This window comes from Pelodiscus sinensis, chromosome 6 (genome assembly GCF_052426305.1).
Source record: "Pelodiscus sinensis isolate ZL-2025 chromosome 6, ASM5242630v1, whole genome shotgun sequence".
NCBI lineage: Eukaryota > Metazoa > Chordata > Testudines > Trionychidae > Pelodiscus > Pelodiscus sinensis.
Window position 1 is genome coordinate 69302371 of NC_143057.1, and position 144179 is coordinate 69446549.

At 42.3% G+C, this 144179-nt stretch overlaps 1 protein-coding gene and 1 long non-coding RNA gene across 2 annotated transcripts; one reads left to right on the top strand and one right to left on the bottom strand.

Moving 5' to 3' along the window:
* Positions 1-44050: 44050 nt before the first annotated feature.
* Positions 44051-72467, top strand: LOC142829896 (uncharacterized). The gene is made up of 4 exons (XR_012904801.2): positions 44051-44159; positions 44473-44602; positions 58606-58639; positions 71166-72467. It is a non-coding gene; the product is annotated as an uncharacterized LOC142829896 (long non-coding RNA).
* Positions 72468-81638: 9171 nt separating this feature from the next.
* On the bottom strand, positions 81639-103632 carry FAM174A (family with sequence similarity 174 member A). Its single transcript, XM_075932079.2, has 3 exons — positions 103180-103632; positions 93664-93798; positions 81639-84153 (listed from the first exon to the last, which is right to left on the bottom strand). Exons 1-3 carry the CDS (start codon positions 103449-103451, stop codon positions 84150-84152), a joined length of 411 nt encoding a protein of 136 aa, XP_075788194.2. The 5' UTR covers positions 103452-103632; the 3' UTR covers positions 81639-84149.
* Between the last annotated feature and the right edge of the window lie 40547 nt (positions 103633-144179).

Consider the following 144179-nt stretch of genomic DNA (forward strand, 5'->3'; position numbering starts at 1 on the left):
TACACTCTTTCATTCAACTGTACATGTGTGTGTTTTGTTAAGAGCAATTAACACATTATGGGTGAATCAACGTGGGCCATGCCTTACTTCTAGGGGCCCACATGGAAAAAAAACAGAACATTAGGGGCCACAGTAAGTTTCTGAGGGGGCCATCCAAACTTAACTGCCAGGCATATGATGAATGACGCTCAGAAGGGCGCCATGAGCAAGAAAAAGTTGAGAAACACTGGTCTAGACTACAGGTTTGTTTGATTTTTCCGAAAAAGTGCCCTTTTTTTTAAAAAAAAAAAACAAACGTCACCTGCATCTAGACTACTGCCATGTTCTTTTGAAATTAAATCGAAAGAATGCAGCAGTTTTTTTGATCACGGAAAACCTGATTTTACAAGGAATAATGCCTTTTTTTGAAAGTGCTCTTTCGAAAAAAGGCGTTATTGAAAGCAAATAGTGCTTTTCTGAAAGAACATTCAGACTGCCAGGGTGCTGTCTTTCGAAAAGGCGGCTCTCTTTTTCGGAAATACTAGGTGCTGTCTAGACGCTCTCTTTCAAAAAAGAGCACCCAGGCAGTCTAGATGTAGCCTATATGTACAAATAGCTGAAATGTGTAAACACTGAGAAGGGGAAGAGCTATTGAGTGTTTTAAGAACTAGAACTACAAAAAAGGAAATGAAAAATTAAGGAAAAATAAAGCAAGTCAGCTACGTAAAGTCAGAAACTTCAGTAATAGAAGCCAAACACATGAAACAAAATATATAGTGGGGAAGGATTTTAGAGGTCTTTGCAATCTCCAATTACTCCTATTTCTCTCATCCTAGAGCTATACATACACAATGATGGAAGTTCCTTAGTTTGTAACACAATAATAGGAACAAAAGAAAGTAACTATATTTATAATGTTAGTATTTCATTTGGCTGGAGTGAGGGCAAGAAGTGCATTTAGGAAGCAAAGAAGAAATTCAGTATGTCCCAAATGACTATGGAACTGCATCTGCTATTTAGAATCTATCCAGGACTGGACAGAAAACAGCAGCCAAGCAGAATCTGACACGATCTGGATCCCAGATTGACAAGCTTCTGTATTGTCATAACCACTAATAAAAAATAAATAACAAACTCTGTGTGCAGTATTCTCCCCCTCCCCCACAACATGTTCAGCACAAAGATCACTGTGCTCTTATGTGGGCAATAGAGTAATACTGCAAAGAACAGAGTCTTGAAAAGGCCAGGGAAACACACAAAGCTGATGTGATAGCTGATGCTCTGCTCCCTGCCAGGGAGCACATGCTGCTTCATATTTAGTTGAGCAATTAGTTTCCCTCAGAGTACCCAAGTGCATAGGAATGGCAAATTAAGCCTGAAAAAAAATCCAAGCTCTCAGAATTGTGTATATTTTCGAAGTTAGGATATCACACATGTCATTAACCTCTCTGTGCATATGCAGTATTTTCTTTTCCTGATTTTCACACATGTGGAAGATTATAATGTATTATTTATGTTGCTAATGTATAGCTAAAGCTGCATGTATCTGAGTTATTGTTGTAGGTAACATCCTTACTTGGAATACTCTGATTTCTCTATGCATGATTTATTTCAGTCTTCATGTGGCAGTAAGTTTGTGTAGGTGTTAAATTCATGCCTGCCTGCACCAATCCCAGGAAATGAGGCTTTGTTTTGGAGACTGTATTAATGTACTTAATCCATTCACAGTCACAATGCTGCCATACAACTTCCAATATTGCTATTCCAGCACATTTTGTGCTAGGAAATTAAATCAAAGTCAGTAAAGATGTGTTTCCATTCCTAAAGAGACTATTAGGATTTGCTTAGAAATCTTACATTTTGAGTGCCATCACCCTGTGTAATCATTCTTCATACTGTCCAAGCCAGAGAGCTTAAGCAGTGTAGAATACTTGGTGAATGTGTACGTGAATACAAGGCGTTGAAAATACTTAAACTTGAATAATTACAGCAGTCATCCAAAAATGCAAAGGTCTGCTCTTGAGTGCCAAGGAATACACCCATCTGCTGTTTTCCAAAGAAATCGTATTTTTTTGTCATAGCAAATGAACACCTGCAATTCATACTTGCTTCAATAGGACTTGCAAGTGCTCACCACCTATCTGAGCTTGTCCCAAATATATTATAAATACTGGAGGTTTGATCTTGTGACACCTTTCATAACAGCTTCGCGTGTCAATTAGTGGTAAAGTTTCTGCAGAGACTGCATTGCAGAAGGAAAAGCTTGGGCTTTTTCTATAATCTAGTCTCAGAGGCTATGTCTAGACTGCAGAGTTAAATCAGAAAAAGATACACAATTTGCAGTATGCAAATTGAGTATCTTTTTCTGCTTCACTGTCAAAAGAGGCTTTTCCGAAATTTGGCATGTCTACATGGTGCCAGATTTTGGAAAAAAGTCCTCTTTCGACACATCCCTTCTTCCTCATAAAACAAGGTTTACAGGCATGGTGGAAAAGCACTGTAGTCTAGACATAGCCATAGTGTTTATCCTTCCCGGTCATTAAGGAATAGACAATAAAAGTGGAGGCCTTGGACAGATTTCATGTAAAAGGAAATGGTTCTAAATAATTACAGTAAGTTTTGGCATGAAGGAGGTTCAGGCTTTACAGAGTGATGAAGTCAATGTCCCTAATCAAGAGACAGTCTCAAAATATGGCTAAGCTGCTTCCAATCTCACAGACTTTGTCTATATTGACAGTAATGGGACCCATAGCTCATCAACACTTTCACCCATGGCATTAGTGTTAGGGGCTAATGGGTAAATAGCGATTGGACTTTTATGACAATGTCATCCAGTTCTACTCAGGATTGGATAATATTGTGGCAAAATGACTGAGCTTTGGTGCTTCCAGCTTGCTAGCCATGACAGGAGCTGCATCACATGACAGCATTGGAAAAATACAAGTCTGTTTTGCCAGTGTAGAAGCAACAAGAAAAGGAAGTGAGGTGGCTGAATCCATTTTCTCTGGAACATTCTAATGTATAGCCAAGCATGGCATTACAATATCAGAGGAGCATTTCAGCTTCTGTGCGTCTGAGTTATTTGCCTGATGGTATTGGCAGGTAGCAAAGAAAAATAATGTATACTTTATAGGAAACAGGCTTTGAATTTTCTTTAGCACGCAAGAATGCACTTGATAAATAGATGCCTTCTTATAAGAAACAGTTAATCAAGTGTAATCAGTGTATCTGTTGCATGCAGAATGTGACAGCTTATCTAATATAATTGAAATACGCATTTACTCAAACTGTTCCCTACATAGTTAGATATAACATTTCAATATGTCTACTTTAAAATTTATATTCAAATATGTTTAATCATTTTCCAGAAACATTGTAACAATTTCCTGGAAACTCCTTGAATTCTCCCATCCCAATTAGAATCTGGCTTTGAATAGTTTTCACATATTTAATGTTCCTCTGCTGTCACACTATAGGACATATTAATAGATCACAATTGAAAGAGAGTGGAAAAGAAAGAGAATGACCTTTGAGTAAAATAATTTAACAATGACTAGCAAAGCAAGAGTGGAAATTGAAGTATGGCTAGCTTTGCTCATATGAGCAAAGTTTGTCCACCAAGAAGGCTGCAATGTCTATTCAGGCCCAAAATGTTTTAACTAAACTGGTAAAAAAACTATTTAATATTTCTGTGAAGTTGTTTGGTATTTCCAGGCACAGAGAAACTATCCCAAAACACATCAACACCATAGATATTAGAGCTGATCAAGTAATACACGCAGTTAACAATTTATCTAGTGAATTTAGCATCTTTCTGGCTATAAAGATATCTATCTGTAAACAAATTACAGTTTCCTCATTTATTCATTAGTCTAAATTACTCCATTTTTTGCAGTTTGTAAAAATGTATGCCTTGATCTTGAACAACTCTCTGCAACCATCTGATAATTTTGATTAGCCAGAGAAGTCTATTTGGATAAATTCACAAACCTCTGATATCAAAAAAACCTCATGTGCACATTTAAAATTCAGTTTAATATAAGATGGAAAGTCAACTTCCTCTACATTCATGCCGGAAAATCTATCACAAAAACATTTGAGGAAAGTGAACACAAATGGAAACCAAAACTATTTGAGTGTATAGTTTGCAGAAAAATATGTAATGTTAATCCATCTATCTAACAAACATTATGCAAATTGTCTTTGACTAGGTTTCACCAGCAAGATTTCAGAGAAAAAATTGCCATCTAGCCTTGTAAATTATCTTTTCCATATTGAATGAACTTCTACAGCCCAATTAACAAGGGTGTTCTGTATTAAAACCATTTTTATTTTTCTCTGATGTTTACTTTTAATTTATTTGTCAGTCTGCTCCCAAAACCTAGATACCAATTTTTTTACAAATACCACATAAAATGAGTTTGGTGATTTCTAGTCTATAGTGACATAGTCACATTGGGTGTGTCAACAAAAGTGGACTTTTGTCAACAAAACTATACCTGCTTCTGCACTACTGCTGAGTTCTGTCGACAGTAAGTCGACAGAACGCGGCAGTTTTGTTGACAGCGGTAAACCTTATTCTACAAGGAATAACGCCTTTTTTCGACAGAGTTATGTCGAAAAAAGGCACTATTGCATCCACACTGTGCTTTTTAAAAAGAGAGCATCTAGACTCTCTTTCGAAAAAGCGGCTTGCTTTGTTGACAGAACTGGCTGTAGTCTAGACTCTCTTTTTCGACAGAGGCCTGTAGTCTAAACGTACCAAGTGACCCATAAAGCCAGGGTGTTGTAAGCACAATTCAATAACGATACAATAAACGATACAAAAGTCCATTCTGGAACAAAAACCTGGATATCTTTAAACAAGCTCTGTCCATATTTTGCCTAGATATAGACAGTTCTTTAAACCATAAACTGTCATAAGTATTAACAATCTCAAAAATCCATTGATTTTCATAAATGTAATTATATTGCTTTAAACATCATGGTGCAAAAATAGATTTTGTCAATTGGTTAGAACAAGACCTGAGCATCAAAACACAGATTTCAAGGCCAGATGGGGACATTATGATCTTCTGTGATCTGTATAATAGAGGTCGAAGACCATACTAAGTAATTTCTTCATCAAGTCTATTACTTGTGTTTGAGCCAAATCATATCTTTTAGAAAGCTATCCAATCATGATTTAAAGCTTTCAAATGGCAGAATCCACCACAACCCTTGGGATGTTATTCAAATGGTCAATTACTCTATTAAAAATATGCACTTTGTGTTCTGCTGCTAATTCACTGTATAACCTTTGGTAAGTTCTTTAGTCTCTCTGGGACAGATTTTTAAAGGCATTTACTTGGGCATCTAGGTTTAAGTTCTCTAAAATACGTGTGGTGAAGTCTTTGGCCCACTGAAGTCAAGGATAAAAATTCTGAGTGTTACGATATGCAAATCACATTGCTGGATGTGCAAATCACATTGCAGAAGTAGCACAGAGCCTAAAGATACAAGCAAACACCAAAATGGGATTTTTCAAGGAGCTCATGGGTGCTTAACCCCTGATCCTGCAAGTGCTTGTATATGTGCTTAATTTTACACAAGGAATCCCATTGACATCAATAAAATTATTTATTTGTGTAGTGAAATAAGCAACTAAGGGTATGTCTAGACTACATGCCTCTGCCGACAGAGGCATGTAAATTAGACATACTGACATAGTCAATGAAGCGGAGATTTAAATATCTCTCGCTTCATTAGAATAAAAATGGCCACCACATTGTGCCGGCTCAGCTGTTTGTCGGCACAAAGCGGAAGTCAAGACGGGGATTGGTCGACAAGGAAAGCCTTTGTCGACCGATCCTGTAAACCCCATTTCATGAGGCATAAGGGATTGGTCGACAAAGGCTTACCTTGTTGACCAATCCCCGTCTTGACTGCCAGTTCGTGACGACAAACAGTTGAGCCGGCACAACGTGGTGGCCATTTTTATTCTAATGAAACGGGATATTTAAATCCCCACTTCATTGACTATGTCGGTATGTCTAATTTACTTTCCTCTGTCTGCAGAGGCATGTAGTCTAGACATACCCAAGTGTTTGCAGCATTGGAATATGGAAGTACCCAGTCCTGCAAACACTTGTGCATGTGATACCTAAGTGCTGTCATTGGAATTACTTACATGAATGAAGTTAAGCATATGCATAAAAGCTTGAAGGACTGAGGTCTAGTCTTGTAAACATATGATAATTGGAATCAATAAACGGACAATGCATAACATACACATTTTAAAAGCTCATAAACAAAAGAAGAGTAGATGATAATCTATCAGAATCACACAGTTCAGAGCAGAACATTACAAAATGAATGAGCTATACCAGAGCTCAAGCACTTTTACCAATTTTCCTACATTGAACACCATCGGAGTACAAGGCTAAATAGCATTCATGGCTAAATAAGGAGTTTTATTGGTTCAGAATCGAACCTGTATGCTCCTCAATGCAAAAGAATATTGCAGACTTCTCCAGTATGAGATTATATTTTTGAACTGAAGTTGACACTTAGGCTATGTCTACACTTGCGGCCGTTTTTGCGCAAGAATCTGCAGAGAGGCCACACTGCCTGCCCAAGGAAATTTACAGTACAGAGTGGTAAGAGAGGTCTCCTTGCGCAAGAGTTATGCTCTTTTTTATCAGGTGTAAGCCCTCTTGAACAGGAGCTCTTGCGCAAGAGAGCAGTGTTGACGCTCGGCAAGGATTTCTTGTGCAAGAAAGCCCTATGGCTAAAATGGCCATCAGAGCTTTCTTGCGCAAGAAAGTGTCCACATTGCCATGGGAGCTCTTGCGCAAAAGCACAGCGCGCACATGGAAGTGTGGACGTTTTCTTGCATAAGACTTCTTGCACAAGAAGCCGCCAGTGTAGACATAGCCTTCGGGTACGTCTACACAGCAGTTATTTTGAAATAACAGCCGTATCTCGAAATAACTTTCCTAGCATCTATGCAGTCAAACTGCTATTTCAAAATAAATTTGAAATAGTGGAGCGCTTATTTCTAATTTGGTAAACCTCATTCTACTAGGAAAAATGGCAAATTTGAATTAGCTATTTCGAAATAAGTGCGGTGTAGACCGTTATTTTGAAATAGGGGGGCTCCAGTCTTCTCAGGGTACCCTGGTGGCCACTCCAGCCTCAACCAAGAACACGTCTCTCCCTTCTCTCTTCCCCAGAGTCCTTAAAGGGGTAGACTCTGGCCACAGTCCCTGTGCCAGCTCCAAGCCTGCCAGCCCAGAGCCAGCAGTCACTGCCCCGACCCAGTGGCCCCAAAAAATGAGCCAGCAAGCCACTGGCATCCAGCCCTCCACTGCTCCCCAGGAGTAGTCTGCCAGCTCCTAGGAGCCTGCCAGGGCCCAGAGAAGGCGGGCACCTTTCTGGTCCAGGGTGGAGATCATGGACCTTATTCAGGTTTGGGGGGATGCCCCCAATGTCCACAATCTCTGCACTAGATGGAGGAATGCAGCTGTCTATGGCAGATAGCTGCCAGTCTGGCCACCAAAGGCCACATGGGAACCCAGGAGCAGGTTTGCATGAAAATCAAGTTGGACTGGTGAGACCCCCCCAACCCTGAGCCTGGAGTTTCCCCTCCCACTTTTTTCCCTTGCTTCCCCCTTCCAGCTTCCTCCTCCCAGGTTTCCCCCACCCCCCTCCCATCCTTTCTTCTCCCCTCTCCTGCCTCCCCAGTCTCTCCAGATTTTCATCCCCTTCTCCCCCTCCCCCCCCCCCAGTTTTCAAATCATAGAATCATAGAATACTAGGACTGGAAGTGACCTCGAGAGGTCATCGAGTCTAGTCCACTGCCCTCATGGCAGGATCAAATACTGTCTAGACCATCCCTGATAGACATTTATCTAACCTACTCTTAAATATCTCTAGAGATGGAGATTCCACAACCTCCCTGGACAATTTATTCCAGTGTTTGACTACCCTGACAGTGAGGAACTTTTACCAAATGTCCAACCTAAACCTCCCTTGTTGCAGTTTAAGCTCATTGCTTCTTGTTCTATTCCCCAGAGGCCAAGATGAACAAGTTTTCTCCCTCCTCCTTATGACACTCTTTTAGATATCTGAAAACTGCTATCATGTCCCCCCTCAGTCTTCTCTTTTCTAAACTAAACAAACCCATTTCCTTCAGTCTTCACTCATAGGTCATGTTCTCTAGACCTTTAATCATTCTCGTTGTTCTTCTCTGGACCCTCTCCAATTTCTCCACATCTTTCTTGAAATGCAGTGCCCAGAACTGGACACAATACTCCAACTGAGGCCTAACCAGTGCAGAGTAGAACAGAAGAATGACTTCTCGTGTCTTGCTCACAACACACCCGTTAATGCATCCCAGATTCATGTTTGCTTTCTTTGCAACAGCATCACACTGCTGACTCATATTTAACTTGTGGTCCACTATAACCCCTAAATCCCTTTCTGCCATACTCCTTCCCAGATAGTCGCTTCCCATTCTGTATGTATGAAACTGATTGTTCCTTCCTAAGTGGAGCACTTGGCATTTGTCTTTATTAAACTTCATCCTATTTACCTCAGACCATTTCTCCAATTTGTCCAGGTCATTTTGAATTATTACCCTATCCTTCAGATTAGTCGCAACCCCTCCCAGCTTGGTATCATCTGCAAAGTTAATAAGCGTACTTTCTATACCAATATCTAAATCGTTGATGAAGATATTGAACAGAGCCGGTCCCAAAACAGACCCCTGCAGACCTCCACTTGTTATGCCTTTCCAGCAGGATTGTGAACCATTAATAACTACTCTCTGAGTATGTTTATCCAGCCAGTTATGCACCGTATAGTAGCCCCATCTAAGTTGTATTTACCTAGTTTATTGATAAGAATATCATGCGAGACCATATCAAACACCTTACTAAAGTCTAGGTATACCACATCCACCGCTTCTCCCTTGTCCACAAGTCTCGTTATCCTATGAAAGAAAGCTATGAGATTGGTTTGACATGATTTGTTCTTTACAAATCCAGGCTGGCTGTTCCCTATCACCTTGCCACTTTCCAAGTCTTTACAGATGATTTCCTTAATTACTTGCTCCATTATCTTCCCTGGCACAGAAGTTAAACTAACTGGCCTGTAGTTTCCTAGGTTGTTTTTATTTCCCTTTTTATAGATGGGCACTATACTTGCCCTTTTCTAGTCCTCTGGAATCTCTCCTGTCTCCCATGATTTTCCAAAGATAATAGCTAGAGGCTCAGATACCTCCTATATCAGCTCCTTGAGTATTCTAGGATGCATTTCATCAGGCCCATTTTATTAAATAAAGAGAGTTTGTGTTTATGAAAATACGTGTATTTTATTTGACATCAGGATGAGGGGTTAGGGAGGGGTAAGTGGAAGGACATGAGGGAGGAGTGAGGCACAAGCTCCCAGTGGGGCAGATCAGGGAAGCGCTTAGTGCTTCTCAGGGTGGAAGCTCTCCCACAGGGCCTCCTGGATACTGACAGACTCCTGATGGACCTCCTGGATAGTAGCCTACAGACAGTGCAGCCAGGCTCTCAGCAACGCGTCCAAGAGAAGCACCAGATTGCCCAGGGGCAACTCTGGCTCCATGTTGCAGAGTGCTGTGGTGTCCCAAGTGAGGGCAATCAGATCATACAGAAACAAAATGCTTTGCTTTCCCTCATTGAGGTAGATAAACAAGCAGGGAAACTTGAGAACTGGCTGTCCGTGGGGCGGGGGGAGGAAGGAGAGAGAGATCCCTTTAAGCACAGACCTCAGATAGCCTCAGGCAGCAGCTCCACACAGTAAGTCCTCACCTGGAGCCCTGCTGGAACTGGTTCCAGTCATCCTTAAATGCGATTCAGAGTCCACTCAGTGTGGACGCGCTATTTCGAAATAAGCTATTTCAAAATAACACTGTAGTATAGACATACCCTTAGAAGGAAAAGCTAATGAGCGCACACATATTTGCCACTGCTTCTAACAATATTCACTAAGGAATATAATAATTAAGAATATCCTAGTTACATGGGTATCTATTTTTAAATTTTGTAAAATACAAAGAGTGAATTCCAGGTTCCACTGAAATCGATGATAAGATTTCTAATTTTTGTGATATGGAAATCACATTGCTGGATCAGAAGTAGCACAAAGCTATGTAGCAACAAACTTGTCAGCCCCACAAGGATACCCCAAATAGCCAAACAGGTAGATGGTTTTCAGGTTTGCTATGTTTCTCCATAATTTCAGGCATGCTATAGATACGTGCACAGGTTTTCTGATTCTACACACCTTGAGCTCCATTATTATTATTATTTAATGACTGTCCCAGAATTACTATTCTAGAAGCCAACACAACACTCCCAAGAGAAGGTTGGCAAATATTTTTGAAATAACAAATGCTGCAGGAAAAGGTAAGCAGTTTTTAATCCCTGCACATTTCTTGATCTCTTTGAAAAAAAGAATGGCTGTTATAAATATATCCAAGATTTTAGAAATATTGTGATTTTGCCATACATAGCAGTTGTGAATATAACATGGCACTGTGATTCTTCTGAGAGTGAAAGAAGAAATTGAGGATCAAACTAACTCCTTGTCCACACTGACATTGCAAGGAGGCATCTCATATATGTGCCAGGTGTAATTATGCTGTGATAAAAATGTGTTTTGAAATAAAATGGAAATATTGGAGTGAAATGTGCAAAAAAGCCTATAATGAAGACAATACATTGCAATGTTATGTTGCATCTCTTTCATACAAGTTGCATACCAAATGCTGTTCAAAAAGCTTGCTTCAGATACAGATAATAAAGGAGACAAGAGTTAAATAAAAATTCTAAGGGAGGCAAAATAGATTAGTTTTCAAAAAAATGAGAAAAACTAGTGGGTTGTGGAGGCTGAGGGACACAGGAAACTCACAATCTGATGGAAAAGGGAGCAATAGAATCTTATTCCAGTTATTTGATTTCACCTGATAAAAATTCTAATAAATTATTCAGGCCTTTTCAGGACTGCAGACTATTCTGCAAAAGAGACATGGTGAGTCCTCAGAATGGAAAGTATGTATCACTGAACAGTGGGAGCGACAAAGACAAGGCAACTCAAAAAACCTATTAGCAACACACTCACCCTAGGATGACTCCGAAGCTGTCATCAAAATTGTTTGAGCTGTTTGCCAAGATGCCAGATGCTGCTGCTGAAAAAAAAAGTTATATAGTATTGGTGTCTGGGCAGTGTGACCATCTTCCAAAGAAAAGAAACAAACACAATAAGGAATAGCTCTGCTACCAAGCAACTAAAAATTTCAGTTTGTAAAATATAAATATAGTACTTGAAAAGTGATTATATTTTGTATTCACTGGGGTAAGTGGGAAGCAATATTGAAATATTTATAACTGGTATGTTTATTAAGGATAGAATAATGGAGGAGGCTGCCTGCTGCTCTAAATCTTCTTTCCCTATCTGCTTTCTCACCTAATTCTTACAGAAACAAGGTGGGTGAGGTAGTATATTTTACTGGACTAACTACATGGAATATTTTTTGAACAGTCTTCTTATAGGTTTACAGCAGGAGATATTTCTATCTGGGAGATTCAGCAGAGAATGAGCAAAGCAGTCTCCAGAGTGTTGGGACAGGTATTTCTTTGACCTATCACTCTAAAAAAAAAAAGCAGCTGCCTATGTGTTTCCCACCTAAGAGCTCCATGAAGAGCTACAACCCTCCTAGCACTACCTATGCTAGCAGTTATTGCTAGCATAGGCTAAAAAAATCTGTCTTAAATACAGTTAGTTTTCTCATGAGAACGGTGCTAGTACTGGCCAAAGTTGACATACACTCTAGAGTACTTCCCACATTCTATGGGCCTGTCTACAGAATACACGATACCATGTTTAACTAGCAGGCTTAAAGTACTGATTTGGCAAAGAATTTAAGTGTATGTTTAACTGCAGCCCTAAGCATGTGTTTAAAGTTAATCACATTCTGAAATCCCATTTGACATTAAACATGGCATAGGGGCTGATTCAAAGCCTAGTGAAGTCTATGGGAAAATTTCCATTGACTCCAGAGGGCTCTAGAGCATGCCATGATTGCGATGTGTATTTGGATAAGACTATGTCAAATTAAGGGCTAAAGCTCTAGCTCTGAACTATACTGGGAGAATAACATAGTTCCTTCACTATGGCACAGTTTCCGAACACAGCTGTAAGACATTTCACAGAAAAATGAAATCCTACCACATTTCTAGTAATATCTATGTTTAAACAGGGTTGTTACTGGAACAGGTGAGACTGAAATGTGGGTATTGCCTATTTGCTCCAGCTTTAACATATGAACAAATATTGCCAATCCAAACCGCATTATTTGCAAAAGTTTTGTGACAGAGGCTGAAGATTACATATTTCCACAACCTAAATGTTAGCTAGAAAATGCACAATTCTGTTAAATGCTTCCCACTGCAAACAAGGAAAATGTGATAAGGCAGTTTAAAATCTCCTAGGAAAAGAATTTTAAATAAATTAGGAAAATTATTGCCTACAGCGTTCATCACATTAGATTTTACTTTGGAGAATATTCTAAACAGCCTCCTTCTGTCTTGCCCCTCCATACCTCAACAATTTCTCTATATCCCTTATCAGCCTGGCATTCAGTTTTTACCCTCAAGGACAAGGAAGTAAGGGAAGTATGTAAGGAGAGGGAGCTCTTTCACAGTTTTTCAATAGCACACAATACAGGATGACAGCTGGGGGGAAAAAGGGGAAAATGATATTCCATCAGGACACTGCATAGTGTACTGTAGCCCACTTCTATCTTCATTTTTGCATGCAAAACAGCTGTGAAGGCAAAAATATTATTTGTAGGTCTTGGGCATTGTCTACAGAAAAATTGGAACCGAAATCATTAGTCAATGTTGGTCTTTAGCACAATCTATACATGTGCTTTGAAATAACTAAGGTGTGAATTATAACTAAACTGGGCAAGTTATCAAAGTTAGAATAAAAATGCCCTATTCTGATCTAAAATAAAAATTGCAATATAAGGACTTGAACCAAAAATATTAAACAGCAGAAATTACAACTGAGCGAGTTACTTCAGTTGCAGTCTATGTAGACAACCCTGCTGTGATTATAGCTGTAAGAATCTTTGTTTGGAACTGACTCTAGAATTTTTAAAGCCTTCTTCTCTTTATTTTTAAGTAATAATGAAACATTTTCTAAGTCACGTTTGTTCTGTAGAGCAGCACAAACTCATTATTGATTTGCATTTCCCCCCCAAAGGGAAGAAAGCTAAACAGAGCTTAGGGGAGTCTGAATGTGAATAAATGCAATTTATAGTGTAAAGAATTTTGTCCAGAACTTCTCCTGTTCAGTTTCACATTTAGGCCCTGATTTTGCAATCACTTAAGCCCATGTTTAACTTAATGCACAGGAGTCATAGAATCATAGGGCTGGAAGAGCATGTCTATACAGCAGGGCTAAACTTGAAATAAGCTATGCAACTTGAGCTACGCTAATTGTGTAGCTTAAGTATAAATAGCTTATTTCGACTTTTGGCGCTGTGTACACAGCAGTTACTTCGAGACAGAGCACTCTTTCCCCGACTTCCCTTACTCCTTGTATAATGGGGGTTACAGGAGTCTGAGTAAACAGCCCCGCACCTCAATATCATTTCGACATTATGTCAAAATAATTACTTGTGTGTAGACACAGATTCCTTTATTTCTGAATAACGTCAGTAATTCCAAAATAACGCTGCCATGTAGACATAGACAAAGAGACCTCAGTTGGGCATAGAGGCCAGCCCCTGGCCAAAGCAGGATCAAACCCAATTAAATCATCCCAGCCAGGGCTTTTTCAAGCCAGCACTTAAAAACCTCTAGGGATAGAGATTCTGCCATCTCCCTACATAACCCATTCCAATGCTTCACCACCCTGCTAGTGAAATAGTTTTTCCTAATATCCAACCTAGACCTCACCATCCCATTGAAATCAAAAGAACAGGAACTTAAAGCATTTACAAGAGCAGGCAACCTGCGCAATGGGATTACTCTCATGCTTAAAATTAAGCACATGCATCAGTGTCTACAACAGTGATCACCAACCAGTAGATCGGGATCTACTGGTAGATCTTGGAACCTCTGACAGGGGATCTTGACTGGTTTGGCCAAGAGGCTACCAAGTGCCAGCACTTCAGCTGCCCCTCCCTGCACTGCCTGCACCTAGAACCCCCTCCTACATCCCAACTGTCTGCCCCAAGGTCAGGTCAGAGCTCCTCTCACACTCCAAATCCCTTAATCCAAGACCAGCGCTAGCACCCCAACTCACTGCCCCTGCCTGGTGAAAGGGAGGGAGGATGGGGGAGAAAGGGAGATTGGAGTGAGCAGGGGAGGGGCCTCGGAGAAGGGTCACAAAGGAGGCGGGGCAAAGGTATTTGGGTTTGAGGTAGATCTTGGATTGCACTTAAATTAAAAAAGTGATCTCAGGCTTAAAAAGGTTGGAGACCACTGGTCTACAGAATTGTGACCTTTATTTGACAACTACAACAGAAAATTTTCTTGACACATCCCAACTATAGCATGCTAATTTATATTGTCCTTCCAAGATGAGATTCAGAACTCTTTACATGTTCAGCAATACTGTTTTATCATTGAGTCAAGTTTCATCATTATGAATTATGCAATAGCAGTAAAACCATATTAGCAACTGAAGATAGCTTAATTTGTGACCACTTATAATTAAACTCCACCAATGCAATTTTAGTGAATGAGCAGATTCAAGTTCTCTCACCCACGATTGCTTGCACATTGCAGACCTACCTATTCATCAGTTTTCAAAGTAATACTTTTGAAAGAATCCTCCATAACCCTTCCACATATAACCCACACTCAACATCCAAAATCCAGTAATCTCAGGAACATGCATTTTCTGTTAAGAGCAAATGAACATAAGATTGTCAGATGGTGCAGTTTATTTGTGAGAATGACCAGAACTAGGTGCTGCAGAAGAATCGGCAAAACCTTTATAATCGACATTTATATAAAAGCATGTTATCCAGAGCAAGGTTCTTCCTAAACGTACACAATTAGAGTTTGGTTTATATCTTGTACTATGCAGGTAGATTATATTTTAATCAGGGGTCCTAAAGCTGAGGACTGAAAGAGCCCTGAGGTCCCATGGCCATGACTATCACACTTTTCCACCATGGCTAATTGGGAAGAGAGTTTCAGCCAGCTCTCTGATACATGGGCAGGGTTCTGTGTAGAACAAGCTAAAAACCATTGCTTTAAATGGCTTTTCTAAGGGCACCTGTGGAGAGTTTACTTATATTTCAATCCCACTAAAATATTTTGCTGTACAATATCTAGATCATGCCCCCTCTCTCCCATTCAATGATATTGTGTGGTGATAAAGTGTTTCCCATCTTTTGTGCATTACCTTTTAATTTTATTTTTATACCCAGACTACAGAGAGGGACTTCACAACCACTGTAGGATACAGCTCTGCCAACCAATCATAGCATGCTGTAAGATGGTTTGTCATTATGGGAGCCTCTCAGGTTCTCTGCTCATTAAACAGTATTGTTTTGTTGCCTTTGTAATTGCATGGTAGAGAATGATGGCTGACAATTGCAGTAATTGGTGAAGAGCATACAATAATAAGGAAAAGGAGATGTTTCAGGCTGGGAGACAGGGTGAAATACACTCCTGCGCAGAGTGCCAGCCTAGTCACAATGTAAATCCCAGTTAAGCTCCCTGGGAATGGCTTAACTGATGATGGTAGGCCTTGTACTGGTCCTCTATACATGGATGCCTTTTATCCAGAACCTTGTGACTCAAGCCTCCACTCAACACCTTTTTGCTTCCTCCTTTGAAAAAAAAAGCAGACTGATTTGACTCTTTTCCTTAAGGCTCTGTCTACACTGGTGCGATCTTGCGCCAGAAGTATGCAAATAAGACTAAGCGTGGAATATCACCAAGCCTCATTTGCATATCTAATGAGCCGCCATTTTTGCGGAAGAGGCTCTTACGCCAGAAAGAGCTATCTACACTGCCCCTTCTTGCACAAGAAACACCCTCTTGCTCAATGCCGTTACGCTGATTGTTTTCAGGAATAACGGTATTGCGCAAGAGGGTTTTTCTTGCACAAGAAGGGGCAGTGTAGACAGCTGGCAAGTTTTTCCGCAAAAGCAGATGATTTTGCAGAAAAACTTGCCAGTTTAGACACAGCCATAGGCTATGTCTACACTGCAGGCTTTTTGCAGAGTGTCTACACTGCGCATGCGTTCTTGCACAAGTAAATTTACAGTAAAGCATCAGAAAATGGGGCTTCTTGCTCAAGAGTTATTCCTCTCCCATGAGGAATAAGCCCTCTTGCGCATGAGCACTTCCACAAGAAGGCAGTGTGGACAGGCAACAGGGGGTTCTTGTTGCAAGAAAGCCCTATGGCTAAAATGGCCATCTGTAGTGGTCAATTGCGGAAGAATTTTGTATGTGCTACTTTAAGGGTGGTGAGACTTGCATTCCTTCCCCCCCCCTTTTTCTTTTCCCTATAGCTGATGAGCCAGAAGCAAATCTTTGGGAACATACGCCATTTAAGATAAGCATTGTTGCCAGTATAGCAAGAACAAGTATGAGATAAGGGTTAAGGGCAAGAACGCATAAACAATTCTGTTTACCCTAATGTACTGATCACATAACCAGGGCCAAAGAACAAGAAGATCAAGATCAGAACCAGATCAATAACTAACAGCTAAGCCCTACATCAGCACTAATGAGTAAGCCCTGGATATTTCCAAACTGCCAAACAAGGAAGGGAAAACTGTATTTAAGGCTGCCTCAGAATCTAACAAATTGGACTTCACCGATGGGCTTTGGGTACCGGTGCCTTGGAAGCTGAGACAACCTCCCACTTCGTCTGCAGCCTACCTGGGCTCCCAGGCTTGCAGGAAGGGACGTAAGATATGCTGCTTCTTTGTTATGTTGCTCTTCCATTTATGGGGCACAGCTGTTAGCTGTCAGGAAATAAACTACTTGTATTTGACAGATACCTGTGTGGCATATTTTGTACCTTGAGAGCCCAGTATCAGACCTGAGATTTACTCTGGCCGGCTACACCATCAGAGTCTTCTTGCAAAAGACAGCATCCACACTGCCATGGGCGCTCTTGTGCAAAAGCACATCTCTTGCACAAAAGCACATGGCAGTGTGGATGTGTTCTTGCACAAGAGCTTTTGCACAAGAACTCTTGCGCAAAACAGTTATTGCACAAGAAGCTTGCAGTGTAGCCATAGCCGTATAGTTTTATTTTCTCTTGGCAGAGGGATAAGCTATACCAGTATAAACCAGCTTTTAACTAGTAGATCTGAGCTCACACTAATGGTTGTATTGGCATGGGCAAAATATCACACCCTAACCAAAATAGCAAAACAATAATCAATATTTAGACCAGGCCTGTATGTTCTCTTTGGCTACATCTACACTGGCCCCTTCTTCGGAATAGCCATGCTAATTTAGAACTTTGGAATAGGGAAATGCACGGGGGATTTAAATATCCCCCGGCGGGATTTAAATAAACATGGCCGCTGCTTTTTTTCCGGCTTTTCCCCAAGCCGGAAAAAAAGCGGTGGCCATGTTTATTTAAATCCCGTGGGGGATATTTAAATCCCCCGTGCATTTCCCTATTCCAAAGTTCTAAATTAGCATGGCTATTCCAAAGAAGGGGCCAGTGTAGACGTAGCCTTTAGGTTTATGTTTGGACAAATGCTCATTTGCGCTAAAAATCTGTGGAACTTTTGGGGTTTGTGAACAATGTCAGAAATATCTAACAGTTGTCCAAATACTCTCAAAATAATGAATCTAATGTCATCGTGAATCAAAGGATTACAAATGTAAGCAGAATCTGAATGAGCATTCCATTGACATCCAATGGTAAGCTGTGGAAGAAGCTGATCTTGTTTGCATGGGCACCCATTCACCCTGCCTAGATGCTCAGCACGACAGGATTGCTTGTCCCAAATTACCACTTTTGTCTGGTATTGGATCCTCAGTCTCCTTGTTATTATGGCAGAAGGGTTGTTATCAGTGCTGTGTGAATTGAGGGCAACAGAACTTGTACCTGGCATACTCCAATGGAGGGACTCACCTTCATCTAAAAAGCACTCAATAGGTAGTTAATATGGCTTTCGGGGCCAAATGAGTTGAGTGAGATTGGGGACAGGAATTTGTATTGATGAAACCTTTTCATTTCATGTTACCCACACTCACAACTCTTGTAAATCTTTTTAGTAGACAATTGAAGGTCAGACTATTAACAGTCAAAGCAAGCCCTCTGGCTGATTGCCACTGTACCAAAGATTGTGTTTGTTTGCTGTGGACCTGGTTCTCAATTTCTGTACCACTTTGGATCCAGGTGAGTGCTCTTTCAGTTCTAATTATACAGAAGCATGTGTCTTGTGTCTACATCCTGTGGAACATACATTTAGCTATCAGCTAATTGCCTTGTATGAGGAAGAGAAAAACTCAAGAGAGAACTGGGACAACAGGTAGTGAGGTGAAGGTTGGTGAATTCTTACCTGAGTTGTCTGAACTTATGGGAAGAATATCATGTCTTAGTGAGGCTTCTTGTAGAAATGCAGGGAATGGTTTATCTATATGTTGATCCCAGTCCCTGTACCTCTTTGGACATAGCTGCAGATTTCTGTTTCACCAGCAACTGACAAGATCCATTGACTCTAAACCCAATGGCTAAAATGCTGCTAGTTGTGGAGATCCCAAGGCAGTTTGCTAATAAATGACAGTAATTTTACAGTGGTTTTTTTCATAAGCTAGTCATAGTATTCAAAACAACATTTACAGTGTGTTCTGCGGGCATTATATGTAGGGATGGACTGGCCTGGTGGGACACCGGGAATTTCTAGGTGGGCCATACTCCGATGGGCCGGCTGGCGGCTCCTAGAGGAGAAGGGGGATTGTGAAGGGACGCCGCAGCCCTGCAATTTAAATTCTCCAGCACTGTGCACCGGCCATGTATGCGGCACGGTGGGGCTAGGGATCGCATGCACAGTGTGCTTAAATGCTGTGCAACATGTGAGAGTGGAGACACACAGGCGTGGCGTGATGTCACAGCATGGGACTTTAAAAGCACTCAGCCCATAGTCCAGAGTTGCACCACATGGCCCAGATCGAGGCCCGGCACATGGTCTGGAGCCCCGTAAGCTGCTGGGGCCCAATCACAGACTCCAGCCCCGCAAACTGGAAGGCAGAAGGTAGGTGGTGGGGGGAGGGGGAGAATAGGAGGAAGGGGTGGGAGAGGAAGGGACTTGTGCTGAGGGGAAGGGGGCAGGTCGGGAGAAGAAAGGGGAAGGCACCAAGAGACAGGGTGGAGGAGAGACAAATGCCAGGGGGCCAAGTGGAGACAATGAGGAAAAGGGCAGGAGGGGAAGTGTCAGTGGGAGGGAGGAACAGGGTGATGCTGGGAGAGGAGAGGGTAAGGGCATTGGGAGCTGGAAGGGGAGGTGCTGGGATAAGGCTTGAAAGAAGGAGTGGGCATGAGAAGGCGGGGATGGAGCAAGTCATGTGTGAGGGCACAGGGGTGTGAGGCATCAGGAGGATGCAGGGGTAAGGGAAGGTGCAGGTGCCAGGGGATTCTGGGGGTGAAGCAGAAGGGCAGACACCTGTGGGGAGGGACCAGCACCAGAGGAGAGAGGCAGGGCAGGTGTGTAGAGGAAGGTGTTAGGGGAGGGGATGAGGAGGAGTAGCTCACATGATCAGAGTGGGGCTACGGGAGGAGTGGGCACAGCGGGGGAGGGAGAAGGGCTGGTGGAGGGGGGCAAGTCTCAGGAGGGCTGAGGGCAGTATTTTGATTGCTAGTCTGCCCCGATTATATGTTTGTTTTACTAAGGAAATATGTGTCTTTCTCTCCCTGAAATGGACTGGAATGTAACATTCATTTACCAGGGTTTTACATTCATTAGCCCTCAGGTTTAATTCAATGTAATGAGTTTTGAAAAGAGAAATCTGGCCCATATTTTAGCAAAGAATTAAGATGAGACCCAATAAAAAGGAGAGAGTGTAGATTACAGAGAGCATTCCTTGCCTCCATCACACAGCCATTTTCTTCTAAGAACCTGTAACAATAGTTGATTAACATGACTGAAGAGCAGCTACATCTAAATCAATATTATTTATTTATCCAAAGATACATAGCATGCAGAGAAAGGGGTTAAAACAAAAAAGCCTATTGGCATGCATCTTGCTTGCACCATAATCTTTCCCTGCTAGCTTTTGCAATTTCTCTTTAGCTCATTTAACTGGGTTGGGACAGACAACCTGCTTGCTGCAGTTTCTGTATCTTTTTGGCTCTGTCAGTATTTATTGACACTCCCTGAGTAGCCCCCAGCTCCTCAGTCAACCCATTTCTTCCCTAGGCAAGAATCATTCAGCATTCCCTTTGCTAGTAGGCTTTGATTTGGGAACAGTAAACAGTGCCAGAGTAGCTGAAACCAGATAGGGAATATTCCCTAATTAATAACTTTCCCACTGTTTCTTCAAGGACTGTAGGTACTCTCTGGACTGTCATTGTTTCTTTTCATATTGATACCAACCAGATAAGCTGAAGTGCACTTGATTTTGATTAAAAAATACACTTAACTCTCTCATTCTCCATATCCCTGAAGCTTCCAAAGCTGCTGTCATAACATGCGGCCAAGTAATTTAGTGGACTATTTCGGTTTTAATTTAGTTCTTATCTGGTCAGATGAAGCTGATACATGTGTCAAACTATCCTTAGTTATAACAAATATAATTATAAAGAAATACTTTGCTGAAGTCATTGAGGATCAGCTCAATTAGAACAGCTATTAAAAACCAGGAATAAAAACAAGATGCTGCAATCCACAGTTTTAATCTCAGTATCTCTTTCAAATAATATTGTTTATGGCAAGTCTTGGTTTCATTAAATGTGTCATTGTTAGCAAATAATTATGGAGAGTCTTTGAAATGCTTGATTGTCATTTTGAAATTACAGGTAACTCAAAATGTAATGTAATGAAAACCAACACAAACTAATAAAACACTTCATGTGTGCTACTGTAGTATGACTAGTTATAGCAAAATCATTTAATTTACAAATGGTCACGTTGACCTGTAGAGATTCGATAGAGCTATGCAGGGTTCTGTTATGCAGTGTTTATCTACCTATCCATAGCTATCTATCTAAAAAGGTGAATATTCAATGTCTTAAATCCTCACCAGGCAGCCAATTAACCATAATAGCAAAAAAGCACTGCTGTGCTTAAAGGATGCCTTGAGTTTCACTACAGCAATTCCATTCTATCCTGCTACACTGCACCATGCTGCATGTCAAGCTGATATAGTAAAACATGATGAATAGTACTTAAGCAAACGTGACGCCTGGGTAAAGAATAGTACAGTGCAAACCCATTTATCAGAAATGTTTTAGAGGATATCAAAAACATTTAGATAAATGAGCTTTGAATGATCAGGAGCATTAGGGTGTATTGGGTTTGGGATTCATGCAGGGGACTTAGCCAAAAGGTGAATTGAGTTTCAGGAAGTTTGGAATCAAAGGAGTTTCAGTGTTTCCATAGCAGATCAAACATTCTGTTTGGGAAATGGCCCATTTCAGAAATCTATCAAAGGTTTGAACATCTGTCATGGCTTTCGGGGAGCAAACCCTCTGCCAGCGATTCAGGGAGATTGAGGAACAGAGAGAAAACCCTATCTTGGTAGTAGCATTAATGTGCCTATTTCCTATATCAGGTTGAATCTCTAAATCTGGGACTCTCTGGTCTGGCAACATGGATATTGCTAGACCAAAGAGCCCCAGCTGGCCAGTTTCAGGGGCTGGGCTGGTGGGGGGAAGTGTGGAGTCAGCCTGTTGGGGAGCACAGCCTCAGCTGGGGCTGACAGCAGGTAGCACAGCCCCACCTGGGATCATAGCCCTGGCGGCAGCTGGGCCGACCCAGCAAGATGTGCAGCTCAGGCTCGTGGTGAGAGTGCAGCCCTGGCATGGCTGGGAGCAGTGGGCCTATGCGGGGAAGCAGGGCCAACAGCCAGGAGGGAAGCCACCACTGTTATGGCAAACTTCATAGTTCGGGACCGCTCAGGTCCCAAAGGTGCTGGACCAGGGAGGTCCTACCTGTAGACTTAAATTTTGAGTGAAAATTTGTTTCCTTTCATATCCTGTTGAAGATAATGATACAATTCTAACTAGTCACTAACATTATGTAAAAAATATATTCACATTGAGTGTCTACATAAGCAGTCCAAACCTTAACTAATTCACTTGAAAACAGTTATAGAACTAGTTTTATAATTCTAACACTACTCGTTCTGTTATTCAATAATGTTTTATTTAATTTTGGTTTTGTTAGTTCAAATACAAGTTGTTTTGTTATTTGTCTTGGCATTTTCTGCTTTCCTTGTAAATTTCACGTTGCATAAGAAACCACGACTAACATGCTTCCTTTTTGAAGATCCGGGGACCTTGTGTATTATTTAACTCCTGTGTCTGAATATGCTTCAGAATTAGTTTGTCTTAGGTTTTGTACTTTCTGTGTAAATGAATGACAGGTGAAATAAAGATCCCATTTTCTGTCTGGCAACTGGAACAAAGCTGAGAACTGTGCTTTACATGTGCAATCTATCTTCTGAAGTACAGTTGGTCTGAACACTTAACAAGTATTTATATTATGCAGATCTGGACAGGTCTTGCAGTGCCAGATTCACAACATCTACATCTGCTTGTCTGGCACACAGACTCAGTATGACAGTTTTCTGCCCACAAATAGAGATTATGTACAACTGAGAGATAAACTCACTGATCTTCATTGTAAGAGAATGTCATGTTATGGTTCTAGAGGAAAAAAAGACTCAATCCTTTAACAACTTTATTTTCACTGATTATGCCAGGTGATTATTCAAAATAAAACCTCTCAGTACCATCCAGATGTTCCAGATACAGTAGGCAGCTTACAATTTTATATTTGCAAGCACATATTATTGCACAATTCCCTACACCTACTCTGCACGGAATACTAAGGTATTTGTAAAGATTTTAGTGGTGACTTCAGTATTTCAGTGGAAAACTAGTGCAACACAGCACTGATGCTACAGTAGAGAAAAACAGTTAGGCTGTGTCTACATTGTATGCTTTTTGCACAAGACCAGTCGTTCTTGCGCAAAAATTTGCCGTCTATCTACACTGAATGCATGTTCTTGCGCAAGTAAAGTTACAGTATAGCGTTGGAAAACAGGGCTTCTTCCAGAAGAGTTATTCCTCTCCCTATGAGGAATAAGCCCTCTTCCACAAGCAGGCAGTGTAGGCAAGCAACATGAATTTCTTGCGCAAGAAGTCTCTATGGCTAAAATGGCCATCAGAGCTTTCTTGCGCAAGAGAGCGTCCACACTGCCATGGATGCTCTTGTGCAAAAGCACATCTCTTGCACAAAAGCACATGGCAGTGTAGACACACTCTTGTGGAAGATTTTTTGCACAAGAGCTCTTCCGCAAAACTGTTCTTGTACAAAAAGCCTGCAGTGTAGATGTAGCCTTCCAGTTTTTCCATTTTTCTCTTTGATCTTCAAGAAGGTCTCATTGTGATACTGTGTGAGAGTCATTCACTCTCCTCAGGCAATACTACTGAAGTATTAAATGGCTCACTTTCTATATTGTAAATTTGTGCTTAATTCCCAAAGTCTGCAGTCTTTGGGGCAAGCAGGTGCTTCTAAAGATGCCATTGGTGTGAAAACCTGGCTTGCGGAAAGCATTAGAATATGAATCTTCTTTACCATGCAGCTGAAGTAAAAGCCCCTCTACCTGATCCAGTCCTCCAGATGCTTATTGTCTCCTTTTTGCATGCCTGCTATAGCTTTATACATAATGAAGGATAACATTGCTGAAAATTATGCACATCCACTTAATTAGCTTCTTACATGGCTCACATTACAGTTAAGTTACCTAATTAACAACATTTCCAAATTGCAGTTCCACTGTATTCTCTTGAGTCATATAGCTTGTGCTCCTTCTTCCCCTCACAATAGCCTCTCAGATATTGCCTTCTGCTATGAATCAGACTAGCCCCCCCCAGCTTCCTGCTGCGATGCTGTCGCTGCCCTATTAATTTTATAATATTGTTTCCTTACTAGAAGATGAGCTTTTGAATCCATAAGATTGCTCTAAGGTAATGTGTCTCTAACTCAGGACAAGGTTGTGTTGGGTATTTGAATATACTAGTGGGAATGTATCATACATATCTGCAGTTTATGTCATACATAACCTTCATATTAAAAAGGATGGCCCAGATCAACCCTTTTGGTAAAAACCTGTGAGAGCATGTTCTTAGGTGGAAATCACTATAAGAACACCTTTGCAGAGTCCAGTTCCATATAGTCCCTTGTCATTCCCATCTTTTGAAGGCACTGAGATCTGTTCCCAAATCTGAAGGATTCCTCAATAGAGGTACTGAGCATTGTCATGTGTTGTGAGCTCTTATGAGTCCCACCAATAGTGTAGTCAATGGAACATATGAGCAAATGAGACTTATCCAGGTCTCATTTGGGGAAATATGTAATTTGGTTCAGGCTAATTTACTCATCTTTTTTTACACCAAGGCCCACTCAAACTTCCTTGAAGCCTGATCCTGTTAGATCTGCATTACAAGATATTCCCCTCTTCCTGGACATCATTAATACAGCCTAAGGACTCATCATGCTCTCCAGGACAGCTCCATGGATATGGAAAGGAAAATATGAATTTTCCCCCTCCTCTTTCTATACACTCCTCTTCTTCATCTGCCAAGTCCCCACCTTCAGCTTTTGTATGGTTCCTGAAAGTCTTTCCCATTGCGATTGTCTCTATTTCTGCTCAGATTTGTCCAATAAAACTGGCAAGACCTTAGTTATTTAAATCAGTTTTATTTCCATTCTAAAAACTGCAGGGAAAATATTGCTAATTTAACGTGTGCAACATTTTTTATCATTGTGCACAGTATCCCAATTCCGAGAGCTAAGTGTCACGGTTACAGGGTGAACTGGGGTTTAGACTCCTTTTATTCCTTCTAAAGTGCAATTGTCAGGTGACAGGACCAGTTTCCTGTGCCTCTCCCAAGGATGGAACAATACAGCGGAGCTCTTCTGAGACTGGATCTTTTTAATATGACAGACCAAGCTGGGTTTGGCACCTGAGGGCCTATTAAAGTGAGCTAAAAACATTATTCATTCCATTACCCAAAAGTATATAGCAGTTAGGTCATAACTTTTTAAAATCTTGTCTATCTGCATATTTCCCCTACCTTAAATCCTAATCTTGCTTTGGTAAATTCCATCAAATGAGTTCTCCATTTCTAGCCTGGGAGAAGAATTGTTCACTACTGCAGTGTGCTTGCTGTATGTCTCTGTCCAAGTCTCATCTCCATCTGTGGCTGAAAATACGCCACCCTGCCTTCCTTTTCTATACCCAGGATCCCCTAATGTTGTAATAGCCCCATAGGTTCTAGCTGAACCCTGAGAAAAGTAAACTTTGCCAGCCTGGCTGAAGCATTCTCCTGGTGATAGTTCCCTCATTTTTCCTTAAAGAAGTCTTATAGTTGTCATGGTTTTGGTTCCTGTTTGATTCCCCACTAATAACATGCTTTGATTTAATTCTGTAGTCTGACAGGTCAATTGTCATGCATCTGATATTTCAAAAATTAATACACAACTCCCTCATTCTCCACACTAGGTTTCATGCCTAATATGCATTCTTCACTATGTGCTACATGACAGCAAAGAATAGATGTTTTGCCCCAACTTCCAATATCTTTGATGTGAGGAATATGTTGTTGTCCCAGAAGAAGAATAAATTAATTGAGCATGCAAGCTATGGCACAGCTGTCTGAATCATTCTTCTATCATCTCAGTTTGTCACAAAGCTCAACTACTAGATCTCACTTTTTCTCAGATTTCTAATCACAATCTGCAGTGGCTTTTGTTAGTGCATACTCCATGGACAATGCACTTTACTTTTCTAGAATGCCGAAGTGAGGGAGTAGGGGGGTGTTCAAAATTAGCAGCTATTTAGTGTTCTCATCTTTAAAGAACAACAGCAATTGCTTGGGAATGCTACTTAACATTCATTAGTCTTTGTTGTTGTTTAGGCTTACCCTTTGATTAGTTTTCAGATTGTATATTGTTTATAATCAGCTCACATAAGATCAAAATGAGAATGTTTCTTATGCTGCAGCTGAGATGAACTGAATCATTTAAGGGAGGCACAATATGGCTGAAGAAGGTTGGATTATAAATCATCTTCACTCCTGCTACGTGTCTCTGATCAGCCTCATGATATGTCCAATGTTGAGGATGTGATGGAGAGCTGGCTCTGCACACTGTCTTCTGGAGTTCAGGGAGGACCACCAGAGCCATTGATGCATCTGGCCCATGTGGAGTCTGAGCAAGGATATCTCATTAACATTAACCACTCAAAAACATCCAGTGGGGATTGACACTTCCTCCTATGTTAACCACACCTTAGTGTGCTGCAAAAACACGCATGGAACCTAACCAGAAATCTTTGAAATATCCCCAATTATTTTTCCACTCCAGATACAAGCAGTTTCCACCAGCTATTTTGGTTCTGTTCCATACTTACATGTTTTCATGTTATAGTACAGAACATGATCATGGATTTATTTACTTTTCACCCAGGAAAGACATCATCTCAGGGTGTATTCTTCAGCATATTAGAACCCTAATTTTTGGGCCATTTAAAGATGAAGCAGATAAAGGACTAGGATATATTCTGGCAGGAACAATCCTTCATTGGCAGTGCGTTGGACTAGATGGTTTACTAATCACTAGGTATCAAATCTGAAAATTTTACAAGATCACAAGATTCCTTGATCTCTCCAATGGTTTTGTTGAGGCTGGATATTTCTGGAAAGCCAGATATCTTAGCATATTTTCTCTGGCCACCTCTGGCTAAAAACAAAGGATGCAGAAAGCTATGATTTTGATAGTGTGATGGACGGGGCCGGGTCTGGGCACCGCTGAGGGCATCCGCTCAGGGCAAATTGCTCAATACTAGAGCTCCTTACAGCCCCCTCACTGGAGGCCTTTCCCAAATAGGCCACAAACCAGTCACACCGAGTGCTTCAGCTGCCAATCCAGCCATCAGGAAGCCTCACGAGCAAAACCCCTCAAACCCCAGTTCTCCCTGTGCCACAAAATCAGCCCCAGGCCTATCACACAGGTGAGGGGTTATAGAACCCAATCTCACCCCCCTTAATGGGTTCTTCCTGGTCCCAAAAGACCTGCCACAGTTCCCAGTCAATTTACACTTTGGATCCTACCCACAAGATCACTCTGGGCCAATCCTTTAGAATCTAAAATCTAAAGGTTTATTAATAAAAGAAAGAAAAGGTGGAGAGTAAGGTTGTTAAAAGAAATACATTACATGCACCAATCACCAAGTTCTTGATGCAGGCTCTCAGCAGAGATATTATAAAGTCTCTGGTGTATATCCTATGTCAGGATGGATCCGCAATTCTTCCAGTGCTCTGTCCCTCAAAAGGCTGCATCTGGGATCAGGAGCAGAATTGAAGACAAGATGGAGTTTTCCTCATTGCACTTTGTATCCATCCCTGGTACCTTCCAAGCTGGAGCAGTTCACATGACCAAGAGACCTATCCCTGGGTCCCATATTAGCAGCCACTAGATACTGACTGACTTGCAGGTTCCAAGCACATTCCTCAGGTGTGTATTGGGCACTTTGAGAGCCATTGTCCCTGGAACTGTGCTAATTAGCATAGTCAATGACTGAACAATTGCTCTTTACAACAGGCAGTCCAGACAGAGCCCATTGCTCTGTCTCAGGCAGAGAACATTCCCAGTATAAGCACAGAGTCCATAGACATAACTCCACCTACAGATATCAAACAAGTACATGAATAGCATACATAGAATCAGTAGAACATAAGCTTTCATTTGACACTTCACATGGCCCCCTTTGTACAGACTTTGGGGTAATCACCTCCCCGTGGACGCAGCCATGATCTGGCTGCTCCCCTTAAAATCTAGTAACGTGACAGATAGTTACAATAAGAGAGCCAGAATCTCAACTAGTATATATTGGTGTAACTCTACTGAAGTCAATGTTGGTAAGTGACTTGCAGCTATGGATCTTATCTGTACATTTTTAAAAAGAAACAAAATCTCTCTAACGTGTTTCAAATTAATTGACAAAATACTAATTTGTTTGTGATTAGTTGGGTACCTCATCTGTTAGTTAAAGAAGGCTGGGAAAAACAAAGCCTGCACATGAAAGCTAAATAAGATGTGGATGCATTTTTTAAGGACTCAGCTGTTTATTTTATTAAATTGAAGTTTATGAAGAGGTTATACTGTAAGGGACATTTGAATTCTAATCTGTTGCCAGCCACTGACTCACATGCTGGTATCATCAGTCAGAAGATTTTTTTTGAAGATTTGTTCTCTTCAATAAGTATTAGCAAATATTTTTAATTGACATTTTGAAATCTTTTCTAATAATACTAATCTCCTTCTCTTGTGGCCAATACCTTAAGATAATTGAATCTGGAACATATTATGTACTTTTGCCTTTCATCTGAGAAGCATAACTCCTACAGTGGTCAATTATGATTATAAATCCTAGAATGGCAGGAAATATTAAATATCCTCTCCTCCAATGTGGCTCTTGATAAGTTTCCTGGGCAGTTTAAATAATAAAAAATTGTTAATTATGTAAATAGCATTCTTTGAAAAATATTTTACACCTATCAAAAGAATGTATCGTTAATGTTCATTTAGGCTGTGTCTAGACTGCATCACTTTTTCATAAAAGGGATGCAAATTAGACATATCGCAATTGCAAATGAAGCGGGGATTTAAATCTCCTCCGTTTCATTAGCATAAAAATGGCTGCCGCTTTTTTCCGGCTCGGAGCTCATTTTAGGAGGGATAAGAGATCTTTCAGAAAAGGCTTTATTTTCCAAAAGATCCACGTCTAGACTGGCGCTTTTTTCCGGCCGGAAAAAAGCGGCAGCCATTTTTATGCTAATGAAGCGGGGGAGATTTAAATCCCCGCTTCATTTGCAATTGCAATATGTCTAATTTGCATCCCTTTTACGAAAAAGGGATGCAGTCTAGACACAGCCTTAATGTAAAGACAAAAATTATAAGTTCAGTCAGATGCAAAATGCTCTCTACTGTTTTGGGTTCTATGTCTGTGTTCAAGCTACATTTGCTTAAAAAATAAATTAGTGCACCCTTCTTCAGTATATTGGTGAAAACATCTCCTTGATTATCTATCCATATATTTTAGAAATGTCTGTCTGTCTCTCATTTGTTGAAGAACTCCTCCTAAACTGAAAGAGCGAGGACCACCAAATTTCATATGCAGCTGCCTCTTATCCTAACTTAAAAGCAAGGTCAGAGTTTGGTTGTGCCAGGAAAATGGAAAGTGCCTGCCACCAGACCTGAGTAAGTAGTCCCTCAGCCCTTGGCTGCAGCGCTGAAGGGAGCAGGGAGAGGAAGAAAGTCCTGCTGCCTGGGGGAAAGGCCCGGATCAGCTGGAAGCACTGGGGGGAAAGAAAGGACCCCTGCAGACCAGAGGGTTTGAGGGAAGAGAGAAGGATGAAGCAGCATGGGGAACTGCTGAGACCACACTACATTTTTCTCTTATCACCAGCCTGGCCCACCTAACCCTATTGTTGGCTCTTTATTGTTGGGGGGCTGGCTGGCTGGCTGCGTAGCAGGGATCTGGGATCTAGCCAGTAGCAAGATCACCAGTACTGATAGGGTGGGGCAAAAATATAGGACAATTTGCCTGTTAAAAAAAAAGTCAGGACTCCTGTTTAAATGTTTAAATGTTGTCCTGTTTTTAAAGAGAGAATCCATCTGGTCACCCTAGCCTTAATACCCTTCCAGCCCTGAATTCTCCTCAAAATCATCCTGCTGCAAAGATCAGTCTGTGTCATCAGTGGTTTCCAAACTTCTCAGCTTCATGCCCCCTTTTTGATTTTTGAGAAACCCTCACGCCCCGCCCCCGAATAGCAGCAAAACTTGTTGAGAGGAAAAAAAAATAAAGGAACTGACCGGGGCCAAAAACCAAAAATAGCAGCAAAACTTGGGGGCACTGGGTTGACTCGCACCCCCCCCTGGAATTTCTTCATGCCCCCCGTAGGGGGGCATGCCCCCCAGTTTGAGAACCCATGTACTAGATGCTCACAGAGAAAGTGTTAGATTTGCTGCTTGTATAGACAGCAAACCAACACATCCTGTTATTTAGTAGCACAAACTTTACTTAACAGCACTGATTATTTATATGACAACAAAGTCAATGTATGAACATATGCACTTGGATTAAGTGACGCCAATTAAAAGAAACATAGGTAGAAATGGTTTCGAGCAAATAGAAGTGAAAGCATGCATTTAAAAATCTAAAACTTAACCTTGCAAGAAACAGCCTTCATTCAGATGTCAGTTCTTACCTCAGCCTTCTTTCCCTCTTTTGCTGAACTGCCTGGCCATTACTCATCACAGGGGTCAGATCGTTTGCTTTCTTTGACTCTGGTCTTTATATGCACCAAAGAATGCCTGTGTCTTACAAGTCAGGAAGGTTTCATGGGAATCCAGTCACCTTTTTGTTTCTCATCAATTTTCTGAGTTCAGGACCACGATAACCCTGACCAGTTTAGCTCAATAGCTTTATTTATTGTTAATATGTACATTGAGGTAAAAAATCACATTCCTTTGTTTAGAACACATCATCTGTACATAGGCTAGGCTGTCTAATCTTATCTATGTTCTAGTTGAATCATAAGAGAACTGATGACTTCGAATATAACATTAAATGGCATGTTATCATATATCAGTGATACCTCACAAAGCATATTATATACAAACATTACAGCAGTAATGTGCAGGGTGTGAATACAGGGGTGACTGGAGTCACAGTCACCTTCCCTTTTTTAAAATGAAAATTTCACCTCTAACATTTTTAGCTTCTTCTTGCACCTCCAGTTCACGTGTGACTGTCAGTTTGGGTACTCCCTCCTTAACTACCAGTGCAACTGGCCATATGTGCACCATTTATTTTTTGCAATCACAAAATGTAATGGAAAAAAAGAGAATCACAAGCCTGTGAAAGCTTATCCAATAATTTTAATATGAACATCTAGCTATATCCAGAAATTCAACTTTCCATCATTTAAAAAGGCTACAGTTCTCCAAAGTTACTTGGAGAACTTAACTTTAAGCACATGCTTAACTCTAGTAAACACCTCTTTGAATGCTTTGCTGAATAAGTAGGTTAAATACAATTCCAGGATTATGGCACTTTGACTATGATGTCTAATACTTTGAGCAGCAAACAGAAGGGGAGATTAAAATTCTTTTAAGTTTGTCACAAGGCTTTGCCCTGCCCACCAGCATCAGCTGTTTCCCAGATTAGGTGTAAACCAGCTGCTTTTCTTCCACACCCTTCAATCATTCAGGTACTGAGAAGTCTGAATAATTATATTGTCTGAATTCTCAGCCACTGCTGCATATTTTTAATTATCTCAGAAGCAGGAAAATCATTACCTGCAGATAAGTACCTCTATTGTTTATGTAGCACAAGCTTTCATTTAGTTAGAAATTTGTGTTTTAAAATTAAACTCTTGAAAAGCCATGATTTACATTCAAGTGCAGTTCTATTCTGAAAAGTGTATCTGTAAAATGGCATCATGGGATTTGATATTCCCTCTCTGTCAGTGGATTCAATATCATACTTGCTCAGTTTATAATTAAAGTTTTTTTCCTACTTGCCAACGTTGAGAACTCCACCTTGCATCTAATTGTAGAGATGGATTTTATTTGACTTTGTCTCACTGACTCGTTAAAAACATTCCAACTAGGACTTTAACAGTTCTCCTGATGATGATTGAACCAGAAAAGAATACAGCTCATTCTCTTTTCAGGAGGCTTGTTCTGAGGTACTAAAATGTGTAAATATGAGTAAAAACATTCTTTGTTGATAAAAATAATCAGGTATAACAGAATATCCACAGGGGTCTGCCCCTATTCTTGTTGAAGTCACTAGAATGACAGGTTAGTCTATTGACAGAGCAATGGGAGGACACCTGGATCCTGCTCCCAGCTCTTCTACAGGCCTGCTGTAACCTTGAGCAAATCTGTTAACCATTATCTACTTCCTCTGCCTCACCACCATTTTCTTCTAGCTAGATTGTAATCTACTGGGGACAGGGATGGTCTCTTAATATGTGCTCATATAGTGCCTTCCACAATGGTACTGTGATCTCTTTGGGGCCTCAAGATGCTAAATAATATCTATTTGGCTTCATTTGGAACAGACCTGGGCTCAAGAATCAGATTGGCCTTTTCTTGCTCATTTTCTCATTGCATTTTAAGGGGTCATTTTTTCATTAAACACAATCTTTTGTAAAACCCTAAATCTTAATATAGTTTGAGTATTTTTAAGATTATACCACCTTATGATCTACAACACTGTCTCCTGACTGATTCCCATTGAACTAGTAACATCCATTTTTCCAGCCTCTTATTTTCAGAGGAAAACCATATTATTTATTTCAAATTTTTAGCAGATGAGTAATATAGAGGATGACAAATTACAATTAATTCAAGTATGAGCTTCAAATATTGTGGTTTGTTCACCTAGTAAAACATACCAGATGACAGCTCCCAAAAAGTCCTGCCTCCAGTTACATTTTCTTAAAAATATAAATAACTGAAGTACCAAACAATGACATTTCTGTAAGCTGGGGTAAGAGATCATAGTCAAACACTCTGTAACCATAATGAAACTAAACATCGTAGCGGTTTCCAAACTAGTTCCTCTTTTTCTTTGCCATAAATTGAGAAACTCCAAAATAGAATGGTTACATTCCTTTTTATGAAGAACTGAAAAAGGGGAAGAAGAATATTTCAGCTTCTTCCTTAACAAACATAATGGACATATAACAATTGTGGGAAGCTACATATATCTTATTTTCATCTCCTTTTTTACTGATATCTGATGCCACACAATCTGGTGGGTTTAGCTCCAAGGTGAAATTTGCAAATGTGCAGGTTAAGATAAATTACAAATTAAGAAGCAAGCTGTCATCTGGCTACGTTATGTTCATGTCAGTATTCAGTAGAATGAAAAAAAATCACTCAAGTACACACAGAGAGGTTTGTGCTCATTTCAGATACTAGTGGGATAAGCTAAGCTTGGAAATCCCTAATATTTGGTTCCCCTAAAATTCTATAAACAGTCAAATAACTCAGGAACCTCCAAACTTGTTCATAGTATTGTACATCTCTTAATGGTGGATGGACCACCTTTTCTCTCTGTCCTCTTCCCCCCACCCAACTTAATTAAGATCACTACCCTAAATTTTTCTCTTGCTCAGACACATCAAAATAAATTCTTCTTATTCTGCACCCAGGCCGAAAAGATTAATTTCCTTTGCAATAAAAAATCTATTATTGGTCAATTTCCATATTCAAAATCTGTTAACTTTATCCTACCATAAATCATCATAGATTCAGTGAAGTTTCAAGACACCAGTTTGATCAGCTAGTCTAACCTGCATTATACAGATCAAAGAACTTCCTCCAGTAATTCTTTCATCAGGCCCTTAATCAACTCCTGGTTGAACACTGGCATCATTTAGAAATATATTCAGTCTTGATTTAAAGGCTTTGAGTAATGGAGATTCCACAACATCCTTTGGTAAATTGTTCTTTGTTACACAATTCCATTTATGGGCTGTTGTGCTTTTGATTGCTAAATTACAGGCATTTAGTATATCAATTATCATCAACCCACCTCCAAATCCCATACATTTTCTTACCAATTCAACATTAAAATATTGTATTCAACAACTTTTCATAAATCAATTTCCTTCAACCCCAGGTGAATGAAAATGGTTTCCTCATTCTGTCCTCACAGGAATAATTTCCCCTCCAAAATCCAACCAGTTTTTTCACATTGAAACTCAAATTCTTCTCTTCACACGTGCCCTACCTAATCAATCCCCCTGTTCACCAAATTCAATTCCTGAAGCCTGGCTTTCTCCAGCTGGCATCCCCTCCCAAGGTGCATCCCTTTTTCCTGCCCCTTACTTCTGCCCTCTCACAGTGGGGATTCCCTCAGGTGTTCCTTCTCTGACCACCTTTTTCCCACTCAAGAGTCTAAAATCTATTACTTGTCATGTTTTCCTCATTATTGCCCACTTCAGCTTCTCCATCTCTTACTCTCTTTGCATGTTCAGGGTTTCACCATCATTTCTTCTTTTGCCCCTCCAGTGGTAGCTGGCCCCTTACTGGAAAGAGCAAAGGAAGCTGCTATTCTCATAATAGTTGCTAGCTATTCCCTTGTTAGTATCTAATGTAGCAACTTCAACAGCAGTGGCAGGCCCTTCTTGTTGTTCCTCAGGCTGCCCGTTGCATGAAGTGAGGAGAGAGGAGGCAACTCTATGATTGGAGCATCCTCAGTGGCAGACCCCAGAGGACAGCTTCCAGGAGCATGTTTGGATGTGTTCTAGCAGGATCTTTAAACAAGGGGCTGCTCAGTTTACTACGGATCTCTGGTGACCTAGGATGACAGTTTGGGAACCTCTGCAAAAAATGATGAATGCACTGCAGATTTCAGTGCATAGTTCTGCTGCAATATCCTCTTCTTTCCCTATTTCTTCTAGTGAACAGGGAATTTTGAGACTGCTTTCTTTTTTTCTGGCCCAGGGTAATTCATTTGGTATGTCAATGTACATTTGGTCAGTAACCCACATGCTCGTGCTTTCAAAAAACATGGCCTGAAGTATGAATTTCAAAATTCTGAATGCTTATCTGTCAAAGCCTGAATATGTCTCAGATTAGATGTAAAGTTTGTTCTTTAATAAACCAATATACTGCACATTGGAAAAACATATATAGGGTATCAATGATTAAAGAGGATGGGGTTATTAGCTCTGATGACAATTGTTTTTATCAGAAAAGTTCTTCATACTTGACAAGAAGCAAAGGAATTATCATAGCCAATCAGACCAATGCTCTTTCTAGTCCACTATGTCTTTGACAATGGCTAGCACCAGGTATGCCAGAGGATGTTATAAGAAACTGTATAGTGAACAAATATCAAATCATCCATCCATAGATTTCTCTCCCTCCCCCCCCCCCCCCATCTTCATTCATTTAGTGGTTGTCTTATGGTTTTATTCCAGAGCTTCTGAGACTTTTCATTGGAATGACTCCTAGATGAAAAATGAAGCTTCCACAAAATCAAATATTTTTACAGGAATTTGATTCTTTCAGTTAACTAAATATATTGTGATTCAGCTCAGTGTGACCCAAATTTAAATATTTCAGCTCATTAAACTGACACAAAATGTTTTGTTTTGAGTCAGTTCAACATTAATCACAATCTCTCTTGTGAACCATTACCTCATGGAAGTTGTAGTTTAGAACTCAGGAGCTCCTATTCTTGCATATGAATCAGGATGCCTGCCCCAAATATCCCTACTAGGATGCACTGCAAGCTCTTCTCTGGATAAGTAGTGAATTGCAACATGGGAATAGCAAGTGCATCATGGAAGATATATAGGCCAGCCAGGGAATCTAACCCATGGGAAGAGAGGTATAATGAGGCACGCAGTCTACAAATTCCATGAAGTACTATGGCACCATAGAAAGATGTGTTGAAGTAATGGAATTTCCCACAGGATGGAAATTCCTATTTATGTTCAGCTATGTTTGTATCCCTGTTTATGACATGTTCTCTGTAATACAACTATGATGTTATCTGTAAAAATGTCAGTTCCTTTTTGTGGCAGTGAGTCTACAAATTGAACTTGCATTGTATAGAGAAACCCCTTTCCCCCCGTTTTTATCATCTTTAAGTGTGCTGCTGTTCAGTTCCACAGATTTCTATCTTGACCATGTTGTCACAATGCTGGGATTAACTGCCCCTTTGTGATCTGTTCAAAGGCACTTATTTAGATCTCAAGCTCTAGGCAACACTCTTCTTTAGGGAAGGGCCCACATCCCTCTCTCTAGACTGGGGATTTAGAATTTCAGTCCCCCAGCAATTCACTCTGACTGTTCCAATAGAACTGACCTTAGCTCAGCATCTGTCATTTACTCTCTCAGGGACAGTGTCAGGGATAACCATGTCCAGCCATCTTACAGAAAGCACAGTACCTTTTTTTGGACAAAGGTATTACAGGGTAAAACATATAATAAAACAATAAACAATCTAGCCACATACTAAGCTTACCAAGTATACCTCACCCATCTTCCACATGGAAATGTTGCCAAATTCTAACCTTCCAGCATAGTCTTGCCCTCTTGATTACATCATATGTCAGTTTTTGGATCAAAATGAGGGAAACCCAAGTCAACTTGCATTGACCTTTTATATCACAAGCTCTGGGTCTCCTGAACCTGGTCTAAACCAATAGATGTAATTTCCCCTATTTGATGGTGTCTCTCTGGAGGGATGTAAATTAGACGTATCACAATTGCTAATGAAGCAGGGATTTAAATCTCCCACGCTTCATTAGCATAAAAATGGCTGCCGCTTTTTTTTGGCACAGAGCTTTGTCGGAGAAAAGTGCCAGTCTAGACGCTGATCTTTTGAAAAATAAAGCCTTTTCTGAAAGATCCCTTATCCCTCATGAAATAAGGAAAAACTTGCCAGCTGTCTACACCGTCCGCTTGAATTTGCGCAAGAACACTGATTATCTAATATAAGATCGTCAGTGTTCTTGCGCAAATACTATGCTGTTCCCGTTCGGGAAAAAGCCCTCTTGCGCAAATGTATTTGTGCAAGAGGGCCAGTGTAGACAGCTAAAAACTGTTTTGCGCAAAAAAGCCCCGATGGCGAAAATGGAAATCAGGACTTTCTTGCGCAAAACCACATCTAAATTGGCACAGAAGCTTTTCCGCAAAAAGTGCTTTTGCGGAAAAGCATCCGTGCCAATCTAGACGCTCTTTTCTGCAAATGCTTTTAAATCATGCCAGTCTAGACGCAGCTAAGAGGTTAGAACGTCCACTAAAGGTTTAAACTAAAAGGGAACTAGCTATCTCTCTCACACACTTTCATTCCTGCCCTCAGGCATTCACACAGGCATATGGGTTGCAGAAAGAGCCAAGGCATATTGGGTGCTGGACAGTCTGTCTGCTGATCATGGCTGGGGAACTGGTCTGGAAAGAAACTGGCTGCAGAAAGAGGAGCTTCTCAGAAAGAGGTTTTCTGCCATATACTCTCTCCTTTTATTGTCTTTATACAACTCCTGTGACTCATCCACATTCCTCACCAGGGAGCATGCCCAGACTTCCCTTGATCCAGCAGAGCATCAGTCTCCTTAATTGGTCTAATGACTATTTGCCTGAGTCCACATGCTCAGCCTTGCATTTTCTAATCCCAAACACACAGGTTATGTCTACACTCACGGATTCTTGCGCAAGTACGGCCATTCTTGCACAAGAATCTGTAGAGCATCCACACTGCCTGCCCACTCTTGCGCAAGGAAATGTACAGTACGGCGTGGTAAGAGAGGTCTCTTTGCGCAAGAGCTACGCTCTTTTTTAACAGGTGTAAGCCCTCTTGCGCAGGAGCTCTTGCACAAGAGGGCAGTCTAGATGCTCGGCAGAGATTTCTTGTGCAAGAAAGCCCTACGACTAAAATTGCCATCGGAGCTTTTTTGCGCAAGAGAGTGTCCACACTGCCATGGGTGCTCTTGAGCAAAAGCAAAGCACGCACATGGCAGTGTGGACATTTTCTTGCACAAGACTTCTTGCACAAGAAGCCTTGTGCAAGATGTTCTTGCACAAGAAGCCACCAGTGTAGACATAGCCACAGCAAGTGTTTACTCACACACATACATTCATATCTCAGGGGGGACCGCAGTCTAGAGCAAGTTACAAGCAAGGTGGCTGAGAGTTACAAAGATTAAAAAGTTGCCAGGCTCAACAATCACCAAGTTTACAGTAAGTTTCTGAATTAATAAAGCAAAGTTTTTGAGAGTTACAAAGTTGCAAGGTTTTACAAAGATTACAGAGTTGCAAGGTTTAAGATTACAACCAGTTACAGAGTTTAAAAGGCAATGCAGCTGAAATAATTACAAAGGTTCAGAGAATCATTTACAAATCATCAGTAATTAAGTGATTAAGAAGACAACTGCTGTCCCTCCAGCAATGCAGTCAGCCGGAGGTTTTTGTCAATTTTTAAATCATGTGTTGGCAGGACCTTACAGTTTAGTGTATTTCCAGAAAATCCATGTTAAATCAAGTAATAATCAAGTAATCAAATAATAGCTGGGGTGGAGGCTTTTATGCAACAACTCCATCTCTTTATATTGGAAGTTTTTCCATGCCTTTAGCCAGTATTTATCTTCCAAGGTTTCACTTGGCTAAAAGGAAACACATATATAAAAATCTGTGTACTTATCAGGTGAAAAGAGTGTTGCTGGTAAATTCTTCTGTCCAGTTTTGACACTTTAAAATGGCTGGTCTCTCAAGATAGATAGAAAGTTCACTTCAATGTAATTTTAGTTCAAAGTGGTATTTCAGCTATAGTCTTGATCCACTATTATTGTGTTGTGCTGAGAGATTAGTAAGGTGCTTATCTGTGAGAAGTTCTACTTCTTACAAATATAAGGTGCCTTCAGAGGCCAGTTGACAAATCCAGCCCTCTGTTTCCAGCTCTCATCTTTTTAGGATGAGAGAAGGCAGCATGAGATTATTTTATTTGGTTTTGATAGGCAGTTCATTGAGTGATTCCATTTTCCAAAAGCTGGTGTGGACCAATCAGGATACAATCCTTGCTTTACATAAATGGTGGTCCAGATAAGGATTTTGTAACCACAATTCAAAGTCTGCAGTAAAACTTTCAGTTTTAGGACACTGCAGTTCTACTTTCAGAATTTTGGTGATTTAAGCACCTGATGGATACTTGCTCATCACTTTTCTGAAGTCTCCTACTTTCATGTAACTAGCTCTGTAACCTTTTCAGTTATTCTGTAAGACGGTTGTGTTCAAAGTAATGTTCAGGGCAGTCTGTTCAGCATTTCCTCCTTGGCTACCTTAGAGTTTTGCGCCTCTCTGAGATGGATGGTTTTCTATCAGCAACTTTTTTTCTTGGCAAGAAGACACACTAAAGTTTACATCTATTTTATGTAAAGACTCACCAGCAATTTGCATGCTGTTTTAAAATCTGTTTAATCAACCCATTACATACTAGTACAGAAGCTTCAGAGGAATAGCTGAGTTAGTCTGTAATAGGAAAAACTTAAAAAACAACAAATAGTTTAGTAGCACTTTAAAGACTAACAGAGCATGTAGATAGTATCATGAGCTTTCATGGGCAAAACCCAGTTCTTCAGATGACCAGAATATAATGAGTCCAGATCCAAGGATAAATAAGAGAAGGGGAGGGGGGTGGAAGAAGAAAAAGAGAGACAGTGAGTAGATAAAACTTAAAAAAACAACAATTAGTTTAGTAGCACTTCAAAGACTAACAAAATATGTAGATGGTGAGTAGATAGTTAAGGTAGTTACAGGAGTCTGTTAAGAACCATTAGCACCTCCATTGTTTGTTTGGTTGGTTGGTTAAGCTATTAAAAGGTGGAAGATAGTGTGTGAGCCACCCAGTATCCCTGTTTAGATCATTAGCATAAGAATTAAACTTATGAATGACAGTAAGTTCCAGTCCTTTCTTGTGTGTTTGGCTTGTGGAATTGGCCAGAAACAAAACAGCAACTTGAAGATCCATTAATGAGATCTCCATTAATGAGTGTTTGTTATAATAGTACAGAGTTACTTGAGCCACCAGTTCCCCGAAAGCCTTAGCTTGATTAAATGCCAGTTGGATGAAATAGCTGTACACATTTTATACCATTGTATCTCTACAAGTATCTGTTCATAATCCTTATTTATTCTTAGTCAATTTGGCTACGTCTAGACTGGCATGATTTTCCGGAAATTCTTTTAATGGAAAAGTTTTCCGTTAAAAGCATTTTCGGAAAAAGCATCTAGATTGGCATGGACGGTTTTCCGCAAAAGCACTTTTTGCGGAAAATCGTCTGTGCCAATCTAGACGCGCTTTTGCGCAAAAAAGCCCCGATTGCCATTTTCGCGATCGGGGCTTTTTTGAGCAAAACAAATCTCAGCTGTCTACACTGGCCCTTTTGCACAAAAGTTTTGCGCAAAAGGACTTTTGTCGGAACAGGAGCAGCATAGTATTTCCGCAAAAAGCACTGCTTTCTTACAGTAGGAAGTCAGTGCTTTTGCGGAAATTCAAGCGGCCAGTGTAGACAGCTGGCAAGTTTTTCCGGAAAAGCGGCTGATTTTCTGGAAAAACTGGCCAGTCTAGACACAGCCTTTATGTATTGGAATCACTTCTGTATACTTCTCAGCTATGTGTTTGTATTCTTCTCATCAAACAGTTGTTAAAACAATGGGCATTTATATCATGGTCACGCACTTTAGCTGGATTTACTTTGAAGTCTTTCATTTCATACTGGCTATCAACTAAATGTTTTAACCTGTTTTTAATACATACATTGGTTCCTCACATAAAATATATTCATTAAATCAACATTTAACTAAAGGAACATTATCCCATCACTTTGTATTTGTTATTCTAGGAACAGAACTTTCTCTTACCATATTCCTCATCACATCCAAGTGTTCAATAAAATATTTTAAATTCCTTCATTTTCCATATAAATTTCTTACATTTTTGTTTTAGGAGTCCAGACTTTATTTCCTCAATTTTATCACTGCCTAAAATGATATTAATTACTCCAAGGCCAAAAAGGGTATAAAAAGAAAATTCCTCTTTCATAACTGCAACAAGAGTTTATGGTTAGTAAATTAGTCTCAGTATGAAAACTTATCAACTGTGAATAAGAATCATCTTCTGTGTTGAAGTTCAGACATTGACATTCATAATCTTAATATAAAACTAATCATATTTTTGAAATGTCATCTTTAGAAGCTCAACTGATGTATTGCATGATTCTATGAAAGGTGTTTATTTTATGAATGTTGGCCTTACTATTGTAAGACAACTGTAAAATAAATGTTAATATTTTAACAGATATATTTGAAAGACAACTAGGCAAGAACTGGAAGACATAACAGAACTGAAGAAGTATCTGTGTGTGTTATATGAGTGTTGTTCATATGGGAATTTTGAATGGAAGGTCAAGTTCTGAATGTCTGGAGAAATGTCTAGTGATATCATACATGTGCTATGAACAAAGGAAGAAGGACAGGGATTGTAACATGTTCCTTTAATTTTTAGCAGTAGTTAAGGTTCCATTCCAAACGAGATTTTGAAAGGTGTTTAGGTGCCTTTAGGTCAGGGGTGGGCAAAAGGGCCTCTGTGGGCCGGATGCGGCCCACCAAGCATGTTGATCTGGCCCACAGAGGCCCTGCTGCTCCCTCCACCCCCAGGCCAATTAGGACCTGGGGGAGACACCCGAAGTTTCCTCTGCCCTGCCAGGAGCACACAGCACTTTGAAGGGCTGTGAGCTCCTGGCAGGGCAGAAAGAGACTTTCACTTCCCTGCCCCCACACCCTGATTGGCCTGGGGGTGGGAGGAGTGCGCAAAGTTTCCTCCATCATACTCCCGTCCTGCGAGGAGTGTACAGCACTTAGAAGTGCTGCAGGCTCCTGGCAAGATGAGAGGAGGCTTTATGTGCTTCCCTGCCCTCAGGACCTGATTGGCCTGGGGGTGGAAGACCATGGGAAGTCTCCTCCCACCGCTAGGGGCTTAGTGGGAAGGGGGGGCAAAGGGGCTCCCCCACCCCCAGACCAATCACGGTTTGGAGGTTGGGAAGCCTGAAGCATCCTGGAAGCATCCCTTTGAGGTCCCACTCCTTTTGGAGCGGCCCAGAGCCACTGGAAAAGTATTTGAAGTGGACCCCAGAAAAAAAAGTATTGTCTATCCTTGCTTTAGGTATAATGTTTTTCAAAAAAAAGTGCCCAAGTGCCTAATTCTTTCAGAATTTAGGTGCCTAAGTACTTCAGAAAATCCCATTAGGTGATTAAATAACTTTTAAATATCTTGCCCTGATGCCAGATATTGATCTTAAAACAAGACCCCAACTTGAAAGGATTCCTTCTAGGGAACTATGGAGAATTTTGGTTGGGGAACACTGTCCCTGCCACGCTCATTTACAAAAAAGCCACTTTCTATGGTCCCATTGCTTATCAGCATCAACAATTTAAATAACATTTTATAGGAAATGAATCTGTGTATAAATTAATGGTGTTTGTTGTATTGCTAAATAAATAAATCCCTAAGAAAAAGAACACAGCTTTGGGTTTTTTGCATTATGTGCACTAATATAGTTAAGAAATTATGTTAAGATTAATTAAAGGAAACATCAAAGTTATCCACATTATTATTATTATTATAACACTAATATAGCTGCAAATTCACCACAGAAAATTGTCTCCCTTTTTAGAATCCCTTCAGTCCTTTTGGCTGCTGTACCAAGTGCATGTGTTTTGTAAAGATCTGTAACCCTTGCACAGGTCCACTGTGATGATCAGATTTTCACAGTGGGTAAAGGAATGACATATGGGATTATTTTAATGAGTTAGTCAAAAAAGACTTTGGGTACAATATGTGGAAAAAAATCTATATTTGTAAGTTGCATTTTCATGATAAAGAAATTGCACTATAATACATATAGGAGGTAAATCGAAAAATGCTATTTATTTTGTTCATCTTTTTACAGAGCAATTATTTGTAATAAAACTAATATAAAATGAGAAACTTTAGATTTTGTATTCTGTCTTGTAATTGAAATCAGCATATTTGAACAGAGAAATATAAAACATCAAAAATATTTAAGTAATTGGTATTCTGTTGTTTAAAAGTGTGATTAATAGTGTTTCTTAATTTCACAATGAATTGTGATTAATGTTTTAATTGTTTAAAAGCCCTATCATAAATCCCCTTAAATATAAAATCTGTACAGACACACACATAATACATTTTCCCCTACACCATGGACTGGTAGACCCAGGATTAAAGCTAAAGAGTCCTTGGTCCTCAGCTCCATAGTTGTTCCGCCAGTGCACACTGTTCTCCTACTCCTTTGGGGAGGAGACAAGTCTACTTGCCTCTGGTTTCTATAAAGTGCCCATCACTTTGCTATGTGAGCACAGGAGAATATTATTAAGAACTATTATTTTTCAAGCATGCAGAACTATTGTCAAACAGGGAGAAGTACAATTTGACTCCCAAGGAACAAATGAACTAATGGCTTCTCTACATGGCTCTACACTATGAACTGCAGCATGTGAATTGCAGCATGCAGTACTGTGTTATTTAAAGTGATGTAAGTAAAGTTTGTAAACAGACAGCAGGGGAAAATGAGATGAAGGACAAGCATGCAATCATATGATCACATCATCTCATTCTGAGGGAAATGCACATTTGATGGCTCATTTTTTATGGATGGTATTATCAGTTGGTCTTTTGGCTGCCTCTTCTCCCTCAGTAGGTTTTGTAGTAAAAGTGGGCTTTTAGGAGGTATTCGAAAGTGATTATGGCAATGGATTGAGAAGTTTGTCTTCAGCATAAGGAGTAGCATAACAGAAGGGCACAGATAGGCTCTGTCTACACTATTTGTTTTTTATGGAAGAGGAAATGCAAATGAAGTGCTCATTAGCAAATCTCATTCTCTCATTTGCATATTCTCTTCCAATCGTTTTGCAGAAGAGGTTTTTACACACACAAAAAAATCACAGTGTAGACGGGGCCATTTTTTGAAAAAAAAAAAACCCTTTTGTGCAAGATCCTGTAAACCTCATTTTTTTGAGGAATACGGGATCTTGCGCAAAAGGTTTTTTTTCCAAAAAATGGCCCCCTCTACACTGTGGTTTTTTTTGCAGAAACCTCTTCTGCAAAAAGGATTGGAAGAGAATATGCAAATGAGAGCATGAGATTTGCTAATGAGTGCTTCATTTGCATTTCCTCTTCCACAAAAAGGAAACAGTGTAGATGGAGCCATAGAGACATAGTGGGCACTGAGTCAGTGTCATTGGGAAAGTAAAGAGAGCTTGGGGGAACATGAAAGAAGATGGGCTCTGACTTGCAAAATCTTGGAATCTCTGATGTAAGACCATCAAAACAAGAGTAAGAAATTTGAACTTGATACTCAATGCAATGAAGTGACTCAAAGGCTGAGGCGGGGAGAACGGGTCACATAACCAAGCATCAGACTAGAGAGATAATTTTGGCAACAGCAATTTGGATAGTTAGAGAAGGGGGAAGTTACTGTCAACAAGATTAGAGAGAGGGAGATTGCAGTAATTGAGGTGACAGTTGGGGTTAGCAAAAGATTTTAAGAGTAAGATAGCAGAGAACATGTGGATTTGGGAGAATATATCATTAGGAATCACTGGAATAAAAGAAACAGCTAATCTTGGGTCATTCAAATCGTTCCTAGGAAGATTCCCACAATCAGGATTTCACAATTCTGCCTTCATCTCAGAGCCTAAGTTAGGATCTCTCCAAATACATCATAATCCCTATGGTGGCCAGAAAAGTAGTCTCTGATGGAATCCATCCGAAATTTGGTAAGAGATTTGTAAATTAAGATCATGTCTTGAAATACTGCTGTGTGGTGAAGGGTGAGCCCACGGAGTTCACAAAACACAAATCTGTGTTTCAGAGTGAAAGAGGGAGTGGGAGAGGAAAATTTTGTCAGTCTTCATTGCCTATCACTTACACTGCTGCATACTGCACCAATTTCAGCCTTCTTGTGGAAGTTGCAATTAGTAAGGTAGAGGGAGTTGCAATCACCTTGGCTGTGTTCTTACTTGATGAAGAGTCCAGTGAAAATGGCAGAGAGCATTCTTTAATACTGTGGCAATCTGTATTTCTGGGACTGGGGATTTTAGCATCTATTTTTTCAGAACTTGAGTAGTTGCCAATAATTGGAGTTTTACATTTTTTTGCTCTTTTAGCATCTCAATATATCCTCCAATTAGAACATGCAAGCTATATTATATTTTAGAGGTGGATTTCATCTACCTTTAATGAGCTTCTGCAGTGCAAAGCTGGACATTGGATTTTTGGTGTGGGTTTTTTATTTTAAATTGAGTCAGATGCTTTAGACAAAATTCTTCTTCACATTACGGTCAAGAGTGATAAAAAGTCAGCAAAATTAAGCTGAATGCTTTTTACAACTTTGAAATCAATTTGAAGTGTATGAATGAACAGAAGGTGGAAATTGTAACCTGGTATTTGAACAGTGCTGTCGTTGCTCCATCAGTGAATTCGGGGTTTTAAAAAATGGAGTTTTCACCTTCAAAGATATTAGAGAATTAAATCTATGAAAGTCCCCCCCATATGCTTATGTTGTTGTAGAACAGCTCAGATATATTTGGCAACAGAAATAAGTGTCACAATAAAAGTCATATGGAATAGATATATATTTAGCATTCCCAGAGTGAAAGATCATTGATTATTATATATCCATGGCAAAGTGAATTGATAGAGCTATAAACCTGATAGTAATAATTATTAAGGGGTTATGATAAAGTTAAGAAACCAAATCCATTTTAAAATATTTATTTTCTCACAACTGTGTGGCAGTGGAAACAGCAACTATGTTAAAAGTTCACTTCAGTTTTTCTTTTAAATACCACATTTTAAGTAAATAGGTCAAATAAATACACCAAACACATGCATGTCACTACAATCTAGAGTATCAAGAAGCAGAATCAATGAACCAAAGCAGTGTGGGATCACATATCACAACAGAAGGCATTGAAGAAAAGTAACTTGATTTTGGACTTAAATTCTTACTATTGGAATTTTCTTTCCTACATATCTGCATTTGTGCTACCTTGTGCTGTGAGTCCATTAGCTCTCACAAGCAGAGCAAGGTTGGTAGAGTTAGTGTTTGGATAGGACACTAAAAAAATGGCATTTCTGTAGCAAATGATGACAATTTCCCAGACATCTGTGCTCCGGCATGATGCAAAAAGGTGGTGATGTACTTCTGGAGCTGCTATTATTTGGGAAAATATGTAAAACTAATGCTGGATTAAAGCCCCTACTTTTTTTTTTTTTTTTTAACCTTCTGGCATTGAGATTTCTCTTGAAACTTAGAATATGTCTGCCGTGCCCCACCTTTTGGACTGTGAGGGGTGTGAGTTGCAGTGTGCACCAACGTGCTATGCTGTAATGCCCCCTGGGGGAACGCTGCATGTATTAACTGAAAGGTTCCAAATTCATGTTAATGAAGTCTCCTTCCAACAGGATGACATTAGTGAAACTAGGAATCTTTGAGTTTGTGCCTGTACTTGCCACATGGGCATTAGCGTGCAACCTTTTGATGGGCACTGTTACTCACACCTAGTAGACTAAGCTGCGGGGATATGTAGACCTAGCCTTAGGTTCCTCACACCTAAGACAATTTTGAAAACAGAATTTAGGATCCTAAGTCAGTTACATAATTCTGAAAATCTTCCCATAAGCAAACATTTGAGTGTGGTTTTATTTGATCCCTAATTATGTTAATTAGTTAGTGGCAATGTTCTTCTGAAACTGGATTTCTGTCTTGACGGGGTGGAGGTGGGGGGGAAGGTGATGAATCCATCCTAACAGAAGGATGTGTGTAATGATAAGCCATCTTTCCTGCAATAAATTGTCACGTTGATGTCAAAATTTCAAGCTGGAAAACCCAACCCAGAAGTCATTCTAAACTTTTACTCCTTTCACTTAGACAATATAGTATCCCCACTCTTCTACTTCCCACTCAGCTGGAGCATCTCAAAGAAAGGTTATGTCCTACCTAAAGTAATGGCTTTATTTTCTTGCTTTGGCTTTCCTGGAAAGAGGAAGACATTCATTTAAAAATGAAGGAGAAGCAGATTTCTATCAAGTGAAAAGAAGTTAAGGAAGCTTGTCCCATACTTCATTGTACAGGCTGTGTCTAGAATTCTTTCAGGGACATAGCATAGCTCCTTTGTAAATGCAGTATTAAGGATGACACTTTAATTAGACATAAAAACTATGCATTTCAGAGTTAGGACAGTGTTTCTCAACTAGTGGCACGAATACCCTTCAGGGTACTAGAGAGAAGTCGGGGGGGGGGGGAGAGGGGGAAGGGTAATGTCAACACAACTGAAATTTGGAGAAAACTGAATTTTTGTTTTAAGTTTTACAGTGCTTTATTATTTTTGTACTTTTTACACCCAAAAATGTCATCGCTCCCCCAGCTACGATTAAGTTGTTTAAACAAATGTGTTGCAATGGTAGAAAAAAAATTGTGTCTGAAAACTGTATGTACTGGGGGTACTTATAAATTTTTAAGGGGTACTTTAAGATGAGAAACACTGAGTTAGGATGCCCATTGTCTCTTTGTGCATATGTATTGCACAGGGTATTTCATTAAATGACCACATGTATTCTCCAAAATGCTGCATACTATATGTGAGTTTAATGTCAGATAAAATTATGCACTTTATATATAAATCAAGAGCAACTCAAAACTGAGGTTACTTTAAAAGTCACACTGTAGGGGTTTTATTTTTTTAAACTACCTTCAGAACATGTACAGTAATACAGTTTGCATACTTTCAGCTTAGTTTATGCAGGAAATCCCATTGGCAAAAATGGTTATCTGTAACTAGCTAACTGTGCTCAGAACTTTACGTTTTCTCCTCACCTGCTGTTATGATTTGTTCTGAACTGGAATTGTGAATCCTATGTTCTGTAGGCTTTGCTACTGCAGTTTAAAATATGACCAAGGAGAAAACAAAGCAGACAGGGACATTGAATTGGCAGGCTACCAGAATCAGTGCTTGGATGTATTCTAATGATCTGATGTTGAAAACACAGAAGCAGCACTTCTGTGTTTCTAAATAAATACATGTTTCTAAAACAATCAGAAATAATGTACTTTGGTGTAATATCACAGGCTACATATTGAGACCACAATGTTTAGCACATATATAAATTTACTCTAAATAAGGATATCCCTTGTTAACAAGACTGTCATCACACTATGTGATAAGAACATTTTTAGAAAGTCTGGTACATTTGAGACCAGAGAAAAGCATCATGAATTATCAGAAATATTTAAATTCTGGCTCTAGTTGAGGGGCTCTTTTCTGGCAGAATACTAACTGCATTTCTGAAACGTGGATCAGCAAGGCACTCTTATAGCTAGACTTGTAGAAAAAAACCAAGTTTATTGAAGGGCACATTCTGGTAAAAGTTTGGAATTGGAAATATGCTGCAACTTTAATCAGATGATCATAGCACACAATGTTTAAAAGAAACTTACTTAGAGATATAAATTGAATTGTTGGAATAATGCAATCTAGAAATTGTATATTAAAAGCCAATTTTTAAACATAGATTATGTCCACAAAATCCAACAGTTGTATGTGCAAATTGGGTGATTGGGACCTAATCTAAAGTCTGTTGAATTCAGTGGGGTTTTCATTAGACCTTTATGTAGGCAAAATGTTACCTGACTTCTGCATGATAACACCAAATTGCATCCAGAATAGGTAGGTGCCTGTGCACTTACACATTTTGCCATAAAATAAATAGAAATGAAACTTTCCTACAATAATTTTTTTAAATGCAGGGTACTCAACAATGGGAGAAAAATTAGAAAGTTATTATTGTAAAATATAAAATTTTTTTATTCTGCTGGAAATGATTTCTGCATAAAGTAATTGCATTGTAAAAATAGTAAAACTTTACAATAATTGTCGCTAAACTGAAAGACAACTAGAAAAGGTACAATTTACACACAAATTAATATTAAATTCAGTTTATTTGTATCAGCTTTAATATGAAAATTATCTGAAGTCCATTTAATATCACAAAATTTCACATGTAATGTATTCACCTAACTGTGTTAAAGAAAAGTTCACATTCTTTGCATTTTTGTGTTGTATTTTCTCATGAATAGCATCCCACATTATCCAGAGATATGGAATCTGGTAATGAAATATCCTTCTGTAATGGCAAGCAAAAAGCTTTAAAAAGTAGCTGTGTTAGTCTGTAACTTAAAAAACAATTAGTAGTCCTGTGGCATCTTAGGGTGCATCTCCGCAGTAGGGCTTAACTCAAAATAAGCTATGCAATTGAGCTATGTTAATTGCATAGCTTATTTTGAAATTGGGAGCATCTACACAGCACTTATTTTGAAATAAAGTGCTCTTCCTCCAACTTCCCTTACTCCTTGTACAATGAGGGTTACAGGAGTCCAAGTAAGAAGTCCTCCAGCTTGACAGTATTTCAACATTATTTCAAAATAACAGCCTGCTCTGTAGACACAGACTAAGTTATTTTGAAATAAGCCTAGTTATTTCAAAATAATGTTGCTGTGTAGATGTAGAGACAACAAAAATATATAGCATCATGAGCAAAACTCACTTCATTAGATGATGAATTGGAATAGAAATAACAGAAACCAAGTACTTTTAACATGAAAAAAAAAAGTACCTGTCATTTGTAGGTACTTTTTTTTCCTGTTATAAGTACTTGGTGCTAATGAGGCTAATTAAGTGGGCTGGAAGTGTCCCATACTTAACTTCTGATGTAAAATACAGTGTTCAAGGGAGGGGAGACCTGCTTTATAATACAACATTCAGGTTATGTTGGTTGCTGTAAAAAAATGAGTTTTGAGTCTCAGTTTTGTGCAAGTCAAATCTCAAACAATCAAAAATTCAAATCTCAGGAAAATATAAAAAGATTAAAAGGAATATAAAATGGGAGAGAACTATAGAAGCTACTGAAAAGGATGGCAGTGGAGCCATAAGTATATGGAGCCCACATGTCCTCTTCTATCTTGTAAGTGTACTCGTGCAAGTTACCAAGCAGACTCTCACTTGCTTATGAGTTCTTACAGGAACAAAACCTATGTTGTTATGGCTGCAAATTGCAACTATTTCTCATTACAGTAGAACCTCCGAGATACAAACTGATCAGTCAACCACCCACTTTGTTTGCTGCTGCCTCATTGCATTCTTTTGGTTCCAAAGAGCCATAAAAAAAGAATAAAGCAAACATGGCAGAGTACTGTGTAGAAAGTAAAGTATCAAAAAAAGAGGGGTGGAGGGAAGCAGCAGTAAACTTTTGAAAACTCTAATATTTTGTTCAGCATTATGAACATTTACAATTAAGAACCACCTCCATTCCCAACGTGTTTGTAACTTTGAGCTTCTATTGTATTATTTTTACGACCTTCCAGAGTATGATACGACAGGAGCAGGAATCAAACCCATATCTCCCACACAGCACTACAAAATACTTCCACAAAGACACTGAGCATGATGGCTCTTTATTGACCTCCTGTATGTGAAATGATTTCTTAATCTCAGCCTACTTGCTAGGAAAACAAGTGGATTCCTTTAAAATATAGACGTTGCAACTCCCTGGAATAAATAAGCTTGGAGGAGAAGTTTTCATCACTGCTGAAGTAACACTGATTTAATACTCAGGATGACTACATAGTTGGTTTTGCATGTGTGGAGACATGAATTTTTACCCGTACTCTCTATCATCCATATTCAAAGCCGTTAGTGATGTATTTAAATGCATATTGAATCCAAGCCTGTGAGGGAATCTGAGGGGGTATAGTTCAGAATGCGTATTGACTTTTGACTCACCCATTTTGCAGTATATAGGTCACAATGTGGGCCTCAACTCTAGGCTGTCCTCTACTGACATTCCCAAAATTCCTTGCACCTGTGTCTTCTGCCTGATCACTGCCCGCTATGCTCAGGAAGCTATGTGCTGGTTCAGATTCTCTTGTCAGCATTTAATCTTTCATTTTCCAGGCAGACTTCTCCAGTTTTTTAACTCAGTACAGCTCAGCCTAGATGTTTGGTTTACAAGATGCCCACCTTCAAGAGTGCTGCTAAGCTACCTGAGGGTCCCAGCAGGATACTAGTTAATAACTATGCAAATTCAATGGAGCCTGTGAGTGTAAATGTGAAAATGGACGGTAGCCATGAAGGAGAGGGCTTTATTATTCCCTTGTTAATTACATACTGGACTGTAAATTTCTCCAGGCCACTTAATGTCTTCCTGTCATGCAGGTTCATTCCTTGTTAAATTACAGCTTTTATGCATGTGTATTCATGACAAATACATCAAAGTTTCACTAGCTTAATTTTGCTCATAAAATTACCCTTCCACACAGATACAATTCCACTGATTTTGGTCTTTAACTGTTAAAAGAATTGGAGAGAAAAAAATGGAGGATAAGTTTGAGGAAACAGAGGATTTTATAACTACTCTATATTCTAATTTGTATCTAAGTTTGATCACAATGTTTACAGACATAGAAAAACTGCTTTATGATTCTGGATGTAGCTAACTACACTGGGTGAAGAGTAAAGTCTTTAGGATTGATGTTAATCTTCTGATATATAACAGGCTATTAAACATGTGCACTGAAGCAATGGCCACTGTGCTCAAAATACAGCTCCATTAAATGTGTATAAGAAATAGAGAAAGTATTATAAAAGGAAATTTGCAAACTATGTATGTTTCCTTCAGGACAGAAATCAAAATACACTCAAAGGGGAAACATAATAAGCCCTGGAATCGTGACAAAGATTGCGTGGATAGCCCTTCTTTCCGGAAGCATCGTGTTTAAGGCATACAATGCAAATGACAAGGAAAAAGTAGAAATAATAAGAGGTTTTAAACCCTGTAGAAATATCAAGAGTTATTGCCTCAACTGATGGATTTTTTTTAAAGGAACAACTTTAAAAAATTAACACGGGGCAGAAGCAATTATGATAAAAATACTTTAAAAACCACAACAAAAATGACCAGCTGATTCTTCTCTTTCTCAGGGACATTCACAAAAATGGAAAACACTGCAAAGCAAGTGTGCAAAATGTGACTTGTTCATTAGTTACAACAACTGACAAAAAACAACAACTCTTTGCACTTCAAATTTGCCTGTGTCATTACGGGACAGGGAGATTTTTCCATCTAATTTTTTATTTTTTTTTACATAATGAAACAGAGCACTGTCCATGGAGGTGAGACCCCTAATGCTCAAAGTGTAAATATAATTTGTGGCACCAAGAGATCACAATCTGCATCTCTCCTGTATGATTAAGCAATATCAATTGCACAGAATGAGAAGACTTTGGGAGAAGAGGTGTACAGGTGACTAAGAATATAAATTAAAAGGAAATGCTCAAAAGAAATTTATGAAAGAGCAAAAATTAATCTCTTCTTTGGGTTTGAGCTCATGCTTCAGTTTTTTAAAGATTTCTGAACAAAAATAAAAATCTCAGAGGGGTAGCTGCGTTACTCTGTAACTTAAACAAAACCGAGTAGCCTTGTAGCACCTTAGAGACTAACAAATATATATGAGTTTTGTGGCCATCTGAGGAAGTGTGTTTTGTCCATGAATGCTCATTATACACTCTATATATTTTTGTTAGTGCCTGGGAGGAAATGAACAGAACAGGGAATCATAAAGTGATCCATCTCCTGTTACCCATTCCCAGTCTCTGACAGAGGCGAAGGACACCATTCCTTCCCAACCTGGCTAAAAGCCATTGATGGGACTATTTGTTGTTTTTTCAAGAATGGGAATGTTTATGAATGGATAATAGATAGTATAAGTAGATCACATGTGAAACAAGTTGTGCTGTGTCGGCAGACAATTTTAAATGAGGCACATACAGGGGCAGGATCAGTCTGCATAGAACAACTGGCACAATGGAGCCTGTAAGTGAAATGCAACAGCATTGTCTGTAAGATCTGCTGAGTGTTTAACTAGCTCTTCAGGATTCTCTGATATACTACCATATGCTTATCTCTCTTCTTTGCCTCCGATCTTTCAAATCAGCATTACCCAAACTATGGGCCACCGCCCTGTACTGGGCCACGGGAAAAAAATACTGGGCCTTTGCATGCCTGGTGGCTGCCAGCAGGGCCGGCCTTAGGCCGATTCGTGCCCCGCACCCCTGAAACCAGAAGTGCCGGCGAGTTACAGAGCCGGGGGCCCTGCTCCACCAATATGTGGAGCTAGATCTCTCCCCCAGCTCTGTCTGGAGCGGGCCCAGGCCCGGGCCCGGCTCTCCCCCCCGCGTGCCGGTCCCCCCCGTGCATCCTCCCACCCCGCCCCCAGAGTGTCTCTGCCATGCGTGGCTCCTCCTCACCGCCTGCTGCCGTCCACGCGCAGCATTGCACGTGGGCATGGAGGACGCCCAGGCATGACGTGACATCACAGCCCGGGATTTTAAAATTCTCTGGAGGCATGTGGCAGGGCCATGCTGGCTCCAGGTTCAGCCTCCGGGGCCTGAGCGCAGCCTCCGGCCCCGTAATGTGGAAGGCAAAAGGTAGGGAACGGGCTTGGGTGGCGGCGGGGAGGGGAGACGGCAGTGGGCTTGGGCAGAGGTGGAGGCAGAGGCGGTGGCAGTGGCAGTGGCAACGGCGGCGGCAAGGGGAGCAGGAGGGAGGAATGAATCGGCCTGCGGGGAGTGGGACTGACCTGGTCATATGTAGATAACGACGCTGCATCCATTCCCCCCTCCCCCTCGCAAAGCACAAAGCATGAGTTAGTCCAACCCCGGGGATTCTACTGTCCTCCCCCACACACACACCCCTTGAGTAGTTGCGAACTGTCTGGCTGGTAGACACACTCATGCAGCCTGAGCACATTTACCAGCCAGGCAGTTCGAAACTACAAACTGATACATTTACCTAATGTTATATGTCTGGTATTTTCTCAGTTTGTTTTTTATGTGTTTATATTTTTGGGCCACAAAAAGCAGTACGGAAAAAAAAGGGTTCCAACTAAAGTAAAAAGTTTGGGAAACCCTTTCTGTCTGTCTTACAGTCCATTTATCCAATCCATATTCCTTAACTTGCTGGCAAGAATATTGTGGGTGACCATATCAAAAGCTTGGCTAAAGCTGGCACTGGGGGTTTTGGGAGGACCAGAAACAACTTATTTAAATATTCATCATTTGATTAATGAATATGCAAATGAACATTACCGGTCCTCCAAAAGTTCATGAATGGATTTACTGGTCCCCGTGTCAAAAAGTTTGGGAACCCCTGTTTCAAATGATAGACCTAAAATTCGGTGTGGATTGGCAAAAAAGTGTTTATTTTCCAGTTCACAGTTTATGAAGTATCTAAGCTCTAAAAACATCTTAAAATATATTAGCAATCTTCCCATGAACCACCCTTTAAAAGTGATATTTGCTCTTCTGGAGTGACAGTCCTTCCTTCCAAGCACTCACTACCACAATAACAGCTAGAATCTGATTCGCTCTGAGTCAAAATTAGGAAAAGCTTCCTATCTGTCAAGGTGGTAAACACTGGAATAAATTGCCTAGGGAGGTTGTGGAATCTCCATCTCTGGAGATATTTAAGAGCAAGTTAGATAGACATCTATCAGGGATAGTCTAGATGGTACCTGGTCCTGCCATGAGGGCAGGGACCGGACTCAATGACCTCTCGAGGTCTCTTTCAGTTCTAGTGTTCAATGATTCTATGATTATCCAGCCAAACAGTAGAGAAAACAACAAGTAGTCCTGTGGCACCTTAGGGTATGTCTACACTTGCCCCCTAGTTCGGACTAGGGAGGCAAATGAAGCATACCGAAGTTGCTAATGAAGCATGGGATTTAAATATCCTGCACTTGATTAGCATATTCGCGGCTGGTTGCCATTTTAAAATGCCGGTTGCCCGATTTAACTTGCCGCGCGTAGATGCGGTAGTCCGATCCAACACCCTTCCCTTGAATTAACTGTTACTCCTCATTGCACAAGGAGTAACAGTTAATTCGAGGGAAGAGTTTTGGATTGGACTACCGTGTCTACATGCGGCAAGTTAAATCGGGCAACCGGCATTTTAAAATGGCAACCGGATGCTAAGCAAGTGTGGGATATTTAAATCCCGTGCTTCATTAGCAACTTCAGTATGCTTCATTTGCCTCCCTAGTCCGAACTTAGGTGCAAGTGTAGACGTACCGTTAGAGAGTAGCAAAAATATGAATGTTAGTGGGTAAAACCCACTTCATCAGATAAACTTTGCCCACAAAAGCTCGTGATCCTATATATTTTGGTTAGTCTCTATGACGCCACAGGACTATTCGTTGTTTATAAAGTTACGGACTAACATCACTACCCCTCTGAGACAGTAGACCGAGAGAGACAGAGAAGGAAAAAAAAAAACAAAAATCTGTTTGTTGCCACAGGGGTATTTTCATTTGTTCAGCTCAATTTGTTTCAGTATTTCATATTTAATGGTTCACTTACTTATTGTTATTCTATCTTAAAACATTTAAGGATACTTAAATAGGATATATCTAAAGCCATATAGAGCTTTATTATTATTATTAATTATTATTATTATTGGATTAAAATACCTATTTGGGGGATATAACAGGCAATTCTTTGTGATAGGAGGATATGCTTTCAAAAACCTCTCTACCACTCTCTTCTCTTAAAAACTTATCAGCATCACAAGGGGGACTGAATAGCTTTGAAAATCCAGCTTTTACCAAATTGCCTAAATGGGAGGTTAGAAACCTGGTTTTGAGTGTACCTAGCACTTGAAAAATTAGTCCTATGCTCTTTTGAAATTCTAGCTTAGAGGGCCTGCAGGCTCAGACCCTTGGGAACTGAGATATACAAACTCTTAGAATTATTTTAAGAAGTGCAATTAAAGTATATTGTGTAATGGAAAAATTATTCTACGATTCATTACCTATGAGGAAGACTGAAAGAATTGGGCTTGTGTAGCTTGGAAAAGGGGGGGACATAATAGTGGTTTTCAGGTATCTAAAAGGGTATCACAAGGAGGAGGGAGAAAAATTGTTTTCCTTGGCCTCTGAGGATAGGACAAGAAGCAATGGGCTTAAACTGCAGCAAGGGAGGTTTAGGTTGGATGTTAGGAAAAACTTCCAAACTGTCAAGGTTGTTAAACACTGGAATAAGTTGCCTAAGGAGGTTGTGGAACCTCCATCTCTGGAGATATTTAAGAGCAGGTTAGATAGACATCTATCAGGGATGGTCTAGGCAGTACTGGGTCCTGCCACGAGGGCAGGGGTCTGGACTCTATGACCTCTTGAGGTCCCTTCCAGTTCTAGTGTTCTATGATTCTATGATTTCCTACGAGGTTGAAGAGGCATTGTGATTGGGAAGAATGAGCACAGGAATGTTCTGTGAAAAATTTGCACAGTTATTTTTGTTCCAAATATAAAACATTTCACAGCACAAAAAGATCTGAGCATATTTTAAGAAGAAATTTTGAAATTAAATACTTCATAATAAAAAATAAACTCTTCATTTTACCCAGGTACTGGGTCCAATTTTGGTCACCTCTGTATAGAAAGGATGTGGAGAAACTAGAAAGTATCCAGAGGCAAGTGACAAAGATGATCAAAGGGCTGCAGTGCAAGCCATATAAGCGAAGGCTGAAAGAACTGAGTACACTGAGTGTACATCTACACTGCTTTGTCCAGGGAACGCGTTTGCTCTCCCGCTTTGTGTGTGTGTGTGTGTGTGTGTGTGTAAGTGCAATGCGCTCTTTCGGAACCCCTGTCTTCCTCATTCCACGAGGAAGAAGGGATCTTCCAAAAGAGGGGGATTTTCTGAAATTTGGCACAGTGTAGATGGGCCAAATTTCAGAAAAGCCTCTCCTGAAAAAAAAATCAGAAAAAGTGGTAGCGTAGACCTAGCCTGTGTTTGGAAAGAGGAATACTGGAGGGGGACATGATAGCAATCTTAAAATACCTGAAAGGCTGCCATAAAACCAAGGGAGAAAAGTTGATCTCTCTTGCCACAGAGGGCAGGATAAGAGGCAATGGATTTTAACTCGATCATAGCACATTTAGCTTAAATCTCAGGAAAAACTTCCTATGTGTGTGACAACAGTAGAAGAATAGAACTGGCTGCCTAGGAGAGTTGTGAAAGCTTCTTCACTGGAGGTTTTCAAAAGAAGGCTGGATAGCTGTCTTTCTGCGATTGTTTAGACACAACAAATTCTTCATCTTGGCAAGGAGTTAGACTAGATGACCCTTGTGGTCCCTTCTAAACTTATGATTTGAATATTCTGTTTTAATCAATATTTTTAGAACATTTTTTGTGTTGTCCACTCAAAATCAACATTTTAAATTTCAATTCAATGTTTTGTATTTAAAATACATTTTAAATGGAAATGTCTATTTGCAACCTAATTTGTCCAAGTCTATACTTCAAAACCTTTTATAAAAATTTCAGATGGAATTTTAGGATACATTGGTTGATTTAGCTTTGAAGTGCTGCTTAGAAACAAAATGTTTATTTCAAATTTCCTGTTGAAAAATAAACAACTATGTCCCATGAAAAATTTCTGATGGGAAAATGTTTTGGTTGAAAAATGTTGACCACAGCTGCCAGGACTGTGGGAAGTGGCAGCCAGTATGTCCCAGCATCCCTGTTTCCTGCAGGTGACGCTTTCCCGCAGCTCCCATTGGCTGGGAACAGAGTACCACTGGCATTAGAAGCTACAGAGAACATTGCCTGTGGTCAGTCAATGTCAGCAAAATCTCTCAGGGCCCATAATTGGATTATTCTGATGGTCCTCATGTGACCTGTGGGCTGCAGGTTGCCCACTACTGTTCTAACACCAAAAAGGTTAATTGTGATCACATTATCTGATTTCCTGCATAACACACCCAATCTTGATTTGAAAATTGCCAGTGATGGTAATGTCACAGCCTTTTGTAAACTACCAATAATTAATTACCCCTACATTAAAAATGTACATATTATTTCACCTTGCTGCTATTTATGCATTAATATACACTCGTCTGCTAATGCAAAGAGCCCTCTCTTATCCTATTTCTGTTCCCCATGTACTACTTTTAGACTATCATCAAGTTGACCGTTAACCTTCTCTCTGTTGAGCTACATAGATGGATCTTGTTAAGCTACATAGATTGATCTCCTTGTCTTTCACTAAAAGAAATGTTTTCCAATCCTTTAATCATTCTTGCGGCACTTCTCTGAACACTCCAATTTTTCAACATTTTTCTTGAAGCATGGGCACCAGAAATGGATGCAGTATTTCAGTAATGCCTATACCAGTACCAAATTCAGAGGTAAAATCAGTTCTCAACTCATGGGTGGCACAATCTTCCCAAACCGCCCGCCTGGCCCCACCCACACTCCGCCCCCACAACATCTACTGTAGGCATTCTGGGGGTGTAGTGTTGCTGCCCCTAGTGCCCACTCTCCCTGTGCTCCTGGACCAGGATAGCTGGGCCTATGTGCCCATCCCACTTCTCTCACAATGGTGGTGGAGGGTGAACGTGCAGCACTGCCTTGCCTCCCTGTGGTGGGGATGGGTGGAGTGGCAGCTTCGCTCCCATGGGGGACAGGTACCCAGCAGAAGGGGCAGGGCTGAGAGCTGGGCTAGGGACTTGCCTCCTGCAGCCCTACCTTTACCTGCCCATATCTCAACTCCTACTTGAGTTTCCTCTGTTTATATAGTCAAGAATGCATTAACCCTTTTGGATCACAGAGCTGTCTAGGGGCTCATATTCAGTTGATTATCTAACATGGCCCCAAATCTTTTTCAGAGTCACTGCTTCCTGGGATAGAGTCCCCTATCCTGTAAGTAATACCAGTATTCTTTGTTCCTGGATATAGTACTTCACATTTGACTATAAAATACAATGCATATTATTTTCTTACATATAGGTATTCACCATGTTTCCAATTTCTGTGTCACCTGCAAACTTTATCAGTGATAATATGTTTTCTTCCCAAGTCACTGGAAAAAAAGCTATTAAGTAGCACAGGAGGAAGAACCAGTCTCCCAAGAGATTCCACTAGAAACACATCTGCTCAATGATAATTCTTTATTACATTACATTCTGAGATCTACAACTTGCACTATTGTAATATGTTTGAATGATTTTGTATTGTTCTTGATTGTTAATCAAATTGTTGTGCAGTAGTAAATCTTAGTTACAGAAATAAAAAAGTATTACTTAGTATTATATTACTGTTAATTTCTCCATGATTTAATTAAACATACTATTTGAATATCTACAAGTTAATATTTTTTCACGTGTATGTGGCCTGCTCTTAACTAAACACAGAAACAAAAAAGGTATTCTCACCAGAAATAAATGAAAGAGTAGATAGCATTTAAATAGTAAATGACTGAGGGATGTAGCATTCTGGCTTTGTATGTATGAACTGGGTGATGTACTCTCCCTCTAGCATGGTTGTTGCTAAGAGAAGATAAGTGACTACATACTACTACTAGCAGGTACTGGAGAGATCTTTTAGGTTTTCTCTTGGCTTCAGGTATGTGTCATTTTTCGAAGGACAGGTCACATTCCTTTTGCTGTGCTCCTAAGCAGTTCCAATCTTAGAAAGAAATATGGAGATATACCTCTTTCATAGAACTGGAAGGGACCTTGCGAGGTCATCAAGTCCAGTCCCCCTCCCTCAGGGCAAGGCCAAGGTCAAGTATCATACCTGACAGATTTTCCCCAGACCCCTAAATGTTCCCTCAAGGACTGAACTCACAACCCTGGGTTTAACAGGCTAATGCTCCAATGACTGAACTATCCCTCTGTCAGCCGACGGTCAGGGCAGTGAGTCCCTTATGACCGGCTGAAGTTCTTTTAAATTGTGCTTGGTTCTGTTACAGCAACTGAAGGAGTCAGGTTAAAGCTTAAACAGTTACTATTTTATTGTTACAGGGTAAACTTAGCTGTTAAATGCTACTACTGTGTTACAGATAACACAGACACTACAAAGGACAGGACAGAAATTACACTAATAAGTTACTTACAGGTACCATGAAACCCTTTTGGTTTTCTGAGCTTTTATTAAATGCATGCAAAATAGACACATAGCAGGTATATATTCTCACCCCTGCGTTCCAGACTTGGCGTGGCCAGTGTCTTTCTCTCAATCCCTCGGGAAGAAGTAGGGCGAGGTTGGGCGTCCCACAGACCTCGGGAGACAATCAATACCTGCCAGCAGGTATAGATGATTGGAGCTCAAATGGGGTGGGCTGCTGAACCTCTTTTATACCCCTTGGGTCATGTAGGCTTCTTCCTGGGCTCAAGTGGCCAATTAGGAAAAATGGCTTTGAATGCCAAGTTTCCCACGAAGGGTGCAAAGCATAATTTACACCTGGGAAAATGCAGACAATGGGCACCTCTGGTATGTGATGGGCAAAGATTCCTCTCCTGGGACAGTGCAGGTGTGTCAATTACTGGTACTAGCCATCAGGGCGACGGGAGGCCCCGGGTCGTCAGCTAGCCCATTTACTGTCTGGTTTCTGTTTATGGTAGAGTCAGGGACAGGCAGCAAACCTGTGTTCCCAGGGCATCAAAGGCTGACTGCCTTTCTCTTGCTCTCTGGGGGGGGGGGGGGAAACAAGATGGGGTTTTTGTGTCTGGCTACACCCTCCCAAATTATGTGTGAGTAACTTATCAATATGAGTAAAGGAAGTTACAATCAGGCTCCCAATAATTTGCAACTCATGAACTCGTTACAGTACAATGCTTGAATCTGAGACTCCCATAATTCTGTATTTCCTCTTTATTCTGCTAAATATCACCATTTCTGGTCTTTCCCCCTCATTTCATATTTTTTCCTCCTAGTAAATCTTTTTGTTTGTTGTTATTTAACCATATACAACATCACACATCTTAGTCCAACTTCTCTTTCACAACCAAATGTCATTTTTGCATTTAAATTCTGGCAGAACTTCAATTTTTCCTTGACCCTTAGAGCTTTTGAAACAGTCTATGTACAGTAATTTCATCATTCCATTTGTCCCTGAATTCATAACAGCACACAGGCACTAAACAAGGGAAAATGTAGTGAAAGTAACTTAAAATGTTCATACCCAAAACTGTTCAAATTTTTATAAACTGTATTATAAAGATAGCTTGTGATCTTGTTTCACACTGGGTAATGAAAGTGAAAACTGGCATCCATCCATAATAATTCTAGAGGAGATTCAAAGCATTCATCTGTTGAATTTGCAATTCCTATTTCTTACATAATTAATCATGTTACTTATCAAACCGATAAGTTGTTGCTGTTACCAATATGCAGTATTTCATAAACATCTGACTTAATGCCTGATTCAAGGTCACTGTGATTTTCTCCTGAAACATGAAATGCCTTTGGCCTTAGGCAGGTGGCATGCTACATGCACCTGAGATCCAGAAGGCTCTTCTTAGGGATCAGACTTCAGTTTTTCATAATGTGGTGCCCTCCCGCTCTTAGGAAAACCAACCTACCTAAATATGTTGATTTTTACCATGCTTTGGTTACCAGCTCAGAGAATGAAATTACTGTTCACCTTGGGAAGAACATAAGAGTCAGACAATATGCTGTAGAGCAGACACTCACAATGCATTATTGATCAAAGCAGATTCGTGTACTATAGTACAATTGCAAAAACACTTTCAGGAAAGCCAAATTCCCTTCTAGAAGATAAAAGGAGAAATGTGTTTACAAATAGTATGACATTTCCAATATTAAAGCAATAATAACATCTGAAAAAAATCTATATTATAATATTAGAAGGCCTACCTGTGATTTCTTCGGAATTACTGTGACCATGAACCGTTCTCTATAACATCGCAAAGAAAACGCCATGAGACATCAGATAACAACTTTAACAAAATCATCCTGGGCCACAGGTAAATAGGGGTCTCCTATTAAAAAAATAAAGACGCACATGCATTATTAATTATAATTATCATTTTTACCACAGTAAAGTCTAGAGGTTCCAACCCAGATAAGTGCCCCAATGTGATAGGTGCTGAACAAACACAAAGCAGAAGAAAGCCCATGTGTAAGCGGGGGAATGGTCCCACTATTGTGGGGAACTTTCCTGGCTTCTATACACCCCGGTGAAATGGACCAGCGAAAGGATCTGAGTCCCCGCTCCCACTTCCTTTACCCAACAGCCTCCCTGATCCTGAGGGCTCCCCGTCCACTCTCCTGAGTAGCAGAGCCCTCGAAACCCCAACAAGGCTGGGCCCAGGTTTCCTGGGGCTTAATCCCCGACCTTGTAGTCACTAGGGGCAGGAGTTAGGGTGTCCCCACTCCGAGGTGCTCTCTCTACACTGCAGGCTTTCTTGGCCCAGTGATCACTTCATAAGGTTCAAAGCAAATACAATTTATTAAACATCAATTGATTAAAGAGAAAAGAATAAGAAAAAATGAGAATGGTTAAATGAGAACACACAGCCCTGCTCTGTAGCATGGGGACATCAAAACAGCAGCCTGCAGAGTGTAAGGACAGTCCACAGTCTCTTCCTTAGAGGCCCCTTAGAGGCCTTGGATGTGCTGCAGGGGGGGGGCTGCAGGTTGGACATGCTTGCTCTGGCAGTGACCACACAGCCTCAAGCTCTAAGTGGCCAGACCCCTCTCCCAGTCCAGAGCCTCTCCCCACACTTTGCAGTTCCCAGCTGCTCACCACATCCAGCTGCAGGCTGTGCTGTGTGGCCAGTCTCTAGCTTCTAGCGTTGCTTCTCTGTTCCTTTTGGCTCTCTGAGCACTGCCAGTCTGCTGCTCAACACAGGGTCTATGCTCCTTGGGCTGTGTGTGTCTGGCTCAGCTGCTGCAAAAACTGCCCCTCAGCACACAGCTTGCTTTGCTTGGGCTGTCTCTCAGCTCCCTGTTTTTGCAGGACTTCTTCTGCACACTGCTTGCCCCCCCCTTGGGCAGTCTCTCAGCTCTCTGTTTGCTCAGAGAGAGTCGGAACAATCCCAGCTCACAGGGAGGACGGGTCCTGGCCTCTTGCTTTTCTCACTGGCCTGTCCAACTTGTCAATCAGGCTAAGCTGGAGTGGTGGCTGCTTTCTATTGTCTCTGGGGTCTGTAAGTCTCATGGTCCCTTCCCCTGTTGACACTGGGAGCTGGCAAGCCAAAAAACTCCCACAGAGTTTAAGTAAGGGGTTAACAGTCCCCTTACACATGCTCTGAAGAGCTTATTGTTTAAATAGAAGGAAAAGAGAGAAACTGAGGATGGAAAAATATATACCGTCACAATTTTATAAAGAAAGAACATAAGAACGGCCAAACTGGGTCAGACCAAAGGTCCATCTAGCCCAGTATCCTGTCTGCTGACAGTGAGCAACACCAGATGCCCCAGAGGGAGGGAACTCAACATGTAATCATCATGTGATGCGTCTCCTATCATCCCTTTCCAGAGAAACAGAGGCTAAGGACACCGTTCCTAACAATCCTGGCTAATAGTCATTGATGGACCTAATCTGCGTGCATCTATTTAACTCTTTTGAACCCTGTTAAAGTCTTAGTCCTCACCACATCCTCTGGCAAAAAGTACTAGAGGTTGACTGTGCACCGATTGAAGAAAAAATTTCCTTTTGTTTGTTTTAAACCTGCTGCCTATTAATTTCATTTGGTGACCCCTAGTTCTTATATTGTAGGAATAAGTAAAGAATGTTTCCTCGTTCACTTTCTCCACACCAGTCATGATTTTATAGACCTCTATTATATCCCCCCTTAGTCTCCTCTTTTCTAAGCTGAAAAGTCCAAGTCTTTTTCATCTCTCTTCATATGTGTTGCATATGGACCTGTTCCAAACCCCTAAGCATTTTTGCAAGCAAATCAACCTTATTTATATTCAGAAGTCAGCCACTTCTACCAACAGCCAAATCCTACTTCTTTACTACACAACACTGTGAAGGAATGTGGCAGGGGGAAGCGGTAGTAAATGATTTAGCCATCAGAGCCTTCCCCTGCTGCCACCATCATTCCTTGCAGCAGAGGAAGCCTCCAGCAGTGAGGAGCTGACAGACCCTTTCCCTACTGCTCCCATGCTGCCATAGTCTTTTCCTGAATAGGGAAAACACGCTAGCAATCTGCAGGCAGCAGGACGCCACACTGTTTAAAATAGTAGTATAGATAGGAAGGCATGGTTTGGGTAACTAGACAGCTGTGTAAGGTGTTTACTTCAGGCATTTCTTTACTCTGTTTGACAGAGCCACGTCTCACCGGATATGCTGACATTTGAACTCATGCTAGGTGGCCACACACATGTGTACACTATATGCTGATGAACGAAACGCACAGTGTATTCATAACCAGAGTATTTAACATATAAAATTTTAGCACTGTGTTGATTGGAGAATAAAGACAATTCTAATATTTAGGACCCCATTTTTGATATGCCAATATTCGAGTAATTTAAACAGACAGAAAAGACTAGATATTTGTGCCTGCACACAATCATATAGATGAGTGTCTTCTTTTACATTACACAGTTGTAATGTAAATCTCTTCAGATTATACTCAGAATGACAACTGTGTAATGCATTGTCTGTCTTGATGCCAGGCCCACCAACGGGCGGTGTGTGTGTGTGGGGGGGGGGGGGCGGAGAGGGAGAGATAAGAAGGGTGGGAAGAGACAGTTGCCCTAGGGCCCAATGATTTAAAAGGGGATTCCTGGCTGCTTCCATCTCTACTGCAAAGGACAATGACAATGAGTACTCAGTGTCTGAAGAACTGGATTTTAAGTAGGTAACATAGACAGGAAAGGAACAGGGCAAATTTTTTCTCTGAAATTGTTTTGGTTACACTAATATATTGTGCAAATTTTGTATCAGTTCCAATATTATGAAAAGTTACCCAAAAAGTCAAAACATTTCATGTTAATATTTTTTTAAACAAAACTTTTCGATTTTCAATTTGAAATAATGTTTTTTTCTGAAATTTCTGTTGATTTTATTTTAAAAATTAATATTGTTTCTGACTTTTTTGGTTGTTCCTTTGCCATTTTTTAAAAATTGCTTGTGGTTTAATCCAAAATTATTCTCACTGCCATTGTTGGAGAGAAGGCAAAAATGCAACCCAGTATTTTTTCCTTTTCCAATCTTGCTCTTTTATTTTCTGTTTTTTGTTTAATATTTTAATCCTTGCCTATTTGTTATATGTTTAGCTGTTCTACTAGAGCTTGGTTAAAAACTGCTTGCATTTTGGAATAAATATTTTAATTAAATTCAATGATTTTGACCTGCTACAATTATGAACCGAAACACCAAGCAGAAACAATTTAAACAGAAAAATCAGAGAAATAGTTTGAAGCTGTTTAAGAACATTTATCTAGGTACCCCAAAAGCCATAATCAAGAAAGAAGGCTATCCTGGTTTGAAAAAATGAACCTTACTAGAATGGAAAGAAGCTATAACATGTATCTATAACAGCTGGAAAAAAAATGGGGAAGTTAATAGCAATGAATATAACTCAGAAACTACTAACCATAGAAAACTGATATGGGAAGTAAAGTGACACATGAAGAAATCTCTAACCAGCAGACTTAAGGACAATGAGGATTTTTGTAGGTGTAACCCCTTCTGTTGGCTAGCCCAGTGTGAGGTTATTCAGCATAGGGGAAGCTTGTGACTTCTTACAGCACTGGGGGGGGAGGGGGGGGGGCGCGGAGGGCTAGCCTTAGGCTGCTTGGTGTGCTCTGCGTTGTGTATGTGTGAGTGCACCGCAGACCAGACCCACTCCGACAAATCACCAGGAACAGGCTTTATTCTGTAAAAAACATAGAAGAGGAAAACAGTTCCGCAGCCCCTTCTCTCAGCATGCAGCCTGTGTGCTGCTTCTAGCACAGTCCTTGCTGAGACTCTGCTGGGCGCAGAGGGCACATTCTGGCAGGAACCAGGAAGTTCTCCCAACATGCCACAGTTTGTAGTCCACAACTTGTAGTTTCCAGGGCTGCTGCTGAAACACACTGGACCTTGGGCTACATAGGTATATTAGAAACAAAAAGAATCGTAACAATAGTATTAGTTCATTATTCCATGGAAATGGTGAAATCATTTAATAATAATGCAGAAAAGACAGAAGTATGCAATAAATATGTCCATTCTTTACATGGGTAAAAGTCTAGTGATATACCATATCAGATGATGAGGATGAAATAATTTCCATGCCCACAGTAATTCAGGAGGATATTAAACAGCAGCAAGCCATTTTTAAATCAGCAGGTCTAAATAACTTGCATCCATGAGTTTTTAAAGCAGACTGATGAGCAATCTGGACCATTTATTTTAATTTTCAATTACTTTTTGAACACTGGGGAAGTGCCAAAGGATTGGAAGAAAGCTAATATTTTGACAGTATTTAAAAATGATAAAAGGGTGATCTGGGTAATTATAGGCCAGTCCTGGACAAAATAATGGAACAGTTGTTATTGCAGTCAATTAATAAGGAATTAAAGGGGGGTAATATAAATAATGATAATCAACATGGATTTATAGAAAATGAATCTCCACAAGCTAACTGGATGGGTTTTTCATGTCATTTCAGATTTCTTTGATAAAATGACTAATATTGATCTAAAAGTGTCTATAAGACACTTAATTGGTAAGGTACACAGTAAATTGACACAGTTGGTGGGAGTGTTCCTGCAAGGATCAACTCTTTGCCCTATGGTATACAGCACTTTTATCAATGCCCTCCCAGGGCACAGATAAGTAGAAAAATAAACCACTTTTGTCATGTGCAGAACAGTACCTCTCCTACTATACCCACACTTTCATGGTTCTACATGGCATTCTAAATATTTGAGAAAGATTCAGTACTATTGAAAATGGTCCCCAGCTCACACACAGAAAATGCAATTTTAAGAAAAGGAGAAAATAAAATGAAAGGAAGTTTTAGAACACAGCAGCATGGTGGGAGAGAGAGGAAGAAAGACTAAATTGAGTTTAAGGAAATATGATCGCCTTTCCTTGTATTTACTCTTTTAACTTTATGAATACATTGTCAGTCTGTGCATTTATTTTTCTAAAAATCCCTCAACAAACCTCTTCATCTTCCCAGTGAAAAGAAATCCCTCCTCCCTTCCCCCAAATTCAGATCCTCCTAGGGAAGTCTGTCTTTACCAGATCTAATAGCAGGCCTTATAATCAGCAGAGCAACAACTAGAAATGCTTTTAATGTTAAGTATAAACGAGAAAACTATTCAGGTGGCTCAGTATGCTTTTTAATGTCTGCTTTATGCCTGGACTCTGAAAGCACAGTATGAAGTGGCTGTAAGTATCCTGGCCTGCTTTATACTTACTCAGATATTGAATAAGCTGAGTTTTAGGGTTAGTATATCCTAACAGAAATAAAACTGTGAAAAGATACGTGCTGATCATTGCTTTGAGTTTTCATGCTCTCATTCAGTATCTCCTACTGGTTTTCTTCCTTTCCATTCCCAGACTTTTTGCCTGAAGTGTCATATCCTCAGTCAGTTCTATTTACTCTCCATTGGCTCCCCTTCTCTCTGGGCTCTGTCTCAAGGAACTTGATTCATGCACCTTAGGAAGTTTTTCTCTCAATCCATATCTCCACTTTTTCACCTGTTCTCATTGTTTCTTCTTGTTGTTCCTCTGCTGCTACATTTTGGCTGGAGGCAGAAGGGATTAAAATGACACTCCTTTTCATACTTCACAAACCAGACTTGAAAAACTAGCTATATTGTTACTCTTACAGAAATTATTTCAAAACCTTCCATTTAGATTCACATAGAATTATATTTCCCCCATTTAGTCATAGAGCAATAAAAGCATGTTTCTGAGGAACCAATATTTTGGCCCTAAATGTTATCCATTAAAATATACCATTTTAAAAGATGGGCCTGAAGCAAAACACAAGAGCTAACACACCCCTGACATTGAAGGAATTGAAAGCCTTATGTTACTCCAGATCCAATTATTTCAATTGTTTCTTGTCTTTACAATAGATCAAAACAGAAACATAAATTGCAAACATCTCAAAGTTTGGCAAGCTGAAAATCCACATTTGAAATTTGTAGTTTTCTCCCTTTTTACAACCTATAGTCTGGACTTAAAATAATAGAAGTAAACAATTTAGTTAATACTTAATACATAATCTTCAATGACAGCATTCTTTAGATGTGTTAGAGCTGGTAGAAGTATTTGTTTCCAATAATAGCCTTTATGCTGATCTGTATTGTGTTGGCACAAAGTCCTAAATTTAAGCTCTCTCTCCAGAGGCTCTCTCCTTTTGTAGAGGAATTTTTACATGCTCTCTACAGCCTCCACCCCATACTGCCTGTTGTTGGCAGTGTATGGATGGAACTCTTTTTGCCCTAGCAATCCCCGGTTTCTGTAGTGGCTTTTTATGTAGCTAAGAGTTTTTTATGGCTGAGAGTAGAACACCCTCCAGGTGCCTCTTTGCCTCAGTACTGGGAAGCAGAAAAGACATCTTTGTGACTCTCTCCCTTTGTGCTCCTTGATTGCAGCTTATTATCCATCCCACTACATATTGCTAGTTCAGTCCTGTTACCAAATGGTTTGTGACTTGATCCTGACTTACTGTATACTTTCCAAACTTCATTTTGATTATATACTATTAATGGTATCTGAGTGTTTGGATGATATTGTTTGTGCTGCCTGATTAATGACTGAAGTTTTTAAAACCCAATACAGGCAGTCCCCGGGTTACGTACAAGATAGGGACTGTAGGTTTGTTCTTAAGTTGAATCTGTATGTAAGTCGGAACTGGCGTCCAGATTCAGCTGCTGCTGAAACTGATCAGTTTCAACAGCGGCTGAATCTGAACGCCAGTTCTGACTTACATACAGATTCAACTTAAGAACCCCAGGCATCCCGAAGTCAGCTGCTGCTGAAACTGATCAGCGGCTGATTCCAGGAAGCCCGGGGCAGGGGCTTCCTGTAGTCAGCCACTGGTCAGTTTCAGCAGCGGCTGACTTGGGGACTCCTGGGGCAGAGCAGCTGGGGTGCTGCTGGGTTGGTCCAGTAGCGCCGCTGCTCCTCGGCGCTACTGGACCAACCCAGCAGCACCCAAGCTGCTCTGCCCCAGGCGTCCTGATTCAGCCGCTGCTGAATCTGACCAGCAGTGGCTGAATCAGGACGCCTGGGGCAGAACAGCTGGGGTGCTGCCCGGTTGGTCCAGTAGCGCCCAGAGCGGCGCTACGGGACCAACTGGCAGCGCCCCAGCTGCTGTACCACAGGTGTCTGGAGCAAAGTCACGGAGCACGGGGGCAGCGGGACAGCCCAGATGCGCCGTGGCTGTCCGCTGCCCGCGTGCTCCGCGGCTTTGCTCTGCTTTGCCCCCTCCCCCTGGTCTGCAGACCAGGGGGACGGGGGGGGGAGGGGCAAAGCAGAGCCAAGCAGAGCCAAGCCGCGGAGCGCGCAATCAGCTGACAGCCCAGACGCTCTGGGCTGTCAGCTGGCCGGGCGCTCCGCGGTTTGGCTCTGCTTGGCTCTGCTTTGCCCCCCCCCCCCCCGTCCCCCTGGTCTACAGACCAGGGGGAGGGGGCAAAGCAGAGCAAAGCCGCGGAGCACGCGGGCAGCGGACAGTGACTTTGCTCCAGACACCTGTGGTACAGCAGCTGGGGCGCTGCCAGTTGGTCCCGTAGCGCCGCTCTGGGCGCTACTGGACCAACCGGGCAGCACCCCAGCTGTTCTGCCCCAGGCGTCCTGATTCAGCCACTGCTGGTCAGATTCAGCAGCGGCTGAATCAGGACGCCTGGGGCAGAGCAGCTTGGGTGCTGCTGGGTTGGTCCAGTAGCGCCGAGGAGCAGTGGCCCTACTGGACCAACCCAGCAGCACCCCAGCTGCTCTGCCCCAGGCGTCCCCAAGTCAGCCGCTGCTGAAACTGACCAGTGGCTGACTACAGGAAGCCCCTGCCCCGGGCTTCCTGGAATCAGCCGCTGATCAGTTTCAGCAGCAGCTGACTTGGGGATGCCTGGGGTTCTTAAGTTGAATCTGTATGTAAGTCAGAACTGGCGTTCAGATTCAGCCGCTGTTGAAACTGATCAGTTTCAGCAGCGGCTGAATCTGGACGCCAGTTCCGACTTACATACAGATCTACAGACCAGGGGGACGGGGGAGGGGCAAAGCAGAGCCAAGCCTCGGAGCGCGTGGGCAGCGGACAGGGCTGTCCGCTGCTCACGTGTTCCGCCGCTTTGCTTCCTCTCCCTGGTCTGCTGGAGACCAGGGAGAGGAACCCCGTTCGTAACTGCGGATCCGACATAAGTCGGATCCGCGTAACTCGGGGACTGCCTGTACACAATATTGAGTGACAAACTATAAATAGCACATACTCCTACTCATGTGCTATTATGTCTGGTTACATTTAGCTACAGGAACTTTTACAAAGAACAGTCATGACCTAAACTTTTGGGTAAAATGAACCATGTTTATGTGAATGTTTGATTATTAGTGACTAAGAAGGCATACACGTAATCAACTGAACAGCTGTTTATGATCTGAGCCATTTATGTTACTTTACTTCTGCTATTTGACCAGTTCTGATCTCCGTTATTTTTTTCCTAATGCAAAACTTTTACAATTAAATGTAAGACCCAGGTTCAAATACTCTAGAAGGAATATGGCTCTTCCAAATACAATAATTATCTTAGAAATTCTAGGGTGAGGTGGAAAGCCATTCCCAAAAGTCTAGCTATACTCTTTTGAAATGTTACAGTTCCAGTTCGGATTTAGAATATAGGGTATATAGTCAAGGCACATCAGAGATATAATTATTTAATACACATTGACTTACACTGGGAGGAAACTGAATATCAAATGGCAATTTAATACCTTGGAGGGTCCGCTAAGTTTCCTAGGGCTTCAGAAAAAGAAAGCATGTCACATCAGGAGGTTAGCTTGGGGGCAGTGAATACATCTCATGGGATATAGGAGCATATGAGGGAAGCAGCTGAGAGGAAGCGTGTGGGGAGTGTAAGGCCGTAGGCCTGTGGCTGCTAGCTGCATCAGTGCCTGTGTGGCAGAAATAGAAAGGGTTTAGTGGATGGCTAGAAAGGAGAAGAAGGAATAGAGCAGAGGAGAAGGAAACAAAATGTGTGCTGTAGGGAAGGATTAAAGATGAGTGTTCTGTACCAATCCTCTAGGAAACAATATTACAAGACTAAACTTTAATGATATAAATATTCATAGCAGTAACACTACAAACCGCTAAAAGTCTTTTTACTACTTTAAAAATGCAGAATACAGGCATTGTTTATGCTGCATTCAATCATTTCATTATTGCCTTGCAATTTTTCTTCTGTCACCTTTCTCTTTCCAGTCCTAGTATTTCAAATACATTTCTGTTAATTTTCCCCTTCACTGTCTTTTTAGGCATGAACAGAATTCAGCGATGTCATTTTGAGACTTCAATGTAAGGCACAAGAAGAAATCATCCCATGTGAATCATAACTACCTGTTTAGCAATTACATCTGAAGTAAAACCAACCATGTAGAACTAATTGTTCACTATATACTTGCAGGTATCAATAGTGTGTGTTTCCTGTACTGCACTAAATAAGAGTGTAGCAGTTCATTGTGTTTGATTACCGAGGGCAGTGCTACAAATAATGAGGTTCCACCATCTTCCTGCATTGCTTAGCCCCTGAAAATCATCCCAGTTTTGATGAGACTTTATCCAGGTTAAAGGGGGAGAGACAATGACCAGGATTTTCTGAGGCTACGTCTACACTGCAGCCTTTTGTCAGCAGAGACAATGCAAATGAGCACTCATTAGCATTTGTCATACTGTCATTTGCATATTCTCTGCCGATGTTTTTGCAGAGGAGGTTTTTGCGCAAAAACAAGCAGTGTAGATGGAGCCAATCTTGCTCAAGATCCCATATGCCTCAAAAAAGGAGGTATACAGAATCTTGCACAAAACGGGTTTTTTTGCCCAAAATGGCCCCATCTACACTGCTTGTTTTTGTGCAAAAACCTCTTCTGCAAAAAGCATCAACAGAGAATATGCAAATGACAGCGTGACAAATGCTAATGAGCGCTTCATTTGCATTGTCTCTGCTGACAAATGGCCGCAGTGTAGATGTAGCTCTGCGTAACTAGTGATTTTCAGGTAGCTAACTTAAAGGGTTCATCTTTGGCTAACAAAGAACAATTTTGAAAGGGCCAGCACCCCGTACTCTGCAGCGTTCTCTGTATGATAGTTCCCCTTTGAAGTTCAGATTAGGAGACAAAGCACCCTGTTGAAGTAAATCTAACCACCAGTGACTTAGGAAGGGCCTCTGTGGAAATAAAAAAAGGATCTTTTCAAATTAATGAAGGAAAGCTCCCAAAGCATGCTTTTTGCATATGGTTACAGCCTCCAAAAGGAACATGGCAGCTCTGGATGGATGGGCATCCAATGGTAAAACTGATCAGAATAAACAACTCTAAGCAAGGACAACTAAGGGCTGTTTGAAAGGAAAAAGTAAAGTCAATTATTTAAAAATAAATAAGACCCTTTCCATATAGTTCTGTATCCATTGGAGATCATGATATGGATATAGTGCCATGTTATTTTAGATTTAGATGGCATTGAAAACAAAAACATTGTGAACATGTCTATTCTTGTAATGTTTAAAAGTAAAGAATTTTTTTACAGCGTGGTATAAAATTACCTGAGTATTTCTTCCTAAATCCGATTCCTGTAATATGTTTATCTAGATAGATAGACAGACCGACCTTTTTTTTTTTCTTTCAATAAGACACACTCTCATTGTGACCCACACTTCTAGCCTCTGGAGATGTATCACTAGGGCTATGTCTACCCTACCAGATTATTTCAAAATAATAACTCCTAAAATAACTATTTTGAAATAAGCTTATTCTGTTTCACAAGCAGGAGTTACTATTTCAAAATAACAGGCTTGGTAATGTGGACATTTGCCTTGTTATTTTGAAATAACACCCCAGTATTGACATGCTCTAGGATGTCAGCAAGAGCGCCACAAATGATTTCCATGGTCTCTGATATCAATTCCTTAAATCCACTTTTCAGGGGAAGAAGAATTGTCTTATGCTAAAAGCACAGGTCTCTGTCCCAGAACAAGTTAAAGAAGGTGTTTTTTTTTTGAGATACAAAAAAGTAACCTCCTTCAGAGCACTAAGTCCTCTAGCTACTCACTGAAATACATCTAAGCTCCAAAGTGCAGACAGGCTGAGCTGGCTGTGGTTAATTCAGTTACCAATCACAATAAAACGATATTTAGGTTACTAAGCTACAGTACATACAGAGGAACAGTAATATTTCATATTACCACATGATAAGGAGTCACAACACAGAGGAATAGAAATGCTTTATAAAAGCAGCAAAACACAGTGGGAAGGAGATGGAAGGGAGGGGTCTGGAGCTCAATGGCACTGCTTGTGACAGAACTGCTTTGTTGACTTTCGCATGTGTATGTTATAAAGTTAACAATTGCAGAAGCACATAAAACACATTGTTGAGTCTCACAAGGAAATAAAAACGCCACACAGATAAGTGGATTAAAGATATCTGCTGTAACTTTATAGAGGTTTAACAACCTCATAGAAAACAGGTCTCCCCTTTATTATTATGGCAAGACATGTCGGTGACCTGGGCCCCCATCAGCTGGAGACGGAGTATCACAAATGACAAGTCACATCCATAAAAAGTGTCATTCCTGAGACTTGCCTGTAGCATTTACATAACTATCATGGGCCATTTGGTGTAAATCAGCATAGCTACATTATAGTTAATTAAGCTATGTTGATTTATGCAAGTTGATGACTTAGACATACATCCGTTTAGCTTTTCCTGCCTCTCCATTCTCATAGTACAAACCTGGATTTTAGATAACTGGGTTTAATGTTGTCTTTCAAAACAGAACTTGTATACCAAAACATGATTATATCTGAAAACTCATAACATAAGGAATGTATGCATTTTCATACCAGTACAAATCAGCAGTCTATTTAGTCCAACACAGAGTTGTGTATATAAACACAGGCTCTATGAAATATTTTTGTGTCAAATCCTGTATGAAACAAACTATTGTCCATTTTATCTATAATTAAGAGTCCTTTTGTGGTGGGTTGGGCTGCCCCACATACAGAGAGCAGAGGGGTTAACACAGCCTTGGAGAGTCTGTGCAAACCCCAATCAGTGAAAAGGCTGCTTATTACAGAGCCAGTCAGGTGAAGACTTACTGTATATGACAGTGCTGCTCCACAGACCAGAGAGCAGACTCTCCCTGGAAGGCAAGGGAGAAGGACTAGCTGCTTGAGGACAGCATCAAGGACAAAGCCGTGATGGGCATGGTCAGCATATGATAGACTGACTTCCAGATTGGGACCTGATAGAGGGGAAGAGAAGTTGCTAAAGCTACAGGGGAGGTGGCCCAGGGAAACAGGCAACTGCTTACACCCTACTGGCTGATGATTAGAGTGGCCAGTAACCAGACTGTGATGAGGGACTAAACGAGAGCCAGCAAATGGTAGAATAAAGAACTGCTCATCCTCCAGGAAAAGGGGAGAAAGCAGGGTAAGGCACAGCCAGAAGGCTATGCCCTGACGAGGACACCATGGCCTGGAGTTGTCAACTCACAGGGCCAGAGCCCAACAGGATTGTGGATTCGCTTCAAGACAGAGTTGCTTTTATTAAACTCACTACATCACTACTATTACAGGCTTAATACTGCCAGATGGTTACACAGCTACTGCAAAGTAATACAAATCAGCATAGGCAAAGCAATGCATAAAAGAGTAAGAGGCACTTGGAAATGCTTACACCCTTTCAGGTCTGCGAGGAGTCCCGTTCCAGTTACCTTGCACCAGCCACAGTGGACATGGCTCCAGCTAGAGGGATTCAGACCCCTTCGAGGTCTAGGTCGGTGTTGAGACTCAATGGGCATGGGGCTTCCTATACTAGTTATACTACAGAACGTCTACACTGGTGCGTTCTCACGCAAAAACTCTTTTGCGGAAGAGTTCTTGTGCAAAAACTCTTCCAGAAGAGAGCGTCTACACTGGCATGTGCTTTTCTTCAAGAGATGTGCTTTTGCACAAGAGCATCCATGCCAGTGTAGACGCTCTCTTGCACAAGAAAGCTCTGATGGCCGTTTTAACCATAGGGCTTTCTTGCGCAAGAAATTCATGTTGCCTGTCTACACTGGCCTCTTGCGCAAGAACAGTTGTGCAAAAGGGTTTATTCCTGAGTGGGAGCATCAGCTTTCTGGCACAAGAAGCCCTGATTTCATACATTAGAACATCAGTTTACTTGCGCAAGAACACATGACCTATTTAGACAGGCAGCAAGATTTTGTGCAAGAGCGGAGCTTTTGCACAAGATTGAGCCAGTGTAGACATAGCCCAGTTACACATACCTGACTCAATGCCATTCTTATCACTCTTATGAGCTGAGACTGAGGTCAAACTTGTTTACTGCTCAGTAGTTTCCCAGCTCAAGGCATGGGTTAGAGCTGATAAAGCGCAGCTGCTGTTTGGGCTTGCAGCATCCTACGCTATGCTAAGCTAAGTACAGCAGGGATGGAAACTTCCATCCTAGGCCTGCTAAGCTGCAAGACCCACATATGATTTTTATGTGACAGCCTGAACAGGTGAAGACAGCACAGTGACATCGGGCTAGACACCACCCAAAGGCAGCGTACTCAAATGCCAAGCTAACTCCCAGAACAACTGGCAGGAGGTGTTGCCATGGTGAGTCTGTACTCCATTACACCTTCCTTCCAATGTCAGACACATTGAGTAAGATATGAAAGGAATTGTTATACATTTTTAAAATGTCATACAAACAGTTAAATCAACGATGCATTGAAAATGTACACAATTAGGTTTCTCTGAGACACACATCTCTGCATATCATATACCCTCACTACTTCTATAATCTGTTCAGTGAGGTCCACATGAGGCAGAACTGAAGACTCTTGTGGCTAAATATGAAGTTTGCTTAGAATAAATAATATAAATCAAATCAGATGATTCATGTACCAAATTAAAAAAACTGAAATTTATGGATGAAAAGATAAAAAATGTGCAGCTTTCACTTTCAGGAGAACATGAGAACTAGCAAATTTTATTTGGCAGTAAAAGTCACGATGATAGTACTTTAATAATTTATGGCAGTGTGTTTGCTTTGTAAATTTCTAATCCACAATTTACAATCATATCTAAGAAAATCCATTGATCTTCTGTGAATATTGCTTGAATTTTTGAGTTAATTGTCTTTTATAATTCAGTATAGCTATTTGAACATCCACTTAAGAGAAGGGCTCTCTGTGTGTTTCAGGTGCAGTAGTGTACAGAATATGCTTATGGGAATTTCAATAGTACTGGAGTTATGGCTTTTTGTGCTTCTAATGAGGTACATTAGTTGTGTTTAGAGGTCATGTATGGATCTGAGAACAAGCATATTACATATAAAGAATAGCAATGAACACTTCCAGTACAATTTACTTGATTTTTTTTTATGAGAAGAAGAAAATGCTGAAGGACTTCAAGAATGCACAAATGAAGTTAAAGAAATGATAGAGAAAGTAGGACTGTGATTTAATAGAAAGAAATGTAAAACCACAGAAACTGGAGATATGAATTTAAACATCAAAATCAATTACAAAGAGCTAGAAAGGGTAGATTAATTCAAATATCTTTGAAGCACGATAGGCCATGATAAGTGTTCTCAGAAAATAAGAATAAGAGTTGGCAAAGCAAACACAGCTTTTGGTAAACTGAGAAAGATTTTGGAAACTTATCCATGCACACAAAACTAATCATCTACTCAACCATCGTTGTAACCACAGCAACCGACAGGAGTGAAACCTGGCAGCTTAAGAAAATAGATGCTCTGAAATTAGATGTGTTTGCGGAGAATATTAGGAGTAAGTTTTGAGAAAAGAAAAAATGAACGAGGTAAGAAAAATGGCTAAAGTGAGGTCTCCATTGCAAGTAATGTGTACAGGTATGTCTACATAGCAAGCTTATTTCAAAATAAAAGCCCTTATTTCAAAATAAAAGCTTCTACACAGCCAAACCGCTATTTTGAAATAAATTCGAAATAGTGGAGTGCTTATTTCGAATTTGGTAAACCTCAATCTATGAGGAATAATGCCAAATTCGAAATAGCTATTTTGAAATAAGTGCTCTGTAGACTTATTTCGAAATAGGGGGCCTCCAGCCTTCCCAGGGTGTGCTGGTGGCCACTCCGGCCTCAGCAAAGAACACTCCTCTCCCAGAGCCCTTAAAGGGGTTGACTCTGGCCACAGTGCCTGTGCCATCTCGAAGCCTGCCAGCCCAGAGTCAGCAGTCACTGCTCCTAACCCAGTGGCCCCAAAACATGAGCCAGAAAGCAACCGGCAGCCAGCCCTCCACTGCTCCCCAGGAGCAGTCTGTCAGCTCCCAGGAGTCTGCCAGGGTCCGGAGAAGGCAGGCGCCTTCCTGGTCCAGGGCGGAGATCATGGACTTTATTCGGGTTTGGGGGGGAATGCCCCCAACACCCATGATCCCCGCACTAGATGGAGGAACGCGTCCGTTTTTGGTAGGATGGCTGCCAGTCTGGCCACCAAAGGCCACATGGAAACCCAGGAGCAGATTTGCATGAAAATCAAGTTAGTCCCGTGAGACCACCAACCCTGAGCTTCCCCTCCCCTTTTTCCCTTTGCTTCCCCCTTCCAGCTCCCTCCTCCCAGGTGTCCCCCACCCCTCTTCCGCCTCTATTCCCCAGTCTCACCAGAGTTTCATTCCCTCCCACCACTTTTGTTAAATAAAAAGAGTTTGTGTTCATGAAAATATGTGTATTTTGATGTCAGGAAGCGGGATTAGGGACGGATAAGTGGAAGGACATGAGGGAGGAATGAGGCTCGAGCCCCCGGGGGGACAGACCAGGGAGGCTCTTAGTGCTCCTCAGGGTGGAAGCTCTCCCACAGGGCCTCCTGCATACTGGCAGCCCCCCGATGGACCTCCCAGATGGCAGCCTGCAGAAAGTGCAGCCAGGCTCACAGCAATGCATCCACGAGAAGCACCAGAGGGCCCAGAGGCAGCTCTGGCTCCATGTTACAGAGTGCTGTAGTGTTCCGAGTGAGGGTAATCAGAGCACGCAGAGATAAAATGATGTGTGTCCCTCATCGAGGTAGGCAAGCAAGCAGAGAAACCTGAGAACTGGCAGTCCAGGGGGTAGGCTTGGGGGCCCTTTAAGTACAGACCTCAGTTAACCTCAGGCAGCAGCCCCACACAGTAAGTCCTGACCTGATACCCTGCCGGACCTGGTTCTGCCAACCTTAAATGCGATTCAGCATCCACTCAGTGTGGACGCACTATTTCGAAATATCCAAATGCTATTTCGAAATGCATTTTGTGTGTAGATGTGTTATTTTGAAATAAGCTATTTCGAAATAACGCTGTAGTGTAGATATACCCTAAGAGAAGACATCAACGGCTAGAGCAGGGCTACTCAACCTTGGAAGCCCCGGGGACCACAATGATACAGCACATGCCGAGGGCTGCAACTTAGTGTGGTTGCATATACCTGCAAATATATGCAAATAGACTGGTTGGGGTAGACTGTCTGGCTTAATCTTAACCTTCTGTGTGCCTCTTTCTAAAGCAGCAGCAGCAAACAAAAGAGAAAAAAAAACCCTCCAAAGCTTGCAACTACTCAAAGAAAAACCTGTGTCCTTTTAAAATCCTGAGTTCTCAAAATGATCCCATCGCTCTGCCACCATGTCAAGACTATTCCCCACTCTTGCACAATGAATGCAGAAGTGGGGGCCCCGCAAAAGCGACCCAAAACTTGATCTCTACAGGCCTTGGTACAAAAACTGCCCCCAAAATCCTACTACTTGGATTTTGGGGAATCCGCTGCTGCCATCAAGTGCTTTTGAACCCACAAACAGGGGTAGACACTTGAAACCAACACTAAAGCACTCCAAGCTCTTTTCTCCAAAGAGCTGAAAAGAGAAAATGCAAGCTGCAGTCTGTGATTGCTGTCCCCTCGTCAGAGGCATGCAGATATGCACAGACAGATTTTCCAGGATACAGAAATGAACCAATACCAGGTTAAATAAAAAAGAAAGAACTTTTATTATCAATACAAAACCCCAGTTACAAGCATAGCTAGAATAGCTAGATGGTAAGAGCCACCAATTAATATACTCATGGAGGATTCCACCCCGGACCAAAATTTAGTTATGAAAGAAAGGAAAACCCATTTCTAACCACACAGACATCAGATCCAAATTCCCAAACCAGAAAACAATAAAACCCAATGGATTTATCTAGGGTTTACTCTACTTACACATTATGAAGAGTCTTTTTCTGGGAGAGAGACATGTCTTCTATCTCCCTCAGTATCTAGAAAGCAAAAGTGCTCAGAGACAAAGGAGGGAAAAGTTAAAAATCCTTTGTCCCAGTTTGAAATCCCTATCTGCATTACTATTGGCTGAGCAGATACCTGGCTAGGTACAAGGGATATAGTTAACTCCTTAGTCCCCAGGCTGCTGGCCACCCCTCATGGCCATAACAGCCATGTTGGCCCATGCTAGGAAAAGGTCGAGACAGTCGTGACGTTGTGAGACCATGGATGGGAGTGTGCTAGGATAAACAGAAGAGAGAAAAAATGCAGCCAGAATCTCGGTAATAGGCTTAGAAGGAGACAAAGGGCTTTGAAGCACACTACTTCAATGTGCAACAGGGCCTCTCTCTTGATCCAAATGGGTCAGGAGTCAGGGGGCTTCATGAACCATGCCAGACACAAACCATGGAGCAGCTGCCAACTACTAGCTGTGGAAATACAAGTGGATGGCATGAAGCATGAGCATGTTCAAGTGGAGGGCAAACAAGTGGATGGCATGAAGCATGAGCATGTACAAATACTGTTGAAGATGGCCCTGCCTGGGATGGTTCTGGTTGGGGGGGTAGAGTCAGCAGGCCAGAGTTGAAGGAATGACAAGGCCAGATCCTATAAGCAAGAGTCAAGGCCAGTCAGGCTGGGATTGAAGTTGGAAACAAAAGATCAGAGGCAGTAATGGGTTAAACTTGAGAGACAAGAATCAGGGTCAAAGAGGATAGAGAAAGAAACCAGAGATCAGGAGATGAGGTAAGGCCAAGGTCTGTCTGGTTGCCCAGACAACTTCCTGGTTGCCCAGACAACTTCCTGGGGCAAGTCTTAGGGTTATGAAAGGGCACTTCGCCAATTAGAGGGTGGCAGGTATTTTCACTCTGGGTTTGGGTACTTGCTGCTGTGTCTACTCTCCCCAGTACTTGCTGGCTGTGCCTCTGTGTGGGCTCCTGGTGGCACTGTAGGAAAATCAGCTGCCCCAGGCTCTGCAAAATCAAGTTCTTATGGTCATTGAGGGGCAAGGCTTTGCCTGGTTCTTCCAACATTCTCTGCGGAGACATCGATCCATGGGGTAAGAGATCATGCAAATCTCTAACTCCAACAGTTCTATTATGCTACATCATCATGCATATGCACAAGGTGGCTAAGGTAAGGTTGCACAAACTGTCATGTCTGGTACATGGGAGGATGCAGGGCTCATAACAGCAGGTCAAGCTTCTGCATCAGATATAAACTGACTACAGAGCTTACTTTTCAAAGTGACTGAGTGACTGGTTTTTTAATCTTAACTTTTTTTAACATTGTGTGTGTATACTGACATGCTTTCAGGTTTGAGTTCAGTGTATCTTTATATTGTTAGCGCAGAGAGTGCATAACTGATTGTCAGAACTTTTCTTCTCTGTGCTGCTTCCTTAAGAGACTATGGTGTAGTTGCCCAATAATCAGTTCCAGATGGAAGGACTGCTTCTGTTTAAGAAGTTTTTATTTCAGATCAGAAATGAGTACAAACTAAAAAACAGTCTATTTTGAACGAACAAAACATTGTTATTCAAATCAAATGTAAAGAAGCAGAAAAAAATGCTAACATAAGTCCACATAAAATAGGACAAGAGAACACCATGATTAGTAACTATGAAGAATAATGCAGCACCTTAGACACTAACAAAAAATGTAGATGGTATCATGAGCTTTCGTGGGCACAACCCTCTTCAGATGACTGGAGTTTAAGGGGTGGGTCCAGTTTTCAAATAAATAGCAAAGAGAAGGGATGTGAAGAGGGGAGAGAAGAGGAAAAAGTAGTAAATAAGGGGAAAGAAATTGTCAATTAGAATGTCTATGCTAAATGAAGCTGATAAGAATATTTAGTACCCACTTTAAGTACCCTTTGGTTTTTCTTAATGTCATTAGGATGTGGAATGTAGCGGGCCATCCAGCCAATATCTTGTTTAGACTTCTGTTGTAGGAATCAAACTTGTAAATGAAATGAAGTTCTGTAGTTTCCCTGTTGAGCTGGCTTTTGAAATAATATAGTGACTTTGAGATCCATTACTGAGTGCCCACGCAAGTTCAAATGTTCAACAGGTAGATTTCTGTGTGTTGACTTTTCAGATATCTGATTTGTATCCATTAATTCTCTCTCAGAGACTATCCAGTTTGGCCAGTATACATGGCAGGGGAGCATTGCTGGCACTTGATGGCATAGATCACTTGGTGGATATGCAGTTATTAGAGCCTCTGATGTGGTGGTTTCTGTGGTTAGGTCCTGTGATGCCACTGCCTGTATAGATGTGTGGACAGATTTGGCATTGGGGTTTGATAATGAAATATAAAGCCTTTCATGTCTAAGTCATCAGTTAAAATCAAGACCAGCTGGCAATAAAAGTGCTATCTGATGAGTGTTTGGGGTTTTATCTGGACTGAACCTGACTATCCCAGACTAGTTCATTGTAAGTAGGTTTGGCACAATTTGATTTTGATTATTTTAAAAATGCTCAGTAGACAGTATCAATGTTTATTTTAAGCATATTTTCTTATTTTCAGAGATTTAAATTTTCATAGTTGCACAACATTATGGGTCAGCAAAAATAATTGCTCACAGTTGCGGGAAATTATTGGATTGTCAGAGATGACAGATGTTGAGATTCAAAAAGTTTATGCTTTACAACCATTAACACACTAAGTATGAACATCACATGTCAACATATATAAAAGAAATATCCTTAAATCAAACTTTAAAGTTTTCAAGCAGCATTTTTCTTACTTTGTCTATTCATACATTTCATTTATCAATGGAAATGTTTAATTTGTGTATGCACAATAAAATCTGTACTGTCATTTACAAATTAAAATCTAAGCCTTCCCAGCATATTTGCAGGCAATATATTCATTTTGTAAACAAGAGAAACCCATCAAAACCATATTGGCACCCTTTTTGATAATCTTGGCAGAAATACAAGAGACTGAACATGTGTGAAACTTAAACTACCTTATAATTAGAGTTGGCTCCCATCATGACCCTTGGTAAATTCTAACACTTACTTCCTCTCACTGATAAAAATGTACTCATCTTACTTGTCTGGTTTCAGCTTACAGCCACTGAATTGTGTTATACCTTTCTCTGCTAGACAGCACAGCCCATTATTAAATATTTGCTCTCATGCAGAGACTTACAGACTAATCAAATCAGCTCTCTGTTAAGCTAAACAGACTGAACGTCTTCATGCATCTTTTAGAAGGCATGTGTTCTAATCCTTCCCTCTCATGGCTCTTCTCTGAACACTCTTCAGTTTAACATCTGTCTTGAATTGTTGACACCAGAACTGGACAGTGTTCCAGCAGCAGTCACACAAGTGACAAACACAGAAATAAAATATACTCTCTACTCCTACTTCAAATTCCCCCTTTTATGCACTGAAGGATCATAGTTGCCCTTTTGCCACAGTGGTGCTCTTATTTAGCTGATCATCATCACAACCCCAAAGTCATTGTTTCCCAGGATTCAGTCCCACATCTTGTAAGTATGGCTTCCCTTCTTTGTTCCTAGATGTAAACATTTATACCTATTAAAATGCATATTTGTTTGTGCCCAGCTTACCAACTGATCCAGATTGCTCTGTATCAATGATCTGTTTTCTTCATTATTTACCACTCCCCTAATTTGTGTGTCATCTGTGACCCTTCAGTGATAATTGTGCTTTCTTCCAGGTCACTGGTAAAGTTAAGTGGTATAAAGCCAAGAACCAATCCCTATGGACCTAACTAGAAACATGCCCATTCATTGCTGATTCCCCATTTACAATTTCATTTCAAAGTGTATCAGATAGCCAATTTTTAATCCATGTAACGTGTTAATTTATATTATTCTAGGGGGTTTTAAAAATAAAAATATCATACAGCATCAAGTAGAACTCCTTACAGAAATCTAAGTATATTACAGCAATTGACTATTAATTTTGTCAACCAAACTTGTAATCTGATAGACATTATCAATTTAGTCTGACAGCATCTTTTTTCATAAACTCATGTTGATTGCCATTAGTTATATTACCCTCCTTTAACTCTTTCCTTATTGAGTCCTGCATCAGCCATTATCTTGCAATATCTTAAGGAAACTGATTAAGGATTAAATGAAGGCTTCCTACTTGACTTTTTTTGGAAGATTTGAACATTAAGGACCAGATCTTCAACTGGTAGAAGTTAAGAGTAGCTTCACTGATGTTAATGTAGCGATACAGATTTACATTACCTGAAAAATTGGACTGGGGAGATAGATTTTCCTCTCTGTTTACATCCGTGTGACTGCATGTGTTAGAGAAACCGATGGAACTACTAGTTATAACTGGTTGACTAGAATGGCCATAACATAATCATATTTCATAAGATCCTATCAAAGGCACCTTTAAAACCTACAAAAATAGTTTCTTACACAATGTTAGGAATATTGTAAACATTTTTATTGGTGCACTTAGGCAGTTTTAAATAATGTTTACAAACAGTAACTTATTAATCTAGTTAAAAAAATCAAAACAAAAAAAAAGACAGTAGTTTGGCACAGCTCTTTCAAGACAGGAAAAGAATCTCAACTAACCTACAGAAAATCTAGCCATACTACAGAATCCACACACAAATAAAATGTTTATGCTGACATAAAATATTACATTGGCAAAAATAAGTGAACATACTCCAGACTGGTATAGAAAAGTGAATACCATATACACCAATAGGGTATTAAAACAAGCAGCAAAATACTGTTTTAAAAGGGAATCGTACTTTTCAAATTGTTTTGAGTTTGAGTTTTACTGCACACCCCTCCCATAGGCTCTGAATTTAGAGTATTTTTTGTATATACAAAGAGGTATAACAAATTGTTACAGTACTTATTGCAACAAAGTATACCATAATATACACCATTTAAATACCCCCAAGATATATTGGCTTCTTATTCCTCCGGCATGATCTTCTTTTTTCTGTTGATCTAAGATTATTTTTTCTCAATGAAAGGCACATACTTATCTGCAACAGAAGAAAAAAAAGTGATAATTGAAAATCTTTTAAAAAAAGAAATTAAATAATTTTTGTTCTGACTAGTTAAATTTGTTCAAAAACCTAACTTACTGATAAAAGGAGTTTGCCTCACACATAAAATATTCTTCCCTAGACTTCTTGTATAATGATGAAATAGTATATTTTGAAATATTATTGTTTCTCCATGTTAGACTTATCTTGACAAAAAAAATTAAAATACTTAAGACTATATAGTATGTACTGCAAAACATGTATTGTAATTAAGAACCAAAGATTTGTCAATTTGATTTATTGTAAACTCACTATTTGAGTTTCCACAAGATTCAGATACACCAAGTCAGGTTCTTTCAATCCAAACACATTTGCTATTATGAACAACTTAAATGTACTGTTTCTAAGTAACAAAGGATTTTATTTTATTTTTTCTGACTCTCAACTTCAGCTGTAAACTTAATGACTGGCTCACACCAGGATGTATCACCTGCACAAAGCAGATGCTTGCTTTTGTAAATCTTGTTGATGAGGATATTCAGAGGGCTATATTCTAACCTCTGGGACTTTTGAAAATAATTTGAATGCAATCAGTATTCTCCAACACAAGTTGTCAGGTGTTTGTTTTACACAGTGTTCTGCTATTTTAGAAAACCAGTGTGGCAAGTCTTTCTGAAGGAGCAATTTACAGCTCTGTATTTTATCAGTTCTATGAAATAAAGATAAAAACACCTATTTCTCTGTTATTTGTCTACAGCTAATAAAGTGATTGTTACCAGAACTTGGTTCAAGTTTTCAGTGCTGTTAGCTATCTACTTACATGAATGTACAAATTGCAGTTCTAAATCATCCTCAACCAATTCTACTGGCTCAACCATTTGTTTCAGAACAGTTCCAAATTGATGCCCTTGTTCATAAAGTCCTCAATGGACAAATTCCCACATACACCTTCTCTTTATTCTCCTTCCATCTAGCACCAACCTCCCCATGGCCATTTCACGCAAACATGACATAATGAAAGCATCTGAACCCTTGTAGCTCCTACCAGGTAGAAAAATCTGTACCAGCAATCATTTATTTTCAGAAAGTTATTCTCTGACTTCTTTTGCTCACCTCCATTTCTTATTTTAAAATGAGGCAACTAATTTTGGGGGGGTTGTGTTAACAATTTTAATTACTGTAACACGGTAATTTGCCCTGTATCTAAACAGTAAATAATTGATTAATGAATCTATAGAACAGAAAAAGTTGTATTGATTAGAACATTTTTGTACAATTTGGGTTGGAATAACAGCTCTCTATAAAAAAGACTTTGTGCACATCAACAATGATATTGTGCATATTTATCAAAGATAAAAATCTAAGTAAAATTACACCAGTCAGCCAGATATCTAGATGCATCAGGTAGAATCTCTTCCCACTCTAAATCAAATGTCTAAGTCAGGGGCAGGGAACCTTTTTTGGGTCAGGCACTGCTGATCCACAGGAAAAAAAAAATCAGTCAGGGTCCACATACAAGTGAGAACCCCTGACTGGGAAGAAGAAAGATGCCCCACATTCCACTTGCACACCAGAGCCTGGGGTGAAAGGGCCCAGGCTAATGGATTTTGTGTGCTCTAGCCCTGCAGTTGAGTGACAGGGGAGCTGGAATGCCATCATGGACTCCCCAACGCCGAGCTTCGAGGGCCAGATCCAGGCAAGCTGGGGGCCTCATGTGGCTCCTGGGCCTGAGGTTCCCCATCCCTGGTCTAAGCCTTTCAATCATTACCTGTGATTCCTTTAAGAATCATACAATCTTGATAATCATTAAGATTATCTGAAGATCACTGAAAAGTGCGAAGTATCAAAAGATGCAATTATACTAGTGCACATCAATAATACTAGTACATCTAGGTTTCAAAATGGAGAGTTAGCAGTGTCAAACAATGCCACTCTGTAGCAACACTCAGTAAGTTGTGTGTAAATGACAATGTTAATTTATCAGCAAATATTTGAAATTCTACTCCATTTAAATGACTCAAATGGTGTAAATGAACAACTACGGAGGAAAACATTGCATGCACGCTCTTTCTCCCCACATCCACCAAAAGAAGGGAGGGAAAGGAAGGGGCAGAGGATATCCTAAAAAGCAGCTGAATCACCTCTTGAAAGGTTTCAGAGGGGTAGTAGTGTTAGTCTGTAGCTAAAAAAAAAAAAACTTAGAAAACAACAATGGTCCTGTAGCACATGAGAGATTAACCAAAAAAAATATAAAGATAGTATTATGAGCATTCGTGGGCACAACCCATTTCTTCACATGGCAAATAGGACGCAAAAGGCACAGAGGTATTTTCCTCCTGCTTATGGTATATATAATATCATGATCTTTTGTGGGCACAAACCACTTCTTCAAAAGACAAAGATTGAGCAAAGAGGAAAATACCTCTGTATTAATAATACTATATAATTTTTTGGTTAATTTCTAATGTGCTACAGGACCATTGTTGTTTTCCTTCTCCTTCCCTTATTTATTCTTGGATCTGGACTTCCTATACTCTGGTCATCTGAAGAAGTGGATTGTGCCCAGAAAGCTCAGGGTACTACATATACCATGATCAAGAAGAAAATACCTCTGTGCCTTTTGCTTAATATTTGTAATTTGAAGAAGTGGGTTGTGCTCATCGACACGTTTTGTTAGTCTTTAAGGTGCCACTACGCTATTTGTTGTTTTTTAAGTTTTTCCTATTACAGACTAACTCGGCTATCCCTCTGAAGCTGTTGTTTTCTAAGTTCTCTTGAGAAGCTGGCAATGGAAAAGGTTCAGAAAAGGGCAACAAGAATTATTAGGGGTTTGGAACAGGTTCCATATGAAGAGAGATTAAAAAGACTTTCACTTTTCAGCTTAGAAAAGAGAAGACTAAGGGGGGATACAATAGAGGTCTATAAAATCATGACTGGTGTGGGAAAAGTGAATGAGGAAAAGTTCTTTACTTATTCCCACAATATAAGAACTAGGGGTCACCAAATGGAATTAATAGGCAGCAGGTTTAAAACAAACAAAAGGAATTTTTTCTTCAATCTGTGCAGTCAATCCTTGGAACACCTTGCCAGAAAATGTGTTAAACAGGGTTTAACAAAAAAAAAAAAAAGAGTTAAATAGATTCATGCAGGTTAGGTCCATCAATGGCTATTAGCCAGGATGGGTAGGAAGGATGTCCCTACTCTCTGTCTGTCTGGAAATGGGGACAAAGAAGGGATCACATGAGGATTACCTGTTGTGTTCCCTCCCTCTGGGGCATCTGGTATTGGCCACTGTTGGCAGAAGGATACTGGGCTAAATGGACCGTTGGTCTGACTCAGTATGGCTGTTCTTATGTTCTCTACTAAATTATATTGCACAATTTATTTGACAGTATGTATCAAGTTTATGAGTTACATATATTTACAAGATTAATCTTTTCATATATTATTGACTGAAAGAAATTGGAAACCCTTGAAAGCCATTTGCCCTAGACATCGTCAAGATACTTGAATAATGAATTTGAACTTTGTATCACTTTCCTCTGCAAGAAACATAAAAGAACAAGTTCAGTTCTCTGCCACTTTTACCTTAATGTTCCTTAAATATGAACCTTTAACTACTCTCTTTTGGAGAGATCATTTATGTTTTGGCGGTGTTGTGTACATAATACAACTATGATTTTCTAAATTAGTTAACTGAAACTCCAGGTCAGTGATACTCAGACTGAGGCTTGCAAGTCACAAGTGGCTCTTTGATGTGCTGCAAAGAGCTGCAGGAGACATGATATTAAAACAAACTATGATTTAATTATTAATCAATTAAAGTTATTAACCAATCAGGATGCTTTACTATATTATAATTGATAAAATACTTTGTCAGTCATTTTGTTCAGAACAATATATATACGTATGCAGGGCTCAACAAACTGCAGCAAGAGCTACTCGCCAGTCCTGCACTGTGCATGAGCCAGAATGGGGCGCATGGAGTGACCGGCTGAAATCTACTCGCCACGGCTGAGTAGAAACAGCGGTTTGTCAAGTCCTGTATATATGCATGCAGATTCTCTCATGAAATGTTAGCAGCTACATGACTACACGCCCCTAACTCCACTCCTGGGGAGCCCCCTGCCATCCCATGCTGCAGCCTCTAATACAGGGTCAGCATCATGGGGCGGGAATAGCTCCTGTCTGCAGGTGGTGGTGGGGGGGGGTCCCAAGTTCCCTGGGGACAGAGGCTGCTTGTGGCAGCAACCCTTGTCTGCCGGGAGCTTGGGGTTGCCAAAGCAGCTTCTGTCCACAGGGAGCCCACGGACAGGGGCTGCTGCCATGCAGCAGACTCTGTCCTTGGAAAGCCTGGGCTCGCGGCAGAGGTTGCTTTGCAGCAGCCTCCCCTGCTCCTCCCCTCCCACTGATGCCTCTGTTAGAAGCAGCAGCATGGGAGAGTGGGGGGGGGGGGGCTTGAGGGGTAGCCAGCTTTTAAGCCTGCTTCCCCCCCCCACCAGCACCAACTCTTGCCCCACCCCCTCACTGCCTTCATAGGAGGCAGCAAGCGTGGGGCAAGCAAGTCTGCAGAGCCAGCATGCAGGGAGAGTCAGCTTAAAAGCCAGTTCCCCATGTGTATCGTCTCCCGCCTGACCCCCCTCCCTGCTGCCTCTGATACAGAGGCAGCAAGAGCAGAGGGAAAGCATGTAGTCAACAGGATTAACCAATAAACCCAGGGGTTATGCTGCAGGGTAGGACTGTGCTCCAGATCACCAGCTCAGCCCCTGGATGGGGCCAGCTAGGGCTCTCTGATCCAACAATATCTGTGGTCCTTCTGTTGCCAGACCTGAGAGTCCCAGATTTTAGAGATGCAACCTGTATTTAAAAGACTGAAAACAGCCAAGACTGAAAACAAGTATTGCTTTGGGCTTTGCAAGGACATCATTAGTAACACATGAAAACAATTTTTTTTAAACAATAAAAGCTTTTCTAACAAAGTTTTGAATCTCTTCTCATCTCTTTGGCACCTAAATTATCTTAAACTGTAACATATATAAATGATTTCTTAAGTGTGCATCATTTTGCACTTCATTGATAGTACGGTACTATGATTGTTTTAGCATGAAGAAGTCACATTTTGTTAATTTTTTTTTATAAATATGCCACTTCAAAGTAGCAGTGTGAATTTTGCAGCAGATACTCTCTTCATACCAAACCAGTGCATCAAGGCACAATTGTTACTTTCATACCCTAGATATGAAAGTTCCTATGACCACCACTATTTTCTTTAGTTTACTTCGATTCAAACATCATGGTTCCATTTTGTGGCTGAAGCATCATATCAGCAGTAAGGTTTGTTCCCCATTGTGTTACTTATTTACATTAATAGCTGCCAACATGTATAACTGTATAAGCAGATAAATTAAATGTGGGGAACATCTGTCATTTTAAAGACTACAAAATGTTTTTCAAATGAGCAATTTATTTTCAGTCATTTCTATAGTCATCTTGGTATGGTTGAGCTTAGGGATAAGTGATTTTGCTCTGCAGTGCATACGCTCAACTGAAAGACCACTGAATTGAGATTAGACTGGGTTTTTTTCATATTAAAAAGCATTGCATAAAAAGTCTTTTAAATCCCAGGCCAGAAGATGCCAGAGTGAGAGCTGAGGAGGACAAACAGTCAAACAGTTCCAGATTCAGATCTTTCTTGGTTTAAATAATTCAGAAGCTATCTTGCACCATATTTACATTAAGCATAAGTGCATGGATTTCAACAACTGCACCACAAATAATGAAGCAAATGGAAGTGGTCAAGGCATAAAAGTATGGAGTAATTCTCATAGTCCACATGGAGGGTAATTCTAAAAAGATCTCTCTGAATTGTTAAACAGACGGTTCCAGTTACTAACCACTGCACTGGCAAACTAAGTTCCAGAGGTATATTTTGAAGGGGAACCAAATAGGATTCAGAGCACTGAATAGCTCATGAAAACTGAATAAGTCTGAAAGGGATTGTACCAAAACCTAATCAACTGTCAAATTTGTCCATTTTAGTTTTATACCAAATAGCAATACGTTTAGCCTTCAGGCTGCTAAGGATACCCCTACACACTCTTTACATCACAGCTATTTGGCTGGCAAAATGGAAAAAACGAAGGCAACCTTCATTTTCAAACACGCTTGTGTCAAGCAGTTCTCTTCTCCCATGCCTCCTCATTTATTCTGTTAAGGAAGAAAGATACGATGCTCTACAGCAGATACTGCAACCTGCTTTGCACACTGAGGGCATGTCTACATTCCAAAGTTAATTCAAAATAATAGTAGTTATTTCAAATTCACTTTAATAGCGTCTTCACAGCCAAACCGCTATTTCGAAATAAATTCGAAATAGTGGAGCACTTATTTCAAATTTGGTAAACCTCATTCTACGAGGAGTAACACCAAATTCGAAATAGTTATTTCGAATTAAGTGCTGTGTAGATAATTAATTCGAAATAGGGGGCCTCCAGCCCTTCCCAGGGATCCCTGGTGGCCACTCTGGGCACAACCAGGAAAACTTACTCCCCCTTTCCCCCAGCCATGGAGCCATTAAAGGGGTAGACCCTGACCACAGTGCTTGTGCCAGCTCCAAGCCTGCCAGCCCAGAGCCAGAAGTGGCCACTGGGGCCCCTGATCCAGGGGCCCCAAAACATGAGCCAACAAGCCACTGGCAGCCAGCCCTCCACTGCTCCCCAGGAGCAGTATGCTAGCTCCCAGGAGCCTGACAGGGGCTGGAGAAGGAGGGCGCCTTCCTGGTCCAGGGTGGAGATCATGGACCTTATTCAGGTTGGGGGGGGTGCCCCCAACTTCCATGATCTCAGCCCTAGACGGAGGAACACGGCCGCCTATGGTCGGATAGCTGCTAGCCTGGCCACCAAAGGAGCAGGTTTGCATGAAAGTCAGGTTGGTCCGGTGAGACCCCCAACCCTGAGCTTCCCCTTCCCCTCCTTCCTCCTCCCTCCTCCCAGGGTTCCCCCACCCCTCTCTCACCCTCTCTCTTCCCCTCTCCCACCTCCTTTTCCCAGTCTCCCCAGAGGTCCACCCCCGTTTTGTTCAATAAACCAAGTTTCTATTTTTGAACATACATGTCTTTTATTTGACTAGGGAGGGGTAGGGGGGCTAGGGAGGGGTAAGTGAAAGGACATGAGAGGGTAATGGGGCAAGAGACCCTGGTGGGCAGAGCTGGGGAGGCTCCAAGGGCTTCTCGGGATGAATGCTCTCCCTCAGGGCCTGCTGGATCCTGACAGCCCCCCGATGGACCCCCCCAGATGGCAGCCTGCAGCAAGTGCAGCCGGGCCGATGGCAACAACCCCACGAGACGCACCGGCATGCCCAGGGGCAGCTCTGGCTCCATCTGGCCGAGTGTTGTGGTGTCCCGAGTATGGGCAGTCAAGGCACTCCAAGACAGGACTGCTTTGCTGTCCCTCATCGAGGTAGACAAGCAAGCAGAGAACCCTGAGAACTGTCTGTCTGGGATGGGGGTAGGGTCCCTTTAAGCACAGAGCTCAGTTTGCCTCAGGCAGCAGCCCCACACACTAAGTCCTAACCTGATGCCCTGCCGGCACTCACTCTGGCCAGCCTTAACTTCGGTTCAGGGTCCACTCAGTGTGGATGCGCTATTTCGAAATAGCAAAACGCTATTTCGAAATAGTTTTGTATATAGATGCGTTATTTCAAATTACTTTAATTTGAATTAACTATTTCAAATTAACTATTAGCATGTGACATAACATTTAATCTTTTTATGAAGCAGAATCTGAAAGCATCTCAGATTCCTCCTTGCTTTACACAAGACTCGTTTACAGAAGTACAAAATAACTTTAGAGCCACAGATTGCAAGATTACTTATACACCTGAAAAACATTTACATCTTGCCAACTTGTTGGCATTTTATGGAAAGCCTATTCAAGTAACTTCCGAATTTCTAGCTACAAGAGGAAAAATGAAGTTTTTGAGCAGCCACACACAGCTTACAGGGAACACTGCGCACAACCCCCAGCATTAGAAAAAGGAACAGAATTGTGAAGCATGCTTATTCTACATGAAAGTGTGGAAGATTGTGGAACATACATCCAAAAGTAAACAAAATTAGATTTTCTATAATTGTTGCAGTTTCCCCTTTTCGAACTCTAAACTAGGAACAGTAAGATTCCTAAATACAGATTAAAGCGCCTAAGTTTAGCATCTCCAACTCATACTGAAGCCAAGACTGTGGATGTATACAACTTCTGAACGAGAGGCCACTTTAAAAAGTGCCTACATTTAGGCCAGTGATATGCAACCTGCAGACTGTATACAGCCCACTGGGGCTCCACCTGCAACCCACTGACCCCCTGCCTGTTTCTTTCCTGTGTGCCGCTGGCACAGCCTGGCACTTCCTACGCCTCTCCCCCTCCCTCCCAGCACTTTCAGAGGAGATGCAGATTACTGCTCCATGCTTGCTCCTCTCCCTTCCTCCCAGAGCTGGAACACTGCAAATTTGCTACTCGTGGTATTCTAGCACTGGGATGGAAGGGGAGGAGTGGGATGGAGCACAAATCAAGTGAATCACATGCTCTGAAAGTGCTGGGAGGAAGGCGGAGGACCAGGTAAGTGTGGGGCTCTGGGACTCCAGTGTGTGATAGGGACGTCGGGGGAGGGGGGAGGGAGGGAGAAGAAAGGGGCCCAACAAGGGACGCCACAGTGTAAAGGATGGCCACTCATGAGGCTCACCCACTGTTTGTGGTTGCCCATCCCTGATTTAGGCTCCCATTTGTTGCATTTACATTGCTTACCAGACTTTCAAAATGTAAGCTGAGAGTCCAGACAAAGTAATCACAGGTAAAATCCACTGACTACATGTAACACTGTTATTTGTCCTTTTGTCAAGAAAGTGTGATACCCCTGGACTAACTACAGGCAGTCCCCGAGTTATGTGGATCCGACTTATGTCGGATCCCTACATACCAACGGGGCTTTTCTCGCCGCGGAGGACGCAGGTGGCGGGACGGCCCAGACAAGCTGCGGTCCCGCCGCCCGCATCCTCCGTGGTGAGAAAAACTGCTCTGCGTCTCCCTGGTCTGCTGGGGGGGGGGGGGGGGGCAGCTAGTGCGCGCCCGCTTCCTCCCCCCCCCCCCAGCAGACCAGGCTTTTCTCGCCGACGCCTGGGACAGAGCAGCTGCTCTGTCCCAGGCGTCCAGATTCAGCCACTGTTGAAACTGACCAGCGGCTGATTCCAGGAAGCCCGGGGCAGAGCAGCTCTGCCTCGGGCTTCCTGTAGTCAGCCGCTGGTCAGTTTCAACAGCGGCTGTATCTGGACGCCAGTTCCGACTTACATAAAAATTCAACCTAAGAACAAACCTACAGTCCCTATCTTGTACGTAACGCAGGGACTGCCTGTACTTCCTTTGAAATTAGTATGTACTTTTGAGTATATATTGAAGTTGTTTGACCATCATTATAACTCCACTCCTACAAGAGTACATTACATTTCTAATCACTAACCTTCGAGGATGACTGGCATCAAACAATGTTGTATCATCATCGTCATCATCTTGTTCTAATGGTGTCAACTCCATATTTTCTATATTGGTGTCCAAAACTCCGTATCTTCGGGTCTTCCTGTTTCTTTTTCTGAGTCTGAAATACAAAGTTTTTAAAAGTTTATATCCTTAAATTGCTAGAACAGAAAACTGAAATTACTGTTAGTCTTAGTTCTTAAATTATAGGATTTGTATTGATATTCTTCATATTTGCATGCTATTTAATATATGGCAATAATTTTAAACATTTTCTTTATCTCAATGGTATAAAAGTAAAATATCAAAGAGCAACATTCCTGAGAGTCAAGTTCTCAAAGGGAGACCTAAAACTGTACAAAAACATGCATAAAAAAAATTATGCACCTAAATTTTTGTAGATTACAGTAACAGTGGATCAGATAGGTAGTCACCTACCCAAATGTTCCATATTCAGAAACAGGGTCCTACCTCTGAACATTAACGTCTGCTACTTTGCTATTTGCTCTTTTTGTTTGTCTGTCATACTCAGCACTACACCCATTTTAAAAGGAGGATTTTCTGTATTTACAACTAGCAAGCACAACGGCTAGTGAAGAACACATTGTGAGGTTATCTATCTATCTATCTAGAGTGTGTCCATCTGAGTCCATCTGTCTGAGCATCTGTTAGTCTATCTAAGAACTCCTCCTAAACCATAAGAGCTAGACCTACCAAATCTGGTCTGCAGCTTCCTCTTATCATAACTTAAACCAAGGTCAGAGTTTGGTTGTGCCTAAAAAACAGGAAGTGCTGGAATGGAACTATTTTCCATAACTTGGAAAGGAAGGGGGCAGAGAGTGGAGAAACATGAAGGGAGGGGCACGGAGAGGAGGGACAGGATACTGAGAGTGGCCACGGGGGAGCAGCTGCGGCACCAAGAGCGTGACCCACAGGGCTGGGGCTCTGCCATCTTGCCTGCCAGCACATCAGTAAGGAGCTTCACTGCCCAAACCCTGGAACTTACCCCACTCCTGCTGTGGAAAGCCTACAGGTCATGGAACAGTCACTAGACTTGGGATAGCCCACATAGCCTTGCCACATCCTCAGATAGCCTGCAGGCCATGGGTAGGTCCTAAAGGCTTGGGGCAGCATATGGAGCTTGGCCAGCCCCCTGGGTGCCCCCAAAACAGGCTGCAGGATGGAAGAAGCTGCTGGAGGCTGGGGGTAGCCTCTGCAGCCCCATTCCCCTGATCAGCTGCAAGGCAGGGGGACAGCTGAAGTCTGGGGCCAGCCCACAGAATACTGATGCCACAACAGGCTGCAGGACGGGGGAGGGGGGGAGGGAAAATCACTGCCCCAGTCAAGACCTCCCCCCAGAGCAGCTTCAGGACAGAGGGGCAGCAGCAATCAGGGGGCTGCCCCACCACTCTGACAGGCTGCAGTGCGGAGGAGCTGGAGGCTGGGACTGACTTGCAGAGCCTCAACCCCCAACTGACAAGCACAGAGGAAGGAGCACACTTGGAAGGAGCTGCTGGCTGAGGAGCAGTGCCATGAGTCCTTGAGAGGAACTGCTGCCAGAGTGGCACTCTACTACAGGGGGGCCTGGTACAGCCACACCTCCCAGCCGTCTGTCCTGAGCCTCCTTCCAGAGTCCTGCACCTCCCGTCTGCCTTGACTTCTGCACCCCCCCACCTCCATCCCTATGCCCTGAGGCCCCCACGCCCTGCCTTGAGCCCCCTGCACATATCTGCCAATCCTCTGCCCTAAGCACTACCCTGCCCTACCCCCGAACTCTCACTCCAGCCTTCATTTTCCTTAATTTAAAAAAAGTACAATCATTTAAATAAAAGCATGTCCATTTTTCATTTATGTTTTGAAAAAATACTTCAGTTGAAGACCCAAGCAATGCTGGGTACACGTGCTAGTTTAGAAATAAAGTCAAGAAATGGACATGACTTATGCCTGTCATTATCTAAAAATAGTTTGTGTTTTGATCCTCCTTTTGCACTACCTATTTAGGTTATGGTCCTGCAAAGATTTACATGTATGTTTAATTTTAACACATGAAGAGGCTCATTCTACTTCAGGAGATGACTCATCCAGTTATATGAATTTAGTCCCATGCACAAGTCTTTGCAGGGCCAGGAAAATTAACAATGAGCTGATACACATGGAGCATGATACACATGCTAAATTCATAAATAATGCTGCAATAGAATTGCATTTTTTGAAGAGTTTCTATTTTTAACTCCAATAATTATTTGGTTTTTTTTCCCACTATTGTTTGATAGTTTAGTCTACGCTGATCACATGAAAGGTAACAATATGTAGCAAATACAGATAAAGAAAATTGTGCCTCTCAAATCCATTATTAGAATCTGTACTTTAGTGTCACCTGTATAAGCTCCAGGCACACATACAAGCTCTTCTTTATTCTGAAGGGCTTACAAATTAATCTCAACTTCTTTGAGAAGGTCAGAGAAACAATGGATAAAGGAGAAAGGGTTGATCCCATTTATGTGTAATTTTAAAATGACTAACAAAGTCCCACCTAAAAGTCTATTAGGGAAACTGATTATCAATGGATAGAGCCCTGCATGGATATAAAATTTACATTTGCAGATGCAAAGCAGATGTCTGCAGAGCTACGGGGCTCTACTAGGAACCTCAGTGGTGAAAGCAGCAGAATGTCGAACTGCAGCTTGTAGGAGCGGGCACTCCATTTTGGCAGCTCCTCTGGTGTGGCTGTACAGTTCCCAGCCCTGCCCACTGGGGCAGTCACTAGGCTCACTTGCACCTGTCCCTGGCCATGCTAGCATGTGCAAGCTACTTGTACACTCCCAGATATGAGTAGAAGAGTACCCAATATCAGTAAGAAATGATTAAAATCATGGCAAAATTGACATAGAGGACAGGAAAATACCGAGACTTAAGTTTAGAGAGGAGCAAACAGCATATTACAATGAATGGCATACAGATGGTAAGTTGGGAGTTTCTATTTACCTTTTTCAAATACAAGTTAGCATCCAATGAAATATAAACAAATTTAATACTGAAGACTCTTTTTAAGAAGAGCTATACAGGCAGTCCCCGGGTTACGTACAAGATAGGGACTGTAGGTTTGTTCTTAAGTTGAATTTGTATGTAAGTCGGAACTGGTACATATTGTAGGGGAAACTCTAGCCAAACATTTTTTTTAGTTTTGGATAGCATAGGGAAAGGTTAACTCCCCTCTAATGTTTGTTTTGCTATCAGGACTAAAGGAGTAACCCATCAAATACCAAACAGCTCTGCACCATGCTTTGAGCTAATAGCTTTATTTCCACACACCACCCAGGGTTCTAGGAGGAGGGTCCTTTTTTTGCTAACACAATGAGGCCAGCACTTTGTTTGTTTTGGTGGAGTCTTTGTTTGCCCAGGGAGCCAGCATGTATAGGGGGAGGAGGGGCGGAGAGGCTGCTTTTGTCTGCTGTTTGGCAGCCTGTTGCTCAGGGGAGGGGGCAGCATGTTGCTGGCAGGGAGGAGGGGGAGGCGTGCAGGATGCGAGGCCGCGGGGGGGGGGGGGGGGGGGTGGAGAGGCACTTTTCCAGTTGGAGCCGGCCGAAGAGGAGGAGGTGGAGGATTCTAGGACCCAGGTGAGCGAGCCCCGGGGAAGCTGCTGCGCTCAGGGAGCCCGGCATGTATAGAGGGGAGGAGGGGCAGAGAGGCTGCTTTTGTCTGTTCGGCAGCCTGTTGCTCAGGGGAGGGAGCAGCCTGTTGCTGGCAGGGGGGTGGGGGGGGCAGCGGGCGTGGGGAGGCACTTTTCCTCTGCCCGGCAGCTCTGCGGGACCCCAGTCGGAGCCGGCCCGAGGAGGAGGAGGATCCTAGGACCCAGGTGAGCGAGCCCCGGGAATGCTGCTGCGCATGTGCGGGAGTTGCCTCACCCCGTTCGTATCTAGGGATCCGACGTAAGTCGGATCCACGTAAGTCGGGGACTGCCTGTATTGTATTTATAAGCTCCATTGTTTAAGTAAATAAAATCACTGAAAACCAGTGTGCTAAAATGTTGTAAGAGGAAAGTAAAAACACTTTATGCATTAGTGTGAGACTCAGATTTCACATAACTTCTTGGTTAAAGGAGAGGGATACCTTGTTGTGATTGAAAAAAGCTAAACAACTAGTAATTTTTCGAGGACTGGATACCTTCGTAGCACAGGTTTAAATAGCTTAGGTGAGTACAGTTAACATGCCTGTTTTTTCAAGTGCCCATACCAAGTAGGGATGTGAAGGATTAGTCAACTATCCAACAAGCAAATACTTATCGGATAGCTGACTAGTTGCTCTCTCCCCTTGCTGCCTCTACCAGGTAGAGGCAGCAAGTGAGAGGGGAGGAGGGAGAAGAGTGGGAACTTCAAAGCGGCAGCGCCACTTGCAACCTGGGGCCAGACCATGGGCTCCATGTGGCACTGCCATTTTGAAATGCCACATGCAGCCTGGAGCCAGCTGGTGTGTCCCCAGGCTGCACATGGCGTTTCAAAGTGGCAGCACTGCATGGAGCCCAGGATCAGCGGGGGACCCCCTAGCTGACGCTGGGCTCTGTGCAACACTGCCGCTTTGAAACGCCGCACGAAACCTGAGTGCAGTGTTTCAAAGTGGCAGCGTTGCATAGAGCCCAGGGTCAGCTAGGGGATCCCCCACTGATCCCAGGCTCCATGCTACACTTCAAAGGTGGGAGGCCCCCACTGGCTAATCGAATAGTCGATGCATTTTGCATTGACTATTCGATTAGTCAATTAGTTGACACTTAACATCCTTAATACAAAGCGCTTTAAATAAAACCAAAAAAAATCCACCTACAATCTAGAGCTCAGAAAGTTCAAAATTATGGTAGCACCTAATTAATTCCCCCCAAAACCCTCACAAGGAATATGAACTTTGTCCCTTTCTCCCTGGAACTCTGTTCCTGTCTGTCTGTCTGTCTGTCTAATAAGAGACAATTATTACAGCTAGGAACATGTCAAGTGCAAAACCCAGGCTAGTTTAGGCAGAAACTCTGTTGCAAAAGGCTTCAAATCTCACAATGAAAAGTTATCAGAATCATATAGAAAACTAGTAGATATCACTCCCCCAGGGCTCTGCTTTTCCTCATGCCCATCAGAGAAGAAGTCATTCAGCAGGTAACGGATTCAGGAAGGATATGACTTTCTTATTTTTGTGGGAGAGGGTTGTTTGTTTAAGAAAAGTCTAGCTTAAAGAGATATTTGAGAGAAGGACATTTGGAGGATGTTGATCACTTTTCTTGCAGCTACTCTGGTATAATACTGTAAAGACTTCCACTTCAGCTATTTGATGGAACTTCATTGAGACCCAGAGTCTGACCTTCAGTGTTATACGGAAAGTTTATCTAAGGAATAGGAGGCACCTTTAAATAGAGAGTGAGACACTTCAGTACAGGCAGTCCCCGACTTACGTGGATCCGACTTACGTCGGATCCCTAGATACGAACGGGGTGAGGCAACTCCCGCACATGCGCAGCAGCATTCCCGGGGCTCGCTCACCTGGGTCCTAGGATCCTCCTCCTCCTCGGGCCGGCTCCGACTGGGGTCCCGCAGAGCTGCCGGGCAGAGGAAAAGTGCCTCCCCACGCCCGCTGCCCCCCCCCCACCCCCCTGCCAGCAACAGGCTGCCCCCTCCCCTGAGCAACAGGCTGCCAAACAGCAGACAAAAGCAGCCTTTCTGCCCCTCCTCCCCTCTATACATGCCGGGCTCCCTGAGCGCAGCAGTGTCCCCGGGGTTCGCTCACCTGGGTCCTAGAATCCACCTCCTCCTCCTCTTCGGCCGGCTCCAACTGGCCTCTGCCTGCAGCAGCTGGCCACAGGGACAGGGATCCCGCAGAGCTGCCGGGCAGAGGAAAAGTGCCTCCCCACGCCCGCTGCCCCCCCCCCCCGCGGCCTCGCATCCTGCACGCCTCCCCCTTCCCCCCCTGCCAGCAACAGGCTGCCCCCTCCCCTGAGCAACAGGCTGCCGAACAGCAGACAAAAGCAGCCTCTCCGCCCCTCCTCCCCCTATACATGCTGGGCTCCCTGGGCAAACAAAGACTCCACCAAAACAAACAAAGTGCTGGCCTCATTGTGTTAGCAAAAAAAGGACCCTCCTCCTAGAACTCTGGGTGGTGTGTGGAAATAAAGCTATTAGCTCAAAGCATGGTGCAGAGCTGTTTGGTATTTGATGAGTTACTCCTTTAGTCCTGAGTTTGTCACAGGGACAGAAATAGATGTGAAATCTTCTGAACAGGGGAACAGACAGCAAAACAAACATTAGAGGGGAGTTAACCTTTCCCTATGCTATCCAAAACTAAAAAAAATGTTTGGCTAGAGTTTCCCCTACGATATGTACCAGTTCCGACTTACATACAAATTCAACTTAAGAACAAACCTACAGTCCCTATCTTGTACGTAACCCGGGGACTGCCTGTATATGCATGCAACAATAGACCTGAGACTGCTTCTCTTCTGGAGAGGTGTATGGGGAGAAGCAACAGTGACACTTATGATTAGCTGAATAATTAGCAGTCACAGAACTAGAACTACCTAACTATTGTCCAGTGTTTTGTTTTAGGCAACGCATCAAATGTAGGTTTTAAGGAAACTTTTAAATGAGTAGTTTAATATCTTTGCAGATTATTATAAAGGAACTCTTTCTTCATTTAAGGCACAACATCAGGGGTGGGAAAGCACTAAGCTCTTTGCTGAAATATAATGACAAGCCAGCAATGAGGGTCAGTATTATTGGCTTGATGACATACAATGGCAAGTCTAAACTACAGTGCTACATTGGTTCAGCTGCATCACTGTAGCATGTCTGGTGAAGACCAGGGATGTAAGAGAGTAGTTGACTAGCCGATAAGGCTAGGCTCATCAAATAGTCAAGTCGACTACTCGCATTCTTCCCTCCTCCCCCACCCCATCGCTGCCTCTATATCAGAGGCAGCGGGTGAGGGAAGCAGGAGTTGGTGCTGTGGGAAACAAGCTTAAAAGCCAGTTTCTTCCAACACCATATTGCAGGAGGTTGGGCGGGGGGGGGGGGGGGGGGGGGGCAGGAGTGCAGCAGCTCTGCCTTTTAAATGTTGTAAGAGATGCCTGGGGATCTTAAACTAGGGATGTTAAATTGTGGATAATCAGCTAATTCAGTAACTGATGGAATTTTCATTGACTACTCGATTAGTCGATAAGGAGAGGAGCAGCCTGACTCCTACTACATTAAAACTGCAGCACCAAACCAGGGGGTAGTGAGCACCCCTCCACTTATCGACTAATCGAGTAGTTGGTGGAAATTCCATCTAATACTCGATTTAGCAGATTATCGGGAATTTAACATCCCTCATGAAGACACGATCCGGCAATGGGAAAGCACTATCCCCTCCCCTTCACATGAATACTCCTCATCTGCAAGAGGCAGAAGCTGTCACCAGGAGAGCATTTCTCAATGACCTAGAGCCTGTGTGCACCGGACTTTAGTTGCTGTAACTTTTCTTTTTTACACCTCCGACACAAGTTATACTGACGTAAGCAGTAGTGTATATCAGCCCCAAGTCTCAAAAAGTAAGTAAACATTAAGCCACAGAGGACTTTTAAATCAATGTTTCTCCACAAAACCATTAAAAGTCAACATAACAGCTTGTTTCATCAAGGTACTCATTTTCACTAAGTAGCAGACAAGCAGAGCCCTGGGGGAGTGATATCTACTAGTTTTCTATATGATTCTGATAACTTTTCATTGTGAGATTTGAAGCCTTTTGCAACAGAGTTTCTGCCTAAACTAGCCTGGGTTTTGCACTTGACATGTTCCTAGCTGTAATAATTGTCTCTTATTTGAGAGAGAGAGAGAGAGAGAGAGAGAGAGAGAGAAAACAGAGTTCCAGGGAGAAAGGGACAAAGTTCATATTCCTTGTGAGGGTTTTGGGGGGAATTAATTAGGTGCTACCATAATTTTGAACTTTCTGAGCTCTAGATTGTAGGTGGATTTTTTTTGGCTTTATTTAAAGCACTTTGTATTAAGGATGTTAAGTGTCAACTAACTGACTAATCTTCACTAATTTGTAGAAGACAAGTAGATGTGTGCTTGAGTAGACATGTGCAGATGGACAAGGAAAGGAGGTAATGTGGTCAAAACAATGGGGATTCTTACAGCAAGATTCTGATTGGGTTTAAAATGTGACATCGGCACTTGGAAATTAACATGTGAGACTGTATTTATGATTAGGCATTTTTAACTATGCTGTCAACATTTTCGAATGGTACTTGACTTGTTACATTCAGTCTTGGAAGATGGCAAAGAACTGCTCATCCCTTCAAAGTGACTGCCATCAATAAGAAGGCAAAACAGCTTAAGGAATGGGAGATGAGAGGACATGAGAGTGCAAGGCTAATGCTAGAGCAATTACTCCTGCAGAAGATGTACAGTGGGAGATATCTATGTCATACTTAGATACTACTTCCAGAACAGGGTGCCCTACACCATATGGGCCTTCATAACATCTCACATCAATGCTTATTAACAACTAGGGATGGCAGCATGTAGTTGACTATACAATTAACCAAAAACCTGGGCATATCAGTTAATCTTGTCGACTACATGCATTCCTCCCCACACCTCTGTATCAGAGGCAGCAAGGGGGTCAGGGAGAGCGGGAGCTGATGTCTGTAAGGAGCTGGCTTTAAGTAGCACCAGATCCACCTGCCCCTTCTTCACACCTGTGCTGCTGCCTCTGATAGAGAGGAAGCAGTGCAAAGGGTGAGGAGGGTAGGCTGGAACAGATATGTACAGGGAAACAGCTTTTAAGCCGGCTTCCTATGCAGCAGGAGCTGGGGGGGCTCTATCTGCAGCAGGCCCAAGCTCTGCCCAGAGCATCCAATGGAGTAGCCTCTGTCTGCGGTAAGCTGGAGCAGCCCCTGTCCATGGGGAGTCCAAGCTCCCCTGGAGCCTGGGCCCACCATGGGCAAAGGCTACTTTGCAGACGCAGCTCCTGTCCACAGAGGAGCTCCCCACAGGTAGAGGCTGCTCTGCTTTCCACGGAGTAGCCTCTGTCCACGGGAAGATCAGACCCCTGCCAGGACAGGGGTTGCAGCCACCCTACTCTGCTATGCTCTGTATCAGAGGCAGCAGTGCCAGGTGGCAAGCAGCTGGTCCATGAAGGGAGCTGGTTTTTAAACTGGCTCTTCTCACAGATCACCTCCACCTGCTGCCTCACTCTGCTGCTACCTCCAGGGACTATGGAATAGTCATGCAACTGCTATGACTGCACGTAGTTCCACAACTATTCAATTACGTCATAGCTAACGTCACTATTAGCAACCCCCCCTCCCCCAATGTGTGCAGAGAGAAGCCTCCCACCACAGGTGACTCCTGCTGGTACTCGGGAGGTGCAAGTACCACATTTTAATGCCTAAGTGGGGCGCCCCCTCCCTGCGCCCCCCGCGGCAGCAGCCGCCCCGCCGAACCCAAGCAGCGCCCCTGCCCCGCGCCTCGGCCCGGCCCCTCACCGCACGGTCCGGATCACGAAGTAGACGATGAGGGCGGCGCTGGCCACCACGAGCACGACCAGGGCGCGCTGGGTCATGGGCTGGTTCCGCTGGGGCGGGACGGACACGGCGGCCAGGCTGCTGCTGCCATTGCTGCTCCGCGTCGCCTCCCCGGGGCTGCTGCTGCTGCTGCCGCCTTGCGGGGCCGGCGGGTCGCTGATGGCCGCGCGAGCCGCCCCGCACAGCGCGCCCACGAGCAGCCCGCCCACGAGCCAGCGCAGCGGCGGCCGCATCGCGGCGCCTCCTGGGGAAGCCGCCGCGGCCTACGCGCGGCCGGGCCCTGCAGCTGCGGCAGAGGAAGCGGAAGTTCCCATGTCCGGCCGGGCGGCCGCTGCCACGGACGCTCCCCGGCCGCCGCTGTTGCTATCCGGGGATCGAGGGGCGACGCGCCATGCCTCAGCCGCTTTGCGCATGCGCCAGTGACGCTCCAGCGTAGGGGAGGAGGGTTCCCGGCTGCCGAGTGCGGCGCCGGGCGGAAGCGCGTGTCGGGTGATGCGCCGAGCCCGGTGTGTGAACGACAAGGGGGGTGACCCACCCCGCGCTGGGGGGCAGGCAAGAGCCGGAAGTGCCCGTCCTTGGCTCCTGCCTCCTCCCCCACCTAGGGAGCGAGCCTTGCCGCGCCTCGTGCCGCCACCAGCCCCTCCCCCCCCCAGGGCACGAGCTCCGCCGCGACTCCGATCTGCGTCCGCTCGGGGTTCGTGTCTCACCCCGCGAGGCTGGTCCTGGCAGGGACCGAGCCCACAGTTCCAGACGCGCCTGCTGCACCCCAGGCACTGAGACGCAGCCAGCGCATCCTCGCTCAGGGGGACACCGGGGCTACGCTTCTTGCTGCAACTGCTGCAGATGGAAGCCCCGAGTCTCCCCGCGGCCAGAGCTGGATTAGCTGCTCTGGGGGCCCAGGGTTATTAAATCCTATGAGTCTGCCTAGGCTCAGTGAGGTTCCGTGCTTGGGCGGGGGCTGTGGGTTAAGCAGGAGGGTAGAAGGTCTGACTGGGCTCAGATGGGCTGGGGATGAAGTGTTTAGGGTGCAGAAAGGGGCTCCAGGCTGGGGCCAAGGGCACTGGTCTCGGTTGCGGGGCAGCATGTGGGGGAGGTGGCTGCAAGGAAGAGAAGAAGACAAAGAATATCTTACTGCCTCTATATAAAACCGTGATACGCCCCCATCTTGAATATTGCATGCAGATGTGGTTGCCTCATCTCAAAAAAGATAAATTGGCATTGGAAAAGGTTTAGAAAAGAGCAAAAAATAAGGGGTTGGAATGAAAAGAAATTTAAAAACCCTGGGGGAGGCATAACGATCTTTCACAAAAAGTGGTTTTTGCACAAAAAGGAAATGTCCCCACTGCTTATTTTTTCGCAAAAACAGATTGGAAGAGATTATGCAAATGAAACATGAGAAAATGCAAATCATTTGCATTGCCTCTTCCAGCAAAAACGCATCTAGATTGGCAAGGATGCTTCTGCGCAACATTTGCCAGTCTAGACGCATCCATAGTGTAGACATAGCTATGCTGGTCTTTCTCTTCTGTGAACTTCCCATCTGCCTTTTGATTCATATGTAAATGGGGCTTCCATTGTTTCTGGTCTCTCTTTATTTTCATTGGTAGAAAGCTAGAGAACTGCCTTCCCTCCTGACTAGAGAAAACTGTTTCTCTCCCTTTGGTGCCAAACTTTAAAGCTTAAAATTAGTGATTAGTCACAATTTCTTATATAGAGTTAACATACTTTTCACATTATATTAATCATTGTGTCATTAGTTTTTGTAAAAGCCCTTAGACTGCAAACTTTTATATTTTGTAGTAATTTTGTACACACTCAGTTGGTTCAATTACTTCTCATTTGAGATTCACCCTCAGTCTTTATATTTAAGAGGCTATCACCTCCCCTCTCTCCAATGATTGCTTTCTTTGCCTAGTATGTAACTATATCTTCATTGTCTATGCCTGACTATTAAGTTGGAACTGGTTCCACAAATAAATACACATTCCATTGCTGGGCTAATACATTGCTTGCCAAACACATAGCAAGAACATAATGCTAGCACATATCACTAATTCTTTGTGTACACGCCATACATACATCATGCAAGAATATTAATGATCAGCAAATTGTTAGTTTTCCAGTAATATATATAGTCCACCTTTTGTGTTTATATCAGTTTCAGACACTTAGTAGTGAACCATAACTGGGCCTCTGTATCACCACATAGTCTAATCTAAGGCATTTATAACCACCTTTCAAGTGGTTAGCTAAAGTATAGCTAGACTGCAATTGTTAATTAAAGGAAGAACACTAGAGATTAGACAGAGGACAAGGATATCTAGCATACCCACTTCACTTACTGCAACAATACAACTTAAGCTTCAGGAGTAGTGATAAATAACTGGAATGGTCCTTGAATTTATAGTACAGGTTAATAATTAAAAATAACCGCAAAACTATTAAATTTATTGATAATGAAATCTTTGCAATTTGATTTCTAACACACACACACACACACACACACACACACACACACACACACCCTGAACTGAACAGTGTTAACATTTTTAACATTCAGCTATCTGGAGAGTGAAGGATTGACAAATGGTCACAGTATATTTGAATGAGATTTAAGAAAATCTTAAAAGTGAAATTTTAAATGTCTCATTTGAAACACTTTGCAAATTCATTGCTGAAGTGAAAGAATATTGGCTTAAAGCTGAAATGTGTGAGTGTTAAAGGTACGTCAGAGCAAAATATAAAGTTAGCCAAGTTTTAAGTTTGTTAGAAATACTGATTTATTGTTTGGGATCTGAAGAAAGAAAATGAAGAATAAACAAAATGGTGACATTGTGCAGTTATTCTAACATATACAGTTTTTAAAGGAATGTCCTGGGTTTGTGTTCCTCCCTTCCCTGTGTAAATTGTAGAACTCATTTTGCCTTAAATAGAAACAGAACTTTCATATGTCTTAATTCCAAAGAGTGAGAGATCTTGAGTGCCAATAAAAGACCTTGAGACTGCTAAATTGCCTATTAAAATTAATGGAACTTTCTTGACTTTTACCTTTGGAGAAAAACAGATATTTTTAAATTCTGCAAAATAAGTCTTATAGAGTAATTGTAAGAACTGAGAAACTAGATTTCAGATCATTATGTGTCTGTCAAGGATGTCTGGGAAAGGCAGCCTTTCATCAGGAAATGAAGTGATAAGTCAGAGCAAGATAGGAACTCTAAAATGATGCATGTTCCAGACTTTCAATTATCTATGCTAGTTTAACTAAAAGTTTGTTGTGGGCTTTTTAGATACTGGCAGATACAGTGGCCACAAAGAGGAAGACATTTTTTCTTGCCTCTATCTGGTCACTCTGTGGAGCCGGATCCTTAAGAAGTCAATACTGACAGTGTGGCTCCCGAGCTTTGAGCATATTTTACTACCATCCATCCAAAGAGAAGCAACAGTAACACAAGAATACAACTGTACAATAATGAATCTTGACTTGCCCATCTATGAAGACATCCAGAATCACCTGAGATGTTGCCTTATGTCCAAGAACCAAAGCTCTCAAAACCTCCAGACTGTCATTAATAGATATGTGATAGAGACTAGGAAAATAGCGGTGGTAAAAATCCAGGCCTGATCACAGATCCTACAGACCCACTGCTGGCTTTTACCAAGCCATGTCGAATATGGATCACAGCAAACTGGTTTGGGAGCTCATATGGATGTTGTGATTACCTCCTACAAAAATGGAAGAATGAAGGACAACTCAGTATGCAAATGTGAAGAACACATTTAAACTATGAACTGTCTAGCAAACCATTCCCCTCAAGAGCCTTCTTTGGAGAGACAACATACATTCATTTTATGTCTATGGAAGCCATAGAATTGACAACCACCATGGTGTCAACTTACAATTTGCTTTTTCGAGTTACCATATGAATGAAAAAGAAGAGTGAAGCCTTTGCAAAATGGCTTACATGAGACCATGCAAAATGCAGAAGCATGCTGCAGTAAAGGCATTATTCTAAATCTGTGCTGCTACCCTTAGTTTGGATTTGCAGATGCAGGCTCCCATCATAGGAAGAAATATTAGGCTGTGAAATAACAGTACCAAAGTCTATAGATATCTCATCCAAGCTTTAACCATTATTATTTTATAATACCTCTCTAAAGGGTACATCTAGACTACATGCTTCTTTTAAAAGAAGCTTTTTCGAAAGAATCTTTCGAAAGCTTCTTTCTAAAGAGAGCGTCTAGACAGGCACAGCTTTTTTCAAAAAAGTGACCAGCTTTTACAAAAGAGAGAACCCAAGCAATCTGGATGCTGTCTTTCGAAAAAGCCCTGTTTGCATTCAAGAATGCCTTTCTTCAAAAGAGCTCTTTTGATAAAAGGCATTCTTCCTCGTAAAATGAGGTTTACTGCTGTTGAAAAAACCGCTACGTTCTTTCGATTTAATTTCGAAAGAAAATGGCGGGAGTCTAGATGCAGGTGAAATTTTTTTGAAAAAAGGCCACTTTTTTTTGAAAAAACCCTGTAGTCTAGACATAGCCTAAGTTGACCTGGCTTCAGTAACATAAGCTGTATTATGAAAATTCAGTACATGTTTTTCATCTGATTGCATTATATACTTGAGGATATTTTTGCCAAAGAGAGGAGCAATAGGCAGTTTACTTAAATGGAAAGAAACAATATATCTATTTTGTTTGCGTGATATCTGTTTTTTTAAAGACTACTTTAGATACTGTACAAAGCATTGCATCTTGTAAGTGTTCTGCTATTGCAGTGGTTGACGCTTGACCTTACTTCAGTCTTTATTTATTCAGATTCCAGTACACTATTTAGCATTTACAAGACTATATAGAAAAGAATAGACATAAACAAATGATTGGCAGTGAAAGTTCCTCTCTATCACCACTTCCAAAAAAAAATCTGCATTTTAAAAAATTAAAACATTTGGATGTTATACCTATATTCAGTTAAAGTAGCAAAGTGCCTTCAAATTGAAATCTATGGTATTTCAAATTGCAACTACACACATGTGAATCATAGCACATGTCCTATCAGAAATTGAAACACAAGATAATGTTAAATGTATGAACTACAGTATATACATACACAAGGGATTAATGCATGGCTACCTTTATGCTATAGCCCTTCTGCTCACTCCCTTGTGTAATATTAATGCATTTAACTAATTGTCCAAATGGATATGTTGATCCAAATGGATGTATCTCAGACACAATCATGTAGTTTGGCTGTGTGCTGTTAAAAGCTGCCATCTTTCATTCAGATATGACTGAATTTTGGACCCTCCCCAAAACCAGGACTCACTCATCCAGAGTCTAGCATGGCCACAGGTATTCCTGGACCAGGAAGTCCTGGCTGGGAGCCCCAGTGGCAAGAGGGCTGGTGGCTCGGAAACCAGTGTGGCTAGGGCTGAGACCTGCACCAGAGCCCTGGTAGTGCAGCAGACGCCATGGCAGCCCCAGTAGCAGGGTTGGTGACATGGCACTTGCGGCAGCTGCAGTAGTGGGGTTGGGGCCAGAGACATGGCAGCTTCAGCAAGGAGCCAGGGATGCAGCAGACCCACAGCCTGGAAGGGAGTGCAGCTGAGGCTGGCAGCAGGGTGGGAAGGTGGTCTGGAGAGCCGGTAGCAGGGGCCTCCTTTGGTCTGGCAAATTTCGCCGGACCGGTCACGTCTCAAGGGTGCTGGACCAGAGAAGCTCAACCTATAGTGGGTAGAATGATCCCTTCTTTAACTTAATTGACAAGTCTTTGAAGCAAATCTGTAGGATCCTGATTGATGGAAAGAACTATTGGACAGATTTTTAAATATATTTAGGGCTCAGATTTTTAAAGTTATGGAGATTCTTAAAGATGCAGATAGGAGCTTACTGGGAGTTTTCAAAATGGAGCACAATTTACATATCTTCTTCTGATAGATCAGTGTAATGTAGACATAGCCTCAGCTTTTCAAAATAATATCTAAAATAGTTCATTGTTTTCCTTGTGTGTTCTGGATCAGCTGCCTTCAAGCAGTTGGTTCCTATATCATTTTAAACATCACATTATCATGTATATTATCTCTATTAAATTAATGTCTAAATATTCTGGCCACAATAAACTTCCCATTGTGCTCAGCAGAAAGTAAGATATGGTCCTGCTCCAAAGAGAAATTGGATCACTAAGGGTACTTCTACTCAGCATTTTGGAGTGAGCCTCTCAGTCTATGTTGCCTGACCTGGACTGGCAAGGCTCACACTAGTACTCTAAAAATAGGCACTTTAAGTTGAAGCTTCTACTCACCTCCCTTTTTAAGCATCCAGAATGAGCTGCAACTTCAAAAGACTGGCTATACTCCTGGGCTATGTCTAGACTGGCATGATTTTCCGGAAATGCTTTTAACGGAAAACTTTTCCGTTAAAAGCAATTTCAGAACAGAAAGTCTAGATTGGTACGGATGCTTTTCCACAAAAGCACTTTTTTGCGGAAAAACGTCCGGGCAAATCTAGACGCGCTTTTCCGCAAAAAAGCCCTGATCGCCATTTTCGTGATTGGGACTTTTTTGCGGAAAACAAATCTGAGCTGTCTACACTGGCCCTTTTGCGCAAAAGCTTTGGGCAAAAGGGCCTTTTGCCCGAACGGGAGCAGAATAGTATTTCCGCAAGAAGCACTGATTTCTTACAGTAGGAAGTCAGTGCTTTTGCAGAAATTCAAGCCGCCAGTGTAGACAGCTGTTGTACCAAATAAAAGCAAGCAGGATCTTATGAGGGGGATAAAGCAAAAAGCCACATTTATTGTAAAGATAATAATAAAAAAATAAAGAAAAGATAGAAGCAAACAACGTTGTTTAACTACTTAACCCTTATACATATAAACATTCATTCATCCATTCATTCAGGTTCTGTGTATTGTTATAGTTACCAGCCTGGAAGTTGCTTGTGACAGAATACTGGCCAGGTACTCTGTACACAAGTGATGGTAGTGGGGAGCGAAGTCCTGATCAGATGCGCATCTGAAGCTCCTGGTAGGCTGGCAGCAGAACCTTGGACTCTGATTCCATAGTTTTTTAGTCCAGTTCTTATAGGAATTTCTTCCTATGCCAGTCTATGGAAATTGCTGCATCATGCTGATGTCTCCAGGGTGGCTGTCAGGTGCTCGTCAGTGATCTCATCGGGTGGTCCTCCAGTACTTGGTTTTCTCCACTTGACACCTTTTGGTTGCACTGGCACCTGACGCCTTCTTCAGCCCTTTGTTGCTGTATTCTCAGGCTGGCACCTCTCAGAACCATTCATTAATAGTCCAAGCACTCTCTCATACATTCATACAGTATTTTGTATAAAAATAAAAGTTGTAGTTACAAAAGTTTCTGGGTGGTATTGCTTAAAACATTCTCTGAGTGCTGAATAAAGTTACAATGTTTTAAAGAGAACAGGCATCAATTATGTAACAATGCCCTTAGTCAATTACAGGGCTTGGCTCCCATAGCAGAGTTAGTGGCTTGACAATGCATTGTTACAATGTATCTCTGCAATGTCAATTTCAAGCAGCCCCTTGCACAAGCTTGAGCATGCCCTGGGGCACAGAGGGGGTGGGGGGGGGGGGCTGTTTCTGGCTACATAGGATTATATTCTTAACAGTTCTAAGTTACATGACCTAATACATTATATTCTAAAGGGGCAATAATAATAATAAATCTAAACATTTAACAATCTTAACTAATAATAAGAATAATAAGAATAATAAGAATAAGAATTAATAATAAATCTAAACACTTTAAGTTGTGGGGAACAAATTATGGGGAGTCACTTCCATTTGGGGGAATCATTTTCAATACATTAATATGTTATCCCTACACAGCTGGCAAGTTTTTCCGGAAAAGCGGCTGTTTTTCCAGAAAAACTGGCCAGTCTAGACACAGCCCTGCTGTTAGAGCACTAATGTAAGCCTCATATAGATCAACCTGGGCCAGGAGGCCTTGTTCCCAGATACTATATAGACATCAAGTAGACAAAGTCTGCTTCTTGTGCCTTTGATTGTAAAGAATTGTAATGTACTTTAGAGCACACCATAATATTTTTAAGTGTTTTTCAGATGAGTGGTTTTGGAAGATTTGTTCCTATTAAACTGCAACATGCATTGTCTGCGTTTTGCTTTTAGTCTTAAGTATCCATAGAGAGAGTTAACAATAATGCTGCTCTGTTACAGCAGTTTTGGAGAATTGGGTTGCTGAATGCAGTCTACTTTTAATGTAATGGCATACTATTGAAGGTAAGTAAGCTAGTTGTATATGTTGCAAAGAAGAAAACATTTTATATACAACTATAAAAATTCCATGCATTACTACTATAAATTGGCTTAAGGATTGTAGAAATGAATTCTTATAATTGATCTGAACATTTGTAACATTTTCAGATAACACGGTTTCTTCTAGTTATACAGTCAGTAGTCTGTCAATTTTCTCATGTGAACCATTGTACTGAGTTGAAGGAAGAGGGATAAAACAAGGATGCCATCTTTGCAACCCTTTGATCACCCTACAAGTTAGAACAGCCCACCCTGCAGCAGGTGCTTCAAGAGACTACATAACTCCCTCCTCTCCTCAAAATGCACATCACATAACTATGATGAAGTTTCTTTCTAACCATAGCGCTTAGTGGCTGGCTTTCTCCTGAAGCATGAAGGTTGGTACTCCTTATATATTTTTATCTTAGTATAGCAGTGTAACAATTTTCTTAGTGATTTAATTCTTTCCTGAGTCCTACTGAACATTTTTGCATCAATAGAAATCTTAATATTCAGTGAAATTCACCTCCACCACATTGTACAGTGTGGAAAAGCATTTCTTTTTATGATGTTTTATTATGTTACATTTCAGCTTCTTGAATGGCTCCTTGTCCTTTTATTCTGAGAATGTAAACAGGAAGCTCCAATTTACCCTCTCTGTCCCATTCATTGTTTGGCACAGGATATCTCTATTATGCCCCACTCCTGTTTACCTCCTTTCTGAACAAAATTATTCTAGAGTTGGACTCGCCCTAGGCTAAGTTACTTGGAATTAGCTACCCATATTCCTGCTTCTCTAGGGATCTGGAGCAGACTGCACAACTCTAAAGGTGGGCATGGCTGAACAAGAGAGTGCTTATTCAGTACATCCTCTGGGTATGTTCCATTAAAGAGGCCTTTTATGGGACTCTGACCATCTTTTACAGCTGTCTTCCCTTGACAGAGCTCGTGGGGTTTACCAGAGATTAGTATTAATGGTGTAACATCATTAGTTCCATATCTATATTACTGCTGATGGGCACTGGATAGAGACATCACTGTGCTGTGCAAATGCCTCAGAAGTCTTCTTTCTCAATTCTTACCATCCATTTAGCACCTGAAGTATATATATGTAATTCACATATCTCTTGCACTTTGTTGAATTAAATTTATCCTTCACCATGTTGACCACTCACTTAGGCTATGTCTACACTGCATGCTTTTTTCAAAATAAGCTATTTTTTGGGACCTCCTGTCCGAGACAGAACATCAGAAATGACTGCCCGTCGCAGGGAGCCATAGCCTGTAATACCTCTGAGGCTGGTATAGGGGGCTCTGTCTGTGAGGTGGAGTGTTTTCCATATAAGGGCATGTAAATTAATAATCTTCCCCTGCTCGCTCCACCCATTGCAGTAACAGATCAGCCAGTGGGCTGACTGGTGCTCAGGCCTGCTACTCCACCCACTGCAGCAAAAACCAACCTATGGGGTGATAAGTTCACAGGCAATAAAACAGGCAGGCAGCCCCTCTCTCACTGGGGATTCGCATTGAGTGAACGCCTGGCCTGATCACCCAGACGCCTTGCACCCCCCGCTCTTGAGTCTTACTGAGCGTACTCCGAGTTGGTCGACCCGAGTGGAGACAGTTTATGAGCGTGTGACCGGTACTTGTGTTCCTGCTGTCTCCAGAACTGGTATACCCCCCCCCCCCCCCGCCATCATCCCTATCCTAATTGATTTTTTAGTTGTCCTTATTGCTTGCCAAGTGACAGTGGCTAAAAAGTTACTAAGTTAGTTTATAAATAGTTGTGGTTTAGGTTTTTTACTGTTTCCTTGTATAAAGTTGTGTAAATAGTCAGCCCTATGGATAATACCAGTGTTAATTCAACTGTTCCTAACCCCTGGGCAGTTATTGGGAATTATTGTGATTTAGAAAAGCCTCAGGGAATTGTTTTGTGTTGTCTGGCAATCTGTTTAATTTTTATTCTGATGATTGTCTGGCGCCATCAAAATAAAATCAGTTTGTACTTTTTGAAACCCCCAGTTGTGGTCTCATCCTTTCCGGCATCCCTTCGAACCTCGTGTATTACGGGGACTGACATGGCGTCACGAACAGGATGCCGGAACCCGGGAGACCATGACAACTCTGATAGTTGCCCCTGGGCTAAAACTGAGACCCCAGGTTCTGAGGAGGATCAGTTTAATCATTTGCAATATCACCTCCTCTGTACTCGACAGCGTGAAGGGGCCCCTAACACTTTTGACTGGGTCTGTGTCATAGGACACGGCCATGATTGTAGGACCTACACCATTCCTTTGGGGTTGAGTGATGTGGGCTGCTTGCTAACTTGCCATCCCACCTTCAGGGCCACCCCGGCTGATAATAGCCTTCAACCGTGTCTCACTCAAGTGGGTGAGACAGCCCCTAATTCAAACCCTCTTAGCCTCTGGAAAGAGGTGAACAGGGTAATTAAACTCTGTGGGGTAGCCCCCTCCATCTTGGCCCCCGAGCCAAGAGCCCCACATGGATCACCTGCACACCACCTGTTAATAGGATTGGTCCAAAGGTTAGATGGGATAAAAAAGGTTAAAAAACTACGCCCCGATTCTTATAAATCAGAGGATGTTCTGGCTGCCATCTGCAATACCCTAGCAGCGGCCCTTGATAAAGTTACCGTCTACCATGGGGCCATTACAAATTGCGCCCGTGGGGTGGCGCACTCGCAGTCGGAGGGAGAACCGGAGTTTTCCCCTCAGGCGCCAAAGACACCTCCTTTAGAGACACAACTTCCTCCCCCATACCAAGGCTCTCATGACCCACCAAACATTTACCCTGGTTTGACTACCCTGAGTTCAACCATACCCACAGCTCCCGACCTGATTGTACCGGAGGCCCTTCCTGTGACCGTAACCCGATTAAAAATGGATGGTCAGGGGAATACCTCTCAGGTAACTGAGACCCGCCCCCGAACCAAGGCGGAAATGAAGGAGTTCATCACGGATACTGCCCGACGTCCGGATGAGCCTCCTATAATCTGGGTAGGGAGATTAGCCTTGGAACAGGGGAGTGACTGGGTTGACCGGGAGGAAGCCTTAACGTTAACCCGTACCGGGAGTTGGTCGCGGGGCCTTATGGGGGGAGTATTGGCAGCGAATAATCATTGGCCTGTAACGGCCGCAGCTGCCGCGCACCTCCAAATACAAGGGGGATTTCGCGCAGTACAGATGCCACCTGATTGTGTGAATAACTCCACCACCCTTATGTACGCAATCGCTGGGAGTTCTATTCTGCTCTGGGATCCCACCGCACACCCCCTCAACTTAACTAACGTTCAGACGGTAGCACAAAACCCATTTCGTTTTATTGATGATCCCACTCAGATTCCCATAGAAGATGCGGCTGTTACCCTAGCCGTGGACAACAGCCCTAATCTAGACACAGGGGCTCTTCTGTGGCTAAGGGGATACACAGGACAACCTATTGGCCGACTATACGACGCTGTAGAGAGGGTGAAGTGGGCAACACTAAAGGCCGCCCTACTTGCAACCCCCTCTACTCTGGTGAAAGGGTCCAAAATGGAGCCCAAACCCAAATACCCCGAGCGTTCGTTCATCGAGCGTAAGATTTTTGGATTTTTATTGGGTAAGGGACTCACCAAGGAAGCTATTAGGAAAATGAATAGTGATCAACAGAAAGACTTGGCTGTGAAATTGGGTTGGGAAGATCGCCCTATTCCCCCGCAGCCAAAAAACGGGGAGAGGCCGAGTGCCTAGCGGTCACTCGGCCCGATTTAAATGACCCTCGACCCTATCAAAACCTGACTACCGAAAATGAGACAATTATCCCCTTTTTGTTAGACACGGGGGCACAGGTATCCATCATCCCCCCCAATATGCCCCACACCCCCACTGGAAAGATAGTCTTTGTACAGGGATTAAATAGCGTTGAAGCTCGTCCGGAAGTTAAAGTCCGGGCCCATCTTAACGGGAAGGCTGTTACCTTTACTGGTCTCCTGGGAAACACCCCCCTTTTGGGAGTGGGGGAGATACGCCGCTTCCGATTGGCACAGCGGGTGGTCGAGGCGTTGCCTGTTGTGATTGCAGAAGGCAATCGACCCCACCAACCTGTGCTGCTAAATGCTACCCCATGGCGATTCTCTCCCATCCCCACACCTGAAAGAGGTCAATCGAGTATTAGGACACTATTGAACCACCTTTTAAGCCAGGGCAAAGTCCAGCAAATCCCTATCAGTAAATATTTGTCACCTGCCTGGGGAGTCCCAAAACCTCATAAACCCAATGAGTATCGAATGGTCATTGATTATCGGGCCGCCAATCGTCATATCCAGCCTTTAGCCTTTGCGGCTCAGTGGGACATCCCCTCTATAGAGCAGATTTTGGTAAATAACAACTACCAATGGGGCTGCACTTTAGATTTGAAAGACATGTTCTTTCAAATTCCCCTGCATGACCCAGAGGGAATTTTAAATTTTGCTTTTGAAGGAGGCCTGTACCAGTGGAACGTTTGCCCACAAGGGTACCGTAACTCCCCAGCATGTGCTACTACGGCCCTAGCAAAAACTTTAGAGACCATTTTAACTCTCCCTAAAGTTCGTACAGTTCATTATGTTGATGATGTTTTGATATGTGGGTCCGATCCCCTTGATGTCCAACGGGTCACAAACAGTGTCTTAGAAGCCCTTAGCTGTGATGGATGGGACATTAATCACCAGAAAAGTGCTACCACACCCTCTCAAACATTTCAGTTTTTAGGATTTAAAATTGAAAGTGGTTGCCTCCAACATCTCATGTATCACCCACTAACAAGTCCAACAGAAGTAGGATCTGTTCCCATTAAAAAGAAGGTACAGCAGCTATTAGGTATTGTAAATTACCATCGCCAATTTCTCCCCACAGACCTTCTAGGCTCTCTGGCTGTAGTTCAGGCTTATGCGAAAAACACTCGCAGGCCATGGACCACAGAGGCAGATGAGGCAGTAGCTACATTATCCCATTGGTTAGGGTCAGCCCCCACCCTATATCGATGGAATCCTTCAATTCCAGTCGTAATAACTTTTGCAGTTACGGCCACACATGTAGCCATTTCTGTGTCCCAAAATGAACGGCCTGTATACCACCAAGCAAAGAAGCTGTCTGGACCAGAGCACCGATATGGTGCAGTGGGTAAAGCTTTGCTAGCAGCTCAGTTAGCTTTACCCTGGGGCGAAATGGCTCAGCCTAGCCTCCTCAAAGGCCCCCATGCAGAGTTAATCCAATGGCTTACACTTACTCCAGCTCCTGATTTTCAAGGCAACGCCAGTACCTGGCAACGCCTCGTGTACGGTGTCCAACAAAGCCTAGGTCTTTGGCGATTTCAAACTCAGGGATCTGAAAGAACTGGTAGCGAAGCTTTAGCTGAAGTAGCTGGCTATCAGCCATGGATTGTGGCCGATGGGGGAAGCTCCCCTACCCCACGAGCTGGAATGTTATGCTCTGTATGTGATTTCTTTTATCCCGAGTCTCTACCCCTGAACGATTCCGCTCAGAAGGCCGAGGCTCAAGGAGTTTTGCTAGCTGCCACCCATCTCGCAGTCATCCACCCGACTCGTCGAGTAGTTTTGGGCCTAGACTCCAGTTACTGCATCTCAATTTTAACTGGAGAAGGGACTCCTATAGCCCATGAAGAGATCTGGGAAAAGGTATTTGAGTTAGCTACCCGAACCAAACAGCCATGGTTCGTAGTTCATTGCCCCTCCCATCGTGTAGATAGTAATCCCCTCCATTCCCACCTGGATACTTTACTTAGAAGCCATAGTTTTGAGGGTTCAAGTAAGGACCATTGTGATGTTTTTTATGCAGAACCTAGTGATGTTGATCCCTTTACTCAGTGGTTACATGAACAGTGGGGTCACTTACCTGGTCGCGCCTTACATTCTGTAGTGTCAATGCAGTCCAATCAGAAAGCCGAGGTTACCCGACAGCAATGCACTGAAGCAGTTCGCCGATGCTTCAATTGCCAACAAGCGCGAGCCCTTAATCGAAATAAAATAACTACGGGGGCATATGATCCTCAGTATTTCTCTCCAGGGGAAGTATGGCAAGTCGATCTTATTGGTCCCCTCCCAGGAGCCAAACAGTTCCCAAAAGGTCTTGTAATAGTGGACCTAGGAACTCGGCAGCTTTTGTGCTACCCCCTGCGTAAAACTACTGCCCCTACGGTTATCACAGCACTCATGCAAGCCATAGCTGCCTGGGGTCCACCCACGGAAATTCAGTCCGATGGAGGACCACCTTTTACCAGCCAACATCTAGCCCAAGCTGTGTCTCAGTGGGGGATATGTCTTCATGTCCATCTCCCATATCACCCACAAAGCAATGGGGTTGTGGAACGACGTATCGGCATGTTAAAAAACCAGCTACGGGCTGCATTGGGAACTCCTGACTTTAAAGGATGGAGTAGAGTCCTATCCCAAGTCCTCATTTCCTTGAACGAGGCATATTCTAGATGGCCAGAAGTTAAAGCTAAGCCCCGGCCACCATGGAAGCCACAGTTCACAAACTCTCAACTTGTCTGGGTAACCATTCCCAATGCCAAAGGATCTCGTAACCCAGTCCCAGGTGCCATTCTTAATTCCGGTCAGTTTCCTAACACCTATCATGTCCAAATCGAAAACAACAAACAACCTACGTTAGTCCATCACAATTGGCTTTCTCTTCGATCTTAATTAGCCCGCCTTGAGGGCGTTGTTTGTCCCCTTTTTGTTTTTCAGGTACCAACCCATTCGAGCCCCCCACCGGCTGTTTGACTTCCGGAGCCGACGAGAACCATCAAGATGGAAAAAATTTAAGTCTGCCACTGAATCTTTCGTTTGGGGATATGTTACCAAATGTCCCGCAATCTCGAAGCCCTCATTAATTTGACCGCTGAAGGGTTTCGACAAGTCGATTTGGCTCTTACTGTACTAGCTCATTATGCCGAAAAGAATTGTCTCATGATACAGGTTATATTGCAGAAGGACTTTTGTATGGCACTCGAGGACCTTGACCCCAGGTTTAAGGACCAATACTGTTTGCGTTTCAAGCCCGGGTGGAACAACGTTTCAGCCATCACCCAACAGCTGACCTCACTTGCAGTTCGGATTCGCGAACAGCGGGAAGAATGGGACTGGTGGCAAACAAAACTTTCCTCTTAGGGACTGAGTACTTGGGCATCCACCATTAAGCAGTGGTTGATTGTATGTGCTCTTGTGTTACTAGCCTTTTTAGTGAGCATTGCTGTTGCAAAACCTCTTATCCACAGAGTTGTTTCCGCTTTCCCTGTTACTGTTGCTTACTTTTCCCTTTCTCCCCTTTCTGAAGACAGCAGCTCACCAGAACCTCAATTTACCCAATTGGCTTCTTGCTGATTACCCTTACGTGCGCTCTCACCTTAGGCAACCCCCTTACCGCTTGCTCCGGACAGCCACGGGGGCATGTCCGAGACAGAACATCAGAAATGACTGCCCGTCGCAGGGAGCCATAGCCTGTAATACCTCTGAGGCTGGTATAGGGGGCTCTGTCTGTGAGGTGGAGTGTTTTCCATATAAGGGCATGTAAATTAATAATTTTCCCCTGCTCGCTCCACCCATTGCAGTAACAGATCAGCCAGTGGGCTGACTGGTGCTCAGGCCTGCTACTCCACCTACTGCAGCAAAAACCAACCTATGGGGTGATAAGTTCACAGGCAATAAAACAGGCAGGCAGCCCCTCTCTCACTGGGGATTCGCATTGAGTGAACGCCTGGCCTGATCACCCAGACGCCTTGCACCCCCCGCTCTTGAGTCTTACTGAGCGTACTCCGAGTTGGTCGACCCGAGTGGAGACAGTTTATGAGCGTGTGACCGGTACTTGTGTTCCTGCTGTCTCCAGAACTGGTATACCCCCCCCCCCCCCGCCATCATCCCTATCCTAATTGATTTTTTAGTTGTCCTTATTGCTTGCCAAGTGACAGTGGCTAAAAAGTTACTAAGTTAGTTTATAAATAGTTATGGTTTAGGTTTTTTACTGTTTCCTTGTATAAAGTTGTGTAAATAGTCAGCCCTATGGATAATACCAGTGTTAATTCAACTGTTCCTAACCCCTGGGCAGTTATTGGGAATTATTGTGATTTAGAAAAGCCTCAGGGAATTGTTTTGTGTTGTCTGGCAATCTGTTTAATTTTTATTCTGATGATTGTCTGGCGCCATCAAAATAAAATCAGTTTGTACTTTTTGAAACCCCCAGTTGTGGTCTCATCCTTTCCGGCATCCCTTCGAACCTCGTGTATTACGGGGACTGACACCTCCCACCCCTGAAATAGCTTATTTTTAAATAGCACGTCCACACTACAAATGCCCATTGAAATAGCTCTGAGCTATTCAAAATAGAGTGCTCACACTGATTGGCACCTAAAATGGCATTTAAAGCCCCTCAGAAGCACTTTGAGCAGGGCATCAGGACAGCACTCCACAGCAGACACCACAGCACTCCAGCCATGGAGCCGGACTTGCTGTAGTCACCAACTCTTGGACCTGCTGCTGTAACTCCTGGTGCAATTAGTGGCTCTTGAGGAACAGGACCTGCTGCTACCTGTGGAGTACCTCCTCACCTCTCTCCACATGCTGCTCATGCAGCATGGCCCCTCTCACCCTACCTTGCACACTGTGCACAGCAACCTCTAGTGATTGGACACCAGTTCCAACAGGTGGGATTGAATCATCCTAGACCAGTGGGATGACTAGAAGTGGCTCCAAAATTTCTGTATGCAGAAGGACACTTTCCTGGAGCTCTATGAGTGGCTCGTCCCTGCCCTCTGGTGATGGGAGACCCATAGGAGACCCGCCATCCTCCTCCAGAAGCAGGTTGCCATTGCCATCTGGAAGCTCACCACAATGGACAGCTACTACTCGGTCAGGAATCAGTTCAGCATGGGGAGATCAATCATCAGGGCCGTGGTCATGCAGGTATGCTGCTCTTGTGCTGTTGTCCCAAGAGGGCAGTGAACTGCTGTAATGGGGCTTCCTAAGGAAGGGACAGGGTGTATGGAAGCTCCCTACCCTGGAGGGGAGTCCCGCCTTCACAAAGCCCTACTGAGGGATGGGGCAAGCTGAGGTTGGTCCTGGTGTGTGGTAAGGGTTTGGGCCCAGGGACCTCCCAAAGGCCCTGGCAATCCCATGATTCTCTGTTTGACTCCTACAGGTGGTGAGGGCCATCAACATCATCCTGCTGCACAGGGTCATCATCCTGGACATTGTGGACCCAATCATCCCTGGCTTTGATGCCATGGGCTTCCCAATCGTGGGGAGGGGGCACTGATGGCACCCACATCTCCATCTGGGACAACTCCCAGGTCTTGGACTACATCAGCCAGAAAGGGGTACTTTTTCATGGTCATGAAGGCCCTTTTGGATAACCAGGGCCAGTTCACTGAATGTCAGGTGACCGGGAATGTCTTCAGGAAATCCAGCCTCTTCCAGAAGATGCAAGCTGGCACTTTTTTCCTCAACCGCACCATCAGAGTTGGAGACATGCCTATGTGTATCATGGGGAACACAGCCTACCCCTTGCTCCCCTGGCTAATTACCCAGAACACCTGGACCTCATGAAGGAATGCTTCAATGCCAGGTTCAGCAGGGCCTGCATTGTTGTGGAGAGTACCTTCAACCATCTCAAAGGGAGGGTCTTCTGTCTCCTCATCCATCTGGATCTCAGCAAATGGCACGTCCCTTGAGTGGTATCAGCCTGTTGTGTCCTGCACAACCTGTGTGGGAACCAAGGAGGCCCCGAGGGAGAGTTTCAGATAAGGACACCTGTAGGACTCTGTGGGTCACAAGGGGACTCTGCAGTACCCCTCTGTGCCTTTCCTCCCACACTTCTCCCTTCTCCCCCCCCCCCCCATAAACTGGACTTTTTTTGGAACAAGAGACTATTTTTTTAAAATTTGAGGTAAATATAACTGTGGAGGGACTTGGGAAACAACCTGAGAGGAGGGCAGAGGATTGGTTGAGGGATGGGGCTGGGACTGGCACCTGCCTCATGTGGTCCCACCACTTCAAGTGCAGGGCCCTCTATGGCTGGGGGGAGAGGGGACTAGGGGAAGAATCCGAAGGGGTGGGATTGGAAGCAGGGGGGTCTTGGGAAGGAGCAGGTGCAGGGCAGGGGAGGGCTGTGGCTACTGGACCACTCAATCACAGTGACCATATGGTTGGCAGCAGTGCTGTATGCCAAGCACATATCTGGGACAGCTCCTGTCAGGTGATCCAGGTCCACTGACAACCTCTGCTTCTGCTGGTCCAGAGGCTGCTGGAGAGAATGGAGGCAGGCTATGTGTTCCCGCTGCAGGTCCTCATGGGGTCAGCAGATGCTTGTTCCCCACTTGCAGCTGCTCCAACTTTGCTGAACAAAGAGAAGGGCAGTCATCCCAGGAGACAGAGTGCATGAAGCCTAGCCCTCATCTCTGAGATGACACCAAAAGGTCTTAGTTCAGATGAAAGTGATGTGCTTCGAGCAAGGCCATCTGAGACCTGGACAGTGGACCCTTTCCAGCAGGGGCACAGATATCCTGGGGGGAGCCTCCTTACCCCTTCACCCCACTGACAAGCAGGCATGGGAAGGTGCTGGCCAGGCTGTGAGTTTGCAGGTGGGAGGAGGGTGATGGGGCAGCTCAACTTCCCTCTATGCTACATACCTTCTGGGTCTGGCAGTATCGGCATCCCACAGGGAGAGGACTTATTCCCTCCCCCCTCCAGACGGCAGAGGTATGTTAGGGGAGATGTGTGTGAGCAGCAGATGCTGCTTGCCAGCAAGGGTGCTGCTGGGGTCCCTTCCACTTTCTTCACCTCTTGGAAGGCTCCCCTGATAGGGGAACAGTGTCCTCTGCCTCCTGAGATTGTGGGCATGCCTGTGTGCCATGCATGGCACTGCTGTGTGTGTGTCTCTGATCCCATCCTCCTTAGTGATAGCTTGTGGTGGAACACTGTCCCACCACAGAGTCAGGACTAGGGCAGACCTGTGCAGGGATCCTGTGAGCAGGAGTGCAAAGTTCCTGCATGGCAGTCTAATTGCAGCTGTCTGTTCCAGAGTGATACTCCATGTGCACAGGCTTCTGTGTGATCCCCAGGCCAAGAAGGCCGAGCGACGAGTGCATGCCTTGCTGCCTGCCACCTCCCTAGCGTGTGCCTAGGGAAAGTAATGGAACTTACGTGATAGGCCTTCCCCAGCCTTATTGGCCCCTGGGACACATCCTGGGGGACGGGACACAGCTCCAGAGACAGGCTCAACTCCTGGCTGGCAGGTATGGTGTCTGTGCTGGCCTCCTTGTCTTCCTCCTCCTGCACCTCCACCTCGGCCATACCTTCTGGGAGGCTGATGATGGGCATCTCCCACCCACATTCCACAAAAAGTTGGGGAAAGGACTGACCCCACTCCCAGAACATGGTCGAGCTGGTCAAAATACTGGCAGAAGTGGGGTGCTACCCCTGAGTAGGAGCTGCTCTCCCTGTCCTTGGTATAAGCTTGGCTCATCCACACCTGCTCCTGAGTGTGGCTGTGGTCCTTCTGGCTCAGGCTGTTGGCCATCTGGACATATATGTCCATGTTCTTGTGCCTGGTGTGGAGATCCTGGAGGTATGCCTCCTCTCCCCAGACCTCAATGAATTCTAGGATATCCTTACAACACCAGGATCATGCCTTGCTCTTTCACCCCCTGGGGTAGGGTCTTCAAAGCTCCCTGTTGGCACCCTTGCAGCTGTGGATGGCTCAGTAGGAGCATGGGGGTTGCTCATGGTGGCAGGGAAGATAGGGAAGACTAGTAGGGCTTTCCTTGTGCCACAAGCCCTTTCCCCTGAAGCTGCACCTTTAAAAGCTGTGGGGAAGGGGAACTATAGAGTTCTGATGAGTGTGGACAGAGTGGCTACCAGGGCACCTGTGAGAATCTCTGGAGGCCACTGATTCTGAAATAACCACAGCTACGCTTTCTACACACACCCTATTTCAAAATAACTTTTTCAAAACAGGCATTATTCCTCATGAAATGAGAGTTACAGAATTTGGAATAAGAAGCCTGTTATTTTGAAATAACAGCTTGATGTATAGACACTCACCTTGTTAAGAGTAAGGGAAGTCAGGGAAAGAGTACTCTATTTCAAACTAAGTGCTATGTTTTGAAATAAGGTATTTTGAAATAAGCTACACAATTGACATAGCTCAATTTGCATAGCTTATTTCATGTTAAGCCCTGCTGCATAGATGCCTCCTACATGTCCTCTAACAGCCCAGCAGTGAAAGTGTTGGTAATGATGCTAGACAATATTGACCTCCCCTGGTCAGGTCCCAGTGGTGCTTGGTTAGAGAGGTTCAACCTGTAGTGCTTTACTGCAGTCTCAAAAAGTGTTTTGCATTGTCAAAATACCAAGCCAAACAAAAATAAAACATCCATGGTATCTGCTTTAATGCAATCAGAGTTAATGCAGGCAGAGACCATTGTAGCAATAGTAAGAATGCAAACAGCCACAAAAAAATCCACTTTTTCTCTCTTTTTGTTACTGTACATTGCTATTATGCTATGATGCCTGAGTTGTGAATGCTTAAATGTGGACTGTTCAGAAAAAACAAGCAAAGTCTGTAGGGATCAGTTTTCAAGGGATTTTAGATGCCTAAAGATACAAATAGATACCTAGGCTCAGCCTCTCAATCTATATATACACCTAAACATACTTTTGAAAAATCTGTCTCTAAAATTAATCAAGACAATGTCACCATTCATAATTAAATTATCATTATAATGCATATAATTCCAAAATAAACAATATCTTTAAAGACACACAATTTAAGAGCTTGTTGGTTGAACAATGAAAATGAGATACTCGTAATACAGACTAGCATAGCTATTCCTCTGATAATTTTAACAAGTTGTTGAAATTCTATTAGTAAGCCAGGGCCCTGTTTGTGACCCAGGCTACACTGAGTTTACTTTCCAGAGAGAGTGTGCTCTAGTGACCACAGCCCTTTTCTCTAGTCACTGCAAAATCCCCATTTTCTCTCTGTCCCACAGTCTCTCTCTGTGCTTGAGTCCAATAAATGTATTCCTTGATGTCTTTTTGTTACAGAGCTTTCCTTGTGTCTTTGATTTGTTTTGCTCAGCCAGCCAGCCACCCCATAGAAGATAATTATAATATGATTGCTTCATTGTTTAGTAATTAGACCCATTCAGCCTTAATGGATTGGTATTGCAGGACTTTTGATTGACATTGCAAACCCATACAACACATTTGAGATAGAGCTCAGTGGTAATTACCAAGCATCCCCACAATTCAGAGTTGTACAACATTTGGAGGGTAAACATAGTATCCTTAAAGGAACTGTGGACTTTCCATATGTACAATATTAGCATAACTAAAAATGGTGCATTAATGGTTGAATTGGGAGCCAACTTAAAGTCAGCTTAGATGAAGAAATGGTAGTCTGCAAAGGTTAGCCACTGGTGGGCTGTTGCTGGTATATTTACCTACGCCTCTACAGGTATCAGATGATCGCAGCTCTTGTTGGCCGTGGATCACCATTAGCAGCCAGGTGGAGCATTGGGAAGCAGCATGGACTGGGATACCATAGGTAAATATATGTGTGGTCCCACCAGGGACTAACTCTGTGGACTGGATCCAGTCTGCAGACAGGAATTTGCCCACCCCTTGCTTAGACAAATATTAGATTTTTTGGGTGGGATATGTCCCTCATGTACTAGGACAGCATACTGTGTCACTGTAGCCATGTCAGTCCCACTCTATGATAGAGAAAAAGTGGGTTAAATAATATCTTTTATTGAACCAACTCCTGTTGGTGAGAAGCACACGTTTTTGAGCTTGCACAGAGCTTTTCTTCAGGAGAAGCGACAAGGAGTCCTGTGGCACTTCACAGACTAACAGATGTATTAGAGCATAAGCTTTCGTGGGCAAAGACCCACTTCATCAGATGTAAGTAGTGGAAATTTCCATAGGCAGGTATAAATATGCAGGCCAGAATAAGGCTAGAGATAATGAGGTTAATTCAGTCAGGGAGGGTGAGGTCCACTTCTAGTAGCTGATCTGGAGGTGTTAACACTAAGGGTATGTCTACACTACCCCCCTAGTTCGAACTAGGGGGGTAATGTATGCATACCGAACTTGCTAATGAAGCCTGGGATTTGAATTTCCCGGGCTTCATTAGCATAAAGCTGGCGCCACCATTTTTAAAAGCCGGCTAGTGCGAACTCCGTGCCGCGCGGCTACACGCGGCACGGACTAGATAGTTCGGATTAGGCTTCCTAATCCGAACTATCTGTACGCCTCGTTCCACGTTCCTTGTTCCACGAGGCGTACAGATAGTTCGGATTAGGCTTCCTAATCCGAACTATCTGTACGCCTCGTTCCACGTTCCTTGTTCCACGAGGCGTACAGATAGTTCGGATTAGAAGCCTAATCTGAACTATCTAGTCCGTGCCGCGTGTAGCCGCGCGGCACGGGGTTCGCACTAGCCGGCTTTTAAAAATGGCGGCGCGGCTTTATGCTAATGAAGCCCGGGAAATTCAAATCCCGGGCTTCATTAGCAAGTTCGGTATGCATACATTACCCCCCTAGTTCGAACTACGGGGGTAGTGTAGACATACCCTAAGAGAGGAGAAACTGGTTTTGCAGTTGGTTGAACAATGAAAATGAGATACTCATAGTACAGACTAGCATAGCCATTCACAGTCTTTGTTTAATCCTAAAATGATGGTTTCACATTTGCAGATGAACTGTAGCTCAACAGTTTCTTAGTATCCTTAAAGGAACTGTGGACTTTCCATATATATAATATTAGCATAGCTAAAAATGGTGCATTAATGGTTTAATTGGGAGCCAACTTAAGGTCAGCTTAGATGAAGAAATGGTGGTCCACCAAGGTTAGCCACTTGTGGCTGTTGCTGCTATATTTACCTACGCCTCCTTATTTTACCTTACTTTTCTTCAGGAGATAGTCAGAGAAGATACATGATACATGGATCTTCAGGAACACGAGCCTATACACTACAGAAAGCTGCAAGCAAAGACTCTCTTTCCATATTTATCTGTGCCTCCATATGTATTGGGCGATCACGGCTCTCGTTCGCCATGGATCACCATTTGCAGCCACTTGGAGCGGTGGGAAGCGGTACATGAAAAGATTCCAATGAGGAATGTTGAAATGCCCAGAATGATCCTGAGAGACCCCGAATATCCCTTACTTCTGTGGCTCATGAAGATTCTCACAGGAAACCTGAACAGCAGCAACGAACACTTCAACAAAAGGCTAAACAGGTGTTATATGACCGTTGAATGTGTGTTTGGAAGATTAAGAGCTTACTGGCATTGCCTTTAGGGAAGATGAGACCTAAATAAGGTAAATATTCCTGTGGTTATAGCAGCCTGCTGTGCACTTCGTAATATTTGTGAGGCTAAAGGTGAGAAGTTTCTCTAAGGGTGGAGCACGGAGGAGGATTGCTTGGCAGTTGATTTTGAGCAGCCATATGCCAGGGCATTCAGATCAGAGAGGCTTTGAGGCACCATTTTGACAAGAAGCACCAGTAATGTGTCCTAGAAAGCATTCTGCCTTACTTTCTTAATTTTCATGCAAGGCAGCAAATTTTGATGATTGCTTTTTGATTATGATTTGTAATTTAGCAGCCTGTGTGTTAATTCCAGTAGCAAACACAACATTTTGGACACAAATAATATCTTTCAGAGAGCATTTTTATTAAACAACAATAAACAATACACTTGGTTGAAATGGCCAGGACACTGGAGGACACTCTTCTGATAGAGGTGCTCACAGCTGGGTGTAATTCCAGCTGTTATTTTTGGAAGCTGTTCAAGAGGGTGGAATGAACAGCATATGGCAACAGCTTGGAAGATGCAAGGAATGTAGAGGAAGAGTTTGGGGAGGTCATGGAGAACAGTTTTGTATGGGCCATGGGGGATGAGGGAACAGGTGGCAAGCATGCCTGTATCCTGCCTGCAGCTTGATTAGGCACTTCAGCATCTCTGTTTACTTCCCCATCAGTTTTATCATCTTCTCCAGGACCACTAACATTCATTTCTGGCCTTCTTCCATCTCCTGCATATCTAGTTTTAAATTTTCATGAACTGTCTCTCGCTACACCCTTTTCTTGTTTTTTGGAATCAGAGAATTGGAGTACCTTTTTGTTACTTCCTTATCAGGTGAAGGTGCTCCTCTAGTGAAAGTCACATCTGCAGTAGCATAAGAAACAGTAAACAGAAGCATGACTGCTAGTGCAGTCAAAGCACTGAATCATAATAGTATAATACACCTTTTTGTCAATGGCTGTTGGCAAGCACCCACAGCTCAAAGAATGCCCTAAATATGATTAATTCAGCCTGATAGTAGGCGTGGGTAAGGAAGGTTCAAGATGGAGCAAAGTGTCTTGGGGTCTTTTTAAGGGGAACACTAGGACAATATTGAAAATGTTACCACCATTTTCCACAGACTGGGGTCATTGAAGCCATTATCTCACTCCTGAGGTATGCAAAGTTGTGTCTCCAACATGTGTGTGGCTTCAGACCATGTCCTTATGCTGCTTGCCAGTGTGCTGCTTTGGTCCCTGCCCACGTGATTGCCTATTGGCACAGGAAAGTTTCCTACAATGTGGGAAGGAACAAAGGTGCTCTGCCAAGGAATCTTAGGCAGTGGATTGGAGAGCACACACAGGAAAGTTTTGTCGAGTTCTCACTTGAGGTCTCCCTTGCTACCCTTAATCCAATATGCCATGCCAAATTTTACTAGGTATCAAAGTTACTCTGGCTGTAACAGAGCAGGACTACACAGCCTCCTCTCCCCACAGACCTTTCCACTCTGGTGTGCTCCAAGTGGGAGAGTATGCTGTGTGCAGTTGCTGTGGTCATCTCAGAAGATGTGATATGAGCTCTCCATACTAAGCAAACAGGAAGTGGAGTTAAAAAGAAACCCCAGTCCTTTAAAGGCAGAGGAGTGGATGACTATATACCTGGGTACAGAGCAGCAGAGTTCAAACTGCAGATGAGAGCGATGAGTGTGGGCATTGTGGGACACCTACTGCAGGCTATTTACAGTGACATAATCAAGCACAGTGTCTATGCTGACACTTTTTTCAGTCAAAGGACACATCTACACTGTGGGCTAAAGTCAAATTAAGATATGCAACTTCCGCTATGTTAAGCTATTTTGACTTCAGCTGCGCAATTAACTCGGCTTTTGGCGCTATCTACATTGTAGGAAGTCAAAGGAAGAACACTCTTCTTTTCATTTCCTTTACTCCTCTGGAAATGAGGGTTACAGAAGTCAGAGTAAGAAGCTTGTTATTTTGAAATTATTTCAAAGTAATGGGCTTGCTGCGTAGATGCGCACACTGTTATTTCAAATAATGTGAATTATTTCAAAATAATGCTGCCATGTAGACATTCCTTAACTTTGCCATAAAAAGCCCTATGCCTTTCCTTAGGGTGATTTTATTTTATCAGAAAGGAAGGAGAACTTTGCCAAAGGGAGCAGCAATGTAGTGTGTACACCTTTACTGTTTTGTCAACCAAAGCTGACTTTGGAAAATTCAGGCTGCGGCATCTGGAGCAAAGATCATGTTGCTGTCTGACTGCAACTTCATCCGCCAGCCAGGTTTGCTTTCTTGTTCCTATTTCCATATTGTTTTCCTCCCTTATACACATGAAAGAGGTGGAGAACATCATGTTCAATTCTCAGTGTCTTAAATACCACAGAGAGTAGGCATGGAAAACAAAAATATCTGGTAGCAGCACACTGCAGTCTGGCCTACTGGATAGTGTTCGGCTGAAGTCCATCTGTTGTGGGCAGTAATCAGTAAGCAAGGGTTGGAGGAGTTCCTAGAGTCAGGTTCAATAGGATAGAGTCAGTTTCAAAATCAGGCTAGGGTCAGAGATAGCACTAGACTCAGGAGTCAGAGATCAGGAGGCAAGAATATGTCTGGAACAATACAGTCACTTGAACAGAGCACAGCAAGGAGACGCTAATGCATACTAAACCAACACCATATCTCCTTTTTACTAAGGTTCCAAGAGCTGGAGAGGAATCAACCTTTGTGGGTGGCATGGAAGTCCCTTGATTACCTACCAGGCCAGGGGGCTGAGCAATTTTGGCTCAATTACCACATAAGAGTATGGAGGGACATGCATGGGGTTGGGTTGAGGATTCCTGCTGAGGGTTTGGACTCTGGAATAGGGCTGGGAATGAGGGGTTTGAGGTTCAGGAGGAGACTGAGCTAGGATGAAGGGATTTGGAGGGATGGAGCCTATAGAGACAACATATTCAGACTTCATGTGATGCTTACATCAAGCAGCTCTTGGAAGCAATGCCATGGTCCCTGTGATGGACAGGAGGAGTGCTGGCCAGTGCCCAGTGACTAAAGGGTTAAACTCTGATAGCTAGCTGGTGTGTTGGCAAAAAGCCAGGAAAACCAATGGGAAAGACTGTTGAAATCTGAATTGTATATAGATACCTAGCTGCTTCTTCCTTTGTGTGAGTTCTAAGTTAAGGGCTGGAGGGAGAAACATGTAGCAATCAGAATTACCATGCCTACAAGACAAGGAATGTTGGGCATGGGAGTAAACTGGGCCTTGAAGAATGGACCAGCATGGATCATGAGTAGAGAGAGGAATATATGTTTAGTCTGATCAGGATATTTTTCTTTGTTTTGGTTGTTTGACTAAGCTTCTCTGTGTAAAATCCATGTGCTCTCCCCCACTGTCCATTCACTATATTTAAGCTGTACCCAGAGATATTATATTCTCTGTGTTTTGATTTGTTTTTTCTGAGTTGCTCTGTACACCTAGAAACCAAGTATGCTTTATTAAGGATAACTTTTTGGTTTTTGTTAATAAAATCAACTTTTTAAAGGTGATGATTTAATTCTTGTGTCCTGGAAGGTAGCGGGTCTGTGTGTGTGCCTGACTAGCCTGAAATGTCAGGTATCAAAGACACAGTTTATTTTTTGTTTTCTTTTGTTTCTTTTTTCAAGATCTCTTGTGGCAGAAGAGCTTGGGGTACCTCTGGAAAAGGTATTCAAGTGTTCCTTCCCGGTTTTTCAGGGTTCTTAAAAATCACTTGATGATGGCAGCCTTTCTTCCAGAGTCGATGCATCTGTAACTCTGGGGAGTTTTTTGTAAGCAAAGCCTATAGAGACAACATATTTAAGGCCTCTTGGGGGCCCCCACCTTCTGCACTCAGAGTGGGGAACAGACCTGACAGACCCATGGCTCCTATCTGGAGGTGCTTGCAGGTGGTTCTGCACTCTGCCTTGTCCATAGCTGCTGCCCTTGTAGCTCCCATTGGCTGGTAACCACAGCCAATGGGAGCTGTGGAAGTAACATTTTGGGATAGGGACAGCATGTGGAGCACCCTGATTTCCCCTATGCCATAGCAACATTCAGAGAAGGGCAAGCCCCATCTCTTGCTCCTCAGCATGAGCTTGAGGGCTGGATTAAAAGGTCTGATGGGCTGGATGCAGCCTGTGAGCTGCAGTTTGCCCAGGCTGTTTCAGCTGTAAGCTCCAGTCTGTCCCTTGAAGGGATAATGTCCCTTGAAGAGATAGTACTAGTCTGTCTCTTGAAGGGATAGTACCATCTTTCATGGTGCATAATATCAAATACTTATAAAGGAAACTTGACATTTACATTTAATATCTGTGATGTTGAGGCACAGATCTCATTATATATCCATAATCAAACAAAGGGTAGAGCAAATATTTGACAATATAACAGATTGCTCAGTCATAAGCTTACAGGCATTAATTTTAAGATCTGGATACGTTTTTCTGCCATTCAAAGGGAAAATATACCCTCCCCCAGATTGCTTCACTCACTTTTATCATGTCCCCTCCCCCACAAAAATGTTTGTTTTAATTGCATTTAAAATGATCATATTACAGTATATTATTCAAGTACGCTTGCATGCAATTAAACTACTTGCCTACAGTTACTAATTGCCGCATTTTGTGTCGCTGAAGTAGCATTAAAAAAAATTGTCCTCAGCATACATATGGATTTTCATAGTTATGCAGATCATATAAAGATCATTAGCAAAAATTACGAATACTATGGTTTTCTGTGGTACTTAATTTCTGAAGGTATAGCAGTTTTGATAAGTATGAACCACCATCTTTATAAAACCAGAATTAAATCATTCACTAAAAAAATAAGTACAGCTGTTTTATTGACAACAGTAGATAATCATATCAAAGTTTTACACAAATAAACATTGCACCACCTGAACCTACATGGCTGTTCCCTGTAATCCTAAACAAATGAATATGTGCTGATGGACTTGATAATGAATGTGATTATTTACCAAATGCTCATTAAAAATATATTTAATATCTCCAATATCTGAAATAAGAGCCTGAATGGTTTGGTATTTTTAAGGAATTATTTTCCCAAGAATTCAGACACACAGATAATACTAAGCAAGTTTATTAGCAATGCATTGGAAGGGCTCAACAGCAGCTTCCAAATAATTATTAGCTGTACAAGTCTTATATATCAGTCACATATGTCATACATATCCTTATACCAGTGACAACTAGTTTATCAGTTCTTCTTCAAGAAAGAACAGATCTTTGCACAAGAATATGGGGCCAGGGTAAGGGAGGAGATAAGGAAAGACAGAGCAGAGATAACAAGGTTTAACAAAACAGCTTCTTGTAAACCTGTGAGAATTCAGGAGGAGGTTAAAATTTTAACAAACGCAGCAAAAATTTCAACAATGCTCAAGGTCCTGTTGCAGCTGTGCTATTATCTTAGTCAGGCCTTGAAACCCAGCACAGGAAATCAAGGCTTTGTCCTAACAGTATGATACCATAGATTTCTTTCAAACTCTATGAAATTAGATAATTCTCACTAATCTCCTGTATCTGGGGATTTCAAGAGGTTTTAAAGATAAATTAGGGTATGTCTACACTACCACCCTAGTTCGAACGAGGGTGGTTAATGTAGGCAACCGGAGTTGCAAATGAAGCCCGGGATTTGAATTTCCCGGGCTTCATTTGCATATTGCTGGGCGCTGCCATTTTTAAATGTCCGCTAGTTCAGACTCCGTGCCCGCGGCTACACGCGGCATGAACTAGGTAGTTCGGATTAGGCTTCCTATTCCGAACTACCGGTACACCTCGTTCCACAAGGAGTAATGGTAGTTCGGAATAGGAAGCCTAATCCGAACTACCTAGTTCGTGCCGCGTGTAGCCGCGGGTACGGAGTCCGAACTAGCGGACATTTTAAAAATGGCGGCACCCAGCAATATGCAAATGAAGCCCGGGAAATTCAAATCCCGGGCTTCATTTGCAACTCTGGTTGCCTACATTAACCACCCTAGTTCGAACTAGGGTGGTAGTGTAGACATACCTTTACATATTTCAGACTCTAATTTTTGAGGGAATTTTTTCTTTACATTTAACAAATGTGAGTCTTTTATTAAAACAGTAGGAAAGAGGAGCCTAAAAACAGTCTATGGGCCAATTTAATAAATCATTCTTATGTAAATTAAGTGTCATCAATCAATTGACAGTCCTTAAAAGGAGTTACTATTTTTCACTTTAGCCAGATGACTGGAATTATATGAGTTTGAGCCTGACCTTCAAAAGAATTTTCAGTTGACGTAGGGTTTGGTATCACTGAACCATGATGTTAGACCTTCCCATACAAACCATCAAAGGACTGAGAGGGGCTGTGGCCACTGTACACCGTGCTCTAGCAATACCTGTCTGCTGAATTGCTGCATCAGGGCTGTTGTAGAAGGACATAATTTAGAGCAGTCTAAGACTGCTCTAAACTATGCTTCTGACCCAAAGATTAGGGAGCTATAACTAGCACATTAGAGTATGTCAACTGATATATTAATTTAGATGAAATATAGAGGCCTACTTCAAAGAATAAGAGATCCTCCGGAAAAGGGCTTTATTCCAGAGGATCGCGCCAGTCTAGATGCTTTTTTCCGGCTTTTCCCCAAGCCGGAAAAAAAGCAGCGGCCATGTTTATTTAAATCCTGCGGGGGATATTTAAATCCCCCGCGTATTTCCCTATTCTGAAGTTGGAAATTAACATGCCTCTTCCAGAGAAGGAGCCAATGTAGACATAGCCATGCTGTTTTTAGTATGTTAGCCCACCAGCAGGAGAACCAAGAAATTTCCTGATGGCAGGCAGGACTGCCTTCAGAGCTGACCCCCTATGGTGGTGTGGAGCTCAGAAGGTCAGCCTCAGCCCTGCCACAGGTGGTATATGGCATAGTGGGTCATCCACAGTCCCAAGCAAAAGAGGGCTCAGAGGTTCAGCCTCAGCATGGAGAGGGTAATTTTGGCAATCCCTGTGCACAGGGTGAAAAGAAAGGGGTTGGCAGCTTGGGTGAGCCCTTGGTCATCTTGTTATTTTAAGAAATATGTTCACCCTACTGTTGTTGTGCTTTGCTTCAACAATATTCCTATCAAAGGGATTATCCCCACAGCCTTGCAATTTGGACAATGAGGGATATAAACAGCAATTTGCACTAGCATACTGTGATGTAATTACCTTGAAAAGGATGCTGTTGGCATGAACTAAAAACTAACTAGTTCTTGTCAGCATAGTCCTCTTTCAAACAAAACTTTGTTAACGGGAACTGGGTACCTTTTATCTCATGCCAGGACCATCCACAGTTTAATGGGTGCTGCAATTCATACTTCTTGTGCTTTGCATCATGGTGTAGTGTAGACACAGCCAAAGTCTCTTTTATATTAAGGATCTCAAAAGGGAGTTGTGGGAGGAACAGCCAATCCTCTTACTATTTTTTTCACCAGTTAGGCGTAATTTCTGACACACTGCATTTGGATCGTTGATTTGTGGTTGCACACTTCTCTTCTTTTCCAGACATAATCTTAACATAGTGCTTAAGTTCTATTAATACATATTTTTGCTTGTGTTCATTTAGTTTCTCACTCCATTTTGTACATTTTTCCCATTAACATTTATTACCATAAGATATTATGACTCTTTATGAACTATCACTCACTTTTCACAATTAGGTTCACAATTAGGGTAAAATTGTAAGCCATTTATCACAACAGTACACCACAAATGGGAGGCTCTTTCATTTGTGGTGCAGCAGAAGTCTGAGTTCTTTGCTGTAGCCAAATATTGTAGACTAATCAACGTAGTTTGAAAGCTATCAAATAAATCTGATCTAATCTGATCCATATAAAACAAACTCTACTCATCACTATGAATTTAGTATTTATGCATCTTCAAAATGTGACCTGAATGATTCATAACCATTATAGCCAAGTCAGTAAAGTCTAATTCCACTATAGTTTCTATTTGCTAAAGAACACATTTGTTTTAATGGCATCTCTACATGGTTCATCCTCAGTTAACCTACACATTATTCCAGTGCTTTAAGGGACTCTTCCACTATTGATCCTTGTTTTAATATTGTACAATAGAATAAACTGTTCAACCTAGAGATCAAGGGAATTGTTGCCAATCAGTGAAATCAGTGATTGTTCATGATCATTCAAATGCTTGGTGGAATTTTTCCATTCAATAAAGCCTGACAGAGAAAATGTGGTTCTTTTCTGAGACATGCTAAGAGATGTAGAAAAACAAGCTATTTGATGGGGGCATAAATCAACCATTCTCTCCATCTACATTCCCCTTTAACCATTTTTCAAAATGAGAGGTACTTTGATAAATAGCAGTTCTTGCCGCTATGAGACACACTGATGTTGAAAAATTGCTGTCATTCTGGTCAACTGGATTTGCAGTTAAAAAAACCCAACAGTCCTTAACTGTGTCATTTCAGTACATTTGTATTAACAAAGTTGGATTCTAAACAACCCTTCCTAACAGCTATTTCATTAATTTACTTCTTTGTACATTTATTCTGCCCCATGACTGTTATCTTAAACATTTGGTCCCTTCTCCAAAGAGATTACAGCATAGTTAGACAAACTTTGAATAGGAAAATACAGAAAAAAGTATGTGTGTTTGTGAAAGACAGTAAGAGAGAAAAGTCAACCTGAGAGTTAATACACAGGGATGTATTTCTGAATCTGTTTAATCTTTTCTTGTTCAGCTTTTTTGAAAAATTAATCAATTTAGAAGCTTTCTCCAAGTAAGTGTGTTTTCTTTCATTTGTTTTGCTCATGTAATTTTCTCTTGCTTACCCTTTCTGACACCATCCCAACTAGCCTATTGATCTAATAATGAAAAATTAAGAGACAGGAAAAGTACTGAACATTTACAATGCAAATGCAATTAAAACAGTCAACTTTTTCTTAAATAGCACTGCTTAGATGTCTGCATGTTATGCCTGCTTCTGCTCTCACACACTTAAAAAAAGTAACTCTACTGAAATCAAATGGAATAATTCCTGGTTTATAACTATAAGAGGAAAAACTGGCTTTTATTTATTTGAAATCAATGGAGTTACAGCAGAATAAGACAGTTTAAATGGGAAGAGCATCAGGGCCCATAGCTCACTTTATAAGTATTAGAGTTTAGATCCAGCATTAAAGTTCACTTCCAAATAACAAGATTTGAGAGTATGTCCCTAAATATGCATACAGGGTATATGGATATGTGCAAGTATATGTAAATTTGTGCAAAAATTTTGTCAATCTATTATACCATATACTGTTCCACAACTAGAAAAACTTCTTACCAGTTTATATTGCAAAATGATTTTTTTCTTGAATAGCATCTATGATGTTCTAACAAGATGAAGTAATTTCCTTGTTTTCTTCAAACTAAATAGATGCCAATGACAACTCAGGTTAGACATAGACCTCAGGTTTAAATGTAGTGATTTTTATTCAAATACACAGTTCTGAACAGATAAGCTAGTTTGAAGGGAGAATGGAATTTCTTCCCATGGTACATTGACTCAGTGAGAGGAATAGATGTTGGGCAATTCACATTTTTCTGAAGCACTGAATGAAGTTATTCTCAGAGGACATGGTGAATTTCTCAGTAAAGTATATCCCAAATAAATTTTCTCTAATTCAGAAAAGTGAGATTAGAGGATATCTGTCATAAGAACATAAAAGCATAAGAAGAAAAACATAGGAAGAAGTCCTTCCTCTCCCCAATTTCTGTATAATATGATCCATGGAAGAAATAAAAGGAGAAGAGAGAAAAAGAAATGCTCACAGAGCTATTTTATTCAGAATGATGTTTGAGATTTATGGGCCTTTACATATGGGAAATATTTTCCCTCTCTCCAAACTGCTGTGAATTTTGACATATGACTGCACACAATTAAATTACATTTCCTCTATAGCTGCTAATGCACTGAATAAATGGCATGTGGCTACCCGAGACAGCAGTAATTCTTCTGCTGGCACTGCTGTCTTTTGCATTCACTGCCCTTCTGTTTAGCTCTCCCTGGCTCTGACACCTGATGATAATTTGCCTGAATTTGTTGTAGAATATTCTTAATTATTTTTTGATACTATCAATGTACATTACATATGAAATTGACACCTCTCTGCAGGCTGAGAATTTGTCTCACTTAGGAAGCATGTTCAATCCTAAACCAACAAATTGCAAAATAATGTATTCAGTCACCATTTTACTGAATTGTTAGATGATCTGAAAAATCCTTGAATTTACTTGTTATTCAAAATGAAGCACAAAGTTATTAAGCAAATGATTCTCAGTTTGCTGTCCATTGCAAAGATTTTCATTTTCCACTGTACTGGTTGATTTTATAAATCATTTGGTATTATGTCTGTTCTCTGATTAGTAACATAAAGCATCCAATCAACACGGAACAAACTAAGAACTGAAAATTTAACCACTGGGTATATGTGCTTTGTGGATTAGTTACATATAAATAACTCGTGTTATTGTTTCTACTCCCTGACTAGATGACCCATTCAACTAACCCAAAATCCAATCCCTCAAATCGTGTCTTCGGGAAAGTGCTGAACATCTAATTCCCAGTGATTTTAATATGTGCTGAGGGTGCTCAGCAATTTAGTAATCAGCACCTTGTTGGACAGGACCCTAACACACAGGCTGTGAAGCAAGGGTTCCACAATCTAACATAACACTCAGAATTTGCTTTCTACAAATATGCAAGCATCCAAGCTTAAAACTAGCATTTAATGTGTATTCACATCAATAAATCTCAAGGATTGAAATGTTCAAAGCTGTGAAAGGTCATTAATACGGTTGAATTGAAATTCACTTTTGAAAAATATTCACAATTTTTTCTAATATTAGCTCAGCTGTAGTCAGAAACAGATTAATTAGTACTTGATTTATCCATCATTGCATGCCAAAAATGAGATGCCTGCCTCTTGAAACTTTATACAACTTACTTGATTATTTTGTTTCTTTAAAATGAATGACTAAGGAAGTACCTACATATTTTACTTATGTTTTCCTTTATGTGGAAAATGGTTATGTGCTCAGGCAATCTGATGCAACGATGTTTAATTGCCCAAAGACAAAAGGGGTGTGGGCAGGGAAAGCTTTTTTCTTACATATGGCAAAATACTGTTGTTGGGATATTTCACTCTGTGATATTAAAGAAAGTAACTATTTTTATAAAACTTAAGACAAGGGACTGCTCAGGTGCTAAAAGTTAAGTATGCAAATATTTGCAGGCTCAAGGGCTTTATTTTCCAAATAAAACCCCACAGCTGAATGAACATTACATGTTTTCTGCCAAAGATCAGAAGTGTTACTATTTGTATAATGGAGTCTGTCAGGATGGCTTTTTTGTTTTAATAATATAACCCCATTACAAATTTACTTGTGATTCTTGAGCCAGATAAGAAATAGAACTCTTAGTCATATAAAGTCATATAGTCTTACAGTCTTTTTCATTAAGTTTTGAATGTCTCTTTCTCTTTCTTTACTAGAACTGAATATATTCAATTTATTTTTGGAAAATGCAATATAAATTCCAAAGATTAAATCTCTCTCATGATTGTTCTCCAAAACTGCCTTTTATTTTTATCTCCCCCAGTTCTAATAGAATGAAGGTTTATTCATATAACATTTTAGTTTAAGTTATTGAAAGATATCAGCTAGTATAGCAGCTTTTTCTTTTATTGTATGTAATGGAATAATCTTATTGTTAATAAGCTTTTAAGCTACACTGAGATGTCATGTTCTTTTCAAATGAGGTAATATAATGTTGAAGCATCTGTTCTTTTTCAGAGTAGAACTGTTTTTAAAAGTGAAGGTTAAATGTTCCCATGCTACTATTTTATGGCTAGTGTCTCATTCTTGTAAAATGTTTTTCTAAAATGGAGTTGTTTAGTCCATCTAAATCCAAAGAAGTCAGGGTATGTCTACACTACAAAGTTAATTAGAAATAACAGCAGTTATTTCTAATTAACTTTAATAGCGTCTACACACGCAAACCGCTATTTCGAATTTATTTTGAAATAGCAGAGCCCTTATTTCAAATTTGGTAAATCTCATTCTATGAGGAGTAACACCAAATTTGAAATAGCTATTTTGAATTAAGTGCTGCATAGGCACTTAATTCGAAATAGGGGGCCTCCAGCCCTTCCCAGAGAGCCCTGGTGACCACTCTGGGCACAACCAGGAAAGCTTACTCTCCCCTCCCCCAGCCCCGGAGCAATTAAAGGGGTAGACCCTGGCCACAGTGCCTGTGCCAGCTCCAAGCCTGCCAGCCCAGAGCCAGCAGTGGCCACCGGGGCCCCTGACCCAGTGGCCCCAAAACATGAGCCAACAAGCCACTGGCATCCAGCCCTCCACCGCTTCCCAGGAGCAGTGTGCCAGCTCCCAGGAGCCTGACAAGGGCTGGAGAAGGCGGGCGCCTTCCTGGTCCAGGGTGGAGATCATGGACCTTATTCAGGTTTGGGGGGGATTGTCCCCAATGTCCATGATCTCCGCACTAGATGGAGGAATGCGGCCGTCTATAGCGGGATAGCTGCCAGCCTGGCCACCAAAGGCCACATGCGAACCCAGGAGTGGGTTAGCATGAAAGTCAAGTTGGTCCGGCCAGACCCACAACCCTGAGCTTCCCCTCCCCCTTCTTCCCCTTGCTTCCCCCTTCCAGCTCCCTCCTCCCAGGTTTCCCTCTCCCACCCTCTCTCTTCCCCTCTCCCAACTCCTTTTCCCAGTATCCCCAGAGGTTCACCCCCCCCCTAGTTTTGTTCAATAAACCCAGATTCTATTAAACATACGTGTCTTTTATTTGACATCAGGAAGGGGGGTTAGGGAGAGGTAAGTGGAAGGACGTGAGGGAAGAATGGGGCACGAGCCCCCAGTGGGGAGGACTGGGGAGGCTCCAAGTGCTCCTCTGGGTGGATGCTCTCCCTCAGGGCCTCCTGGATCCTGACAGCCCCCCTGATGGGCCCCCGAATGGCAGCCTGCAGTAAGTGCAGCCGGGCTGATGGCAATGACTGCACGAGACGCAGCGGCGTGCCCAGGGGCAGATCTGGCTCCATGTGGCCAAGTGCTGTGGTGTCCCAAGTTTGGGCACACCTCTGCATTCGTTTCATTAATGAATTAGACCAGTTGTTCAGGTCATTAGAAATTTGATAAAGCAATGGAAAACAGAGGCTGCTAAAAACAATCTGCAACCTTAAGCAAAAATTTAGTGTACTTTCTCCCTCTGACAACCTAGAACTGAGATTCTGAGTTGGAGAAGGAACCTGTCCTGTGCTGGTCCCTCACCTTCTCCCAGACTGATGATTATTGTAGATGGGGAGTAGAGGCAAGCTCCAAATTAGATTAGGCTTGGCATGGCTGCCCTTCCATAATGATGGAGGGTAGGGGGGATGCTGGACCAAATCTGAGTCAGTAGCATTGGGTCACAGCATCATTCACATTTGGCCTGCGTGCCCCTGCAGCCTTAGAAAGAAAGTGCCTGTCATGGATCCACAGGATCAGTGATTGCACTTGGTCCTTGCCCATTCTTCAATGCATAACTCAGAGAGATGGTACTCTAATGGATGCCAGCTTGCATGGCGTTTTGGCAGCAGCCAAGACAGTACTCTGCCTGTCTTGGCACTATGGCCTCCATTATTCAAAGCAGCCCTAAGAGAAGTTTAAAGGAGTGCCCAATTCCCCAGAGAAGCAACTGAATCATACACAAAGATAAAATAGAAAACTAAACCATTTTGTACTTTCCGATGGAATCAGAAAAAATGCACAGGAGAGAAGTGAAGTCACTATTATACATGCATGCATACATGTGCACAACCCCTTCCCAGGGGATTCCTTTTCTGAGGCCTGTCCGTTGCCTCACACAGTTTTGCACTATGAAAAAAAGAACAGAGTAAGTGGTGTTAGATAGAGGTTACAGCAAATCTACCTCAACTCCTAGCTACAAAACAAATCCCACTTACTGCCCCATGCAGCAACAGCACCTGCTCATTATCTCCTTAATGCTCCCTCACTTCTCCCTCTCTGGAGGACTGATCCATCCACCATGGCCTTAATACATTATATGTGATTTGGTTGTGAGAGGAAACTTGTTTAGAGAAGGTTGCCAGAAAGTGTGCATGAGCCCCTTCGATATCAAAAAGTGGAAGGAGTCACCTCATGGAGCTGTCCCCAAGGTATGGTGAAGTGGGGTGGCTGCCCCAGACCCTGAGCTTTGGTGGCACCACATGCTGGGGCCGGAGCAGCCACTGGCAGCACTCCTACCAAAACCTCTCCTTACCCCCAGCAGGCCCTGCTGATCAGAGCTCCCTCTCAGCCCTGTCTGCCTCATGTCAGATGTTCTGTGTCATTAGGAGTCACTGTGAGGGAAAGTAGAAGAGTGAGGCCACAGTGCACTTGGGGGAAGAGGTAGAACTGGGTGGGGAAGAAGCGGGACAGGGACAAGAAGTGGCAGGGAAGAGGCAGGGTAGCGGAGGAGCAGGGGCAGGAGGAAGAGGGTGCCTGAGCAGAGATGAAGGAACATCCCTCCAGGCAAAAAAGAAACTTGATGCCTATGTCATGGGACCCACATTCCTTAAGGATAGCCCTGTCACCTCAAAAGTGATAATACCTCTCAGAATTCTTCCTAGGACAGCACAGTGCTGCAGCCCCCACCCTCCCATCCAGATTAGAACCTAAATGGCACAAATTGGTGTCTATTTTATTACCTGCCTGCCTTCTTCATATAGCATGTGATAGTTTTAAAACCAGGAATATAAAAACATTTCAATTCCCTTTGGCATACTATTTTAAGTACTTATATGGCACTCATTACCACAGCAACTGAGCACATCACAATCTTTTTTGATATATTTATCCTTACAACACCTATCTGAAGTAGGGAAATATTATCCTCATTTTACAGATGGGGAACTGAGACTCAGAGAGACTAAATGATTTGCCTAAAATTATACAGCCAGCCTGTAGCAGAGCAGGGAATTGAATGTCCTCTGAATCCGAAGCTATCCCTCCTCTCTACTGGGTAACCAATACTTTATTTTAATAAGTGATCACACACAGGTCTCAGCTTATCATATATATAAACGCTTGTGAGATGTTTTATTGAAGTATAGGATCTGTTTCTTAAGCCATTGAGTTTTTAAGTGCATATAGTCCTGTATAACCAAAGCATCTTTGTTTCTTCCACAAAATCCATAGAAGTAGGAGATGGTATCTGATTACTTAGAACAATCTTTAACATGTAATATGTACAGTAGCATCCACTGCATACTTTTCTCCAGGCCAGGTTATCTGGAAATGTGAACTACTTTCAATTGGCCATTTTCAAGTACTTCCACATAGTGAGCTGATTCATCCCTCATGTAAACTGCCCTGAAGTCAGTTCCTTTACATCAGGGATTAAATTAGATTTGGTAAATAGTTTGGGCCATTTATAATCTTTCGAAGATCAGAGTCATTATTCAATCCATATGCAGCTTTCATTTTATATCCCTGATTGTAACAGTCTTTGAAAATGTAGAACTTCACTAAAAGCAATTTATTTTTGACCTCCAAAAGTGCAGAAATATTTTAGAAATTTTCATTCCAAAGGCCCACTCATTAAACAAGACTGAAAGGAGGTACATTAAGGCACAGTAGAGGTTCTAGAACTGGAAGAAAAAAACCCAAGTGCCATTGTTCTGTCTCCCTAGAATGTTGTATTGGGTCTCATTCCTGTAGCATAACCTGAGGTAAACAGGAGCTGCTGGTGAACATATAGCTGATCATATCCAAAGGCATTCAGACTGCCTGTCCACTCTGCAAGAAGAATGCCTACAAGGACTGTTTACCTGCATCCCGCTGATGGAGTAGCAAGGGCAAAGAGGGCAGTTGCCTTGGGGCCCAACAATGCAAAAAGGTTGCCACTGTCACTATGCAGATGCAGAAGTGGTGGCACCTGGAGCCCAGGCTCTTTAAATTGTCACTGAAGCACCATGAGGAACACTCCGGGTGGCTCTTAGGGCTGCCCGGGAAGGTGCAGTGGTACCGTACGGCACACTTCAGGCAGTGCTGGGAGCTGGGAGAGTGTGGTGCCTCAGTGGCACTGAGGGCCAACTGCTCTAGTCCCGCTCCTTCTGCCTAAGGCCCTGCCCCTTCTGGGAGCACAGAGCCACCCCTCATCTTGGCCCAGCAAGACTGCTGGCTCTGCTGTTTGCCTAACACCTTGGCTACGTCTACACTGGCATGATTTTCCGGAAATGCTTTAACAGAAACGTTTTCCATTAAAAGCATTTTCGGAAACGCGTGTCTAGATTGGCAGGATGCTTTTCCGCAAAAGCACTTTTTGTGGAAAAGCATCCGTGGCCAATCTAGACGCGCTTTTCCGCAAAAAAGCCCCGATCGCCATTTTCGCAATCGGGACTTTTTTTGCGGAAATCAAAACTCTGCTGTCTACACTGGCCCTTTTGCGCAAAAGTTTTTCGGAAAAATACTTTTGCCCGAATGGGAGCAGCATAGTATTTCCGCAAAAGCACTGACAATCTTACATGAGATCGTCAGTGCTTTTGCGGAAATTCAAGTGGCCAGTGTAGACAGCTGGCAAGTTTTTCCACAAAAGCAGATGATTTTGCAGAAAAACTTGCCAGTCTAGACACAGCCCTTATGTATCCCTCCAGTATAGCCAAAATAGAGCCCTAAACTTGAAGTACAATTGAACCTCAGAGCTGCCAACACAGAAGGAATAGAGACTGTTCATAACTTTGAAATATTCATAACTGAACAAAACATTATGGTTGTTCTTTCAAAAGTTTGTAACTCAATACTGACTTGATACAGCTTTGAAGAAAAATATTGCATAATTCTACTATGCAGAAGAAAAATAATGCTGATTTCTCTTTTTTTAGTACTTTAACATAGTACTGTACAGCATTTGCTTTTCTCTCTCTCTCCCTGCTGTAGCCTGCTTACATATTTCCAGTTCCAAATTAGGTGTTCCTGGCAGCACTGAGGGCAAGGGGGTGCACCGTGATCTGGAGGCACTGAGGACTGGCTGCCAACAGTCCCACCCCTTCCACCAAGGCCCCAGCCTTTCTAGGGGTGTGAAGCCACCTCTCCCACCTTGCCTGATAAGGCAATTTGCTTCTCTGGAAAGCAGCATATGACCCTTCTTGCCCCTCTCCCTTGTCACCTCTGGCTTATATGGGAAAAACTCAGTATAATTTATACAGGCTCCTTGAACAAAATGTGTTATAGTGGCAAAAAAGTGCTTACTCACTTGTGCAGTTGTTGGTATAGAAATGCAATTAA

What these genes read in the sequence shown, in the direction of transcription:
- FAM174A (XM_075932079.2), bottom strand. Translation starts at nt 103,451, where the DNA reads ATGCGGCCGCCGCTGCGCTGGCTCGTGGGCGGGCTGCTCGTGGGCGCG. An exon ending in TTCGTGATCCGGACCGTGCG is followed by an intron (nt 93,799 to 103,179) that starts GTGAGGGGCCGG and finishes TTTGTATTTCAG; the next exon opens with ACTCAGAAAAAGAAACAGGA.